This window comes from Chaetodon auriga, chromosome 6 (assembly GCF_051107435.1).
Source record: "Chaetodon auriga isolate fChaAug3 chromosome 6, fChaAug3.hap1, whole genome shotgun sequence".
Lineage (NCBI taxonomy): Eukaryota > Metazoa > Chordata > Actinopteri > Chaetodontiformes > Chaetodontidae > Chaetodon > Chaetodon auriga.
In genome coordinates, this window is record NC_135079.1 from 5,356,118 (window position 1) to 5,478,323 (window position 122,206).

The 122,206-nt window shown below is 43.1% G+C and overlaps 9 protein-coding genes across 18 annotated transcripts in view; 3 read left to right on the plus strand and 6 right to left on the minus strand.

Annotated features, from left to right (window-relative positions):
- Window positions 1–172, plus strand: part of psma4 (proteasome 20S subunit alpha 4) — a 3,757-nt gene extending 3,585 nt beyond the window's left edge. Inside the window, exon 9 of the mRNA XM_076732792.1 lies at window positions 1–172. This exon is cut by the window's left edge and continues 113 nt beyond it. Coding sequence (XP_076588907.1) covers window positions 1–42 — 42 coding nt within the window. The 3' untranslated portion in view covers window positions 43–172.
- Window positions 173–2,757: 2,585 nt separating this feature from the next.
- Window positions 2,758–16,029, minus strand: oaz2a (ornithine decarboxylase antizyme 2a). The gene is given in 6 exon segments (XM_076732793.1): window positions 2,758–5,209; window positions 6,035–6,120; window positions 6,798–6,970; window positions 8,358–8,438; window positions 8,440–8,506; window positions 15,834–16,029. Coding segments are annotated over 6 exon segments (648 nt in total). The 5' UTR covers window positions 15,944–16,029; the 3' UTR covers window positions 2,758–5,078.
- Window positions 16,030–32,026: 15,997 nt separating this feature from the next.
- Window positions 32,027–35,658, minus strand: ppib (peptidylprolyl isomerase B (cyclophilin B)). The gene is made up of 5 exons (XM_076733599.1): window positions 35,412–35,658; window positions 34,036–34,149; window positions 33,854–33,947; window positions 33,085–33,269; window positions 32,027–32,440 (listed from the first exon to the last, which is right to left on the minus strand). Exons 1-5 carry the CDS (start codon window positions 35,544–35,546, stop codon window positions 32,318–32,320), a joined length of 651 nt encoding a protein of 216 aa, XP_076589714.1. The 5' UTR covers window positions 35,547–35,658; the 3' UTR covers window positions 32,027–32,317.
- A 1,618-nt stretch (window positions 35,659–37,276) lies between these two features.
- Window positions 37,277–44,195, minus strand: adpgk (ADP-dependent glucokinase). 2 transcript variants are annotated; one of them, XM_076734017.1, is made up of 8 exons: window positions 44,007–44,195; window positions 42,335–42,578; window positions 40,947–41,172; window positions 40,773–40,835; window positions 40,218–40,338; window positions 39,927–40,123; window positions 39,611–39,709; window positions 37,277–39,451 (listed from the first exon to the last, which is right to left on the minus strand). In XM_076734017.1, exons 2-8 carry the CDS (start codon window positions 42,559–42,561, stop codon window positions 38,891–38,893), a joined length of 1,494 nt encoding a protein of 497 aa, XP_076590132.1. In that variant the 5' UTR covers window positions 42,562–42,578; window positions 44,007–44,195; the 3' UTR covers window positions 37,277–38,890. The 2 variants fall into 2 exon arrangements, with proteins under 2 accessions (XP_076590132.1, XP_076590131.1); XM_076734016.1 differs by having other exon boundaries at window positions 37,277–39,454; window positions 44,007–44,185.
- Window positions 44,196–47,443: 3,248 nt separating this feature from the next.
- snx22 (sorting nexin 22) lies at window positions 47,444–53,695 on the minus strand. The gene is made up of 7 exons (XM_076733539.1): window positions 53,484–53,695; window positions 50,987–51,070; window positions 50,120–50,224; window positions 49,385–49,479; window positions 48,933–48,965; window positions 48,422–48,489; window positions 47,444–48,283 (listed from the first exon to the last, which is right to left on the minus strand). Exons 1-7 carry the CDS (start codon window positions 53,568–53,570, stop codon window positions 48,165–48,167), a joined length of 591 nt encoding a protein of 196 aa, XP_076589654.1. The 5' UTR covers window positions 53,571–53,695; the 3' UTR covers window positions 47,444–48,164.
- A 2,979-nt stretch (window positions 53,696–56,674) lies between these two features.
- LOC143321781 (dynein axonemal intermediate chain 4-like) lies at window positions 56,675–70,002 on the minus strand. Its single transcript, XM_076732420.1, is given in 17 exon segments — window positions 56,675–56,806; window positions 56,992–57,145; window positions 57,247–57,473; window positions 57,840–57,938; window positions 58,254–58,264; window positions 58,699–58,859; window positions 58,993–59,144; window positions 59,381–59,467; window positions 59,811–59,965; window positions 60,099–60,299; window positions 60,475–60,585; window positions 61,050–61,189; window positions 61,411–61,567; window positions 61,798–61,919; window positions 62,205–62,368; window positions 62,957–63,110; window positions 69,980–70,002. Coding segments are annotated over 16 exon segments (2,133 nt in total). The 5' UTR covers window positions 63,098–63,110; window positions 69,980–70,002; the 3' UTR covers window positions 56,675–56,755.
- ap3b2 (adaptor related protein complex 3 subunit beta 2) lies at window positions 64,954–102,730 on the plus strand. Of its 9 annotated transcripts, none has more exons than XM_076732994.1 (28): window positions 64,954–65,210; window positions 77,851–77,926; window positions 78,989–79,063; window positions 79,400–79,495; window positions 79,923–80,083; window positions 80,494–80,560; window positions 80,945–81,127; window positions 82,032–82,229; window positions 83,646–83,743; window positions 84,806–84,860; window positions 84,959–85,030; window positions 85,516–85,578; window positions 85,673–85,805; window positions 86,107–86,216; window positions 86,314–86,490; window positions 86,618–86,804; window positions 87,653–87,783; window positions 90,952–90,990; window positions 91,687–91,801; window positions 92,372–92,549; window positions 92,787–92,958; window positions 93,598–93,685; window positions 93,901–94,010; window positions 94,534–94,762; window positions 95,156–95,240; window positions 95,510–95,607; window positions 99,248–99,386; window positions 100,226–102,730. In XM_076732994.1, exons 1-28 carry the CDS (start codon window positions 65,098–65,100, stop codon window positions 100,374–100,376), a joined length of 3,399 nt encoding a protein of 1,132 aa, XP_076589109.1. In that variant the 5' UTR covers window positions 64,954–65,097; the 3' UTR covers window positions 100,377–102,730. The 9 variants fall into 9 exon arrangements, with proteins under 9 accessions (XP_076589109.1, XP_076589110.1, XP_076589111.1 ...); XM_076732995.1 differs by having other exon boundaries at window positions 87,653–87,771; XM_076732989.1 differs by lacking the exon at window positions 64,954–65,210 and adding an exon at window positions 65,264–71,341.
- Window positions 102,731–103,030: 300 nt separating this feature from the next.
- On the minus strand, window positions 103,031–110,365 carry sv2 (synaptic vesicle glycoprotein 2). The gene is made up of 13 exons (XM_076732999.1): window positions 109,908–110,365; window positions 108,830–108,928; window positions 108,344–108,505; window positions 107,865–108,027; window positions 107,438–107,559; window positions 106,827–106,990; window positions 106,659–106,739; window positions 106,008–106,106; window positions 105,512–105,600; window positions 105,247–105,374; window positions 104,934–105,029; window positions 104,680–104,839; window positions 103,031–104,465 (listed from the first exon to the last, which is right to left on the minus strand). The coding sequence occupies exons 1-13, from the start codon at window positions 109,999–110,001 to the stop codon at window positions 104,282–104,284; spliced, it is 1,641 nt and encodes a 546-aa protein (XP_076589114.1). The 5' UTR covers window positions 110,002–110,365; the 3' UTR covers window positions 103,031–104,281.
- Window positions 110,366–110,383: 18 nt separating this feature from the next.
- On the plus strand, window positions 110,384–121,404 carry snx1a (sorting nexin 1a). Its single transcript, XM_076732998.1, has 15 exons — window positions 110,384–110,518; window positions 112,644–113,598; window positions 115,415–115,551; window positions 115,828–115,900; window positions 116,004–116,047; window positions 116,282–116,423; window positions 116,510–116,588; window positions 116,749–116,824; window positions 117,030–117,143; window positions 117,775–117,868; window positions 118,195–118,400; window positions 118,756–118,899; window positions 119,420–119,500; window positions 119,591–119,662; window positions 119,835–121,404. The coding sequence occupies exons 1-15, from the start codon at window positions 110,390–110,392 to the stop codon at window positions 119,883–119,885; spliced, it is 2,397 nt and encodes a 798-aa protein (XP_076589113.1). The 5' UTR covers window positions 110,384–110,389; the 3' UTR covers window positions 119,886–121,404.
- Window positions 121,405–122,206: the final 802 nt, after the last annotated feature.

A 122,206-nucleotide genomic window follows, 5' to 3' on the forward strand; every position in this document is an offset into this window, starting at 1 on the left:
AAAGACAAGAAAGAGAAGGAGCAGAAAGAGAAGGACAAGTAGCGACGCCGCCCCACGCTTTGAGTTTGGCGCGTGAGAATGAATGCGAGCTTGTGAGTGTGGATGTAAAAAAACGAGTCTTCAGGTATGTTTGTGTTGTTTCTTAAAATAAATCCAGGTGTTCTGTTATTGATTCTCAGTGTTTGAGCTGTTTTTATCTGTTTGTTTTTTTTATCTGTTGAGAGTATTTAAAGAAAATCAGCTGTTTTTGCTGCATCTGCTTCAGCTGACTTCAAATGTTTAGAAGTTATTTACCCCTCCTGTAACTTCTCTGATTTCTGTGGATTTCCAGTTGAAGTCAATGCGGGATTAGAGCTAAATGTGCGAGCCCAGGCAGCGTGGGACGGAGCAGATGGTCTCAATGTATTCTGCATGAATTGTGTAATGCATAGTTTAAACTGTTATGAAATCGGAGACGGTGGTTACACAATGATATGCATTCACCTTTGTTTAAGGCGGGGATTCTGGGTGTTTTCCAGTCTTTGTACAACAGGAAGTTTATCTTCAGTGTTTTCAGCTCAGTCAGGCTAACAAGAGACAGTCGGGACAGTTGTGTCAATAATGTCAGTGGCAGTAACATTAAGGTGGCTGTAATGGAGATTTATCAAACGGCTGTGAAAGGGGGGGTCTTAGTGATGAACCTGCAGAGACTCATCGCCTGAATCTGCAGCTCCACTCGGCTTCACGGTGATTTATAATTAGCTGTGAGTTTCAGCTCATCGCTCAGCTGTTCAAGCCACAACTTCACTGTTTTGGTTCACTCTCACTTCTCGTATCGTCGCTTTCCGGTGCAGCAGGCAGCTGGTATCAGCCAAAAAGCTCTCTGAAAACCCATTGTACATATCTGCTCAGCACCAAACATCAGACGGACGTTAGCATTTAGCTGGTAAGGCTAATTGGAGCATGTATCAGGTAAAGAGCCTGACGTTTCCCTCAGGAGTCAGTAGAGACCAAAACCAGAGCTGAAAAACAAATGAATGCTAACGTTGCTCCATAACTGCTGCAATCACATCACATATTTATTAGCACAGAGTTGCTAATAATCACCATCTGCTGAAAAAGCCCATGTGACATGACGGAAAGCTCCAGAGCAGCTACTCAATGGACCTTGTGGTGAGATTACTTGTCAGCAGTACTTATGTCAGACCACTTTGCGATGATGGAGGGCAGAAGCACTGAAAAGCAGGTTTTCATTGGAGCACATTACATCTGATCTGCTCTTCGGGCTTCAGTCTCTTTAGAGGGATTAGCCGTCGAAGGGCTGCTTTTAACGCTAAACGGAAGCTGGAAACTGATGCGAGGATGTAGTGGCAGTTTCCCAGAACTGCCATGCTGTGAGTGCTGCTGATGTGGTAACCGCTTATCAGCCTCAATCTGAGGTGAGTTTATATAAAGTCAACACAAGATTAAGGCCAGGAGGGGACTATCTGGTCTTTCTTTAGCCCAGGAGATTAGCAGCACGGCTTGAATGCCTGACTTCAGATTTTTAGTGCACTGTTGTGACATGATGGACTGATGTAAGCAGAAGCGCATAAAGCCCCAAACAACAGCACTTTACAGGAGCCCCGAGACCCATTTTATAGGTGATAAGTGTTTGTAGCAGCCCAAGAGGTCAAATATGAACACCATCAGGGAGTTTCCCAGGCTGTCCTGATGTGCAGAGGTTTATTTGAAGAGTTCTTTCGTTGGTGATGACAAGGCCTCGCATTGATAGCTGCTTCTCAGCATTAGAGATACACAACGGCACTGGAGGAAACATTAAAAAGACAACGAGAATATTTCAGAAAACACAATTATGACACAGAACATTTCGGGAAGCACAAGGAATCAATAAAACAGTTCTTGAACACTAGAAGCTCTGTGGAGCTGTCGAGTCCCCAGTCTGTTTGTACTGTGCTCATACTGGTGGCAAAGTGGTGGCACCTATGAGCAAACATGCAGCAAGAAGAGGACTGCTCGCAAGTAAGCAATGTCGGATTTTAGTATTATTTATTTGGAAGGAAATGCATTCAAAGGGTTTGTTCGACGTTGAAGTTGCACAAACTGTTATTCAGAAACAATGAAAACCGAACTTCTGCTTGTACACAAGAAAACTTCAGGGCACCTTTAAAGTCTTTTCTATTTTTGTTGACGTGTTTTGCCCACTGTTCTTGTTTTTGGCACCTCGGGGCCTCCGTACTGCAGACTGAATGGCTTTTCCCCTTCTGGAGGAACAACAGAGGTTTTAAAGCAGGTTGCTGCTGCATTAGAGACGCCGATATAGCACAGCTGAGTCCGTCCTGGCCCGGTCACTGAAAATAGATCTCTAGATCAACTGACTTGGGAGGTTGCAGTCTTTGGCGGGAGGCCAGCGGTGAGCTGTAATGTGCTGTGAGCTGAGCTGGTTGGAGATTAGCGCCCGTGAGTCAGTGATCGGGTGAAACTGCTTCCTGCAAAACAAGAAACACTTTCATTTCTGCAAATCTCATCAGTCTCAATTTGTATGATTGTACTTATTTTAAATACGCGTTCTCAGTTTTATGAACTTGGCCTGCTTCCTGTGCTGGTCCCTCTGTAGTCCGACGCTTCTCGCTTCAAGAACAAACTCAAAGTTGCCATCTTGAAAAACACAAAAGAAGTTTAACTACGCCCCGCGGCAAAAAAACATGTGACGGCCATGCACATGCACGCATGCCCTACGAGCAAATCCATGAAGAAAAAAACAACAACACACAGCAGTCATTTAGATAACAACTTTTATTGTTTTTCCCCAAAGACAAAAAATTCCAGAGTATATAAGTGTGGATTGTCGTTGAATGGTTGCTAAGTACTGCATGTCACAGAGAACAAAAAATAAATCCCTACACTATCACAGTAAACATTAGAGAAATACACATACATAAAAATATACCTCTGAGAAAATTCATATATTGACATTTCCTAACAGCTTATAGTCAGGGCTCAATCAGTAGCAACGAAGACTCATGATCTGAACACATGCAGAAGAGAAAGGCCCCACCCCATCCCGACGTCACCTTCCTCTGAGGTGTTACAGGTAGTATGGCTGACATGGGGAATGTAGATCACTGCTGCTTTACACATCAGGTTAAAAAGAGCTGAAGTTTGAAAGCGAGACGATGTGACTGGACAGCTTGTTACACACAGAGTGGATTCTTTGGCGTTTTGTTCAGAGTACTAAAAACCACAAAACTAAAAAAAAAAAAAAAAAAAACCTGCACAGGTGCGTCTTTACTCTAATTGCATATACGGTAATCACCTGAAGTGCTCCTGCTGTACCTCCACAGCGAGCTCGCTCCCTCACACAGCGTGGGTCTGGATCTGCACAGGACTGAACACGGAACATGGACACATTCCTCAATAAGACTCAAGAGTAAAAAATATTGACATTGCACTCTCCTCTAGGCACAAAAAGCCTCGCTGCCGCCGAGCGTTCAGCTGGTGAGGGACAGTAGTACTACTGAGGCCTGTACGGGGCTGAACCGAGCTTCGCTGGCCCCAGTTTGTGAGTCACAGGATATTTCTGTGATCTTTGAAACACCCAGAAGGTTGTTCAACAAAACTTGACACTGTTCTACAGATATTTCCAGAACCATCTGGACAAAGAAAACAAAAAACACTGTTTGCTGTTGGAAAAGTTGCACTTCTTTTTCCTCATTTAAATAAAAGGCGGCAGCTGGAACTTACGTAGAATAAAAAAAAGTTCTGTATCAGCATCAGTTTGTCTGCGCTGATCTTTAATGTCATCGTGGACAAACAATCGTTTCCAGCCTCAACTTAAAGTGACAGGTTAAAGATTTGTGTCTTGTTGAGAAACAGACCTTTCATCCAGTCAGAAGAGGATTCAGCTTCAGGATCATAAATGCTGTCAAACAACCTTTGAGGGTTTTCAGTGACTGATCTGCCAGATTTTTATTTTTAACAGATGTTTACTTCGACTTGAGTTTGAGAGGCACAAACTGGGGCTAAAGCTTCGCTCCATTCAGACATGGTGTGTACATTTTAATGCTAAGTGGGGCTTCTTTTTAAAACCTGACCATCTTACACCAACAGCTATTCAGCTTAGGACCACTGAAAAGTACAAAGCACATGTTTGTTTCAGTGTGACACGTGAAGCGAACCCCATCCACTCCAGCTCTCTAATAACCCCCGCTGTCAGCCTGAAGGGCTGATTACTGCTCAGAGCGGGGCCAGGAGCGACGGTGTTCGCCTCTGCAAGCCGGCAGCTTCCCTGTTGTGACATTCAACATGCAGGCGGCCTCTTTAAGTCTTGAGAGACAGACAGGATAATTCCACATTTGTGGCGAGGCGGTTTTGGGCAGATGAGAGAACAAAAAGAAACCCAGAGCGCGTGACGTGCTGGAATGATGCCTTAACATACATCAGGAAGAAGTGTGAAGAAATGTTTACATGTGCTTTAATGTTAAATGTAACACATCAGGCTTTAACCCATCTACATTATGAAGCAAAACAACACTTTTTTTTTTGACTATACCAAACCCATAAGTCCCTCTTTTAGCCCTACAATCACCGTTTGCATGGTATACAGCACACTAAGACAAACCAAAGTCTTTCCTTAGAAAAGGTTGAAGCTGTCAGAGGAGAGATATGCTGAATTTTAATGTAAAACACCACCTTCTCCTGAATGTCAACAGTTGTTTGTCTTGTTGATGGCAACACAAACAAATAATGTGGCCAAAGGAGGAACCGCTAAGCAGGGAAATAAAAAAGAAATCCCACGATGCTCGTGATGACTTAGTTCAAGCGACGCCGCTCCAATCTGCAGTTATCCTCAGGGAAGGGACAAGGGGGAGGCGGGGGTGTCTGCGTCACATGGAAATCCCACCATTCCCAAACACCCCCTTAAATCACAAGTCCATAAAAAAAAAAAGTGACACCTCCCAGTCAGTGATGAGGGATGTCTGAGGGAGAGGAGGGTTTCGTGTCAGAGTGAGACGTGAGGAAAACAGGCAGAAGGCGTGAGGGAGGGGGGGGGGGGGGGTCAGGGTGGGAGAGGGAGGTGTAAGGAGCCGGTGTGGCAGTCACTCCTCATCTGAGCTGCTGTTGTCTAGAGAGTAAACCATGAAGGCCAGATCGGGCCGGGCTGGTACCATGGGGTTTCCCGGCTTCACCATCTCAAAGCCCATGTAGTGGAACGTCTTGATGATGGACACTGAGGAGACACGAGGACAGTCAGAAGTGCTCCTGGTGTCAGTTTGGGGGTAATTTGAGTTGGTTACAGATACGCTGTGTCATTTTCTTTTCAAGAGTAACATGAGAAAATGTCTGTGCAAGAACTATGACGCCGCAGTTAGCCTAGCTTAGCATAAAGACTGGAAGCAGGGGAAAGCCCAGCTCTCTCCACAGTTCTGTGCCTACAAACACCTCTAAAGCTCACTTACTAACACACTGTCTGCATCTTGGGATGATGATGATGTTGATGATGATGATGATGGATCCACACTGGGGTTTAGAACATGCTGTCCCTGAGCTTGTTTGGAGGTTCTCCTTATTTTTGTAATCTGTTTCATAATATGTTGTGTCTTAAAGGCTGCTGGCATTGAGCTGTGTGCCGCCTCCAGAGTCTTGCTGTCACAGTCAGATTACATATATCTGTGCCTGTACAGACCCCTGGACCAAACTCCCCCTAAAACCACAAATCATTGTTTTTATATTTCTATTTCTGCACAGATTAGACAAACAAGATACAAAGCATACTTAAGTACTGAAGCTTGAAGGTGAATTTTTCAGCTTCTGAGAGAGCTGTCAACGCTGGCTAACCCCGCTGCAGAGGCCGGCTCAGCCAACACACAACAAAGTTTTGCTGCAGGGCCTCAGAACTCGTTAACCCAGGCATGTCCACACACTACACTGAGCAAAAATCTTTACTATTGACTGGGGACCCGGTTAAAAGGTCTTCATATTTTCAAATCAATGCACAAAAGCTGCGAGAAACCAAAACAAAAGAAGAGTAAATGAAGATAAGAAGCGCACTTACATCGATCGTCTCTGCCTTTATGGAACCACAGGAACACGAAGTTAACTTTGAGCTTCTCTTCTGCAAACTCCAGCAGAGCCGTTAGCCTGGCGACATGAACACAGAGAGAGGGCCGGTGAACGAGGGGAGAGCGGATGACGCACATTTATTTTTTTCTCTTTACATAAGAGCTGCAAGTTTACATAATAATGCAGTAGCAGCTGCGAAGCTGGCTGCCCAGACGACTGGCTCTGTGCCCGCAGCGGGCAAGGTTACTCTGTCCCAGCATCGATTACAGCCAGAGACAGGCGATGAAAACAGAAACTTAATAGCATCCATTTTAATTTAGGGCACACTGATAGCCGTTAAACACGATAACAGCCTCTCACGTACAAGTTAGCCCTGTATGGTTTGCACTAATTGCTCTGTTAGACACGACTTGACAGGGTTTTTTCTATTTCAACACAGTTTATTTGATACTGTGGGAAAACAATTAATCTTGACATAAGCCACGGCTGATTTCTGTCTCACACTCAAGCCAGGACTAAACGAGAGAATTTAATAAAATTAAATCTCCCTGTGGGCTTGAAGGCAGCTCTGAAAAGACATCAGCTGTAGTGAGATTCACAGCAGTGACTCTGGATGTACTGTAAATTTACTTTGGCGAGCAACTTTTCAAACCTAAATAAGGGGAGGATTTGATATAAAGATGGATTTCTGGAGGAGTTTTTATTTAGAAAAATGTCCCCTGTTGAGACGTCACTGTAAATCAACAGATCCTTACCCCTCCTTGCTCCCCTCCACCAGCGGCCCGGCAGGGATCTCCAGGAAGAGGCTGTCTTCTGATAGAGCCGTGTCCCAGGAGGCCGAGCGGCGCTCACTCAGCTGGTAGTGGAAGCGCAGAAGAGAGGGGTTCCCGCTCACTGGAGTGGCCTGTGTCACCGTTAACTTTTCATCCTGGATTACAATGGAAGCGACAGAAAAAGAAAAAATCATTCAGTTTATCGTATATTCGGCGTCAAGATTGATTTTAAAACTGTGTCCACTGAAAGCCTGCTCCATAAACTGGAGCTACACTGACATACAAACAGGAAAAGTTTGACTTCTGAACGAAACCTTGGCATTTTGGCTTTTTCAGTCTTGTCTACTCTGTTAAAAGACGACGTCACTTTAAACTTTAAAAACCAGACGACACGAAAACGTAAAAAGCCTTCTGCATCTGAGGGCGGCTCTGAGGTGAGGTGAGGAAGTGGTTGTAGCCGTGCCGCTTTCTTGACGAAGCACAGCAGAGTCTGAAGTCTTGAACTGTGACTGATGTGTGGTTTGACAAACCACATGGACTGTACTGAGCTCTCGGTCTCATTTTGTCAGGCGTATGATGTTGTACTGACAGCATGAGGCGGCTTAGTGTGAGCTCTGTCTGAAAGCTGTGATGTCTAAATTTAAATGAGTCGCCTGTTTGGTTGGTACATTATTTTACTCTTATGTTACTTCTATGTACTGGATCTGATGTGTCATTGATGCAACAGTTGTGTAATGCACAAATACTGAAAAACAGACGTGTAATCAAGTTATACTTCCTTGTCTAAAAGGAAATAAAAGCACAGTATACTCCTTGTACACAATGTTTCTCCCTGCGGGGACAATTAAGATTTCTTGAACTGAATGTAAGCAAGAGTTTGTACTCAGTGACCAAATGTGATAAAGCCGTAACGTTACAGGGTTTTTTTGCTCGCCGAGGACAGATGAGGATGTTAATATGGCAGTTGTGACTGATCTGGCTGATCCTAAATCTCTAATCCTCAGGGACAGTCACATGTCTGGGGTACAACATGACACACGTGCACAAGAGGACACAGGAGTCTACGTGTTGATGTTTACGAAACACAGAAATTCAATAGAAAATGTTAATAAGTTACTTTCTGACTCATATTATAAGGGGGAAACGAGGCGAATGAAGGAATTCATGCAGTGAATCCACTGCAGGTGCAGCTGATGAGTGGGACACAGATTAAAGGACTTTTGAGCTTAAAAAAAGAAAAAAAGAAAAAAAAGGGAACTTAGCAAAATGAGGCTAAAACTCATTAGCAAGAGTTTAGTGTGTTTAATGAGTCCGAGTGGTCGCTGAGGGACGAAGCGCTTAACAGTTATTACCTAAAGTGCTTACAGCGAATAAGAGCAACACATGGTCACTCTTTTTTCATCATTTATATCAAAATAAAAAGTCTTTAAAATACCAATCTGGGACAAAGACTTATCTCATCCAACTCTCTTATAACAACAGTTTTAAAGTTAGCTTTACAAATGTTGAACTACAGCTCTGTGTGAAGTCGAGGACCGTCACCTTGTGTAGTAGCACGTAGAGAGAGTGATCCCTTACAGTCCCTCGCCCACCCGGGATCTTCAGTTGTGGGTGAGGGGCATCAGGAGCACCACAGAGGCCCCGGAGACTGAGGGATGGAGCTGGGCAGCCGAGACCCCGCTAACCAGGAACTGAAAGGAGAAAGATGAAGCAGTGTTTCAGACTGTCTCACTGAATCGGTTCTGTACTTGCTCTAAAATAAAAACAGCTATACTGGGAGGCGAATGAAGACTTATTCCATAACTGACTAAAAGTCATTTGTTTTTTTAAGTAACCAGGCCTCTCTAGGTCCTGGTTCACACTGACTAGCTTGAATGAAGAGCTGCACTCAATGTGACACATAACTACCAGCTGCGAGCCTGCCAAACTAAACTGTTTGGACACTGTTAGTGTTGGCTGCTTCCAGAGCTGTTTAGAGTCCATCCAGTGTTCAAATCCAGGTCAGAGTCTGTGAGGTGATCTGTCCGGGCCAATTTAAAGGAAATGGTTCAAGGCACGAGCCTCTGTTTCAGCTGCATCAGGACATTTAAAAAGGTACCCTGTGGCGTTTTTAAACCGCTTGTTGCGCAATGCAGCAATGTTTTTCACATCGTGCCGTTAGTTTCACTTCATTCTGGTGATCGTCGTTTGGCAGTGATGACACACAGCAATGCACCAAACCAAAGTGGGGAAAAAAGAAGAGAAGAGAAGTAACCTGGATGTAGACGATGCAAATGTTTAATGAGGAAGGAGACGCGCTCAACGCGTTTGTTAGACCTCAAGGATTCACACAGTGCATTTTGGTGTGAAACACTGAATCTAAACCGAACTTTTGAGCGTTTACACGACAACTCCATCTTTAACTCGAACGGACAGAAATGAAACTGAAACACATGATGACAAATCCTGCTCTGCTACTGATGCAAACCTCTGGCCTTGTTGCTTCACTCACACAGTGTCATTTTAACTTCATTAAGGGCGTTCCCGTAATGAGCAAACTCAAGCACCTGTGGCAAAATGCCCCACCTCTACAGTATAGACTGGGATGTCACGTGATTATACTGTCTGCTCACTTGTGGGATCCCTTTATGTAATTAGCAGGTTTCCAGCAGTTTGCCCAGACACTGATTAAAGTGTAACCTGGGACAAAGAACACAAACTCCTCCTATGTGACTTTAGTCCTGTGAGCAATATGATAATGTTTGCCTCAGGCTGAAGGATCTGTCAGTGGAGTTTCTAAAAGGTGGAAGTAGGACACCGACTGCCTTAAACCTTAAGACTCAGTGCTCCAGTCAGTCGGGTCTGGTTGGTTATACATAGATTTGTGACATTCATCCAACCCTGTACATAACAGAGAACAAAGCCAACGAGCATGTGATATGGACATCAGCAACACTAAAAATTATTGAATTATTCTATGAACTTTCAGTCCTTTGATTCCTGAAGAAAAAAAGTTTATGACGAGCCGACCACAGACAAAATAAAAGCCTTTGATTTCCCACAGCATGCACAGAGTTCTTGATGAGTTGTGCATGCGGTGGAAGGCATGCATCACAAACAAGCACATGATCTGTAAACACCTCTGCAAATAGCTCGGGAGGCTTTCGGGAACACACATCTTGGGCGTTTTGAGTTACGGCCGTGCGTCTCAAACCAGACATGATGGCAGCCGGCCGATGCTGCCAGATGGGCCTGGACATGAGGGCTGGGGATCCTCGGTCTGGCCTTGTAGATGAGCAAATTCACCAACATGCACCAGCTTTGTCCACACGGTATTCTAGCACCTTCGCTGAAACCTGACACATTCATATATCTGAAACTGTACCAGCTAGACTGACCTGTTTGTGGGGGAATACGGGGATACGAGTCACGTGCCACAGAAAAACCTCAGCTACATGTGTCTGGTTTGTCAGAGGGAGGATCTGTGTCACAGCTTCCCCACAGACCAGACAGGTAACCTGGACGACCTCATCTGCATAGCTACGAACCAAAGTGTGCAATGGAAAACAGAGCTCATTATGCCCTGCCAGCTCACTCCACAGCAGCGACAGCACGCACCCGGTTCTTAACTATGCAGGGACAACACGTCAAGTGTCCTGCTCTCCTTGTTACTGTAGTGTACTGTCTGCTTCTTTTAATTTTGGTGATCCTTTATTCCAGTAAACGAGCTGTAACAATTAGATGTTTCAGCCTCGAGCTCCAAGATACAATGACGGGCATTTTTCAGTGTTTTCTGATGTTTATTACAGACCAAATGATTAGCTGCTTAGTCAAGAGAATAATCTGCAGATTAATCAATAATAATCTTGAGCGGCAGTCCTAAAAAGTTGCAACCATGGCAGAAAAATACTCAATTACAGGTTAAAATCCTGCATTTAAAATCTTATGTAAAATCAAAGCAGAAGTACTCCTTATGCACCAGAACGACTCCTGTCCGTGTCACAGTATGACGTTTTATCATTAACGATGCATGAACGTGGAAGGAGCAGCCAAGTATGAACTAATGCTAACTACTTTAATAAGTAGTTTAGGTAGTTTAATCTATAACAATACATCTGATTTTATAAGATCACCATAGGTGTGCGCAATATTACAATATTTCAATACTGAAATATGGATTAGAGAAATACTTAGTGTATTTAAATTGTACTTAAGTACAGTACTTGAGTAATGTACTGTTACATTCCACTACTGACTTACTGTAAACACATACACTATAAAAAATACTAATAACTAAAATAGATGAATGAAAGGTTGCAGTCTCAGCACACATAAAGCAGCAGTATCCTGCAGGTATAACGACTACATGTACCAGAGTTTCCTCTAAAAACAGTGCAGTTCAGAATGAGGTGAATGTTGGCAGTACATCACTAAAACTAAACCTAGACAGCCAAGATTTCCTCTTCATTTATTCCTCAGAAACAAAACCGTTATAGACTATATCAGGGACAACAGGTAGGCCGCGGATGGAGGAACAGATAAGCACACTTGCCAAGATGTCAAGCTCCTCTTTTTCCATCTTCCCTTTCAGAGACGGACACAAGAACCTGTCCTTGATTGAAATGCCAGCTTGTTTTGAAAGACAACACTTTCGTCCTCTGACATTTCAGCCACACTCCAAGCAGCCCTCCCCGCCCTCCCGTACCACGATGCCACTCTAGCTGGAGCAGCTTTTAGCCCCCCCGATAGGTTGTGAGGTCACCCTAAAAACAGAATATGGGTTATGTTTTTAAAGGAGGTCGGCTTGATGGGTGATACAGACTCTGTGCAGCAATGTGAAGGCCCAGTACACTCAAAAGCCTGGACTGTTAGTATGCCGGTGAGGATTTAATCATCTGTGTGCTGCAGAGAGATTCAAAGATGCCAAGTGCGTCATCGTCTGATTCTCCCAGTATGCGAGAAAGCGTGTGTGTATGCAAGAGAAACTTTTTTCCTAAGGGACGAACGCTTCCACTTCCAGTTTGCTCTTCCTGAGCTGCGAGTTGTTTTGAGAACTGATTCAGGTAAATTGTTTCAGGGCATGAACGACCTGAGTTGGCCAGTTTCTGAGCTGCTGAAGTTTGGCCGTCAGCCAAGAAAGGCACGATTCAACCAAAACAGGAAGCGCTCTGGTAGGTCCTCCAAGAAGACTGAAGCACAACCAACTTCTAACACTGTAATTACCAGCTTAGAAATGAAAAAAGACTCAACACAAACCCAGATAATCAACATAAACAAACTTATCGGCCCCCCTAAAAAAACCTGTAGCGAAGACGATGTAGGTTGGAGACATAAACAACACATTGCTGTATGCAGGAAAGTAAACACAGGGTCCTCAGACCTCCTGTGACCCCTGGACGTTTGGCAGAACAGCGTGTCGGAAAAGATGTCGAGACAGAAACAGGAAAGACACACGTGCTCTGAAACCTGAGTGTGGTTGGACGTATCCCTGTCAAAGCCCACTGCTCTGACCTCTGCAGCCAAACAGTGGCTGTTCACGGCTGGTCAGGCACACACTGCACTTGGGCACAGCAGCTCTTTGAACTAAATGCCAAGGTCAGCATGCCAACGAGCCAGTGAATGGCAGACCTGTTTACCATGAGCATCATCTTAGATTAGCCTGACAGAATGCTAACAATAATTAGCACTAAACACAAAGTACGACTAAGGATGATGGGAACGTCATCATTTTTGCAGGAATCTTTACTGCAGGTAATACATTTAGACCAATTCAGGTCCCTTCTGATGGTGCTAGATGAACAGTTAATGGATGACCTAAGCTCTTACAGTTCATCATGAGGGGAACATGAACATCTGTACAAAATGTCACCGCAATCACCTCATGACTGTCGAGACTTTCCATTAAAAACTACAAATGTCAACCTCACAGTGGCACTCGAGAAAAAGACAGACAGGGAAACAGGGAAAATCCAAGTAAACAGGCATCACAACATGTCCAAACTGCAAAAACAGACAGATTTGTTCAGTAAAGAAGCAAAGAATAAACCCACCAGACTGTGCAAACAGGCAGCACTAATGTGGAGTGCATGGCAATTTTAAAATCGCCCCTTACAGAGACACCCACCCAAACACTGGCTCATTGTAGCTTGTGGAATCCAACATGTGCATAGTTCAATTCAGCAGAGGCTTTGTCAGTACAGGCACAGTTTGGTGAGCTATAATCAAAAACACTTGGAGGGAAAATGAAAACAATGACATCTGCTTGTGTTCATTCCAGAAAAAACAAAGAAAAAGGTAGCAACAAGTCCGTGTAGCCGGCATAAACAGTCTCATCACACTGGAAAACAGTGCCCACACACTGACAGTAAAAGGTCACTTCCTGAATAGATAAGAAGTTGATTAGCGCCTGTTTCCTTAGTCATCTATGATATTAAACTAAATATCGCCAAAGGCCAAAAGATATTAATTTTACAATGATATCAGAAACAAAAGCGACACATCCTCTCACTTCAGAGGTAGTAAGAAGGTTTAGCTTTAACTGATTTCTACATCAACTTTAGCTGAATTTCTATGGAACCATTAAACAAATACAAGTTCAAAGTTTAATTGGTAAAAAGATAATCTTGCAAATTGCAGCTCTAAACTGGTTTCTTTTCCACATGTGAAGAGCCTGTTGGTGGGTGTTTTTCCCCCAGTGGAATGTGTTCATTTCAAGCCTGCCTGCAGCTCACTTGTAGGCGCACGCTAAAGGTTTGTACCACTGTCCCGCCTGCAGTCAACTATATGAGCTGACGATGCCATTTCCAGACGCCAGCTGACACCGGTTTGCAGTTAATGTTTTGGTTACCTTACGGAAAATTTAACATTGCTCTGATGCAAAATCTTCCAGCGACAGCAGGAGAGATCAGTCTCCAGGTCACTTACAGGGGCACTTACTTACACTCAGGTAGCTCTGGTTAGATAATCCAGCCCTTTTTTACTGTATGCACCCCCGACTCCTCTCTAATACACATGCACGCACACACGCATGCATGCACGCACGCACACACTCACATTCCATTGATGCTTGAGAAGTGAAGGGGGGGGGGGGGGTTATGCAACCAGGCTGATGTAGGCCAGTTGATGCCTTCAGCTGACAGGGCTATAACAGTCAGAGAGCTAATACAGTCACTGCTCTGGCTCTCTGCATCAATGGAGCGCTCCCTCTCTCGCTCATTGTCAGATGGTAAACACACAGCGGACAACAGCAAGGCTTATGCCTCTGATTGCGTACAGAGGAAAAAAAACAGACAGGCTACAATTTATCCATGTAATTGCTCATAAAATGATGTATTGAGGGATTATCTCACAGTCAATTCTTAAGAAAGAAGCAACGCATAATAAACAGACATAACACCATCACAGCAACACCAAATCCCTATAGGACCTCTACAGTGATGCAATAGGACAAACACCCCGTACAAAATCAAATACAGCATCTTAAGATTACTACAAAGCCACTACTGGATTGCACATGCACGCAGTAAAGGTTAGAAACTGGAAAAGCCAAGGCAATAAAATGCAACCTTGTTCAGTACAGTATGTACCATGTGGGGAAAAAAAAAGCCTACACTTAGCAAAACTGTAAGCAGGGCTGCAATTAATTATAACATTCATTATCGATCAGTCTGCCCATTATTTATTTATTTATTTTTTTGATTAATGGCTCACTTTAGAGCATGTCAGAAATGGGTCAATATCCCACGTTGGATGATTTTAGGTCATCAGACACACATCAGTGTAAGCATATATGGTGGTTGGGAAGTTACAAGAAATTACAGTGCAGAATCACCAAAGGTGCGTTTGATGTGTAGTTTGTCTTCCAGAGAGCACTGACAAGTTTTCGACTGTAAAATGGCCCCATAACCAGTGTGAGTCTTGGCTGGAGAAATCCTCATCATAAATATATGGTATCAGACGTGACTTTAAAACTTTCAAATATTGATATCTGCCTGAAAAAGCTTTTTTTTCCCCCTCCAACCAATAGATCAAAACTCAAAGGTAATTAATTTCCAATGATAAAAACAGAACAAAATAGTTTACTCCTCACAGTTATGAAGCTGCAATTAGCACATATTTACATTTTTTGCTTGATAAATGACTTAATTAACCAATTAGCAAAATTTATGCCAATTGATCCTCTGTCCCTCAACTAATCCATTAATTGATTCATTTTTTCTGAGCTCCAGTGGTCCTTGAATTAATTTCTGTAGGGCTGCTGCCAAGTATTTTGCTAATCAATAAATCACTAAAGCTATTTATCAAGCTATCTAGAGTTTGCCTTTTTCAGCTTCTCAAATATAAGGATCTGCAACTTTTCTCTGTTTAATACCTTTGTAAATAACAAAAAAAAAGTTTCAGACTATCTGTAAACTGAATGGCATTTCTTTCCATTTGTAGCCGTGTTACAGACAAATTAATTAATTAGTCTTTCGATAGAATAATCGATAGTGAAAATAATCATGATAATACTTGGTTGGGACCCCATTTCTTACAGGATTCGAACCAACAAGAAACAACTTGCAGGTTCCCGGAAGACACATTGGTACTTAGGAGAAAGTTTCCTAATTGGGGAAAAAAGCGTTGAAAAGGGAAAGAAAGGTGAAAAAAGATGATCTGGAGACCTTCAGCAGCCTTTCAGCACCACTAAAATGAGCAAAAGTTTATTTCACGTCAACTTTGCACAGCCATGATGCGTTCAAGGCTCCTTTGTTTCTGGTGTTCAAAAATTAAATCGTGTCTGCTGGATGTTTAACTCGGCAGCTGCTGCCTGAACGCATCTAACTCTGCGTGTAGGACAGCCTGCTTAATTTTCTTTAGCAGTTGTTTTCCTGCTGTTTAGCGAGCTAGCTAAAAGTAAAGTGAAACTATCTCAACAAGCCCGACTCTACATAACTTTACTTCAAACTGAGACTCCACTAATTAGGACAACTGACATCCGCGGCAGCCGTTAACGTCTGTTTTGTTGATGTTTCTAGAAGAATATTAGCATCCTCCTACCTTTCCTCGGTGTTCAGCATGATAGCTTCGAGGAAACACGGGTCTTTAGGTCCTTTGTGGCAGCTAAAACAATTACTATTCAATAAAACCTCAAAAGAAAAGTTCACCATCCGTAAATTAAGCTGAACGCTTTTGCAGTAAAAGTCTTTAGTGGGACTGTTCGTGGGAGAGATGAGTTTGTTTTCACCACATCGCCTGCCAGCAGAAACTGCGGTGAACGGCGGCACGCAGGGGCTTTTATAGCTGCAGCAAGGCACCATGGGTAACACACACCAGGAAGTGAGACTGTTTTTTTTAAAACCGCCCTTAAAGTAAACAAACTGGTTAAAACTCACATGGAAGCAATCACAACAGCATTTATTAGATATTTTATGTTAAGTGTGCCTTCGCTTACTTTACACTGGAAACCTGTTTGTTGGCTGAATGGGCGTATATTTGTTTCTCTTATCTTTAGTAGTGGAACAACTAGGGTAACTAGATCTACATGGCAAAAACAGCAATACCACAAAACAAACATACTCCATTACCAGTCAAAATTCGTACGTAAAAGTACAGCATTAGCAGCAAAGTCTACTTAATGTGAAACGTGAGAGTATGCTTGTTTGGTGGTAGAATTGCCTCTCTTAGTGTTACAATTTATGTACAACCCCATTTCCAAAAAAAACAAAAAAGTTGGGACACTGTATAAAATGTAAATACAAACAGAATGTGATGGTATGCAGAACACTGAAGCTCAATGTTATACAAAGACAACATATGTTATCATTGTTTTTGAAAACTATGTCCTCATTTAGAATATGATCCCACCCACACGTTTCAAAAAAGCTGGGGCAGGGTCGTGTTTAGCACTCTGCTGCATCACCTCTTCTTTTAGCAACACTCTGTGAGCGTTTGGGAACTGAGGAGACCAGCTGCTGTCACTTTCAAAGTGGAATGTCTTCCTGCTCTTTGGGAACAGAGGAGGCGGCTGCGTTTCTGGATCTGGTTTATATACGGTTTCCTCTTTGCATGGCAGAGTTCCAGCTTGCATTTGTGTGACAAACTGTGCTCAGAGACGATACTTTTTGGCTTGTCTGTTTTCAATGCAGTGCTGTCTGAGGGCCCGAAGATCACGGCCAGCCAACACTAGTTTTCGGCCTTGTCCCTTGAGTACTGAGATTTCTTCAGATTCTCTGAATCTATTAATGACATTATCTACTATAGACAACGAATTCCCCAAATTCTTTGCAATTCTATGTTGAGAAACATTATTGTTAAATTGTTGCACTATTGACAGAGTATACTAGTCATGAAGTGGTAACCCCCTCCTCATCTTTGCTTCAGAAAGCCTCAGCCTATCTGGGAGGCTCTTTTTATAGCCAGTCATGTTACTCACCTGCTGCCAGTCAGCCTAATTAACTGCTGATGTTCCCCCAGGTGTTTTCTTTCAGCATTTCACAACTTTTCCAGCCTTGTGTTCCTCCTGTCTCAACTTTTTTGAAACATATTGCTGGCATCAAATTCTAAATGAGGATATCATTTTCAAAAAAACAGTGAAATTTCTCAGTTTCAACACCTGATATGATCTTTGTGCTACTTTCAATTTCATTGTTTTGTAAATCATCACATTCTGTCTCTATTTACGTTTTTTAACAGCGTCCCAACTTTTTTGGAAATGGGGTTGTACTGTTGAACAGTTTAATTTACAACCATGTCCATTTGACAAATCCATCACAGATTTCACTTGGAAATCTTAACATGCAAAGTTTAGTGCTTAAGTACACGTTTTCCTCTGAAATGTAGCAGAATAGAGGTAAAACATTATGATGATGATTTCCTATAGATTACTTTAACCAGGAATATAGCATTTTAGCAGCAGCTAAATGTTTGTTTACTTTTAGTCAAATGAAGTGGAGAATTAGATTACATTAGAAAACTCTATAGCCATTGCACAGAGTAAGTTCCAATACAACAAATTGCAGTTTTGTATGCAACCAGTACAACAGTACCAGTATAGTACAATAAACCAATATCCAGTATGTATGTGACAAGTAAAGGCAGCTATCACATGCCAGTAACTACAGAGCATGAACAGAACCAATAGATTAAGTGTGTGATAGACTTAGTGTATCTATGTTCTGTACAGTAAAAATGAGGAAGCATGTACAGATATTGTATTTGTGGTATTTCGACTTTCACTTAAGGAAATGTTTTGAATACTTTTTCAATCAATAAACATTCCCCGGCCTTACTGTTGAGGATTGTAGTTCAGAATGCTCTGTATTTTTCCAGTGATGGTGTTGTCATGTATGCTATGGGTGTGTTATTTCTATAGTTCTTCGCCTTGAGGGACTGACCTACTTTTCTAGATTGTTTCTCTCTAAATCAGTGCACTCCAGGATTAGCTGACTTTGGTGTTCTGCAGAAAGACCCTCTTTATTATGTCAATGTTGCCAACAGGCAATATAAGTACAGCTGAACCACTCTCAAAACAAATTTTACACAGAACACTCTTCAGTCTGGCCGTCGGTGCCTGAGGCCCCAAACAAAGCTTTTTTCAGCTAATAGGGTGCTTTCTGTTTCCTTTAGGACCGTATGTCGTGGCTTCTCCTGTAGCTTAGCTCTCATCCAAGCTTCAAAATTGTTATTATTACTTGAAAATGACACCTTTTATACTCTCATATAATGAATGCCTCACTGGATAATATGCTAAAATGTTGTTTTTTTTTCTACATAAGCAGTGCACTGTACAGTATTGCAAGAAACATCTCAAATAGATGCCTGAGATAAAGAAGTTGGAGTACGGAGTGATTTCTTGTGTCTGATTTACATTGCAGCTGCCACGGTAACACTGTCCTTGCTTATAGGTAATCAAATTCCCACTATTGTTACTGTCGTTGGTGTTTTTGTGATGTGACCACCTACGATGCCTGGTGATAATCAGGGAAAAGGGAGGCCAACTTAGAGAAGAAGAGAGATTTACAGTAAAGGAAACACATGCACTAATATCAATTCAGGGATATGATGGCAGTTTGGGGGTCAGGACCATTACAACTGCTCCAGGGACCCTGCGCTATGGTTGACCTTGACCTTTGACCTCTGCAAGAAAAAAAAAGGGGAGTCAATGTAAACTAGGGAGAATATTTGGGGAAAAACAAACAAAAACAAGTTTAATACAGCGCCTGGAAGTGACCACAGAGTCCTGTTCCTCCTCTAAAACGGTCCGTCTGTCCCTCACAGCGGTCAGCTTTTGGCCCAGACGCTCATCTTGAATCTGAACATAGACCCTGTTACATAAGGAGGAATGGAAAAGATCTCCTGTGCCCAACAGATTATCAGATTAGTAACAAGATAGCAGGCCTGCTACTTGATCCTGGCACATCACAGCATAAATATTGCCGGTCCAGCTTGCCTGGGTAAGCAGGGGACGAGGGTCATTGCCACCTGCCAGCCACCATGGAACAGCACCCTCATGATGTAACAGGGAGTGAAACCCTCCAAGGGAGCCTGTGTTGTGTAAATAACAGCAGCAGTGTGAAGAGTGGCTTACAGCAAGTTTAACAGCAGAACAAGATTAATTTCTAGTCCACCATTTTTTCTCTGGTAATGCACACTGGACGTGAATATCCATGCTAAGCCTTTACTCTGCAGAATCCGCATGTCAGACAACTCAGACTTAGAAGATCCTCCATACCTTGTCTTCATCTCTTAGTCTACATCTCCTCCTCTGTGAGTGATAGAGATTTACTGCCGATAATTAAGGGTAATGTTTATTTCCAGGATTTACCACCTCAGTGCACGTCATGAGACGAGGCAGTCTCCCAAACATTCACGCAAGGATGAGGACCTAACAAGGAACAGATCAGACACAAAGGGATGTGAAGATTGGATTTGGAGGAGGAGAGGAAACAATCAGAGCGGCTGTGAAAAACCAGTTAGGTAAACGACTGCCCTTGAGCAAAGCATTTAACCTCTAACAGACAAAGTGCCACTGGAAGAAGACTGTTTGTGTTCAACAGAAAGGATCATAACTTTGAACAGAAGGTGCTGTGAGCGCATTTCTTTTCAGCGAAGAACACATGAAGTGAAAACTGCCATATCCGTTTAAGTAGAATATATATTAGTTTAACATAGAATATAAACTTAGAAAAACATGCTATGAAGGTGTTTCTCAGCCCTTTACTTATTTTAGTCATTACAGTGTCTGCACTACAGACGAATACACCATGAGGGAAACATGTTCTTACGAAACATGACTGACTAATAATTTGAGTGTTTCGTATTAACAAGCTCACACTTGCATGGGACCGGTAGATTGATAGCTTTTTCTTCTGCAGGAGAGAGTCATAGCGTTTTCAGTGCAGTCACGCTGATACTGCCAACAAATACTGAGAACGAGGTCGAATTCTTGGCCTCATTATTTGTAATGCAAAGAAATGTGCTGAGACGTTGTTTCCCTGCTGACCTATATGTGTTGTTTTCAGTCTCAGACGCTGGTGGATTGCTGCTGTTCCCACATGACAAGATTAAAAACAATGTGACTTCAGTTTAATTTCATTCATATTTGTTGCAATCAGATACTTTAGATTAGTACTTGAGTTATTATGGGTAACAACAAACATTTCTAATGGCAACAAATAAACAGCACAGTAAAGAACGATTAGACTGATTAGTAGATTAGCACTTAGCACATAGCATATTAGCAATAAATGGCAGCATGCAGCAGAGCATGAGCAGTTTATATACTGTATGTTTTGACTTTATTTATAATAGTTTACAATATTCCAGTGTGTAAATCTTAAATGTTTTCAGTAGAAATTGGTTTTCACTTCAGTTTTACCAAATTAACATTCAGAATATTCCAGAACAAGACAGAGTCGACAGCCACGGTAGCAGCTCTGTGAGGCTGTGCTTGCCAGCAGGTTTTGAGTGAAATGCTAGAGTCGGTGCTGACGGCGTCGGTGCTAACACGCTGACATTTAGCTGGTGTAAAGTTTATCATGGTGACGTTCCTAATTTAGCATGTTAGCATGCTAACTGTGCTAATGAGCACTTAACACAAAGCACAGCAGATGCCCATAAAGTGGCATTAGTACAGCTATTTGTCATCAGCCATCATAAAGTATTACATGAATTAAAATTTTAACCTGATGATGGCGCTAGATGGGATAGGAATCAACAAACTTATTAAAATGTATCCTGAGGGAGGCATTGAAATATGTACCAAATTTCATGGCAACCCATTCGATAGCTGCCAAGACTTTAAAGTTAAAACCACAAATATCAGCCTCATGGGGGCGCTAAAGGTAAAGTCAGAGGATCACCAAAGTCAGAGGGCATCATCCTCTGTGGACCATGAATGTCTGAACAAATCTTCCTGACAATCCATCCAATAGTTGTTGAGATATTTCAGCCCTTTGTGTTTGCAGCAGATGCGCAGCAGCAGCAGCAGAAAACAGCAATCTGAACCCGGGCTGAAGCTCAGGTGAGCACTGAGCATCATGGTTTCAGGACAAACTGTCCCTCCGCTGCCCTCCATGAACTCCAGCGCAGCGTCAGAGAGTCGCACATGAGATGCTGGCTGAAAAACAAAACATCTCTCGAGTTTCAACCTGCCGCCTCGATGCTGTTTGAGACCAACACCGCTGACCTGGTATTTCGTTTTGTCTGCCGATCTCCTCACACCGAAGACAAAAGACAGATCGTGTGAACGGCACGGGACACTCTATCTCTGCTTTGAGGATGAAATATTCAGCAGGAGCTTGGTGGACAATGAGTCTGAAAAACTGTCGCCTGAAGAGCATCCTCTTGTTGATGCCAGATGTTGATGTGTGAGGATAGAAATGGGTCTAATTGGAGGTGTTATCAGTCATGTAAGAGAGAGGGCGAGTCCATTTAAATGTCATTTAAATAAAGCATAACACTGTCTCAGTAAATATGTGAAGCGCAGCGAACAATAAAACTACATTCACACTGCAGGCCATAGTGCTTTTTTTTGCTCAAATGTTACTGGACATTAAACTGCTTAAAGTGCTTGGATATATGACTGTTTTCTGCCAATGTTTTGAATGTCTTGTGTCTAAAAACCTGTAATTGTTTTGGAAGTTTTGCTTCCTTGTGATGCTGCATTGGTTTCCTGTTTACATGATGATGCCCTTGATTGGACGGTGCTATAATTGTTTCCTTGCAACCAATCTACACAGTCCTAAAGTCTTTATTCGCTACGACATTTTGACAGTGAAAGTAAAGTAGCTAGCTAGCAAACTTAGGACAGAATTTCCCGATTTGCCATGCGATGTTGGAATAATAGGAAAAATCTGTTCCAGACTGGGAAAACTCACAAGGACACCCTCTCAAATCAGCAAAACCTTTGTTCCATGACTTGTTTACTTTGACATCATATATGCAGACACATTTATGAAAGTAAGGGTTTGATTGATGGTAAGAAACTTTTTAGTAATTAATGTAGTGCATATCAATTTCTGTTCACATGTAATTTGTGGTATGGTAACCATTAGCTGCTGTCCACACACAGTGATCATGATTAGTTAAAGTATTTATCACTGGTTGTCTCTGTAGCATTGGTGTTGTTTCCACGTTATGATTTAAAAATCTCACAAACACACCAAAGTGCATTGGATGCTGGTATGTCTGCTGTGGTTTTAATTCAAATAGAGGCAGGTCTCTGAAATGGACTCTGCTGAAGTGATCTCACAGTACAGCCTGCAGGTGCACAGGTCAGATCAGATTTTAGAAAACATCTTATCCCTGCTGAAAAATAAAAATATCGTATTTCCTTGTATACATTGTGTGTAAAAAAACATGTGCGTAACACAGGGGGAAAACTCAGAACTGGGACAGCAACTTCTGAATATACCTTTCTTCAGGTTTCATGCTTGCAGCTAAATTATCTCCATCACAAAGCACAAGAAAGAAAAGAAGAAAACTGAAGAAGTGCTTGTGTAGTTTTGTGTGTCGCCTCCGTGTGTGACTGTGTGTGTTTGGACAAACTCTCGGTCTTGTAAAGTTCCCATTGTTCCCCTCTGGCAGCGTCCCACATTCTGCGTGGTGAAAGGTTGATTTACACGTGCAGCTAATCACAACAACCACAGGGATGCACTGGAATTCATGTGCAGGATTCCCATATTTTCCCACTTTTTGTTTTCATGTCCACTGGCATGAATAACTGTGGTAACTGGTCTCTGTGCAGAGGAGAGTTGGGATACCAGCAGCCCATCTCTCTTTGCCAAAACTTCAGCGGAAGTTATGATGATGACAGCGATTGTTGTGGGTGAGGTCCTCGTCAACAATGGAGCCGAGCGTGTGGGCGTCAACGGGAAGGACAAATTGTCCGCTTTTGTTCTTCAGATGATTTCAGATTGTTTACATGTACTTTTAGAAGTCGCATGGCGGATGCTGTTCTGCAGAGCGTGTTGTCTGGGGGCTGATTAACGGGCTGTGGATGAGGGTTTGTAGATGCTGTGTGGCTTTCCACTCCAACTGCTGCCCCAAATACTATTATACTAATAATAATAATGCAGATCATCACTGTAAGATATGTCCAGACACTTTGACTGATGGCAGAACAAATGGAGAGGACAAATCAGGCACACTTTGGCAAAACTACATTGGGTGTGAGAGGAAATACTCTTCTAAGTTTAACCTGTCGCCATGCATGAGCAGCAAAGCTGACTGGTTACAGTACACAAACTCTGAAGAGTCCACTGAGAAACATGCTGTCTGTGCACCATATGAATTTGTCACAAATGGGAAAATAATCTCCTTAAGTTTATTTTCATATTTCTCTCAATCAGAAATAAAAAAAAAAAAATACTTCTGCCTTTAAAGGTTGCATCGTAAAGAAATGTTTTTGTAGGTTAAAGTCTGTCTGTTCAGAGGGAAACTGTCCAACTGGAGCTGGCTAACAGCCGCAGACTGTTGGAAACACATTGGTCAAGTCGCTCCCACGTGCGTCACCTTCTTTGTCTCAGGGATCTGCCCTCAGGTGATAAAACTCACGCGTGCTGAGTTCACGTCAGAGAGTCCTCATGTTCATACTCAGCACCTTTATAAGCTGATTGTCTGTCTGTGATGAAGCCCTGCAGGAGAGCCTCAGTGTCCTGAGAGTGTGTCCTGCAGCCGCCTTGATCTTCAGACACATATAATCCCTGTCTCTGCACATCAATTCATGACAGTCTGCAGCAATAATCAGTATGGAAAGACTAAGAAAAACAGTCAAATTTGAGCACAATTTAATCAATAGTGTTAAACACGGTAATATTTCGTATATTATAAGAGCCACTGGAAACGGTTAATCAAATTATTCAGGCACACAATCACAACTCTTATTGTGAGCATAGAAGTTAGTTGTTGCATGAAGTTTTTCCTCATAGAACAGTAGCAGTGGACTGTTGGATTATGGTCATCTCAGGGGGGCGAGGCAGTCTGCAGGAACTGTGTAAGTGGGTAATCTCTCAGCGGGCCTCGTATCTGACTGAGATATGTCGATGCCTCCATTGCCAACAGAGCTGCTCTTTCTAAAAGAAGCTCATCTTGCCCCTCAGCTCTGCGCTTTATTACATAAGTCCTGCTGTCCCATTTCCATCCACCATATGACGTACACCACATGGAGGAGACTTTTAGTGGAAAAATCACAACTTATAGCTCCGGCCTGCAGCGTGCGGGCCCATAAATATTGGATTAAAACACACACACACTTAGTTTTACTCTTTCATGCATACCTACAGGCTTTATTCTCCATATTTCTCTCAAAACAAATTTCAAAATAACTTGACTGTCTGGCACAGTGGTCCATAGCCTGAGGAACTACAGTATGATGAATGTTTCATACTGTTACACAACCAACTCAATTAGCTAGTCAGCATAACCCAGTGCTACTGGCATTACCCGGCTACGTGAGACCAGCAGGAGTGCAGCAGCACTTTTATTGTCTCTAGCACAGCACTTAAGAGTGTCCCCACGCCACAGCGTTTTATCACATCCCCAAAAATACGCAACCAGGCCGGGGGGAGTGACTTTAATTAACCAAGTACTCTACACAGAGCATACAGAGCACTGAGGCCACCTGGTCTGTACCGAGCAGGCGGAAAGCTGTTATCCCCTGTGATTTTAATTATTAACTACATTTTAATCCTGAGGCTGAGAAGGAGATGATGGAGACAAGATGAGGTAGAAATGGATTTTAAAGTTTCAGGACAATTTATTATACGTGAAACATGGAGGGGAATGTAGTATGAGTAAAGTCTGACTTTATAGTTTCATGGCCCAACAATATATGATACATTAAGCTTAGATCAAATGCATGCAAGCACACGCAAGAGCTATATATGTACAATGACCGGTTTGGGAAAGTTGGGTAATGCCTTCCAGCATTTTTGGACTGTCTCCATTTAAACTAAATGAATGGCTGCTTTTGGCCCTTTGTATATGTCACATGCACTCAAACAAAGACTTTGAAGAGATTTTCCCCTGTCACAGTCCATGTTGGGAGGCACGAAGAGGTAAAATTATCCAATATTTCACAAGACGAGTCTACAGCTGTTCAGAGGCTGACAGACAACTTTATGCTCTGATGACATGATAATGATGCTAACATGCAAATTTTGGCAGGTATAACATTTGTTCACCATCTTAGTTTAGCATGTTAGTAAGCTAACATTTGCTAGATAAGAAGTCAGGGGACCACTGAAGTCAGCAGGCTTCATCCTCTGGGTACCATGAATATCTCAACAAAATTACATGACAATCTATCAAATAGCTGTTGAGATATTTCAGTCTGGACCAAAGCAGTGAACGTCCGAACGACCAGCATTCCCGACCCCCGGGTTAGAAAACGCTGTCTTATGGCATAAAATTAGAGGAAGCACTGCTGCTCTCTGACCTCCAAGCTTGACCTAACCCTTCACTGGAAAATGTTCTCACTGATTATGAAGATCTTTCCTCCTTCTACCCTTATAAGCGCATTTACGTCGCTGGCTCCCATCATGCACGCACACATAACTGTGGTGATGAGCTTCAGAGAAGACACAGGCACATGGTCTTTCACGTAAATCCCACTCTAGACAATGGAAACCCGACAGAGCCGGCCTAAATTAGCCCACACTCTCAGTGGCCTTGTTGCACCGTCTTCCTGTTCGGAGCGGTGAGCAAGCAGTAACTCTGGAGGAAGGGCAGGAGATCGTGGGAACCCGGCGTGTCACCGCAGCCTCGGCCGCGGCCTGAAGAAAGCTCCGTCCAGAGAACAACGTGACAAACTCTGCAAGCAGCAAAGGAAACTGGAGAACAATGAAGGAATGGATGTGACACCACCGCTCGACTATAGGTCTGGGTGGGAACCCAAAAGTCTGTTGTACTGGAGTCAGAGCTTGGCTTTCTAAAACTCATTGACAAAAAACAAGGCCCAGTTCCCACGGTGACCTTTCCCACGCCGCTGCTGATGTTGTATATTTATACTTCTCTTGTCAAACTGTTTCCCCTCTGACTTGTACACTGCATGTTTGTGCTTCCTTATCTTTGTGGACGTGCTTCGGCTGTCGTTTTGAACTTGATCCAGGCCCCCGATCAGGCCTTTCAACCTGCAGACATGCTGTATATTAAGTCATTGGTTTCTTCTGCAACATTTCTATTGTAAGAAACTTTCCTCAGGAACTAAATTAAGACTCGGGGACATTATTATACACCCAAAATGTCCCTGCTCAGGGGCAGTGCTTGGCAAAAGTGAGGGTTTTTGGGGGTGGGGCCTGTAGCACTGAACATATCTGATTGGTCGAGCACTTGCAGGACTTTACTTTAGCCACAATTTTTAAAAATGTAGTTGACAAAATTAAAAATTTACAGTAAAACCAGCCTTTAAAGATGAGAGGAACATTTGTATTAACCTTAACCAGAACAAACCTGAGACAAATTCAGCTAACTAGACATGAAATCCAACCCATGAAGTCCAAGCAACTCTCCGCACACATCTGAGATAGAACTGTATTTGGCTTTGATTGACGCTCTGAAAAGGCCCTCAGCAGCACAGTGAGCCCCATCAGGAATATGAAACCACCACAACTCCAGAGCTTGAAATCCTTCCAAACACAGTAAGTGAACAAGAGGAGCCCTGACAAGTGAAGTGAGGACTCCAGAGGCCAGAGAACCTGAAAGAAGGACAACAATCTCTGCAACGCTCCACCATTCAGGTCTTTGCTATAGAGACAGTGAGAGAGTCGAAACAGAACCACAGCACACATGAGCTCAAACTGGGGGGAAGATTCAAATTTCAGCACCACAATGATGCAAAACACAAAGAAAGACAACGCTGGAGCTTTGGGACGTGTCTCTCAGCGTCCCGATGAACCTCAGCCAATGTTCGAGCTGAACCCTGTGACCAGACATCTGCTGCAGTTCATGCAATATATGATGCTGATCGAGTCTGACGGAGCATGGAGCAAATTCTGCACAACAAAGAAATGAAGAAGAAGTAAAAAATACCTTTGTTTACACTTCCAGCAGACATGGCGCGAAGAGAGCATTAAGTTGCTGTGTTTGCAGCCTCCCACACACTCTTGTTTTAGCTCTGTTTTGGTCTCCACCAAGTTAGCGTTTACACGCTCCACTGTGTTCACCAGCTGGTCCCTGACTTTGTTCATCTGTGTGGTTTTTAGAGCGTTTCACTGAAAACAGCTGCACTGTGCTTGGAGACAGTGTTGGAAAGTTACTGAGTACATTTACACAAATACTGTACTTTTTGCATGGTACTTGTACTTTAAAAAGTTAGTAATTAAAAACTAGTTAGAATTAGCTCCACCTTGACCAACAATGACTTTAAAGTACAGCTCACATATTAATACATCAATAATAATATTAACACTGACAGTAGACATTCTGTATTATGAGTACTTTACTTTGATACTTTAAGTACATACTGGCCTGGCTTTGAGTACATACTGACCTGGCTATATTAGCCATTATTAGCATAATGCACCCAAGGTTCCACCCGAACTGCTTGCATTGTGGGTAATGTAGATGCCCGACTTTGACAAGGAAGAAGAACATGTGAAATCAGAAAGATGATAGTTCTGGATTTCTTTAATCTCTCCATTGTCAGTTTGATCGTATTATCAGAGCTTAATCAGTGGCTTACTCTTTTAAAACCGAAACAACGAGCTCAAAGACGCTCCAATGCTTTGTAAAGCTAAGAGAGACACCTTTCATGTACATGTTGTCATTTGAACTACTGTTAATATAAAAACACTGATTTGTGCAGCTTTAATTTAACAGAAAACTAAATGAATGGGGTCTGACTACTTCCTGTAACTTCGAATGAAAAAGGCCTATTGACTTTGCAAGAATCCATCTTCCGACTTGCGATCTGATGAGATTCTTGAGGGTTTCCAGTTATTAAATCGCAGCAGATGCACGTTCAAACTTTCAGAGCGAGGAGACAAACACAAAAACATGCCCCACTGGTCCCTGACAGGAGGGCAGGATGTGGACGTTCGATCCTCCGGTGTGACAGAAAACCTCCACGCTCGGTGTTGTGATTCTCTCCAGTGTTCTTTTAATCTCGCTGACAAAGCCTCTTGCAGGAAGCTATGCCAGATATGTCCGGCCCGTCACGGCTTTTCCAGTAAAGCCAGTAAGTGAAGAATAACACTGTTTCACTGGACAATCCCCAATCGCCACAAACAAGGCCAAACCGAACAACAGAGGGTTTAACCAAGACCACGGTTGTGCCGACTCCAGGGAATTCTTTCCATATTTTCCTTCTGGTGAGTCACTGGATGCCTGAGTGAATCTGGGCAAAACAAGGGCTGCAGGGCACAGATCCTCTCTGTGAGTCTCATCCAAAACAGTTTGTCTTGGCTGGATAGCTGTTTAGCAACACTTAAGCATATGCCCCCTCAATCATTTATATAAAGAAAAGATGCATTACAAAGAATAATGATGAGGAATATAAAGGCTTGAGGCGCGACATCCATTTTTACAACTTTAAACTCATTTCAAACTTCATTCACAGCTCATCAAAGCAGACGTGGATACATGATTTGATGTTCTGGTGGGATAATCTCTCCAAATGATACTCTGATCACAGCGCTTACACTCTGCTCTGTAATTATGCAACTAAACCACGTCTGAAAATAAAGATGGACTTTCCCTGTGGTGGGAAGTGTTTTCAGTCAGGGTGTGTACCTGCAGTACTACAGGATCATAGCATGGAAACAAAATCCTGTCTCAGGATGAGTCAGATGACTGAGGACGTTTCTGGAGTTTACTTTTGTTTCTGGTGGCTGACTGATTGTGCTGGTACCTGAACTGAAACTGAAACTGCCTGAAAGTTGATTTTTAAAGGAAGAGTACTGACACCACTCTCACGTCTGTAGAGGCTCAGTATGAGGCTACAGCCAGCAGCCGGTCAGCTAACATGTGGCGATTCAACAGACAAGATGTTAAACAAACAGGCCGTCGAACAAACAAACAAACAAACAAACAAACAGATGAGTGATGAACTTTTCCAGCTTGGGAACAAATTGCGAGTTGACAAAAGCAGAGGAGGTCAGTTGTGTTTGGGAATACCATTCCCTCCCCCTGCACCGTTCCCATGGCCTCCACATGTTTCCAGAAACCGCTTTAAGAATGGCTACATGGGAATAAATTCCATTATACTGAAATAACATCAGTTATTATCAGAGATATTATTTGGGGCCTCCCAAAGCTGAAGTAGGTGACTGTTACATGTTTTAAATATTATAGTCTTTAGCTCTTATGTAGGATAAGACATAACACTTAATTAATAATACGGGTGTAACAGGCAGCAGCAACAGTATCAGGAAGATAAAAGGAGACATAAAAGGGAGTAAAATACAAAATATAAAATGTAAAATCAGCTATTTATACATATATTCTATACAAAAGGGGGGGCATTGAAAAATAATACTGCTAATGGGAAAAACTGTAAATTGCACACGGTTTAGGTACTGAGTTTCACTATTCCACATTAGATAAACAGATATGTCACAGAGTGTATGAAAAGAAACTACCAGAAATTATGCATAATGCTTAATAGAAAAACATGCAATATTGAAGAAAATATGTAATACTGCACAAGATACTGCATGCATGTAATGGCAAGATGATGAAATGTAAAAACACAAGTGTAGTGGTGCAGTGACTATGCAAACCCCCAGTGTGAGCCCCAAATGTAGGGTCATGCCCCTGATCATTAGAGGCTGCTGATATTTATTCCCACGTGGCCACGACGCTCCAGCAGCCTCCACAGAGGCATTTCATGCACTACTTGCACAATAATGAACTCTTTATTTGTGCACTTCACTTTGTCTTTCATGTATTTTGTTGCTGATTCAGTGTGAAAAAACAGACAAACCTGATCTGGAAATCATTATTTTATCTGGTTGTATGAATGCAAAATAGCTGAGCAGTCACTGTAATCCACAATCTGCAGCTAATTATGACTCTAAGACAACACCCAGTCAAGTAGAACACACTGTACAGACATGATAACACGTTTGACCTGAAGCTGTCTGCAAACTGTGTGTTTGTTTGTTGGCTCGAAGCTCCCGATGGGAGTGGTTTTGCCACATGAGCATCAGGAAGATCAGACAATCACAGGAAGGTGTCTCCAACGTCCATTTTCTTCTCTGTATCTGAGGACATTAACCAGTGTCCTGGTGCAGGAAAATCCACCATTTGCCATAGAAGAGGACAAAAGCAAACTGATTGGTCTTCTGTAAACAACTTTCTTTCCCCGGGGAGGTAACGTGTGATAGAAGTGGAGCAAACACAGCGGAAACACAGCGGAGCCGTTTCACGTCCTCAACAATCATGAATAGACAGAGTACCACAGAAATGCACAATTCCTCATTTTATTGCGGTAATATCACATGTGAAACCACAAACATGGGCTGCCTGAGCTCCGCTGTGTGGTGACAGGGAGCCCTCTGCAGTCCAGACGCACACTTTCACCATGATACAGAGAAGTCTGTCCGTCCAGACTCACTTCAAGCGTGAGGTTCAAAAGGTTTTACTCAGAGCTTTGAGCAGCTGTGGAACAAGTACTCAGATCTTTTACTTATATTAAAGTAGCAGTCCTGCATTCAAAATCTTGAGTAAAAATGCAAAAGTATGACATTAAAATACACTTACGACTGCTAATAATATAATACTAAAAATCGGAGTAATTTTCCTGAATGGTCCATTTCAGAATAAAGTTACATGATTGATTAGAATTACTGATGCATTAATGTTCAGAGCTTTAATGTAGCAGAGCTACTTTCTGTACTGCTACATAGTTTAGTCTGTATTGATACATGATTTATTTTTGATTATATTTTGAATCATTGTGTCTGAATCTGCAAAGTAACTCAGCCTTAACGTAAATGTAGTAATCTCTGTGGACGTTGACTTTTACTAAGACATGTTTCTCAAGACGGGAACCCATGAAGGTCAGATCAGGTGAAACAAGGTTAGAGGATTTGAGTTAAACCTCCCAGATTACAAAAACATGCAGAATTTACCTCAAGTGGTGTCAAACCAGGATACATCTGCCTACATATTCTGTATATATTGATATATGTTGGTATGTCTGTTGAGTGATAGCTAAGTAGTAATTTAATTACCTGCAGTACAGAAATTTTAGGATCTTTATCAAAAATGTTCACATCAGCTGAAGTGTTGACATCTGCATTGACCAGTGCAGGCTGTAAAAGGGGCGAACTGACCCTTGATGCAACCTCGCTGTGACTCGTTTGAGATCGATAACCACGATACGCATGACTGGTGATAACAATCAATCAATTAAATGAAACACAAAGTCTTCAATGTGGTGGGATTTAAGATTTGGTGAGTTTATCTGCTTCATGTGGAGCCGGACGGCAGGTTGCTGTGTGTGTCGAGAGCAGTTTTCAGACTGTGTGTAATCACTCAGTCAGACAATAACATGAGAAAACGCCCCTAGTGGCCACAAGAAGAACTGCCTTAAACTGACAGTATGGCTATAAATAAGATGTAAGGATGGTGTTTTCACAGTGCATTTCACCTAAAAATGCACGAATCCGTTCTGAATATATCAAACATGAGCAAACAGCTGAAACTCCTCCACAGTGATGAGCAGTAAAGCCAAAACTAGTTACACATATAGCTCCAAAGCTTGAGTTCGTCTGATGCGAGCGACACCAATGAAATTCACTCAGCAATTTAACAAAACTTGAAACCTTTATTTCAGATTTCATTTTTTACAAAAAAACAACAACGAACAGTTAAGTGCACCTTGGAATGCTCGTTGGTAAATGGACCCCGAGTGTCGTCGTGTTTGCTCGATGTTAGCGCGCTTTTGATGCTTTAAGACGGCAGCCACCGACACCGAATGACCCAAAGCCCCTTCTCCAGGACCACAGGGCTGTTAGTGATAAAACAAGGTGGCCTCCGCGACTCCTACAACACCCCCACCCCCAGTCCAGTTTGCCCTGTTCTCCTCCGGCAGCACTCTACTCCTTGGCCACTGCGAACGCCTTCTCCACCTCGATTGTGCCGCAATCGTGGATCGTGACGTCTTTGAGAGGCTTATCACGGCCATCTGTCTTTGTGCCCTCGACCTTCCTCACCACATCCTAGAAGGTTAAAAAAAAAAGATATCAGAGTGATTCTGCGCAGTCAAAACCTCATTGAAAAAGTTGTGAATTATAACAGCTTTATACAACAAACAACAAATTACATCTCTGACGGTATAAGATGGAGATACTTAAGTACAAGCACTTCAAAAGTGTATTTAAGTCCATTATTTCGTTGATTTCAAACACTGGTGTCCTGATGTCTTTGGACACTGATGTGTTTTACTGGCTCGTTTGTATTTAGAGCCCCCTCCTCTGCATGCTCCTCAGCCTCAGCATTTGGATGACATTCATATTCATGATTCATTTCTGAGTCACTTCGCCTGTTTGTCACTGACGTCAAAGCGAAGGCCGGCTGTTGATCTGCGCGCACGCATTCAGAAAAGTGGGAAAGCTGTAAAATGTTCATCGAAGCTTCAAAGTGAAACACTGGAAAAGAGACATTTGGCAGTTTATGCAGCTCTATGAAGCGTGTTTGTCTGACTTCCTTTGTTTGATCTGTCGGCGGTGCACCGGAGGAGGGTACAGAGCAGGAAACCAGTCTATTTTCATCTGAAATTCACCTGCTATTTTTGGCATTTCGACAGATCCTACACGTCTCTGCTGGTGGCAAATCAGACAAAAGACATAACGCCGACACTCACCATCCCCTCCAGAACTTTTCCAAAGACGACGTGTTTGCCGTCCAGCCACGGGGTCTGAACGGTGGTGATGAAGAACTGAGAGCCGTTGGTGTCTTTGCCGGCGTTGGCCATGCTGAGCCAGCCGGGGCCGTAGTGCTTCAGCTTGAAGTTCTCATCAGGGAAACGGTCTCCAAAGATGCTCTTGCCTTCATTTAAAGAAAAATGTATTATTTGGACCATTCAAATCTGCACGGGGACACTGAGCAGACATTTGGTGTTGTGTTCTTTCCACGAGCGTCCCCTCTCTCGAGCAGCCTTTGCATCTCACTTGGGTGACTGCCAAATGTTTATCTTCACTTAATCAGATGACAGATTCTTCTGTTATGAACGCTGCACAGCACTGTGCATCATTATGACTGGGAAACGTTCCAGAAACAAGGTCTCAGATAACTCCCAGTGCCTTGGCTGATACATTTTTTTTAAAACCATAGAAGGAATCCTCAAGGCATGTAATAATGTACATAATGTAAAGCTTAGATAATCAACACAGTTGTTGTAAATCTTATGGAAACACAGAAAACAGGCAGAAAAAGTGGATTTTAGACATTTTGCACAGCTGAACTGCTGGTAAAACCCTAAAGAGCCCAAGTCTGAGACAGGCCTTCAGTCATTAATGCTCAGAGCAGCACTGATGCAGACAGACATGAGCAAGTTTGTTGTTGCAGGGACAAATCTGTGACTCAGTGTCCCGATGTGAAAGCCATTCTGCAGGTGTCAGCGGCCGCCTTACCTCCGGTGCCGTCTCCTCTGGTGAAGTCTCCACCCTGGATCATGAAGTCCTTGATGACTCTGTGGAATTTGCTGCCTTTGTAACCGAATCCTTTCTGTTTAATGAGACCAAAGTACACGTTTGAAAAATGTACTGCCATACACTGGAACACAAACTGGAAAACGAGGCTCTGACGTTCTCACCTCTCCGGTCGCCAAAGCCACAAAGTTCTCAACTGTTTTGGGAACAGTTTTCCCGAACAAGCCGATGACAACTCTTCCGGCATTCTCATCTCCAATTTTCAAGTCAAAGAACACCTGGAAAAGAAGAAGCTATTTTACATCCCAGTATGAGGCAAAACCGTTTTTATCCATTGATATTTTGCTGATTTTCTGAATCGACGTGGAAGAACTGATATAACTGTAGAGGCACAGGACCTCTCAGTAAACTCACAGGTAAATATGTAATGCATTCTTTCCAGTGTTTTACTTATTGCTCATGTAATAATGTACATAATGTAAAGCTTAGATAATCGATACAGTTACATTTGTCCACAACTGCAATCAAGTCTTCCTTTGTTGAGGAGTTTGCCTGCAGCCATTTCCACGTGACGGCGGTCTCGTTCAGGATTTAGCCCAGTGGTAATGTGACATAAGAGCAATCAAATTATACTGTCTTATCTCCCTTTTCTCTGCAGTTAGGGTTAGGGTTAAGGTTATCTGCCAACATGACAAAATTACAGGCAACAGAAATGATTTTTCAGTGTAACTTTCAGGCATGTTTTGTTTCTAACTCAAAACTTGCAGGACAAAAAAAATACCTGAAATTTCTTCACTGTGGGACTAGTAAAGGTAAATCTTATCTTATCTTATCTTATTAACCCATTTAAAATGAAGGATTTGTGGTGCAAGACAGAGATTTGATTTGTGCGTGTCAGTCCCTAAAACTAGATGTGCTGAAAGTGAAGAAGCATCATTTCCAGTTTTACACCGAGGAGCATCAGAAACAAGGACCCTGCGGGGTCAGCTGCTGACCAGATCTACGCTTCCGTGTAACTGTAGACGTGGACAAACCTGCAGCATCCACACATAACAAAGCCACACATGAAAACATCTGCTGAGCTGCAGCCGAGTGGGTTAACTGCAGAAGGCGCCTCAATCATTTCAGATTTACATGGATGTGCAGCAGTTGATAAGTGGTACATTAGAGAATACCGACCGTTAAGGCCTAAACACTGGCTACATTAGCTCTGCTAGCTCCGCGGAGATTAGCAAAAGCCTTTTCATTCAGTTTGCTGCCCTGCTCTGGAAACAACGGTTAATCCCTCTATGTGAACCGATTGATGGGACTGTGAACGTCCTCAATCACTGTACGCACTCCGACTATTGCAGCCACGACACCTCACATTAGCCGTCTGCTAGCTAACGTTAGCTTCCCAGCTAACAAGGCAACCGATCAGTATGACCGGACAGAGAACTTGCGTGTGACGTGGCTTTACAATCCGCAGCTAACGGTTAGCATGCAGGACGGATTTTTATACGGGATCCACTAGCAACTTAGCTTGCGAGCTAACACCTACCTTCGCAGTTACTTTGGGGCCCTTCTTCTTCTCGTCAGCAGATGAGCCATTTGGGAACGCCAGAAAAATCAGTGATCCCACAATGACTGTGACAGCTACAAGGAACTTCATCCTTCTCTCGCAGAGTCTAACCATCAACGAGAAAAATGGGCAGCCAGGGACGGCCTGTTACTGCTACCTTTATATAAGCCGGGGTAGGACTGTGGTATCCGGGGTGGAGACTGCAGCGGCGGCCGCTTCAGACTCCAGGCTGCGACGTCTCCACGACGCAGGGGCCGGGCTTCAACACTGCGCACAGACGCACGGGACTCTGATTGGTTCACGTACTGCAAAAGTTTAGCCAATCAGACGCAGACGCGTTACACCGTTTCCTATCCGCTAAGACAGTAGAGCAGGGGTATTCAACTAAAATTCAAAGAGGTCCGGTTAGAGAAAATTTCCTAAAGCAAAGGTCCGGAACATCATAATGTCATAACGTTATGATTTGTGTGATATATATACTGAAGTAGCCTAGTAGTTGTATCAACATCTGCATGTAATCAACATCTGATCAAATAAAGACAGTATTTATTGTCACTTAACATTAAACCAGGCAGATTTGAATTTAAAAATGAAATAGAGAAAATAAAATGTTTTTTGAAAAATTGTGCATTATAAAAGAAAGTGTTTAATTTTAGAAAAAGTAAAAGTGAAGCAACAGCTTGAATATTCCTTTTTCTTTGTTAACTTTCACATCTTAACAGTCTCAACGAATTTGAAAATAACAGCTGAACAGTTATACAGTTTCTCTTTCTTTCCCGCTTTTCCCACTCTCCACACTTTTTGTTGTTCTTTCTAACTTTCTAATTTTCTATCGTTTCTCCGTTCGCTTCTCACTCCTCATCTGACTGCAGTCAGAGTTGCTATGTTTATCGTCCGCAATGCAGAGATGCGACTGGCTGGGTAGCATCACGTGGGATGGCTTAACTCGCATGCAATTGGTTTGTGCGTTTCCTGAGCCGCTAAACCGGTGCCGTAAAGACTAGAAAAGTTGCGCCGGTTAAAATATAAGTGTCCCGTCAAAATTTGAAGTCCCTTAATAATTTACTGGATATAGGTCCGGGTCCGTATAGGACGGTGTCTGGGTCCGGACTCGGACCGCGGTCCGCCTGTTAGTGACCCCTGCAGTAGAGTAACAGAGCACACAGTGTGTTTCCATGTAGAACTGAAGAACATACAGTGTGTCTCATGTGTTCACGACCAAAAGACGGTGATTTGATTTAAACAACACTAAAAATGTAAATCAGAAATACCTTTTTAAATGCTTGTTGTTGTAAATTATTTATTAATATTGTTGTAGCCTCAACAATATTAATAAACCTTTAATAACCCAGTAAACATTGGGAGCCAACGATTTCGCAGCACAAATGTTTTCTGTATATTTGATCATATACTCTAATTTTGATCCTCTGAGCTGCTTTTACTCTGAACATGTTTTACATCTATTCAGCATCAAAGAAGGTGTTCAAAGAAGGTGTTCAGAATTGTTTATATCCAAAAACCATTTAATTCAATTTAACTGGTGATTGTTTTTACTATCATTTAATTCATCATATTGTCAGAAAATAATAATAAAAAAAAACCATTACTATTATTCAGAGCACAAGATGAAATCTTAAAATGTCTAAAACAGTAACTTGATGATGATATAAAACTGAAGATCAGCAGATATTTGTATTTAAGACACCGGGTCCAGAGAACGGCTGCCATTTTTTTTTTCTTTACAAATGATTTTTAAATGCAGCTGCAGGTACATTTTTCAATAATCATTTTAAATTCTTTCAGCACTCACAATAATCTCCATCACCACACTCAAGCCAAGAGTTACTCTCCATACATATTTTAATGACAGACTACATGTAAATGAACCTTGTTGACAGTTACAAATGTTAAAAACATGAGACACAAACTATGAAAGGAGCAAAGTTGAATAGATTGTACTTGCTAAAAATAAAGGGGGTGGGGTTTGGAGTTATGGTTACATTCACCTTTGCAGGCACACCTGCCGCTTCCTACTAGTGCAAAGAATTAATTCTGCTAAACAAAATGCCATACACCTTTCTGCTGTATGTTTGCATTAAGACTCCATTATTGCATGCCTTCAGTGGCCATGTGAGGTATACAAATACACTGTTCTGACAGTTACATACTGTACGTCTAACATGATGCAGGCGTTCCCATTTAAGCTCAGAAAACAGACAACCCATGAAAAAGCATAATGAATCTATATGCTAGAAATTTCTTGCAGGTTGTTACACTGGTCAGGTAGTAAGGTTTTTCAGCCAATCGTGTTACATCATCACATTTTATAAGTGAGGGAAAGCGATAACTGAAAAGTGGCACAAACAAAACAGTGAACAAACAAGTACAGTAACCCTGATAACATGACCTACACCTCATTTTTAATCTATTTTTCCTTTAATGTCCAGCAGAACCTTCAGAAATCTGACTGTAAACTGAGCCTCACTGCACGACGAAGGATCCCCTTCACAACCACGTGTGACTTTGCATTTATATGTAACATTTCATGCTGCATCAGGAATTTACAACGCAGTGCAAGCAACAGAGGTTATACAAACTCAATAATAATTACTGTTTGCACTCTGCAGCGTTTCATCTTTCTCGAGTGTTCAGGCCAAAAAAACTGACAAAACACAACTTTGTCAAGCTCTCTAGAGCTTTTATCCTCACAGGACAAATAACAAGAATGTCAAGTATATCTAGGTAACAGTTATTACACGTAAAGATGTCAGACTCACGAGGGCGTCTGAATGAGCTTTCAAGTGATCTAGTGACTATGTGACATTAATGCGGTTGAGGAAACAAAGAACATCAAGAATAGCAGTTAGATTCTACAATGTAGTAAGACGCTCATCAGTTTCCAGTCGAACACGGGTGTGTGTGTGTGTGTGTGTGTGTCGGAAACTGATGCGCTGCTTAACGTTTAGTTTGTTTGGCTCTGAATGTGAATGAAATATTTAACGCTAATTTTTATTCTCTCAAGGCACAGCATACTGAGGGTATGCGGGTCAAAGGAAATTAAGTGAGCCGACTAAACTCTTTGGAGTTCGTGACGATGGCTTTGAGCTGCGCCCAGTGCATAGATTCAGGCCACCGCACAGCCCGGTCAGATCCACACTGTGAAGCTCTGCCTCAGTTTCTGTGTCTGCTGCAGGATTAGAGGAGGGAGAACAGAGGAGACCGGAGCAGGCTGGAGGAGTCGTCAGGCAGGATTTTAAAACTATCGCCTTCGATCACATTCTTAAACTCAACGGAGCTTCGGGAAGGAAGACACAGAAGCTGGTTCAGGACGCGGAGGTCTGGAAACAAGTTTAGAAACAGGACTCCAACCGAACAACAGCTGCAGGTGAAACTTCACTGGGTCTTTTCAGCACTTCCCATCAACGGTTTCCAGCAGAGTGTCAGATTCAAGCAAACCTTTAGAAAGGCTGCTGGGTCTTTAACTCGGAGTAAACTAGTCCCTCCGCTGAGATGGCGTCCCCGAGCCCGACTGTCCGAAGCGGCTGTTTGCAGACCAGCACCGGTGTCAGGTGGAAGGTGACGTTTCCTCGGCGCCACACTGTAACAGGCTGTGCTGGGTTCAGGGACAGCTTCTCGCGGGGCTCAGAGTGTGAGCTGTGGAACTCCAGTGGGGCTTTGAGCTCCACTTTGCTGCTGTCAACAGTCTGGAGGCCACACGACTGACTGCTGGCCACTCGCGCTCCGGCCATCACAGCTGCCGCCTGGTTCCCCCAGTATCCATCCACCGTGACCAGTATGTGGTAGGCCAGTGTGTGGAAGTGAATGCGAGTCAGGTCTGCTTCTGACGAGGGGTCGCTGCGGCCATGCTGCTCCAGGATCCACAGGAGGATGTCGCTGACCCGGCCCGTGTCTGGGATGCCTTTCCAGGTGGCCAAGTCTGCATGAGGCCCATCGCCAGCCTGAGAGAGGAAGAGCAGCTCCTGCTCGTTCAGCCCGATGGAGCTGACAATGGGCATAACCTGCTAACAGGAAACAGAGGGAAAAAAACTTTAATTAAATATACAGAACTCTTCAGGGATTTGTGGGTTTTGAGCACACTCATCTTTTCTCTGTAAAGGACTTTGTGAAGTTCACTACTTTAAACACTCTCTTAGACGCAATCTGCTCTCGGCATGTACCTCCTGCATGATGCTGTTCATGTAGTCTTTGTCGGTCATGCTTGCCAGCTCCAGGTGGATGGGAATGTCTTTACGAATGTCAGATATGGCAGACACGGCCTGCAGCAAGGAAGAACGTACAAGATATTAGACATACCACCCCAAAATGTCATGTAAGAGTCATTGCCACGTGATCATGCAAACATACTGCTGACTCCTGAGCAACATACTGCGAATGATGACAAAACATGTTTATGTTTATGATGAATAACAGTCGTTTTTTAAACCGAAGAATCAGCTGTTATAAAGAACTTCTCAATGAAAACAAACAGGTGACCTCTTTCAGGCGCTGCTCCCACAGCTCCCTGCCCTGACCCTCCATCATGTGGAGCCCCGACAGGACGACCAGGTCAGGCTGAAACTCGTCCAGACTCGCCACGAATGTCTCCAGCAAGCTCATCTCCCCGTTGGACACATCGTGAGAGAAGATGAAGCGGTTGGCTTGAGGCGCCTGGGTGGAACCCCACTGTTCACCTGGAGGCAGAGGAGGAGACCAAACACAAACTGCCGTGTTACAGACTGAAGGAATCGTGCGACACTGTGAGCTGTGGCTTCTTCTTCTCTTCACCTGCTTTATACTCCAGGATGAGGTGGAATTCGTCCGTCTCCTGCAGAGACTCAGGGGGGACGACTATCTGCTCGTCCAGCATCTCATGAAGTTTAGGACCAACTGGCCCACATAACAAAACCTGCAGTAAAAAACATATTAACAGGTAACCACGAGCACCTCATGAATAAAACTGGTTGATACGTCTTCAAAAACAGGCTGCTGTGTGGTAGAATAATGGCATTTTTCTTTACTGTATAACTCTGGATTTATGACAATAAATGACAGAGTTAGAACTGAAGGCCGGAGACTTTGAATAACACGACAATACTGTGTTTAAAGGGCTGAAAAAAAATTCATATCATTAAAAAAAATGCACGTAAATGTCAAGAATATGTTTCTCATGATTATTATTTCTTTACTCCTGTTTTCTGTAAATATCTATGCATTAACTTTATATCCTGAAATAAATTTGAGTGACCAGCTTAGAACTTTAATGTTTATTTAAATGATCCAGTTCATTCATGTAGGGTACGTATATGGGTTTTAAACAGAAGTATTAACACGCTCCCATACCATCAGATCAGGGTAGGTGGCCAGCTTCTGGCCGATGAGGGCAGCATTCCCTCCCACGTAAAGCTGGAAGAAGACGAAATCAAGTTTACCAGAAGGAAGGTCATTTAAGACATGACGAAATAAGACAAGAAGCAGACGTCCTCAGAGAGAGTTTGGGGAGGAAGGCGGCCTTGCCTTCGCACCGGGGTACTCTGCTGCTGCACGAGCAATCCTCTGAAAGGCCTCCTTGTCGCTGAAGAAGCGCTCGGCAGCTGCTCCGCGCTCCATGTAATGGATGAAGGCTTCCTTCAAGTCCTCTTTGGAGTGCAGCACTTCGTGATCCAGGCCGGCGCCAGGATCCACAGCCAGCGCCTGCAGCAGCCCCACTCCTGAGACGACCACGTCGACGCAGGCGTTCACCCTGAACGAGAGAGCAGATCAAGATAGTGATGGAGACTAATTTAGACTTTAACTGCAAACAATCCTGAGGATGTGTGAACCTCTTATTGGAGATATCAGCAGCGGTTAAAACTAATTGTCATGCTTATCTGGTGTCAGCATGACAATCAATTAAAGAGACAGTTTAATGAAATACTTATCCATAATCAGTGTATACAGGAGGTTTTCACAAACAAGAGATTTGCCTCAGTACACTGGTGCATATCAATAAAGCAAAGTTAAATAAATAAATATGCAAATATTTTATAAAAAAAATATGTTCACTGTGACTGTTATTTAAATGGAGGAGCTGTGAAGTTTTGTGCAGAAAGGTGCAGAAGTTCATAGAATTAAATTTACAGACTATTTGCAATGTGCGAGATGGAGTCCAAGAGCTGTTTGTTAATGTAACACACTGATTCAGGAGGGCAGACTTTATGTTAACGTGGCGTGGACAGGGTGGGGTGGGGTGGTGTGTGGGGTGTAGGGTGGGGTGTAGGGTGGTGTGGGGTGGGGTGGGTGGTGTGGGGTGGGGTGGGTGGGGTGGGGTGGTGTGGGTGGTGTTTGTAGGTTGTGGTGTGTGTAGGGTGGTGTGTGTAGGGTGGTGTGTGTAGGGTCCCAGCCTTATTGATGAGGCCAGCTGCAGACGAGGACAAACTCGTGCCATGAGGACAGTCAAAGGACAATCAAGACGTCCAAACTGCCTTTCCACTGTGACTTTAAAGATGAGCATAAACCATGAACCAAACTAGTTCTTCCACTTTAACTTCTTGCCTCGGTAGAAACAACCTGTCCACCCCTCTGGTAGGCCGTCCCTCAGGTTCAGCCAATCGTCCCCTTCCACCCTTGTAAAACTTCTAAGTGCTTTACAAATGCTAATCCAGTGTGTCGTTATTTTAAAGCAGCCTAAAGGCTAAAGGCTGGGACAGACGGTAACTTAATTCGCTGTGACACGACCATCCTGGATGCAGATATCTGAGCTGGGACAGACACATTCCGTCTCGGCAGCAGATCTGAACAGCCTCTCGACAGGTCAGTGGACGGCGGAGCGGCTGCAGGAGCACAGACGCACTGATAGATACAAACTCCAGGTGACAGAAGGACATGCATCGCTTCCTCACAGCCGCAGTTCAACTCTAACTCACCCGACGGCCACTTTGCCCCACTGGCGGCTCGGCAGAGTTATCAGCGTCTCCCAGGCGGCGGCGATCACCTGCTCCAGGCTGTTCTGGCTGTTCTGGCTCTGAGACGACGACTGAAAGTTTGGCAGGCTGATATACTGCAGGATCTGCTCTGGCAGCTCCGGGCTGCCATGGTAGAAATAGCCAACAGCTAACGCCAGCAGGGCCGCTGCCGAAGCCTTCCTCCACATGATGCTCCCACACACTCCTGCAGCGAAGGAAATCAGTCAGTTCTGCCTCTCATACCGACCATCGGCATCCGAAAGTGATCGACTGATTGATTGATGATTAAAGAGAGTAAAAGCTGCATGCTGATGTTCAGCGGTCACCACATGTTCTCACTTGGAACGATTAACTTGGACAACAGAAATGAGTAGAATAGTAACATGATCACGTTATTATCAGATGATTTGGCTGATAATTGATACACAATGACACTGAATTAGAGTTGAAACAATGAGCTGGTTGATCAATCGAAAGCAACCATTTTGTATTTGTATTTTTAAGCAAAATGATAAATATTTGATGGTTCCAGGTGCTCAGATGTGAGAATGTGCCACTTTTCTATCCTTTATATGACAGTAAATTGAATATTCACTGTTAATCTGTCAAAAAAAAACAAAAAAACACTGCATTTGTTGATGTCACCTCATGATCTTGGTTAACACAGTGGGCATGCTCCAGTTTTATGTTGTTTTACAAAGCAAAAGATAAACTGATTGAGAAAATAGTTGACAGATTAATTGATCATGAAACTCATGATTATTTGCAGCCTGAGTTTGAATTGGAAGTGTTAAACCGCCCATATCCTGATGTAAACAGGACAATTACTGTCTTAATTTGCCCACACAGTGTCCTTGGGAGACATCATCAGACTGAATTTACTATGTCAGAGCAAGAAAATCAGCCCAAACTCCTACATTTGAGAACCTGGAGCCATCAAATATTTGGCAACCTGCCTTGAAAAACAACTTAAACGATTTATCGATTATCAAATGAAATGGAGGTTTTCTTTCAAACAACTTACTGAATAATACATCTCCATGCTTTCACTTATTGACAGCTGTTAGAGCTCTGTGCGATACGTGCACAACCCTTCAGTAAATTGGGGAAGCAGCTGTGAAGTGAACTGAAACTGTAAATGAATGAATGAGGTGGAGAGGATGCACTGGTGACATCTGACTACGGAAGTCGTTTATATTAACTGTTCATATCAGCCTGTACATGACCCCTCCGAGCAGATATTTCACCGGGCTGGATGAGCTCGACGTTTACACCTGGATGACAGCTTTCCTTCGCAGTGCTGGGGAAACCACAAGAAGTGGCATTGCCCTTTAAGATGCAACTATGCTGTGCACTTTATGGTCCAGCTCACAGGGGTTAAGTTACTGCTAACGTGGAGGCACATCATGTGTTAGCTAACATGCTAGCACCAGCACACGGGGTGTATGTTCGGCCAGTGTGTCAAAGCTAACCTTAATCTGACAACAAGTTAGCAACTAGCTTCTAGCTCGGCTTAGCAAGCAATGCATTTCATAGGAGAGTCTGGCAGCCAAAGACTTTCTGTATACATCTAATTAGCAGCTTTTGCTAAATCAGAAGTAGCCAAATCTTCATAGTTGTTAGCGGAACGTACCTTTAATGTGCAGGCTTCAAGTCTGAGAGTCAGGAAGGAGGATCCTGTTTCCTGGTGAATCACATAAAGAGCATTTAGCTTGCCGATTACTGCCGGTGAAGGAGGCGACTGAGGAAGTCAGAGTCGGTACAAGTCACTGAAGGAGGACTGACTGGGAGAGACAGCAGCCGGAGACCGCCAGCGTACAGCGGCAGCAGCGGCTTCCGTACAGCGAACTGCGCATGCGCAGCCCCAGGGAACATTCACGGTACAGACTGTGAGGTACACAGCTGAGGGTCGACACATGGCTGCGAGTCCTCCGGAAATCAAGAGAAAACGTAATGTGCGTGCATTTTAGGAGGCTGCAGAATCAGCAGCATCTTTTCAATCACTTCTGAGAAAATATCTTAAAGAAAAGAAGCTTTTAATGTTTACTACTTTATTACTTTATTTTGATTCTGTATCATTTTAATTGTTTTATTTGTTTAATTGTAATCCTAAAGTGTCTCCTGGTTTTACCACGTCAAGAGAAAATGGATGAAGAGGATAATATTCTTGGCGCGCCTGCTCCTGTACTGCAGCCCAAACAAAGGCCAAAGACACAAATGAATGAGATGCTATTAAAGGCTGATGCTCCAGTTCAAGTGACAATGGCTGTTGATTAAAATCAAACAGGACATGTGCGTCCTCAGAGTCACGCTCTGACCGGTAACTATTCAAGTGACATTGTAAATATTATGCAACGACAAAATGATATCACTGCCCTCCCGATTCAGCATAATCTGTCCTTCCTTCAAGAAACATCCCTGTGTTTGATGGGGACCCTCCTCAATACAAGTCTTTCATCAGAGCTTTTGAAAATGCAGTGGAGGACAACTAATTTAAGCGACTGTTTGCATTTTCTGGAACAGTACACTAGGGGGCAGCCGAGAGACCTAGTCCACAGTTGTCAACGCTTACCTGCAGAGCAGAGTTGCTACAGAGCCAAGAGCCTTTTAGCAGAGCATTTTGGAAATGAACATAAAATTGCATCTGCCTATGTGGAAAAAATACTCAACTGGACGCCTGTTAGAAGTGAGGATATTAAAGCACTACAAGCTTTCTCCCTCTTTCTTCGAGGATGCTCCAATTGAACAGAGCAGATGATGCAAATGAAGGAACTTGGCTTACCATCAAACATGAGGAACATCATCATGAAACTTCCTTACAAATTGAGGGAAAAATGGAGAGCCTTTGCTTGTGATCTACAAGAGCGGCGTGGTCACCGAGCACTGTTTAAAGATCTTGTTTCCTTCATTGAAAAGCAGGTTAAAATTGCCTCAGATCCACTTTTTGGCAACATTCAGGACTCTCACCTAACCATCCCCAAGGCTTCCAGAGCTAGTCGCTGCAGTGAAGGAAGGAGTTACAGCTCAATATTCAGGCAATAAGACCAAGTCCTCCCCTTCTCATAACTGTCTGTTTTGCTTACAAAGCAGTCACTCAATGGATCAGTGCTCACAGTTTAAAGCAAAGGTACACCGGCATAAGATCAATTCCATTAAGGAAAAGGGAATTTGTTTTGGTTGCCTGAAAGTAGGCCACACAAGCAAAGACTGCAGGAGTCGACTGGATTGCAATGTGTGTCACCAAAAGCACCTGGGAGTCCTTCAAGGCACATCTTCAGAACAAGCTCAACAGTCTGTGAGTCCACCACGTGTATTAACTACAATGTCTCAGACCTGTGACCATAATAGGGCCGGTTGTGAAGATGATTCCACTTTTTCTATTGTTGAAAGAAGTTAGAGTCAAATAGACCATAGACTTTTTTAGCAGAAGATATTTGGATGTGGCCTGAGCGAGGTTTCCATCCAAATTTAACACAAATTCTAACAGAATTTCCAGAAAATCTGCAAAGAAAATATTAGGAGTTAGTTGATTATTATACCACTGCAGAAGAAGAGAGTGCCAGTCAAACCTCAGATGGTAGGAAAATGTAGAAAACATGACATCAGTGTCAGTTTTCTCATGTAACCATCAGTAAGAAAGCAATTAAGTGTATTTGCCAAAATGTCAAACTGCTTCCTTAACGGGGCTCCCACTGATTTCACACATCAACCAAATCAGAACGCCTCTCATCCTGGTAAAACGGTTTTATTTTGGGTTTGTTGTATAATCTCATCTGTAGCTCTGGAGGGATCTTTCTAAAGTCTGAGAAGTATCATCAGCGTTATTTGGGGTTATTTCAGCCCATTACATGTCAAAGATTTGTGAAAAATGTCATCGTGATTTTCTCAAATCCAAAGTGACGTCTTCAGTTTGTCCAACCAACAATCAAACTCTTATTTTACAGCCATAAATGACAAAGAAAAGCAGCAAATCCTGACTTTTAAAAAGCTGAAACTAGCAAACGTTTGACATTTTTGCTTGACAAATTCTGAAGTAAGTGACCTCCAGCTTCTTCCAGCTTCCTCACACAGCATCCAGAAAATGTTCTTTCAGGTTTCGTGTTGTTCTGTTTCTCAGGGTGAACGCGTCCAACCAGGTCTTGAAATTAACAGGAGGCCTCTTACATCAGCAGCAAACCGCAACCAGGCCACAAAGTTAAAGACTCAACTGCTGCCTTCCTGCCGTTTTTTGTCCCTCAGGCAAATATGCATGAATGTTCTGCTTGTTGCTGCTTGTAAACTATTTGGCTGCAGGCCGAGGTGAGGCGTGGCGGCTGGAGAGAAAACTGACACCTTCGACAGCTGCGCGCTGTATGTAGAGATAAATCTGAAACGTCACCTACGGAAACATCGCTCTATATTAACATGATGGGGAAAAAAAAAACTTTTCCAGGGAAGCCAAGTGTGTTTTCTGTGTTACCGAATTGATGCTGTTCAGTGTTTTCACTTTTTTTCTTTCTGACAAATTGCAATGATCTTCTTCTGCTTTTTTACTCCATTATGATTATCTACAAGATTTACACACTGGAGGATTTCATAAGTATGTTTCAAACATTTTCACAACACGTTTTGGGAAAAAAACCTCAGAATTGATCCTTTTTCTACATATAAGACACGTTTGAATGCGTCTCGCTGTGTGTGTGTTCTCAGTTTAAAGGCACTGAAAAGCTGTTTTCTCCATCAGCTTCTTTCGATGAGTAACGGGATGATGCATGAACATGCAGTTTTCTGCCAAAGCTTGATCAGTTTTTATCATTTTACATGACGTCTCTCTAACAGGTGATGTTGTTTGGTCGCTGTCAGTCAAATCTGATCAACCCACGCTTATGCAGCCCCGATGAAGCGGATCAGCTGTTGAAGCCCAGATTTAAAACTGGCTTGTCAGCAGCTTTAGTGTAGTTTATTTAACACATGACAAAGCTGTCTGAACACCGCTGTGTCCAAACGTCTCGAGCCTTTACTCAAACAGAAGAATGCTGATCATCCTGTTCACCAGCTCGGCTTTAAATAGACAATTCTCACAGGATGAGCCATGTTTGATTCTTTATTAGAATTTCAATACAAACAGGATGATAGAAAAGTACATACAAGTCCACTTTAAAAACGTTGGTTCACACTAAACGTCTTCCACACACCACAGCGTTCGCACCGTGTTTGACCTCATCTGAATTCCTATTAACGTATGTAAGAAAGTGTAACTCTCATGTTGTTTTGTCCCATTTCCATCCAGTCTGTAGCAACTGTCACAACAATGTAGACAGAAATATCTTTGACAAACTGAAGCCCATCTCCCCTTGGATTTCAAGTCATCTTCTACTCTCCCACACGCCTCCTTTATTCTAAAAATAGACTAAGCTACAGTGTGGCTAAAATGAATAAAACACACGTTTGCATGTGGCCACATCCACGTTAAAAAGTGTGTGTACGCTACTTAAACTAACACCTGCTAACACGTATACTGAGTGACCCGCTCTGCAAACACATCTAAGTTTCAAGTTGACTTTTGAGTGTTTGGCCTCGATATGAGATCCTCAAAGGGCTGTAATAAGGCTGAACGCCACAGGAGGAGTCTGGGAACAACAAAGCCCGGGTGTCGGGTTTAATTCCCACTGGGTCTGCTGATCTTGGCCAAAAGCATCCTCCAAGTGACCCACTTCAGGCTGCTTTTCTTCTGCATCACGCTTTCATGTGTCCCTCTTGCCGTCACGGTCCATCTGACTGCTGCATTTTTGAAATCTGACAAACTTTAATTTCAGTCCTCTATAGAAGTAGCAGGGTCAGGCTCGGTGAAGGTGGCGGCGGTGAAGCTGACCCGGACATCCCGAGGGTAAAAACCCTGAAGAACTCCATCCACAACAACATCTGGGAGGTCTGCAACACAGAGCTCAGGCTTTACTGCGTGAACAACGCCGCCATGCCAAAGTCAGCAGCTGTTTCTGAGCGTCGAAACGCTGTCAGGGACAGATATGAGCTAAAAACGCTGCACAGAAGCAGTCGCTTCTTTCCTACCTGTGTTGCAGTCAGAGAGATAAGGATCCTGAAAAAACCCCAACACTCGCTGATGTGGAAACTGATAACTGAGGAAACAAAAGTGAAATGTGAGTGATTAGTCTCATGGAATGAGTCCAGAAGTATAACTGCACTGGTGCACCAATGTGTCAGAAACGTGATGAAGAGGCTGAGAGCTGACACAGATCCAAACCCGTCCTTCAGGGGGGCGTCAGTCAGTCCAGGACCCTGAGCTGACGCCTCTAAAGGTTTACTGTGAGACATTTCTGCCTTAAAATGATAAAAACAACTACAGCTATGTTATATATGTTGTTGAGTTGTGCTCTCATGTTATCCCAAATGTTTTCAACAATGTTAAAACCCAGAAAAATCTGTAATTTTATTCCAGGTGCGTTTCATTTGGTCACCTTTACGTCTCTAGACGCTACAACTTGCAGCAGAGAGAAGAAGAAAGTGCAGGCAGTCTGGAGTAACCACACACTGAACCGCACAGGTGAAACAAAGATCTTACCTGTAATCCTGACTGTCCAATTCATCAAGAGATCTGAAATTAGAGCACATAAATATTACACATTTCCTGCAAGGACACCGTCAAAATAAAGGTTAATGTGCAGTGTGCGAGACTAAAGGCTACTCTATGCTACAGGAAGTCACTTTCTTTTGTTTATGAAGTCACAGAAGCACACCACCGTACGACAGGACAGACAGGATTAGTTTTAGTGTTACAGTATAGACAAAATCAAAGCAGCCTGGTCTGATCCCTCACACCTCTGTACATTTTCATCATCATTAGCTGTATTGCGGGTTAGAGCCGGTGCTGCTGCTCCACACCGCTGTGAGAAATGTGCTCAAAGTTTTATTATGTTGCTGCATTGCCCCCAATCCAAAAATAGAGGACCTAAGTATAGCAACATGTCCGACATCTCTGGGTGCAGTCAGAGGAGTCCGGGCTGAAGGACTTACTCCATGCTGCTGATCTTGTTCCCTGTGTGAAAGTGTTTGAGATGGAGGAAGTCCAGCAGCACCTGCGGCACGTCTTCATTTTGATAGATGACCTCCTGACCAACAGAGGAGAGGTGAACTTGTAAAACTGTGTTTTTGGTTAATGACCACGTGGCTCATTAAAATACTTAGTAATTGCTTTGATTATGATGTTTGACCTTCATATTGCTTTCCGAGTTACTTTTGATCAGAGCTTTGTTTAGTCATTGCAAAAATCAGCCCTGTCCTTCACTCAGAGTTACAGAAAGAGATGTTTGTAGCTCCATCACGCCTCGGCTGCTGTGACGCGTTGTTCAAATCTCCTGCAGCTTTGAAGAAAAACTAAACGTGGATCACACATTACACCAGCTTTACTTCCTTGTGACTCACAGAATTCATTAAAACTTCTACTTTGGATGCACATTACACGGTCAGGTTCAGGTTTTCGTGCCCTCTGACTAGAGTTCAGCAACCTGGCATGAAGCTGACGAGCTCTGATGAGTCATGTGTCGATCAGGTTTAGGCAGGCTTTTTTTGTGCCACACTTGGTCAAATTCTCTGTCAGCTACACAGGATCACTCTCTCTAAAACGGTTCCTGGAGGATCTGTGTTATACAAAGTGAACAGACGCTTTCTGTTAAATGACATCTACTGAATCCTGCTTGTGAGAGCCTGAAGAAGTTGCCACCTCAGCGGGTGAACACCTGGATGTGTTACCTGGACGTAGTCTTCCAGCTCCTGCCTCCTCTGCTCCAGAGGCTTGGTCCTCAGGTGGGGGTTCCTTTTGCTCGGGAAATCTGGAGTCTGGATGATCTTCCTGAGCTGCAGGTGTCAAAACACACAACATGAGCCATCAGAGAGTTTTCGACCACCAGTCACACCATGTTTTAGACCATCTGCTTCGCACATGTGAGCACAACTCACATCTTGCTGTTGGTTTCACACGACTGCACTAATTGTCAGTTGGTGGCAGTGATGAATGAAGAAATGCAGCAATAAAAGGAGAGAAGAAGAAGACAGCGAGGCAGCAGACATGAGCAGAAACAAAGCACAATTCAACACATCTGATTTTCAAAGAGGATCCGTGCACACTGTTACCTTAAGTTTCTGTATGATAGCTTACATATTACACAGGTACTGCATGTCTTTTGAGCGCAGTGTGTGTACATACAAGTATTTACTTCAATGTTTATCTTCTCTGTAAACAGAGTCTAGTTTTCCTTCTTCATTTCTTCCTTCATGCCACTGGCCTAACTCATAGTTTAATTTAAAACATTTCAATATATATAAATACTTTTTTCTGTGTGTAACAGGGAAGAGGCCAAGACTGCACCTCACTGTGCAACCCTCTATTGTATAATGACAATAAAGCTGAACCTTGAACCAAATATTTCATGAGGGAGGAGAGCAACTTGTTTCTGGACCAGAAGGAAACGGACAATGTCGTCTAACATTCATCCATAACGAACGGACCATCAAAGTGAAGCTTCCTTGTGATGTAAAACTGTCTTATTTTATCCTGAAAAGAGAATATACATCTATTAGCAGAATATGCAGAGCTGCACACAAGTCCCATGTACGTACTTTTCTGTGGAGAGTCTGGAATTCGCTGTTTCTTCTGAGCACAAAATGTTTCCTCCCGTTAAACAAGACTTCAACTCTGAAAAGCTGCAAACAGAAAAGAGGAGACACACAGAGGATGAGCTCATAGTCCGTCACTGAGTGAATGATGGTCAGGCTGGATGTTTAAAGTCCAGATGTGTGTCTCTCAGAAACGTCTTGAGATTCTTAAAAACATATTACATAATTCTGAGATTCATTGTAATCTCAGCGTGTCCTCAGAAGTTCTCGTTTCTCCACCAGGAGGCGTCACAGAGCTTCAGATTTCATTCTCAGGAAACGTTTGTGACGTCATGAGCAGTAACACACAAGAAAGACACGGTGACATTTATGTTCCTGTAAACTCACCCCACCACTGAAACTCTAACACACATTTAATTCATCTCAACACACTGTAGAAATGAGATGTATACTACAGTTTATCATGTCTGCAGGTTTAAATGACCCTGTCTGATTTGAAAACATGACTGTAATCATCTGGGATTTTAAACTAACTGAGCTAAAACCTGCTGGAACAAGTGTTCAAATCATTTACTAAACTAAAAGCACTAAAGAAAATTCTCCACTACAAGTAAAAGTCCTGCATACAACATCTTTCTTAAGTAAAAATATGTAAGTATTATCAGCAAAATGTATTTAAAGGATCAAAAGTAAAAGTATCCCATGGTCCCTGTGAGTGTTTTCTTATATCTGATGTTTGTGGATTTCTATCACTGCTGCATTAATGTCACACAGCGGTGAGAACATCAGATGTATTTAATGCTGCCCTTCAATGAAATAGATGTTTTTTTTAAAAATACAAAATAATGAGTATAAAAATGTGCTTGTGTGAAGAGACTGAATGCTGCAGGATGTCCTCCTCGTACAGTTACACCCTACAACACTTTATCAGTAATGTAGAAATAAAAAAGATAAGAGGAGTCTAACGTCTTGTGGTCTGAGTCTGAGATGATAACCAAACAAACCGAACAGAGGTCCGTTCAGCACATGGCAGCCTGTCCTCTACATCGATGGTAAGCTGGAGCACATTCCTCAGGCTATTGTCCATTTTAAAGTGTACGTGTGAATATAATTTATGACACCTTCACAGCGAGGTGACTGCTCTCCGGGTGTCTCACTAGTGTGACTTCAGCCTCCTGCTTAAAATGGCAGGAAAGTGAAGTCACATACAAACAAAGCTTTAAACTGAAATGTGTTCATTTTACCCTTTTCCTCGCCTTAATCAGCCTGTACACAGGACACAACCACGTCTGAGGTTCCCACTGTGATGGTGCTGTGTGTCAATGAGTGTGTATTCAGGGGGAGGGGGGACCAATGACAGCGGAGTGCTTTCTGCTCTAATCAAGGTACGAGAAAGGAACAACACTATGTGTCCAAACTACAGACAACCAGACAAATGTCTCCCTAAATACTTAAAATATGTACTGAAATACAGGTCTCAAATACTTCACAGCATTATTTCCAAGCAGCAAGAATGTAATATATAATAACATGTAACAGTAACAGCCAGAGGGATGCGACAAATACTCTTAATGCTGATTCTTTAAGTGCATTCATTTTGCTAATAATACTTTTTTTTTGTTTTGTAGTTTTATTCGACTTTGAATGCAGGACTTTCACCTGTAACTGATAAGCTGCTGTACTGTCACTTTTCCTTTGGTAGAGGAGGACTTCTTCCAGCCCGGGCTCAGACTTTGAGCTCATGGTTTCCTGTTCAAACACAGACCTGGAGGTGTGCGAGCAGAACTGAGGTCGTGCAAGAACAAACATATCTAAGGTAAAGTATATATTACTTTTCCGTGGCAGAAAGTATTATTCAGTACAGTTTAGAAGTACTCGTACTCCACTATGTTCCAGAGGAAAATACTGCACTTCTCAAATACTCCTTTACTTTTTAAGATTTTATAGACAAACTGATTCAGGTCTTGCTGTCCTGTTGGTCCATCATATGAAGACGCAGTCATATAATGAAAACAGGGTCCATTCTGCTGAACACTGTTCTTATGATGTGTGAAGTACGATGTTTCTGCACCTTTAAGTCCAATCTGAATGCAGGATTTGTACTCTTAATGGAGTATTTACATAGTATTGCTGCTACTTTTCCTTCGTAAATCATCTGAATATTTCTTCCTCCGTCGTTATTTTTGCCAAAGATTAATCCAAACGCCAGACTCCATTGCTTCATTGATGGTTTTAAGGGTTTTGAGCATTTTGTTGCACACTCTGCACAGAAACGGAAGAAACCCTAAGCTGAACTCACTTTCACTCTTCCTGCAGGTTACCTGGTTCACCTGGCGCCGCTGCTCACCTGTGCTACCAAACTGTAAACACGCGGTGTAATAAAAGAGATAAAGTGATTGCGGAGGAATAAGAAGTTAAAACGTGCTCACGGTGCCGACACACATAAAAAAGCAAAAACAAAAAACAAGAAGTTGGCCTGAAAACAGGTAAACGTTCTCACCTTTTTGGACTTTCCCGACTCATCTACTTCCCTCTCCATCGACGGTATCGACACTTCAATCATCGGGAAATCCTCCTCCAACACCATCGAACTGCCTGAGATTCACTTTGAACAGCTGGTTCCACACTGAAAGCAAACTTCTCTCGGTTTTCTCCGCGTCCAGGAACTAATAAAACCCGAGTCCGTCCGCCTGCTGTCTGTCTCCGGCTGGGTTCCCTCTGCGCTCCACCTACATACTAATTGGACAAACCCAGCAGTGATGCGCATTAAAGGTGCAGTCCGACATTTAGGAATGAAAGTCTCCGAGTTCACAGCAACACACAGCTGCTGGAAACACATCTGGAGTTTCTTGCGTGGGGTTGTGACGGTCAGTGGGGGCGGACATGACTGTCCACATCCACGTGCACGAAGCTTCACAGCTGTATGTGCAATCACATGTAAGGATAATTTTAAAGTTTTACTCATGTTCAAGGCCAGAGGCAGGATTTTTATTATTATTATTATTACAAATACTGAGTGTATCAGTCCCTAAAAAAAGCAATAAAATTTCACTTATTTAGATTTTACTTTTCTATTTTCTATGTTAGCCAACTTCTCAACATGATCCAGGTCAAAAAGTACTGCACTTCAGTGTATTACAACCAGAATTTAAGTATAGAAAAGTTATTACACTTAGTACACTTTCACTTTTTGCACTTAATTCAGTCGTTCAATTTAGCAACTATTTGCACTTCAAGTATGCTCAAGTATGACTCAAGGACTATTTGAGTACACTTAGGTACACGTAAAGGCACCAAAAACAGCACAAAGTGTACTACTAGATTCCTCAAAAGCTATAATTTAAGTATAATATTTTCAGCTGGGGAGGGTCTCCTTTTTACTCTGTTTGGGTCTCCACTGACTCCTGTGTAAAATATGAGCTTCTTAAGGTGCTAAACTCCATCCAGATGCTAATAAATATAAAAGTTCACCTGACACACACCTGGATGGCCTAAATATTCCTCTTCTAACACAATCTACCGACACAGAAATGAAAAATGAAGAGAGTAAACTGGTGAAAAGAAGAAATAAAAATGGACAAAATAAGCTGCACTAAAGGTCTGCTTACTAGTTTTTGCCAGTTGCCATGTAATGACAGTTAAAGGGTGAACAAACTCAAGGCCACAGGGTTTGAAAGTGTGCAGACTTCAGAAATGTCACCTCACTTTCAAATCCAGGTTCACTTCCTACTGCGCCTGAAACACAAAGCAAAAGAAAAACCAGTCACTGGGTATAAAAAGGGATGTAAACTTAGACCACATAGCACTCACATCCTCTCAGGCCCACTGCCCAAAATTCCAGGCAGACTTTGTTGGCGTTTTTCCTCTTTCACCTTTTAAATGCTATGTGCAGCTCATTTTCCATGTGTTGATCTCAACCAGAATCACATGCTCCGCCTGTGACCTGCCGTCATGGGATTGATATCTTCCTCACTTGCTGGCTGTGTTTTAATTTAAGCAGACAGAGGAGCTTACTTCAGCAGCTCTGTGTGGGGATACGTGACCTTACACAGTCATAGATCACAGCAGGGTAAAAATATAACAGCGATTTTGCGTCATCGTCACGTTTTACGACAGCTCATGTGAATCCTTGCCCTGCTGGTGAGCTCTCATTGTGTCTGGAGTCACAGTGTCAGCAGATCGACGCCAGACACACGAACAAAAAGGAAGTCAGTCTCGTCTTGTTTTGTCGCTGTGACATCGCACTTGTCTGACAACTTAAGTCTCACCAGTTTCTACCCTGAACATGTTAACAAATATGTCTTGTCTGTTGTGATTGTTTTTCTGCCTTTTTGGACCTTTTTACTCCCCACCCTGCTTTGTTTTCCTGTTTGTATTTCAGTCTGATTCGACCTGTTTGCCTGAGTTGAGTATCCAGTCGTCCATTGTCTGCAAAGCTGAGCTTTTATAGTCCGGCAGACAGCCTTGCATGTCAGTTGACTAAAATTTTAGCTTAAACTGAAATACTCCAAACCTTTAAGTTGGCGTGTTTGGTTTTGGATACTATGGATACCATCATCTTAGATAACTGTTTTCAAGTTGAGGATATGAGCTGCACAACATCACACATTTAGGACAGTGGCTGTTTCATATCTTGTTAATCATGATGGGGCAATGACCCAAGTGAAGGTGTAATTTAATTTTGTGATGCATGAGAAGGCTGAGAGTTTCACTTCTATGCGTATTTTTTGCCATTTGAACCCTCTCTTCTGAAACTCCGTTCAGGGAAATGTGAAAGCAAGTCGCCACAACTTCACATACTGGAGTTTGTCATTTATAGACATACCAGCCGGTCCGGGGAGCGTGATGCAATTTGTCGGAGCCAGTGTGTGAATGAAAGGAAGCACTGTCATCCAGAATAACTGTGTTAGCTGACGCATTCTTGAGTTCAGCACAGAGTTCGACCGTGATGTTTACTGCTGCTGACTGGCCACTCAGTCGTTCGTCCACATAAACAACTCCTCATACAGAGCAACAGCATGATACCACAACACCATCAGCTGGTGATATTAGCTGACATTATGAGGCTAAATTACGTTCCATTATGTTTTGTTTCATGTACCCATTACCCTGCACGGACTCTCTGGTCTAACAGATTTCAGGAAAACAGTGCAACCACTCCAGTCGTGGCTTTGAACAGAAAAGTATTTAGATGTACAAAAGTCTCCCTGGTGAGTCATGAAGTAACACTTGTCAGCTTCAATCGCTTGTTTAAACATCCATAAACGTGAACAGCCAGCAGGGGTCTCCCTACATCTTGAAAATAACACCCAGAAGTCCAGCATCTCATCATCACAGTCGAGATCTTTAGATATCATGCGACCTTTTCATGTTCAGTGCGACTGAATTCCTAAATTATTGGTTGTGAAGTGAAATTTGAAATTTTCTGAATGCATACTGAACTTCACGTGCTGTGGTTGTCGTATCCTCTTGCATTTGTTTGATTGTTTTATCTGTTGTGTTGTTTTGTTCACAAATATATAAACTACACTGCATGAAAAATCAAATTAAACATTTTTAATGCTTATTTCACACCTCTTTGGATACTTTTCTAGATGCTGCTTCAATTTCCAAAATCCTCAGTGACGACCGCTAATAACCAAATCAATTAAATAGGATTAAGCACTATAACGTAAACCTGAAGTGGCCCTCAAACAAGAGGCCAGCATTTCGAGTTCACTGCTTGACATTTTTTAAAATGGATTGAAACTTTTACATTACAGTTTTTCAAGTCTAAAGCTGACTGGAAACAGCAAAGTGAATGATGTCGTCCAAACTGTCCACCTGAAGAAAAAAAAAAAAAAAAGCAAGGGAAATCATCAATCATCATCATTTTTTTGCTTTGCTGTGTGCTCAGCAGTCCTCCTTGATATAAAGAAAGACACATGAATAAATTAAATAAACGAGTGAATATGCAGATGTTTTGCAATAGGCTGCATGCAGAATATCACAAGCCCCCTCAGTTTTACCTGCTTGCCTTCTCCCACCCTGAGATTCCTGAGCTGGTAGACAGTCACTTGTCCATCACTGTCCCCTAACAAGACACAATCCGTCCCTCTGGCAAACAGCAGGGACGTCACCTTCACACCAGGTGCAGGATGGTACACGATGGTTGGATAAATGCTAAAAGGAGAGGTTTGCATGTAGCGGACACTTGATTATTTCTGGCTCACGTTTCAAATCGGACACAGAGGCCGAGACACACGGGTGTTAATCTGACTCACGTGCTTGAATTCAGGTCCCAGATCTCCACCTGTCGTCCTTTAATGGCTGCAAATATTGTGGACCAGTTTGGGGACCAGCTGACGGCATCCACGGTGCTCTGGGTGGATGTGAAGCTCAGCACAGGGGTGGAGCGGTCCTGCTTCCACAGCTGGATGGTCCAGTCGGAGGAGCAGCTCAGGAACACATCAGAGTTGAATGGAGACCATTCAACGTGGTTCACAGGGCACTGGAAGAGAGCAGGATGTGATATGGAGGGAATACATATTAACATCCAGCCTGTGTATTTTCACTTTTTCTGAATTTCAGTAATAGATCAGATTGTAGTAAACGGGTAGTAGCAACACTGAAATCAACACAAAGTTTTGTTTTGGTTTGAGATCAGAGCATCATCCATAACACTGAAGAGTCTGGGTTAAGCCCAGAGTTAGCTGGATATCTCACTATTCCTGCTTTGAAAAACACGCCTCAGGTTTTTTCTCCCACACACATGACGCTGAAGACCACTCTTATCATAGAGGTAATGGAATACCCTGTCATCTGCCATGAATGCATGATTGTCACTGGATCAAAGGTTTTATCTACAAAGACTTACAAAGTGTTTCTTGTAAGTGCCCAGAAAGCACTGATTGTTGCAGTAGGAGCACGTGTGGATGGGGCCTTCCCACGTTCCAATGAGATAGATACTAGAATTCTACAGGATGAGAGCAATCCAGAAGAAAAACATCATGTACAACCTGAGCAGTTCATCTTAAAATGTTAAACTGTCCCTAATAATAGTGGCTGCTCAGATAAAGGAACAGCTTCACAGTGAGATGGAACATTAATTTATGCCACATAAATGAGACTTTTCATCTGAGGACTGTGCTCAGTTAAAACCAGCCGAGGATCCATTTGATTTCTGTGGTCAACTTACTGTTGGATGGAAGTCAACCCAGCAAGCAGGAGACACCGCTGGCACAGCACTCAGTCTAATCTTCATTTTTTCAGCCCTTTGAGCTTTCGATACCTCCATCACTTCTAAGAACACATGATTTCAGAAAAGACACAGATATTATGATTATTGTGTACAGAGCACTGCTATACACAGTTAACCTGTGAATAATTTACATGACAGCATTCCCACAGCAAATTGTGTGTATAATAATTGCCAAAACACAACTAAATGTAGTGGCATTTTGTCTTGGCAACTTCCTTTAATGTCACAAAATGGTAAAAATAATTACTCAATATTATCTATGTTAAATTCATGGGACAGGCTATTTGTGAGCTTTTGTGGTTTTCCTGTCTTCTGAATGGTATTGTGACTAAAATCTTTCCTGAACAGCTACATTAATTTCGTGACAATGTCACTGTTTACTTCTTAATCTCTCACATTCTTTCTCAAAGAGCTTTTCTCATCATACGTGTTATCCTATAATCACACTGTTGACGCCATCGCCGGACTACAATACCTGTGCAGTTGAGACCATCGCTGCAGAGGAACCACCTGACAATCCTGCCATCTGCTGACAAGGAGGTAAGAGTCTCCACCTCGTCCTCCCCTGATAATACCGTCTCTTTTTCGGTCCAGTTGACCCGCCACACTGGACCCGCGTGCTTTTTGAAACACTTACTACATACCACAAACATTAAAAAAGCACACAGAAAAAGGGGTTTAGTCCAGCAGTAACTCTTTGCTTTTTAATGTGTCACATGAAGTTTATTTCCAGGCTCCACAGTCCACACAAATCACACGCAGTCCTCACCTGCTGTTGGCGATACATGTCGTGCTCTGACTCTGGACATTGTAGATGGCTACAGCCCCATTGCACATCCCCACGGCCAGCTGGCCCGGGTTGTTGGCTGAGAAATCCAGGGATGTCACACCATTCTGACAGCGGAGGACACGCTCTGGCCACTGCACAGTGGACACATTTAGGAATCACTGTCACTCCCAAAACAACTAAATTGGTAAATGGACTGCATTTATGTAGTGCTATACAATTTGCTTTTCATTCACCCACATACACGGATAGCTGTGAGCTACCATGGAATACACTGGCCCGATCATTACATTATACTGGTGAGCTGAGACAGGGTGCTGGAAGATGATGTCTGAATGACAATAAAGGGCAAAAAAAAGTATAAATATACCGTAGGGTTTTTGAGGGACCAGCAGCAGATCAGACCTGGTTTCCTGTTGCTGCTGTCAAAGTCACCATAACCCACTGCCAGGATATCCTTACAGAGAGTACAGAGCACAGAGAGGTGTGAGACATTTGACCTACACAGTACAAGAGGCATCCATTCATCTTTAAAGACTAGAAGAACCACAAAAGAGTAAATGTTTGCCCATTATAATTCTGAGAGGTAACCATGAATTTGTCTTTAATCTTACCATGTGTTTCAGTCTAGGCATGCTCGTATGGTAAAGTGCAAAAAATTTGTATTAAATGTTGCTTATGAAGAGTGACGGCAGGTAAAAGGCAAAATGACAATGATGCTGGTGTGCAGAATTTGTTCTGCTCTGAAATGACAGCAGCTGGTTTAGGTGTTCTGGTATTTGGTTTGTGGCCTGTGTTACCGGGTTCTCCTTGTTCCAGACCATGCTGGTAATGTTGCATCTTCTGGTGAGCTTGCAACTGAAAGCCCAGAGAAGTTCCACAGCTGGAGATGAAGAGTTCCCCCCACCCTCTTTGCTCTGTTCTTCATTCCCAGGCTTCACTGTGCTGTCGGGGTCTTTCACAATCAACATTACTACACTGTATACAGCATTTATTGAAGCACATGTACATTTTATAACTGAATTTAAGTCCACATGCTGATGCACCTGCTCCAACAATGTGAGAAAGCAGTGATAACCTGAGTTTACCTTCTAGTGTGGGCAGCTGTCTATAAGCAGCCAGCTTGGGTTGAAAGATGTTTGCCACGATGGTCCTCTCCATTATTAATAAGCTTTGCTGGAATGACTCTGACAACAGGATCAGCTGTGGGTCGGGCTCAGCATTGAAACCGTTTCCACACATTTCCATTTTGAACAGTGAACCTGTGGTGCTGCCTGAGGAAATGAAATCTGACAAAACAATACATGCCCGGTATTATAAAACAACCCTGAACACCACAAACTGTTAAATCTGATAGAATATATATAGGGTGTAATACTATGAATGGCTTGAGAACAGACATGATGGTAAATTCTTAGATCTTTCCAGTAACAACAGAGTCAGTATTCTCCCAGGTAACATCACCTGTGCCTCCTCTTATCTCACGGCCTTTCCTGTTGTTCACAGTGCTCTCTGGATCACTTTTGTTTTGGTTACTGAAAGAGTCATAGATGTCCCAGACTGTAGCAATCGTGCCTGTGGACATGAGAGAATTTCAAGTAACCGTCCACTTTGAAGAACACTTCTCTAACACTGCACCAAATGATCAGTCCCATCTAGACACTGTAACAAAACCACGGTGGACTGTGAAGTTACCATCTGAGTTTGGAAAGCCAACTACAACAAATCTGAATTGATAACAACTGACTGTCACATTGATTTTGAGGCAATCAATATCAGTCAGCAAACTAAGCTGCTGTCTTTGGCGGATTTGGACTTTTTAGAAGTTTGGACTTTGAAATAAGTGTCTTTTTTTTTTCATTTCATTACACCCATGTTTATTAAATTACAGCCAGGTTTGAGCTAGAAAGCAAGATTAAGTTTTGAGTAAACAAAAAAAAAAAAAGTCCACTCTTCCAATTGATGATTTTGAACAAGTCTATTATTGAAGAAATAAAGAAAACTAAAAACGTTATGCAAATACGATAGTTAAGCCTAACCTTCATCCACCGTGAGAATCTTGTCTGTCTGGGTCTGTTTGTCTTTCAGTGCTCCATCAAATGTCTGCATTGCTCGTACCACATACTTATCATTGCCGATTCTGTTCTTGCAAAGCTCAGCATAACGAATGTTACTCTCTCTGTAAGAAAGGAAGAGTACTGCATATCACTGGCGAGCATGTTTTCACTGTACATAAACTGACATGCATCTTTACACATACTGCGATGTAACATGTGACAGGCAAGAAAGAAAAAAGAAAAAAGAAATAAAGTAAAAATTCCTGTTGTTTAAATGCCTTTTGTGCATTTCAGATTTTCCCTTATATTAAGAAAACCAACAAGCAGAGTTAACTTAACTCACTTCATAGCTTCTGCATCATCAGCATCTTCTGACACAAAGGTGTTGAGTATTTCCAGCAGTGAAATGGTTTCTGTCTCAGAGAGGCAGATGTCTACTACCTCATCCAACATCTCTTCTGTCACATGTCGTTCCATGTTGTCTCTTTTCCTCTGCTCCTCTGTCAGCGGACAAAAAAAAAAGAATATATAAATACTGATTATACATGTATAAAATACCACAAGAGTACCTACTCCAAAAATGTCATTTCATAATAATAATGTAGATTTAATTGTATACCTCTGCATACGTCAATAAATTATCATAGTATACATATTAAAGACTAAGTTAAAAATGATGGAGAATATGATAGTTGACGACAAGAATATACTTTAAAAAAATGAAAAGAACAGTAACCACATGGAGATGGGGGGTTTATTGGCATGTCCAATTCAGGAACACTATCCTCAGTCTCCTCACTCAGTGACGCTCTGGACAACAGGCTGGACAGTAGGCTGGTACCCACAGACGAGCTGCAAAACAATGTTATGTATGTATGTATGTATGTATGTTACTGAGTTAGAGTAGATTTTTGTGGTCAGAAAAGTACAATATGTATATACATCTCTGACCATTTCCGATAACTAGAAATCACAGTTTTATATTGAATTTATTTCCATTGCCACCATCACTATCCTTTTTATCGATAAATCTGGTTAGTGAATTTGTTCAGATATAACAGAGCTGATGGTAAGGTACATTTACTCCTATCCATCAAATCAGCAGGTGTGGTGTATGTGGATGTTACCACCTGGTACCTGGAAGAAGGCACACTGATGCTGGAAGTGGATTTTGAGTGGTCTGATCCTGAGCTGGAAAAGACTTCATCCAGAAACAATCTGGCTGGTTTGGACTGTATAAGTCCTGGCTCTGCGTCAGACAGGGACAGAGGAGTGACGTCCCTGCCAGTGTTGTGGAACACCTGCAAAGATGAAAGCCACAGCCAGAATCAGTTAAGCATTTACTTCACGGTTGCCCCAGGATGTCTCTTTGCTAATGTTAAACAAAGAAAGAGGGGACCACCTCTAACCACAATACTAGTTTTGTGACAGGAAATGAGAAGTTTAAGAATACATCTAGCCAGTGATGGAAAGAAACTGACTTACAACAATTTTGAAGTACCTCACTTCAATGTACCTCACTTTAAGTATATCAATTTTATGATACTTTATAATTCTATTCCACTACATTTGAGAGGCAAATAATGCAGTTTTTATGCCATTACATTTATATAAGCGATTTTGTTACAAGTTACTTTACAGGTTCATATTATTTATACAATATAATCAGAAAATAAATCTTGGTGTATTATCATAGAATAAACTACCCAACATTAAAGTGATGCTCACACATGAATGCATCAATAATTTTAATACAATGTTATATAATTTACTATTATTCTGACATGAGTCATTCTGAAACAGTATTTTTACTTTTAGTACTTTCAGTATATTTTGATGTTAATCCTTCACGCATTTAGCCTATTTAGATTACATACTTAGCCTTATACCTTAACTACGTGCCCATCCAGGCTGTTAACGTTTCTATGGCTGCCTTCAGTCAAGGTGGATGTTATACGGCTTTGCGAATCACTGACGCTCCATCTTGAAGTTCGACTGATGTGATGAATTCCTGGTACTGAATTTTTCATTGCTCGAGAAGATCTGAGAGAAAGGAAAATATATGTCAACATAACAGTTAGGCTGGTACATCCACCACTAACTTAGGTAAGATAACCAATGTTTTGTCAGCTAACTGTTAGCTAACATTTAACGTTAGCTAAGTGTTAGCTAATGTTTAACGTTAACTAAGTGTTAGCTAGCAGGTAAGCTACGTTGAAACACTTTAAACTTACGCATTATTATGCACCAGAGTCGTTTTCTTCTTTTTTTCTACAGGGGTAGACATTTTTGTGTTCCGTATGTCCTCTTTAAAGTGTCTTTTATTAGCTAATGTATCTGTATTTAACAGGAACAATCTCTCCAACTGCTAAAAAACCCGCTCCGCTTCGCCATGGCAGCCTGACGCCCCTCGCGCCCCTGTCAGTTCCTCTCATCTGGACGTTGAAGTCGGCTTCATACAGGTTGGATTACAGCAACGTTTCTACAATTCTGAAACTAACTTTGGTCTTGTAGCTCAGGTCTGTGAAGATAGTTTTCTTGATATGTCATACACCTAGACTCTCTGATCTCAGGGGAGATAAATGACCATTGCCTGTTTTAACAAACAGCTACCAAGACAGTGCCCGTGTTAAAATATAGTTACCATTAATATGAGATATGAAAATGCCTGTTGCTGCTTGTTATGCACGAGTTGAGGGGATCTCTCTGGATCATAGCTTGAAGCGGATAGAGGATTATTGTATGTAGCCTATTTCTCCACTAGATGGCAGTAAATGAGAGCGATGCTTCAGCTAATATTATGGACTGCTACAGTTCATTACTAACCGTGTTTACCGCCTGGGAGGAGGCAAAACAATGTGGGTAACCTCTGGTCAATGTGCAGTAGTTGCTCATATTATCATGGGAGTCTGGAACAACTCCCACATCTCATCTTATCTTTAACCCGAGGCGCCAGAGTCTCTCAACATGAAGCATGCCAGGTGTGAAGGTCTCGGAGGTCTATGTCAATGCATAAATAACACATTCCTTCATATGTATAAAATGTTACCAGAGATACCAAGAATGTTTCAGTACTACTTGTACAAAGTCTTGATAAAATGTTGATACAAGCATCAATAGATGGATACAAAACAAAGACAAAAAAAGCAGTCAGTCTCACTTACTGTAGATCACATTCTGGGACTGAGAGCACTGTTCTTCATGCACTCTTTGCTTCTCTGCTGCTGCTGCTGCTGCTGCTGTCGTGTGTTTATTTCATAGCTTTATTTACTAGTTGCTTTACAGATTTAGATTGTCAATGCAAAATATAATATTAGGATTAAGATACCCAGCAGTACATAAAGTTATCCTAATTAGTTCCATCTTTATTTTTTGTGAATTAATAATAAAGACAGAATAATAGTGTAAATAGTAGTAGAAATGGTCCCATAACATATTTGTTAAATACGATCCATCCAGAAACATATGACTTTGGTAATTACAAAAGTAAGAGCAGCACGGTGAGACTTCAGGTGCCCACATATAAAAACATAGTTCAATATAAATAAAATGTGCAATACATGTGTATAAGTGCTTGACATTTCTGCATCAGGCTATTTAACCAAACAATGTAAAATTATGTTATTCTGGAAATTAAAAGGTTTAGTATAATTAAATATACTAATTTAGGTGATGTATGTGCAGATATAGCAATCACAGGTCAAAACAAAGCTAAATATGGCAGTTAGAAAAGCCATAAGTGGAAAGAGCCAGTTGGTAATGCTCAACACAGCCAAATGATGGGACTCTATAACAAGAGCCGAGAGTCACTACTGTATCAAACACTTCCGGGTTTTGGGACTACAGTCAGCGGGGGAAACCGTCACGTGACCAGAGCGTCATCCGTCCCTTCCGCTCTTGCACCCATCACCGAGCATCCCACAGCTAACGGCCGTGTGTCTGCGCCTTTAAGAGTCGTGTATCCCGCTGCCCTCTGCGCTAAATCTCCATCGCTGCTGTGTGAGGGGGTGAAAAACAGAAAGCCACGGCAATGTCCGCCAGCTCTGCTTTCAACGATGAGAAGGGGGGCTCGTCCAGCGTCGGGGAGCCTGAATATGGTCACGACCCGGCGAGCGGAGGGATTTTCTCCTCCGACTACAAAAGGTATGGAGCCACCTGCCTCGGTGCCGCCTGACGCCGATGTTATTTGTCATACTGTGGGGGGTACACAGGGGCAGTTAATGGCGGTGGAGGTGCACTGTGGATGTGGTTTCCTGTATGTTAAAACGCATTGAAAGTGCTTTTTAACGTCTGTGGACGGAATGCAGCATAGAAACCCTCCCAAAGCGAACTTTGTTTGCTCTTAGGGCCGTGATTGGAAGCGGTGGCTCTCGTGAATGTCTCGCCGTGATTTGGCCCGTAAAGCGGCGCAACGATGGCGAAACGATGGTGGAGGTCTGACCTGTGATATATGTGCGTCCACCGGCGTGTGTGTGTTGAGAGCAGCGGGGTTCAGGGTGTTTATATCGGCATGTTTGTGAGGTGAGATGTGAAAGGCCCGTCAGAGGGGACGCCAGGCCTCCGCTCCCAGCTTTTCAGCACCACCCCTGCTGGACAGCGGCAGAGCTACACAGATACACAGTACTGGAGGAAGCATTCATGTGCTTTAAGTACTAATACACACTGTAAAAATATTCTGTTACAAGGAAAAGTCCCGCACTGAAAATGGTACTAAAGTAGAAGTATCTAAACCTAATCAGCAAAATGTACCAATACTAGTTAAAATGCTAAAAGTAAAAGTACTCAAAGCAGAAAAAATGGCCCTTTTGACTGTTTTTCTATTATATCATCTGATTGTTATTAATAACACATTCATTTAAAAGCAGGATTCTGTTGTAATTGATTGAAATGGAGCTAATTTTGAACTATTACTGCTCTTATTGTCATTGTTTTGTCCAATCAATGTTCCCAACTTCAAAAGCTGGAACCATGACATGTTTTTGTGTTGTTTACAGCTGAGAACATATAGTGCCAAAGGAAAGGGCTCTCTCAGGGCAAGTTAAAGTGCTTGAAATATTCATAATAGAGCGTACACTTAAACTGATATTGATTATTGTTGTTGGGCCTTTTTTCAGGGGGCTAAAATACATTTTTCTGCTGACCCTGTCCTCAGCAGAGTGTTGCTTAGCTTCTTTGCCGGTACTCCTGTTTGCTTCTCCAAACTGGGGTCATGCCAACTGCTATGTACTGAAGGTAATACAGTGACGATGGATAAGTGCATCAGTCAACCCCACTTCTAAGAAAACAAGCTACTCCATTGATACGGCTCCCTTTCATCTGAGGGGGGCATTTTTCTGTGGCCTGGCTGATTTTGTTTTTCTATCGATTAGTAGCTCTCATAATCTTACTAGTGATGATAATCCAAGGTGAACACTTGAGTGGCATAGCAAATTTAAAACTGGTATTTCATTAATCTCACCCTCAAACCTTCATTAACATCTGGTAAACCCTTTAAAATATGTCTTAAAACCCACTAGAATGCTGTTACATCCACAAAACGTCAAACCAAAGAACAATACTAACATGCCCATATGTACATTTAAAGATGCATTGTTTTTGAGGACATGACTCCTACTTACACACTGATTTGTCAGCTTTTAAAGCAACACAAGACAGCTAACAGATAACCAGAGGCCAAATCCTCACCGTCCCAGCTGCAGCAGCACTGCTGGAAAACGGCTAAATTATTCATTAGAGCAGGAGGAACAGCGTCAAATATAAAGCTGCCGAACACAAACAAACTGCCTCCACAGATTTCTCATTTTGGAGGAAAGCTTGTCAGTCACGAGTCCTGCCTCATAACAATTTGTTCCTCCTGGAATAACGTTTCTCTTTGCACACAAGAGTATTTTCGGCCTGACCAGCCGACAGCCTGGAGTGGTTTACAGTGAGCGAGCAAGATTCAGAAAAGTGTTGATGGACATGAGGATTTGTTCCGGCACATTCGATCTAAGTCTCTGTCTAGTCTGGTTATCTTCTGGCTTCTTAAGTGGACCGTGAAGAAGTCACTCGGCGTAAATGGGACTATGCTGTTGCAGTGGAGAACAGTGATGAACAGCATGTACTGTAGTTTATAGAACATAGAGCTGACTTAGGTTCCTTTGAGCATCTTGTCACGGGTAGAATAGAGGTTATTCATAATTTACTCTGCAGCTTGATCTGAATTTAGGATGTAAACTGATCATGGGTGGACAGGATGAATCAGTGTTTTGCTGAAAATATACCGGTACTTGATTTTTGGAAATATATCTTTTTATTGCCATGGGATGACATTAGGGATGACATCTGAGACAATACTTGGGCTGAGGGTTAAAGTCACCCCAGCGTGGCCCTTTTTTCACAGCGGACATTTTGACTTGACTTGTCGATGTCGCCATCATTGATCTTACCGTTTACACCTGTGCTGTTTCTTCCATGACTGGAAATGATCAGTTGTAGTAATATAGTAGTATTTGTCCAGTTTAGCACATTTATGTCATACAGCTCACTTTGTTGACATGCAGCAGCTGGTGTATCATTGACACATGTTTAAGGCCCTGCACACCTGCACAGGTGATTCCACTGATTCTGATTCTATCTGTTCATCATCAGCAGTTTAATTCTTGCTTTTTACTTGTGGATAGTTCAGTTGTTTGATTTCACATAAACCTAAAGAATATCTCAGAACCTTTGTTGTTCAGTGTGTCAGTGGGCTAGCTATGCTGACTAATACTACTAAACACATTCATGTGACTCATCAGTGCCCATGTACTTTGAGTTATACACCACTGTACGCCTTTAGATGTGTCATCCTCTGCTGGATATACGGTACATAGATCTCAGCTTCAGTCCTAAATGATCTGTTGTTGATATTTATCACTTTCATATTACAATGATTTCTCAGGGTTTCTGTAAACTTGCTTTCATCTTTCCTGTGTGGTTTTACACCTTTTCACTGTGCATGTGTCTCAGTTTGGGAACATGTCTAATGGTTATTTTCATCACTGTTGCAGCACTGAACCTGGTTATGAGCCTGTGCAGATCAAACACAACCTTCACCAGCTTTAAAGACCACTGCTTCACCACCGCTCACCAGCAGAGGGAGCTCATTGTTCTCAGATGATAGATGGCGTTTGTGATCTGTGACCTTTGGATGTGGAGGAGCAGATGTGGCCATGAGGCCGGTTGGCAAACATTAGTCATTCATTTTAAACCACCCGTGATTAGATTCTGCCTTCATTAATTGACTCAGGTGAAGGCTGGGCATTGTTGTCTCGAGGCCTGTGTTTGCAGAAGTCGACGCCTCATCGGTGAAGGTAGATCAGCCGGTTTGACTGTAAACATGACAGTGAAACCGACCTTCACTGTAGTCTCCTTGGAAACACGGCAGATGTGAAATGTAGCTCCAGTCCATGTCAGTCTCTGTGTGTTATTACTCTAAGCAGAAAAACACCTTTCCTCCTCTTTTAAAAGGCGTTTACTGTCTCTCAGTATGAAATGACTTCTTGTTGACCTAAGATTTCATTGGGGTTTGTTTGTTGTGGGAAACACGTTCAATTCTCAAGCCATAAAATCAAATGTCAGGGTAATATCATTCTGTATTTTACATGTGATGGTTGCCCTTGTTGACTGATGATTCAGTCTGAGTTTTCATGGCTGGTTTAGATCCTTGTTCTGTTGTGAACATTTGACTTTTAAAGTTCTGTCAGTTGCATCAAACCATTAGTCACGTAAAAGACAACGCCTGGAGTTTGGGGCTCATCAGAGTAGTTGATTAAATTAACACAACATGTTTTATCTTGTTTATGTACAAAAACCAAAAGAAAAAAATGATGAAAGACTGAGCGAGGTTAGCTGCTCCCTCTTGTTTCCAGTCGTTATGCTAAGCTAAGCTAACCGGCTGTTGGCTGTAGCCTTACTCCACAGTATCCTGTATTTCCCAAAATGCCAAACTATTGTTGTCACCGTGAGGTTGCCAGGAAGACTCTGATTGGCTGCTGTTTGTTCCTTGGTTTGATGGTTAAGGTTAGAAACAAATGAGCCAATCAGAGGCGGAGTAGAGGTGGGTTTTTGGTAAATACAGGTGGGAAAAACAATGTAATAATGGGCCATCAAAACAATGGCATGGCACCCTGTTTCTTGCGTTTATGCTAAGCTAATTTAACCATCTGCTGGATGAAGCCTTTAAATCAGCACACAGACATAAAAGTCAGAGTCAGTCTGCTCGTCTGTTTCTCACCATGAAAGCAAATAAATGCTTTTTCCAAAATGACAAACTATTCTTTAGAAAAGGAAACACACGTCAGGACTTTAAAAACCATCAGAAATAACACAATAAAGCTAAAAGGCTTATTTTGGTCCCAGCCAGGGATGAATATGAATTATCCAGACTTACATACATGCCAGTTTTTATTAATTCATGACAGCATTCATATATTCTTTTTGAGATGCCCTGTGACTGTAAGCCTCCTTCATTTAGAGAATATGATAGTGCTGCGCCGCGCCCAGAATCAGACATAAAAGTTTTGACAAGAAGGAGAAAATCTAAAAAAGGCTTTTAAATAATAGTCGGCAGCAGAAGTCTTCTGCAGGCAGAATGATAAGAGATTTACAGAACCTCTTAGGAGGCTTTAAAAATGACTGTGGTGCTTTTCTTTTGTGGGCCGATTACTTATACGAGATTTTGTCTTTAAAAACGTGTTTTTTTCTCAATTGAGAGCTCAGAGATCAACGACTGCAGTTTGTGAAACCATCAAAAATACTGCAGGAAGATATTTTCTCTGCTTTATATCCAACATTACATCATTTTTTAAACACTCAAACTAGCATTGTCACTATGAGTGTAAGTCACTGTAAATGCTGCAGCACCGGGGGGTATTTCTTGGTGACATCACAGGTTAAAAATCTTATTAGTCTTTAGCAAAATGTTAACAAATCCTGACTGAGCTGTCACAGATCACAGGCAGAGCATATGTGAATTGCGCTTCAAGGCAGTTATTTTCGTTCAAGCCGAAAAGAAATGAGTGGGAGAGAGAGAGCTGTCCTCATCACGACACTGCCAAGAAAGCTGAGTCATGTAAGATGAGGGGAAAAAAAGGCACCTCACAGGATATTAAAAATGAATAAGACAGGGAGATTTTTAAACATAATGAGCAAGAGGAGTGAGTAATATTTCAAAGCGTCTGTCGGGCATCGGAGCAGGTCTGCTGCCTTGTGGGAGCTCAGGCGATGGCAGATAAAGAAAGCTGTGATGGAGTGAGGGTGAGCATGAATGAGGGAAGCGCGATTTCCAGCCGTTAACGTGAAGAGGCGGAGCAAAGACGACAAGCGCGGAGGGGTTGGGGTGGTGGGGGGGCAGTGATAACGTGGCAAAAGATGGGAGAGGCTGTGTCATTGTTAGAGAGCTCAGCTATGTGGACATATTGGATCCACATGGGGAGGCAGAGGGAGGCTGGTGCAGCAGCAGGAACCACATGAGCAGCGGGAGGAGTCGCGAGAGGAGAGACAAATAAAACTCCACGCCCCTCTCTGCCGAGCATCCATTTACAGCAGCTGATGTCTGCTGCTTCGCTGGATGCGTACAGACTCAGCAGTAACAGAAGAAAAAAAAACTACGGTGCACTGGAGCTATTGTGGATTGGATTACAGCACCGGGGCAGCAAAGTGTATCAGTCTCGCCACCGTGGGGAAGTCTTTCAGCAGGCACTGGGGTATTTCTGAAGAGGTTTGTCGCATCATTCGTGCAGGAAATGTTCCTTAACCTTGGGGGGAAGGAGTATTTAAAAGGCAGAATTCAGCTGACGGTGCTGGTTGCTGTGTGAAAACTACCTGAGGAGGATCTGGAGGATTTCAGACCTCATCCGGCTGATTAGTACAGAGGAGTAAGGAAACTGCCTTCCCACTTTGTCTACCTGGGATTCTACAGGTTGCTCTCAAGCTTTTGGTTCAGACCAAGTTTCAAACATGACCACCATGCAGAAGCTGCTGCAGCTGCCGGTGAACGCCGTGAACATTGTGAAGACGGTGCAGAGTCAGGTCCAGGGCCAAGAGGAGGACAAGAGCCCCGTGCTGACTCCTGATAGTGGGCAGCAGGCCTGGTACAGCGCCCTGCAGCCCGATGAGCTGCGCCACCTCCGATCTGGAGGAGGAGGAGGAGGAGGTGGTGGTGGTGGTGGCGGTGGCGGCGACCAGGACGAACGAGGACCACTGGAGGAAGGTGGTGGAGGTGGCGGCAGTTTCCAAACTCAACCTTTGCGGTAGGATAATCCAGGAGGATCCAGACATGTGCAACCAGTTTTGTTAAAGGGCATTTAGCTGCTTCCTTTGCAGAGCAGATTACAGTGAGTGCAACAGGATGCTTAGCAGATGAGTCTTAATGGTCGTTGTTGGGCTTTTCTCCATTGTTTCACCTCTTCGGGGTCATAAAACCATTAGAATAAAACATTGTTCGGTAGTTGGACTGCTCTCGACTTCCAGACCTATGCAACACATGATGATGATGGTTTGGTGAGGAGATCGTGCTTCACTCAAGCCAAAAATGTTGAGACCACCAGCATAAAACCTCATCATACACAGATAAAAAGTGTATAGAATACAGTATATAGACTTTAGTATATACAGTGTATAGACCTTAGGGCTGTAACTAATTTCTTTATTATGAATAATTTGTTATATGTGAGTAGTTCTTTGCTCTATGACATGTCAGAAAAACTGAAATTGCAGTAAAAATCCAGTCCAAGTCCAAGGGCACACGTTGAAAAGCCTTTTGTCCAACCAACAGTCTAAAAACCAAAGACATTCAGTTTACAATGATAAAGAACAGACAAAATCTTCACATTAGACAAGCTGGAACCAAGAAATGTTCAGCAAGTAACTCAAACCATTCACTGATTAACAAAATACTGGAAGATTTCTCATCATTTCTAATCATGTAAGTGACTAATTGCTTCAGCTGTAATCAATGAGGAAACATCGTTCTTCAGTTGAACTGCTCAGAATTCACATGCAACATGCGAATTAGAGCAGACATTGCTTCATTTATAAGGATCACAAGGGAAAAATAGGATGTGAGCTACTGGTGATAGAGCTCTGACGAAGCCTTGAGAAGCTGTGAGAGTGAATAGACGATGAAAAACATTGGAGGGACGATAGAAAGGAGGTTACCTACACATACGAATACTGTATATGTAGCTTTGTTACAAAGATCCTTAGCTTTTCTGCTCAGTTCTGCCCATAAGACATATATATTTGCATACTGTTTTATGAATCAGACCTATGATACCATGCAAAGGCCACAGGAGCTGCTGCACTCCTTCATTAAGTCGAATGCAAACCGTTCCGATGAGCATCAGCAGTGGTGCTGCTCAGAAACACGTTTGCTTGCAGAGAGATATAATTACATTTTTGGACTTTTGTACCTTTAAACTACATTATTATTCTTCTTTCACTGGATGAGAGCCTTACTGAAGCACACTTGTGGTTGCTTTAAGCAGGCATATTTTACATCTGTCACCAAGAAAAAACAAGAAACTTTCAAAGTCTCTGCTGAAAGAGTCGGCTTATGTAAAACAGCCTCAGCAGCTGCTTAGAAATGCACGCTGCAACTCTTCAGTCCTCTTCCCTCTGATTCATGCAAATACATTTTCATATCTACTCCTTTTAATGTTATTGCAGCCTTGCAGAGCTCTGTTCTTGGTGACCAAAGTGACATTGCATCTGAAGTTATATCACTGAACACTGGGCCTACTTCCATGGAGACTTTCCAGCTGGAGAGTCCTGCTGATCTCTTGGCTTTGGTGCCAGGTAACCTGACCGCCGGCGTGCTCTGTCAGACCACAGCGGGTTAAATAATTCAGAGCTGTTTGTAAATTCAGCTGTTGTTTGGCAGGACGGGACAAAATCCAGAGAAATGAGAGAACCGGTGTTGGTGTAGAATTACTGTTTGCCCTTTGGGCATGAGCAGAGAGGTATAAACCCAGTCAGAGGGTCCTTTTTCCTGTTGGTGCTCAAAATGAGGCTTTATTTCTAAGATAATTCACTGAGGTGGCATTTATAGTTTGTTAAAATACATCACAGCTGAGCAGATAGACTGTGAAGAACACGAGGCTGCCACCTTTTTGTTCCTAAAACTGATTTGCAGTTTTTTGTACTGAAGGAACGAAGAGTTTTAGTACAAGACTGAAGCATAAAACGGTGAAGAAGATGTTTTTCTTCCTTAAGCTTGTATAAGTCTGTTTTCTTCTCCATCTTTTCCTTCAGTTGGAATTACATTGCAATGTTTTTAAGCAGCCGTATGTGTCACTACTGCTAACACCGACTGTTACTAATGAAGCACGTGTAGCTGGTCTCTGGTTGCAAATTGCTGATTTTTGCTTTGACGGGTTTAATGTTTGGCCGCCGCCACAGCAAATGTAATCAGGGTTTTCAGGTCCGGTTTAAATTAGATGTTCAAAAGGCCTGTTTGTCATCAAACAAGCCACAGAAATCCCTGTCACATTATTAATTAGTGAGGCCAATCGAAGTGGTAAATAGACCAAAGCCGTACAGATACAGCGTTTGGTTGCTAAGCTCCTCTATCATTACACTTCGGCAGGTCAAAACACTGAAAGTGCTGGTAAATTTTGAACCGTACCTGGCCTGTAAATATTGATTCAGTGATTTCCTGCTTCCCTGAATGCCTTTTGATAATATCCAGAGAAACGATGCGAGCTCGTTGCATTCAGATGTACGTTGCAGATGTGGGGAAGGAGAGTGAGAGCATATTCAGAACAAGGTCAGAGCAGCATCACGCTGCAGTGGTTCATCGAGGCCGTGCGAGATGAGAAGTCTGCCTTTCACATCAGATTCAAGCTGAACTGTGATGCCTTCAACTGATGGTGATTTACTGCTTTTTACTGCAGTGTCGTCTGTCAGTCAGTCTACCTCTTTGGTTCAGACTGAAATTGATTAATAGTATCAGAGGGATTGTCTTGAGAACTGGTTTAGACTTTCATGTAGCCCAGAGGATGAGCCCGAATGACTTGGTGACCCTCTGAGTTTTCCTCTTGGGTCACATTTTGTTGACATTTTTGGTTTTGAGTGAAATATTTCAACCGTTGTTTGACTTATTGTTGTGAAATTTGGTTCAGACATTCATGTCTCCCCTCAGGATGAACTGCAACAACTTCGGCAAACGTTTCATTTAGCAGCATCTTCACTTTAGTTTTGATTTGTGACCAAATTATCTACTAATGACCTCCCCAGCCTAAAGAGTACTTTGTGTTTAGTGCTTATTAGCAAATGTTAGCATGTTTAAATAAGATTATGAGCATAGCAAACATTGCTTGCTGAACATTAGCATGTTTGCATGTTAGCATTTAGCTCAAAGCACTGCTGTGCTGGCTGTAAATGCAGGCTGTCACATGGCTGTAGACTCTCAGAACTCCACCGTGTCTGTATTACATTATCTACATTTGTCCAGTTATTCCAAGGAACAAGAAACGAACACAATCAAATAAGAAATCCACCATAGAAATGTAAGATCACCACTAGCTGCTTGTGTAGGTGTTTGACTTCACTCTCAATGTTTTGTCTTTATTTGTCCCTTTAAGAGACAAAAACAGTTCAGCTTTAGAAGTTAACATCAAAGGCGGTGGATGGAGAAATGTTCAGACTGCAATAAAGTGACTAGCTGATAGAAATGTTCATATTTCAGGAGTCTTGGCCAGAGGCCGCGACCCATCATCACGATTTCGCGGGGAGAAATGAACCAGTGGGACGATCATTTTCTGCTGGAAATCAGCATTAGTGTTACTCATCCTCATGTCTGGGCTTTCAGTGCTTTCGGCAATTTATCTTTGCATTTTCTCAGAGTTTATTTCTTAATTTGTTTTGGGACACAGCCACATATTTGTAACCAAGAAACCAGCTTCAATCCACGGCTCACGTCCAAAAATAACCCGTGTTTTGTAGATACTGTCAGGTTTTAATGTGCCACTCTTTGATGAATTTAGGTTTTGAAGTGTGTGACAGTGTGTGAACCGTATTATTCATGCAATGAAATTGTTAACGCTTTGATGCTCGACGCAGGCCAGAGCAGAAATCTTACTTAGCGCACATGAACGTGCTCGTTCGCTCGCGCACGCACGCACACACACACACACACACACACAGACACGTCAAAGTGGAGGCAGAGTCGTGATAAATCAGCTGTGTTCTGCAGCGGCCACCTCCTCACACACTGCAAGGCCTCCATTCACTGCTGTCACACAACCACAACAGATGAAATATATAGTATACCGCAGCAGCCTCCCACTCATACAGAGGAGAGATGCAAAACTTGTGACCACAGTCAGATCAGAGAGTTTGGAAAGTCATTTGTTGTGTTGGTTTCACTGTGTTTGAGGTGTGTGTGGTGTCGCTGCATGCGGCACGGCAAAGGTAGAAAGTTTAAATCAGAACGGTTGTTTAGTTACATTTGAGTAAACTGTGAAGATCAGTAGCATCAGTAGCAGCACAGCACACTACATCTGTTATTTTACTGTTTTAACGTGTGGATTTTTTTTAGAAATCTGCATCTGGATATGAGTCAGCTTCAGAACAGACATCTGATAAGGTTGTGTTCAAGGCTGCTGACAGGAATGATTTTTTAAGAATACCCCAAATCTGTCCAGGAATGAACACAAGGATGAATCCTGCCAAACTTCAGACTCATGACTCCAGACTTATGTCCATTTAAATATGACCGCACATTGAACAGCAAATTCAGCTTTTTTTCAGCCTCGTCCCTCTGCATCTTATTTGATAATGATTGGATGAGGAGGGGTCAAAATTGAACATGCCGGACAGTCTGTGTACTTCTACACCTCACAGTTTCAGATTTAGCTTTATGAGCGGTCACATGGTGGCCTGCCGTTGCTCTTCCTTGCACTGCTGAAATGATTTTACTAGTTTTTGAGATATCCTGCAAACAAACAAGACTACAAACAAAACCTCTTGGGCAGAGGTAATTCGAGCATTTACATTTATATGAGAGCGTCTGAGCGGCTGTCACACCTGTTGTGCAGCGGTGTGAGCGGCATGAATCAGACGCCTGGAGTCCCTGGAGGGGATCTCCGTTTGCACAGACCTTCAGTCCCCCGTGGTAAAACTGTCAGATGCTACAAAGGCAGTGCAGGAAGGCAGGAAATCACTTAACTTCATTTTCTCTTGCATCGTTTGTTGCCTTGGAAACTAGTTGGGGGAAATGTGCAGCTCTGGAGTTATTTAATCACCCCGCCCACCACCAACCAAACCCCACCCTTATTCCCACACCTCCACATGACGACTTCAATCTTTGTCAGTAAGCAGCTTCTTCCTGTTTGGTGGTTTAAAGTTTTTGTTCGTGCGCGTCGGCTGAAAAACTGACACCAGCACAGACCTTTCACAGGAAACTGTTATGACAAACCGACACAAAGATGATGAAGATATTTGACTCTCAATCTGTTAAAATGCTGTTGCTGGTTAGTCGAAAATGCTGCTGCTGGAGAGAAGAAGGACTTATTGTGTTGCTCTTTCATTTACATGAAACTCATTTCCATGTAGATGGTGAAGTAATTATTGAAAAACAGTTTTCAGCTGTTGGAAAATGTCATCGATCAGTTTTTCAGCATTCAATTAGGCTGGCGTCTTTATCCTGACAGCTGTGGCAGCGATCCTGTCTGCGCGCTGACTAACCGCTGCAGGTTCCTCCTGGCAGGTTTGGTAGAAACTGGCGGTGTTGTTTGTGCGTGTTTGTGTTGCAGCAGGGTGGAGATGTCAGCGTACATCCACCCAGACGAGGATCCTGCTTCGCCCGGTCTCTGACAGGGAGGATGGTTGAACAGCAGACTTACATGTTAGCTGGGCGACAGTAGCCTGTGTGTGGATAGAAGAGACAGCTGTTATCCTCACTGTGAAACAACACAAACACAGATATCTTTTTAGGGATGTGCTGCATGCTCGTTAGGCCTGGGTGTCATTTCAGTTCTGATACAAAACAATACTTTTTCTTATTCTTTATTTTGGGAAATATAAACTTGTTTAGCCACATTAGCAGTGACCACCTTTTTGGTCAAGACTAGAATAATTCTGCAACTATTGGACCAGAGGATGACCCCTAATAACTGAAGCGATCCCCTGACATGTCATCTAATGCCAGCAGCAGGTCAACATTTGAATTTGTTCAACATTTGTTCAATACTTGACTAACTGCAAAACTAACAACATTCCTGTAACCCTTTGTATTTATGGCTAGTTAGCGAATGTTAGCATGCTAACATGCTAAGTTAAGATGTTGAACATGGTAGATATTAAACGTGCTACGTGTGACGCTAGTGTTTAGCTCTGTCGTTTAGATCTTTGTTACCTGATCAATAAAGAAGAGTGACTGACCGACAGGCTGATTTACGGTCTTCACCAAAACATTTCCACAGAGAAATGTTGCTTCCCTCATTCCTGCTAAAATATCTATAATTTCTCTGAGATGTCAACATGTTTTTGGGGATTATGCCACTTTCCAATAACTCCACTTTTATGAGCTGCAGTTTCAAAGGGCTCCATATTTTGCAAACTGGATTTTCGACTTCAAAGAGAATAATTTCTGGGTCACACTTGCAGACTTTGATAAAGTTTGAACCTTGAATGGGAATTGTAATAAAGGGCTGGATTTCTTGTCTGAGGCCTCGGTAATCTCAGAGCTAAAAAAGAAGCGAAGAAAAAAAAAAAGCTGCCCTGCTGTGAGATAATTTTCAGTGTTTTCCTCCCTCAGACATGACGACTTGAAGGAGATGCTGGACAGCAACAAAGACTCCCTGAAGCTGGAGGCAATGAAGCGGATCGTGGCTGTGAGTGGAAATAATGTTTACTTTGGGATGTGGTTGAACAGCAGGTACGGCCGCACAGCGAGTGAAGGACGAAGGCGTGGAGGGTTTGTGAGACAAGCTGTCAGACGTACACCGCATAACCGCGTAACATGCATCATTTTCAGCTAATCCAGACAGCTGCAAACAGTAGACAGGGTTGAAAGCTCTGAGTAGTCATGTGTGGTATTCCTAAAATATTCTAAGAATATTATCGGGATATTACAGGCAGTGGTGTGTCTCCATGATCCACTCGCTCTTCAGTGACTACATGTTGCTACTTGTCTCTTTGATCATGAAGGTAATACTACTCTATAGAGTATATAGGCTGCAGTATAGCATAGATAGAGAATATTATAGATCCAAGATGAGAGCGTCTGCAACTTCAGCACCACGGACAGCAGCACGGATTCATCAATATACAGCCGTTCAGCTACTGATATTCCAGAGTCATGCTCAGGGCCATAGATTTATTTAACTTGCACAAACCTCAGTCAGATAATGGATCAATGAGTCAGGCAGACCAGACTAACATTCAGCTAAACAGCCCCTCTGCCTCTGCACTCTCATGCATGGATGCAATTTGGAAATTTGCAAACAAGGGGGATGGCATCCCCCCTCAAATGCCTGCTGCCTCTAAGTACCCAAAGTTGGATCTCTGTATTAAAATTGATTTTGTGATTTTGATGTTAAGGATAAAAACGCTGCCGTGAGTGATGCCGATCACATACGAACTGAAACTGTAATAGACTTAATCAGCAGTTTGAGATGATATATCTACAGCGTGAGAGATGCAAACGGCACAGTCAGCTGTTAAATATTCACAGTCTGTGTCAGATTCTTCCCTCCGAAGCTCCACGCCCGTCTCTTCGTTCGTCATCCCTGCAGGACAGAGAAGATGAAAGCGAGGGAAAAGCAAGAAGAGGAGCTGGAATAAAACTTTCTAAAGTTGCACCTTCTCTCACAAGTGATTGAAGCTCTTCAAAACCCGTCACCTTGTGAAAGTCTCATTGCTGATTTATGTGCGCGTGTGTGTTTATTCTGCAGATGATCGCCCGAGGTAAAAACGCATCAGATCTCTTCCCCGCTGTGGTGAAAAATGTGGCCTGTAAAAACATTGAGGTTTGTATTGAACCCACTGTAATATCTGCTCCTTTTCCTCAGTTTGTTTGGATTTATGTGCTGAAAAAGTTGCTTTCTGCATGAAGGTTTCGGTGTTTTCCTTGCTTGTAACTTATGCATGATCTTATCACGTTTAAAAGCCCCGCGGGGGTTTTGCCTTTATCTCACCTGAACAAAATTGCAATTTTCCTCTGCTCTTTTTAAGGTTTTTATCACTGTGCTTTATCTCTTCACTTCAGATTTATCTCAGTGAAAATAATTGAACTAATCTACATAATTTGGATTAAATCTCTTTTTTTCACCGGCCTGTTTCCCTCTCACCGCTCCTCCCCGCAGGTGAAGAAGCTGGTCTATGTTTACTTGGTGCGCTATGCCGAGGAGCAGCAGGATCTTGCTCTGCTCTCCATTTCCACCTTTCAGCGAGGGTTGAAGGTACAGCAGTTTTCCCCAACTTTTCCTCTAGAGCCACCTTGAGCTGGACCATTTTCTGATTTTCAGTCTAATATTTTGAAGATTGCTATGAAATTTGCCAAAGATTTTCAAGATCCCCAGACGTTAAATTCTAATAACTTGATCTCTTAACTTCTCATTTAGCACCATCACCAGGTCAGAATTGCTAATTAGCAAATGTTAGCATGCTAACAGGCTAAACTAAGATTATGACTACGGTAAACATTACACTTATTTAACAGCAGCATGTTGTTACTGTGAGGATGTTAGCATGCTGACATTAGCTGTGGCTGAGAACAGCCTCACATTGCTGCAGACTCACATGTGTGAATGTCAGCCAGCCGTCTGAACCTTGTCGAACAAGAAGCAGAAATGTTGCTCATGAAGCTGTTGCTCTGTACCTTTGCAGGATCCGAACCAGCTGATCAGAGCCAGCGCTCTGCGAGTCCTCTCCAGCATCCGGGTCACGATCATCGTCCCCATAATGATGCTGGCCATCAAAGAGGCTGCTTCTGATATGTCTCCATACGTCAGGAAGACAGCTGCTCATGCAATTCCTAAACTCTACAGGTGACCTCCTGAGACTTTCCAGTGCTTTTTCTCTTACTTCTTATTCCTATTTATTGGAAAATGCCTTTGAAATATATATATTACTCCTTGACCACAGGCCTTTATAACATTGATTTAAAGAGGCATAAATAATTAATTTATAAGCTAGAAATCTGTTTTTGAGAACTTATCATTCACTTTTTAGCCTGTCAGGCAGTCCTGATCCCCGCTCTGAGAACCACCAGCCTAAAATCAAGTGTTATTATGACTTACTGTCATAGTGAAATGAAAGCCCTTCATGGCAGTAAAAGGAAATCCATTGCCACTCTGCAGGAAAATCCATTTGTTTTATACTCCGGAGTGGAATTTTTTAAGAACAAACTCTGTCTCCAACATTTCTTGTTTCATGATTTATTCGTCTCTGCTCTCAGTTTGGATCCAGAACAGAAGGACCAGCTGATTGAAGTCATAGAGAAACTCCTCGCTGACAAAACCACGGTGGGTTTTTGCGCCAGATTTCTTTTTTCTTTTTTTTTTCAACAAATGCAAATACAAGTTTAAAAAACACAGAGTGTGCAAAACATCAGAACCAGCGTCTGTGCACAGCACCAGATTGCATTCAGTGCCTCAGTCGTTTCAAGGCTCATCATTTGTTTAACCATTCTCCCTCTTCACCTTGCAGTTTTTGCATAAGCTGTTGTAATTTCTAACCAAAGTATAGAAAAGCAGAAACAGACTGTAGAACCCAGTCATTATTAACAGGCTTCTTGTTCAGTTTAAGATGTAATTTTAGAGTGCATGCATGGCAGCTAGCATGTACTCTCCTGACATAATGAAGAACAGCATCCTAACACCTGCTGTGTGATTGAAAATGTGCTGCAGTTGGTGGCAGGAAGCGTCGTCATGGCTTTTGAGGAGGTGTGTCCCGAACGCATCGACCTGATCCACAAGAACTACAGGAAGCTGTGTAACCTCCTGATCGACGTGGAGGAGTGGGGGCAGGTCGTCATCATCAACATGCTGACCCGCTACGCCCGGACCCAGTTCCTCAACCCAAACATCAATGTGAGTAAGAAACCAGACAGATAAAATGACAGAAAATGATGAAAAATGCTCGTCACAACCTCTTTGAGCGCATTGTGATGCGTTCAGTTTGCTTCTTTTGTCCGACCAACAATCCAAAAACTGAAAATATTTAATTCACAGTGAAAAAATAACACAGACAACCAGAAAATCCTCACATTTCTGAAGATGGAACGAATACTTTTTTAACTGGATCATCAAAATTGTTGCTTTTTGTGACGATTCGCTCATCAGTGAATCAATCAGTGAATCATTCCAGCACCACAAGCAACTGTAGTTTTAACACTTGCTTTGCAGTTGGCCACTACTTGCACAGCTATGTTTACTATATCTGTCCCACAGTTTTACTCCAAGTGTTTCTTACAATGTCTGGTATACAGTGACTTTTACAACATAAAAGACCATAAAGTGCAATTGTTTCATTCATTTTTTATGTTCCAGAAGTCCATGAAAACTAATAAAACTCTACAAATTGGAGAAACATTCAGTCATTATTTTCCTCTTTCAACGTTGCCAACTTGGTCATTTTTTTAATGAGTTCTCCAGACCCACCTGTCGACTTATTTTCTCCTAAGTGACTCTCAGCAAATTGAGCCATTTTTCTTGCTGCGTTGGACATTGTTATTGTGGTAATTTGCAATGCATGTGGTGACAAATTGCTACAGCCATTTTGCACTACCTATCTGCCTAACACGAGGAGGTCTAATGATAATGCTTCTCATACACAGTGTTCCTGCTTTTTAACAAATATATTCAAGAGCAAATTACCATCTGGTGACTCCTGGAGGCTTTTTAAGCAGCCAGTAAGGGTTTTGCATGCAAGAGAGATCGCTTGCTTGGTTTGTTGGTCCCTCAGTGCACTATTTAACCCCTGCCGTCTCTGCAGGAGTCTCTGCTGGAGGAAGGAGGCGGTGTGGACAAGACCTTCTACGGTTCAGATGGAGACGAGGACGAGGACGATGAGGAGAAAGAAAAGAAGGCCGAGGCTCCTGCCATGGCCAAGAGGAAGCCGTACGTGATGGATCCAGACCACCGGCTGCTGCTGAGGAACACCAAGCCGCTCCTGCAGAGCCGCAACGCAGCTGTGAGACCCCTGCACTGCTGAACAACACACACATCAGTATAATGCAGCACAGCCTATTAAGTCAGGTTTGGAGTCAGTTGCCATGGTAGAGAGAGTAATCATTATTCCACACCGAGCAGCAGGTTGGCTTCGTGAGCCGTTGAAGTCTTGTTAACAAGTGTCCGTCCACCTGAAGTGTCCCCGAGCAAGACCCTTAATCAGAGCTGACCTCTGAAGTGAGGACAAGTGATAACTTCATGAAGGAAATTAATAAATCATCACCCTACAATAGCGCTGCTGTGGTCACCTTGGTAGGCCTGTTAGATGTTACAAAATTCCCTCATCACACATTATTCTGCTTTGTACTGCTGTAATCAAGCTGGTTCAAGATTAACCCTGTTCCTCAGGCGACGGATGTGCCTCCTTATCTCACATGTAGCTCATGCAGCTAATTGTTTTGCACCTATGAAGTAATTAATAAATGTCTCCTTTTTGCTCTGGTGTCTTTAAATAGTTCAATTGTTGTGGGCCTGTTTGAAGCTCTTATTTGGCCCATTGTTCTCTAATGAATGCCTGTGTTAAAAAATGACACTTAGCACTTCTTAGCAGGGGGCTGGAAGTAAAAATCTACCACTACACATACCACTTCAGTCAGGTATGATGCAATCTGGCACCTTGTCGCTGCAGTAAGATGCAGAAGTAAGATGATGAGCGTGGTCACAGCGTTACAGATTTGGTTCAGTCTGAGAGAGTCGCAGCAGGCAGCTCTAAAAACCCAGCGTGCACTGCCTGCTCTGCACCAAACAGAAGACAGGTGAATTTAGCAGCTAGCTTAGCAACTACCTGCCGAACATAGTGAACATACTGTAGCATTTCACAGGTAAGAGTCAGATATTTCCCTCAGGGGTTGGTGGAGACCAAAAACAGAGCTAAAAGCGAGTGAATGCTGGACTTACATCGTTTGGCCAGAAACATGATTATTGTGCAGCCAAACAACATCAGTTAATGCAGCTTTAACTTTTGTGCAATATGCCGAGTGAGTTGCTTAAAAGACCCAAAAAAACAAAAGCCTTCCTCCTGAATGACTCATTGCCAAAGTCATTTCTTGGAATAAATTTTGATCTTCTCACTTTTAGCTGAGAGCTGTAAAAAGAGAGCAAAACAGTGTTTGCTTTAGCTCTTTCATGCATATTCAACACACTGGCAGTGGGCAACAAATCCAGCACATTGCATATCTACGCACAGCAGTGGAAGGCAGCGGCGCATTGGAGACGGGCTGCTGCTTTGGAAATGAATACGTTTTCAGTGGAGAACAAAGTGTGGAAAACAAAACCCAGAGGGACAGTATAGTGCATTAAACTGTCTTTTACTGTGTTTTATATTATGAGATTGTATCACCGATGCTGATTTGCCCCACCCTCTGTTTTCTCATTCCAGGTGGTGATGGCTGTGGCTCAGCTGTATTTCCACCTTGCTCCAAAAGCAGAGGTGGGGGTGATCGCCAAAGCCCTGGTCCGTCTCCTGAGGAGCCACAGGTGAACTTTACAGTCTGTAATTTGAAATAAATTGTCTTTTCAAATTGCTGTACCGTAGATTTTGGCAGCAGCGTAGTCCAAAATGAATCGCAGTGTAGTCAAGCCAGTTGCATGATCCATCTCACATCTTTATTGTGGCTGAGAATGGAGAATAATGAGAACTAATGAGTCTCACTTGATAAAGGAAGAAACAAGTCGAGGTGCCAAAAAAAATAAAAAATGAAAACACACAGCTGAATGTGAGAGGAGAAAGCCATAATGACCATGAAGCTCAGTATGGCCAAAAAAAGGAAAAAGACAAGTGAGGGTAGTAAAATAAATCTCTGTAGCCCTGAAGCAGGAAGTGAAATTAAACAGGGAGCTCAGTGAGAGCGAGGTAAACATGAAAGCATAAACCATGAGGAGTGATGATGGCACATAGGTGGCCTCTTGGCTGTAAGTCCTGCAGTCTGTCAGCTTCTTATTGAACAAGTGCTCTTGTGGCTCAGGGTGTGCTGTAATGGGATCATCACTCAGCAGCGAACCAAACAGCAGCATCTCTCTCTGGACGTTTGTCAGAAGTCCACCGTGCTGTACGATGTGTTTCCTTAGACTGAATTATTTGTATGGAGTCGGTGGAGTTTCAGCTCTCATTGCAACCACATCAGATTACAAGCTTTAAGGATAATAAGGATTTCTGTTTTACCAGAGAGCTTCTCAAGTTTTTTATTGGTCTCTTTTATGTACTAGACCATCTACAAACAAATGCAGAGGTACACAGACGTTACTACAATTTAAAGCTACGTTTTATTAGACTAAACAAGCCAGAAAAAGTCTGAAGTTTTTTGCTGTTTTTGTCTCAGGAAACTCTGTAGCCACTGTATTTATGCTGCATTCATGCAATTTCTGCAGAATAGAAAAAAGGATGCATTAGGAAACAGTCTTTTCCTAATTTCCTAAGAGCTGTGGACGTCCAGTATGAGTAGAAGTAGGACAGGAAAGGAAAGGACAGGATGGTGGATTGACACTTCGTTGAATCCATCTGTTTCTTCATCAGTCTGTCCTCTCTGTCTCCTCCTCCAGTGAAGTCCAGTACGTTGTTCTTCAGAATGTGGCAACAATGACGATTAAGAGAAGGGTGAGTTACACCTGCAGGCACTTTGTGTGTGTGGAGCTTGAAAAACATGCTGGTGGAGCTGCAGACTCACTGAGGTTTTGTGTCTTTGTGCTTCACAGGGGATGTTTGAACCGTACCTGAAGAGTTTCTACATCCGCTCCACAGACCCAACCCAGATAAAAGTCCTTAAGGTTCGTCTCTGTTCTGTTCTGTTCGACCCTTTCCTCTAATCTGAACGCCGAACCAATGAGAGACTATTAATTCTCTGAACTCTGGCAGTATCTTGTACGCTGTATCAGCAGCATCTTGTGCCCGTCTTCAATCATTTTTAAACCAACTTACTGTGAGTTATCTCCTTGGAACAAGTGGAGCAAAGACATAATGTCAAGATCTTTTAGAGAGATATTGTGAAAAAAAAAGGTAAAATAATTAAGTTGAACAAGGATGTTGTTATCGTGCTGTGCAGAATCAAATCCCGTGAAGCAGAATATGACAGTCTCAAAGATGTCATCAATGTCAAAAAGTACAGTTTTTAAAGTGAAAATAAATCTGACGCAGGTCTCAGTAAGGAAGCAATGCTGCAGGAAAAAACTGCACAGTAATTATGGTGAAGGGTCCTGTTTTAAACTAAGTCTGTAGACTTAAAAATGATCTTTTCCTTTTTTGTCTTTTGCAGCTGGAGGTCCTCACCAATCTGGCCAATGAGACGAACATCTCCACCATTCTCAGAGAGTTTCAGGTACAGAGCAGGACTTAATTTATGAAGAGTGAATGTTGTCTCCAGTCAGAGCTGCAGTGAGGACTTGCTGTACTGAGTGTCTTTGTTCCCGCAGACATACATTAAAAGCATGGATAAAGACTTTGTGGCTGCCACAATCCAAGCCATCGGCCGCTGCGCTACCAACATCGGGGAGGTGAGGGACACATGTCTGAACGGGCTGGTGCAGCTGCTGTCCAACCGAGACGGTGAGTCCGTTGGTCCTCTAGAGGCTCTTGAAGTGATACAGTATGTACAGAAGAAGGAATACGCTGTTGTGTCGAGCTGTATGGGATCAGTAGGATAATGTGATCAATTCTTTCGCAAATTATAAATGTGAAAAGTAGAAGCAGAGAATTAGAAAATAAAGACACGATAAAGAAACATATAAAAACGCTTAAATTACGAGTGAGAGGAGGAACTGAATTCTTTCAACTAAATCTGGGATGATTAAGCAAAATCAAGGTTCATTAATGATTTCAATGAGCGACTCTTCCTCCTGTGCAACAGAGCTGGTCGTGGCTGAGTCTGTGGTGGTTATTAAGAAGCTGCTGCAGATGCAACCGGAGAAGCACAGCGACATCATAAAGCACATGGCCAAACTAACGGACAACATCCAGGTGAGAGTCTCGACCGTCAGTGAGTTACATCCCTCTCCAGCACCAGCTGAAGGTGTACACACACACAACCAGTTCGTCTCATTTTAATTGTTTTCAGGTGCCGATGGCGAGGGCCAGCATCCTGTGGCTGATTGGGGAATACTGTGAGCATGTGCCTAAGATCGCGCCGGACGTCCTGAGAAAGATGGCCAAGTCGTTCACTAACGAGGAGGACATCGTCAAGCTACAAATCATCAATCTGGCCGCCAAGCTCTATCTCACCAACTCCAAACAGGTGTGAATGGCGTGTTTTTCTACCACTGGCATTGAAAAAAGACTATGAGTAAATAAGTATCGCAGACTGTAGGTATCCTTTGTACTGTCTTCATCCCACATGTCCTTCATATTCCTTCTTCTCGCAGACCAAACTGTTGACGCAGTACGTTCTCAACTTGGCCAAGTACGACCAGAACTACGACATCCGCGATCGGGCGCGCTTCATTCGCCAGCTCATCGTGCCCACCGAGAAGAGTGGAGCACTCAGCAAGTACGCTAAGAAACTGTTCCTCGCCCTCAAACCTGCACCGGTCCTCGAGTCTCCATTTAAAGGTACGTGAGCCCTCTTAAAGTCCTCACAGCTCAGAGAGAATGGAAAGCTAACACAGCCCCACTTTAATTCTTAAGACGACCAAGAAAACTGAAACAAAGATTACTTAAATATGTGCTCCGATGATGATATTTTATTTTCAGTTTAATAAGGGGTTTAATTAAATTTGGTGCTTGGACCATTCATGACATTCACTACCAACTGACTACACTAAATTAAGTGTTAATTTTCCTGTTTCCAGAGGAGGATTATTTCAGAACCAGCATTGTAATAGTGCACAGGTTTTACTGTAAGGAGCCCCTCCTCAGGGGGGCGCTGCAGAGTCGCATGGAGGACACGGAGGGCAGAGATACTGTGTCAGGTGAAAGCGACAGGTGTTCTGAAAACAACAGGAAGTTAGTTATTCTAGTTCGACCCACTTACGTGTCCCACTTAGCTGTGGCTGTGACTCAGAGCTCCAATCAGGCACTTCAGCCGCCCGAATGCTGCAGCTTAGGTCAAACTTGGTGCTCCGTCTCAGAGTCATAACTCAGTCAAATCTGAGCACAGACGCGACACACTTTCCTCAGAATCATCGTGTTTTTAGCTTTTCTTCAGTATCAAAGTAAGCAGTGATTGTCGTTTTCTGGTCATTCTTTTGTACGTTGCAAATAGGAAGTGGTTACAGCTAATTCAGCGTGCTTCTAATGGTGGCAGCTGGCCAAAATGTAGCTGACAGCTAACTCACTGAATCCATGGCAATGCTTAACTTCCTATTTGCAACAGACAAAGCCCCCAAATGGGAACTGCAGTTCCAACATTTAGAGCATGATTATCCGCTTAGTAAAAGAACGTTGTTTTTCTCTTGCAGATCGAGACCACTTCCAGTTGGGTTCATTGTCCCACTTGCTGAATGCCAAGGCCGGCGGCTACCAGGAGTTGCCCGACTGGCCTGAAGCTGCCCCTGACCCCTCCGTGCGCAACGTGGAGGTGAAGGAGTCTGTGCGTGCAGTGGGAACAGTAACATACAGAGACTCCGGGGCCTCCCTGGGCCCCAAAAGTTGGAGGGGAGCGAGGGTTGCTCCTGCCCCAGAGCGGTGCCTCAGAGGGGCTAGACAGAGTCACCGGAGCCTCACATCCCAATATAACATTAACTCCAATATAACATTGATTCCTCTCTCACTGGCCATCTTTCATTCACTTGCAGCTCATTAGCATTAACAGCTCATCTGTAACATGCATCCTTTTTGACCTCCATCTAATTCCAAATGGATGCTGCTGAACTCCTCCCCCCTCCATGGAGGAGAGTGAGTCACAAAGGAGAAAAGAGGATTATAGTGGCTTTTTATAAACTTCTGATTCGCTATGAAACTCCTCGCCCTCTCTGCTGCACTTGCTTCTGTTGGGCAGCAGCTCATTCGCCCCGTCCAGGTGATTTCTCACCAATGTTTGAGCCAATAGCACATGTGATACAGAAGGGAACAGATTTGGCAGCTACAGCCTAAATTTTCTCTACAAATCAGTAGCAGTAAACCACAAAGTAGACTCTGCAAGGGGTTGACCTAAGGGGGTACAGATGCAGCCACAAGTTGATATTATGCATTTTAGCATGCATTACCTGTGATTTTAACCTAATTATGACTCAAATTTTCAATGTGACATACAAGTTAAACTCCAGTGGACTATAGCTGAACGAGCTTCCATTCACCATGAGTGTTTTAAGAGCACACTGACGGTCCTTCTGTCCCCCCTCACCAGATTCCCTCCTCTTCTTCTCCATCCCATCACTCCATGTGCCATCGGTTCGTAGCCAACGATGTGATCTGAACAGACATGGAATCAAAACTTGAGTGCGTCACTTCTCCCTCAAAATCAAGTCTTAACCCATGAAAGCACTTGATTTTAGATTTCAGGAGTGACCTCAAGGCTTGATTTTGTCATCATGTTCGTTAGATATTGTTAATGTCGTGTTTTTTACTCACAGCTCGATGTTCCATACCCGACGTTAACTTGTCATTTACTTGTGATGCTGATTTCAAGATGAGGCCACAGGTGCATTGAGTTTTATTTTGATTTGACTGGTGCTGCACAGACTAGTAAGAGACCAAACCAGGGCTTTAGGACATTTTAGCCTGTTTAATAAGTAAATACGTCGCATTTAATTCACTTGTAATTTCTGCCCTCTAGCCAGAGGTTTGTTTCTTCTGCAAAGCGTTGAAAGAGAGCTGATGCACCACGGTTTAATTTGTGATCTGAGCGACTTTGCAGCTGCGAGCAGGCACTGTTTGCTCCCTGCAGCTGCATTCACAGAACCTCCGACATCTGATCGATTTCCTGACAACTTATTGTAGCTCATTACTGCAACTAGGTTTGCAATGCCATACCCCAATTTCACTCCTCTTATTAGGGTCTGGCAGGGATCAAATTACATTAGCTCATGATGTCATTTTAGGGTCATGCAGCTGATAATTGACATCAACATGAACCCTTTCTGGATGTGACCAGACGACTTTGCTGTGTTTCTGTCTTTGCTTATAGTTTTTTCAACTGGACGAAGCATATCCTCTAAAAAAAAAAATCCTCCCAAATGAAGAAATCTTGGGCCATGCAACTGCAAAATCATGTTAAATTTTAACATGCAGATCTACAGTATGCTTTGAAAAATGGTCTGCAGTCATATCCAGTGTACATGATCTGTAGTTAAAGAGCAAAAATAAGCAAAGAGCACCTTGAAGTAGCAGCTCAGTGCCTCAGAAACCTCAGTGTCCCGCTCATGTTGGGGGTGTCAGGGTCTGTGGATCCTCTGAAGCCTGACCTCTCTGCACATTCTGCATCTCCACAGATAGAGGAAGTCATAACCACCAGTGAGGGGCGGCTCGGCTTGCTGGGAGACTGGCGAGAGGTGCCCCCCCCCCCCTCAGTTTGGGAGTGCGGTGGTGTTTGTTTTGATGACTGCTCTCTCTTTTCTCCTGTCATCTCTCTCTGGTTGCCAGTAACTGATGACGGTCAAGTTGACGAGATAAGATAAATGCGATTTTCCTCCTCGGTGCTGAATCCCTGAATCAGTGCAGATTAACGGAGGATAACTGTGGCAGCCGTCTTTGTCAGAAGTGGAAAGAGATAATTCTTTATCCTCTTTCAAAAATTATGTAGAATTGAAGATGTAGAAGAAGAGTTGATGCTAAAACGTAAAGACGAAGCTGATTCAAGTCAGGAGGGTTAGAAAAGTGAGCTTGTTCTTCACCTTAGAAGCAGCATTTAAAGTCTCAACTCAAGGTCCACTTATTGCCTGTCCCAGAGCTTTTGACATATCCCATGTTCTTCATCATCACGTCAAATTTACTCAGCTGTCAAGGAACATATTCAAATTTTGCATTATATTCTATAATTACACTGTTATTCGGAGCACGTTTTAGGACAAATTTTAACATCTTTAACAGACTTCATCTGTTGATGATGAAGATGAAGAGCATGTAGGGGGCATCCACGAATCATTTGCAGGTCGGCATGAATGGCAGCTTACCGCCATCAGCGTGCAAACGGGTGAATGAGAGGCAGACTGTGGTACAAACGCGACACGGTCGAAAGCCCCAGAACGAGCGAGTAAGCGGACCTTGAGTGGACGTCGTTAGTGGGCCGCCGCCTCCTCCTCCGCACCTGACTGGTCTCTCGTGAAATTTGTGACGCGGTTTGTGAGTGTGTCACAAATGCTGCTGTGTGAGTGATGTGATTTCCCTCTCCTCACTGTGACTCATGCTCGTTCAACATCCTGCTTCGTCACCGATGAAGACATTTCTACTGAATGCATTGTCATGTATTTGCTTGACGTGTCAGTAAGTCGTGAACGTTAATGTTGACTTTTTATTAAGTGTATTTTAAGTATATTTGGTATAATTTAAGTTAAGTTCTAAGTTATATTGGAGTGTTTTGATTCCCTTGAATTTTTAGTAGCCAGATAATTTCCAGATATTGTGGTAAATAAGTACACTGTGATGAAATTTTAGGTAAATCTTTGTCTCTGTGATATGAGAAACTGTTCTCACACGTCTTCTTGTTAGACCCGGAAACCTTCCTGTGCCTGTTTCTCTTGCTTTCCTGACTTTTTTCTAAAACCTTTTCCTTCCTTATCTCACCTCCATCCCAATCTTTTTTCTTTTCTACATTTGCCAGGTTTTTACGCTGCTTGAAAGAGTCACAACATTAACGAGTGTGAGTCAGTTAGCGGCAAAGAGCCCACCTCCTTGAGCCTCAAACCCATAGCGGCAAAACCCAAATGCTTTTTGACACCCCGGCTAACGTAGTTGCTGTCCTGTGCTTAGCTCAGCCAAAGCTACCTGAAACACGGCACCCTCTTCCTCGGTCTCTGCCATTAAAGAAGTGATTCTTTTAGCGGGCCGTGCTGTCCTCTGACACGTCCAGATGCATTAGCAGGCTTGTGGGTTTTAAAAGGGGTTCGGAGATGTCCGCACTCATTAGCTGATGCCTCTGGTTAATGAGTTTGGTCACAGAAGGAGCGAGACATATGAAAGTGTGGGAGGATAGACACCACTCCTCAAAGACATCACTTCTCTTAATGGAACTGCTCCCTGTATTAAAAGATAACCATTTCTGCAACTGGTCATGAAGGCATCACCTGGTGCCATTATCTATCTGTGCAAAAAAAAAAAAAAAGAAACAAAGAACAAAGAAAACCTCCATACGAGCGTTAGCGTCTGTACTGATTTATCTCCTCTGTCAGATCTAAAAGCAGATCTGATGGCTGGCTTCATGTGGCTGCATCGCGCCCGGGCAGAGGCATTCATGGCCATGCTACTCTAATCTGCCCACGTCTCTGCTTCTGTCTGAGGGGTCTGTCGCTGAAGCACAGCTGACGGCTCACTGTTTGAACTCTGCCTCCTCTGCCAGGTGCCCGAATGGACCAAGTGCAGCAGCCGGGAGAAGAGGAAGGAGAAGAAGGTGGAGAAGCCGTTCTACTCTGACTCGGAGGGCGAGTCTGGGCCGACGGAGTCGGCCGACAGCGGTAACTTCAGGGGGCTGCTGGCTGTGTCTGATGAGACACAACCAGGACACATTTAAGGATGAGGCCGCCATTATTCAGTGTTGCTTTTATTGCCAACAAATACTATGAGAGACCGGAAGTTTGTGTATTCAGACCTTCTTTCCTGACTTTCAATGTCAATAACAAAATCCAAATATTGTGGAAAAGTGCAGCTGTAGCACAAACTTGTCTGTCTAATCTCTTTTAGTCTTTTTTGTTTGTGTTTGTGCCTCAGGCGCAACCTGAGAGACAGAAATCTGGGAATAGCAGTGATGCCGGTTAATCTTTTTTATTCTAATGTGCCCCTCAAAAAAAGAGATAATACAAATCTGATCTTCGTCATTGATGACTGTCGAAAAAGTACTTTAATTCTGATACTTGAATTCTATTTAAAGCTTAAATGTCTCACGGTTCGTGTAGAATTGACTTGGTCCCAGCTCTTATGTTCGTGAGTACACGTGTTCAGTATGTGTGTACTACGTGTCACTGGATACGTGTCGTACTGTGCGAGCTGCTACGAGCCGCTCACCCTCTGGACCTTCTCCCCTTCAGAGTCGGACTCTGCCAGCCGCTCGGAAAGCGTCAGCGGCAGCGAGGAGAGCGGGTCGGCATCCGAGAGCGAGGAGAGCGAGGAAGGCTCTGAGTCCGAGGAAGAGGAGGAGGATGAGGAGGAAAAGGACAAGAAGAAGAAAAAGAAAGAAATAAAGAAGCCGGTGCAAGAAAGCGAAAGGTAGCACATGCTCCCGTTCTTTTTTAACTCCTTAATAACTTAATAAATTTAGAATATCTTTACTTTTTAACAAGCTTTCATTTCACACTGTGGTCACTTTATTCTCCTCTGAGAGCCGCAGCCCATTTCACAGATCCAGTATAGTTTGCTCAGTATTTCTGTTAAGCAGCAGTTTGTCTCATCCCTCATCATAATAACTCCGGGGTCCTGATGGGACATCTGAACTTTCTTTTCCAGCGAGCAGAGCAGTGAAGAAGAAGAAGAGAGGAAGCACGAGAGGAAGAGTAAACAACGAAAGAGCGACTCAGAGTCTGAATCTGACGAGGAGGAGGAGAGCGAGTCTGAAAGCAGCCAGTCAGAGTCTGAAGAGGACTCCGAGTCGGAGGCAGAGGTCAAAAAGAAAAAGAAGGTAATGACTAAAAAAACCCTAAAATACACTGCAAAAAGTGACATCTGAGTCAGCTGAAATATCTTCAATCAAGCCAATATATGCTTGTTTTTACCTTCTTTCCAGGCGTTTTTTTTATGTTAAGATATTATAACTTCATACTGAGATTTTATTACTGGCTGTGAGTAACTTAATGCTTGAAAGCAGAATTTCCAGAAATATAAAACTGCTTGATCAACACTGAAAAGTACACAACTGCTCTGAAGTCAGAATTTCTTTGTATCTGGACAAACAAACTTTTCTGGATTCATGACTTTTAAGATCACTGTGAGTTCTTTGAGATATTTTTTTTACTTGTTTTAAAAAGCTTGATAAGTGAAATTTTCCTAATCTCTTGGCAGATAATTTTGCTTATTTTAGATAGTCTTTCCCCCATTTTACTGTTTGTTTTTTCTTGTTTTTGAGAGCTGATTTTCTGCAGTGTATTAACTGCAGGTGAAGACTCTCTGCACCTTAAAAAGGCATTAAAGCTAAATCTTAACCTGTGTTCGTATCTTCGGCTGATGGACCAAACATGCCTGTATTCAGACTGCCACCCCTGCACACAGTAACATAAGAATCTGCATCTGATCATGTTGGTCTTCCGTCATCTCCCTCCAGGCAGCTGAATCTAAACCTCCTTCTAAGCCTGTCAAGAAAGAGAACAAGAAAGAGAAGAAAGAAATGTCTCTGCTGGACCTCGACGACTGTGAGTATTTTCGACTCTGTGAGCTTTCTGCTTTGAGAGAGAACATGAAAGTAATGACGCTCACCTCAGTCAAGCAGTCAGTGGACAAGGACGTTTGCAAACCGTGTGATTATTGCTGAAAGTCACAGTCACCAGCTCTTCTGCTAATCAGGGAGCTGTAAAACAAACCTGACTCTCTGACGAATGCTTCTCACACTCTCGCCTGTTTCCCCCAGTTGAACCTGCTCCTTCTCCTCAAGTCACACCCGTCAACACCTTCCTGTCCAACAGCCTCGTGACCGACCTCGAGGGACTGTCTTTGTCTGACGCTGTTCTCTCTCCGGCTGTGAGTACCTCACATCTCTCGTCTGCCTGCCTCGTATCATCACCCTATTAGGCAAATTCACAGAAAAGGGTTTGCAGCATACAGCAGTGCTGAGTTCTGCATCCTCGCTGCTGCACTGCCTCCCCCCACCTCCACAGGCCTCCTCCTCTATCAGCATTTCATTTTATTTTGAATGCTTTAATGTTGGTTAAATGTTTCTCCGTGTATGATGTCAGATTTGTTCCAGAGCAGAGTCACAATATCAGAATAAAGTACAAAATTGCTGCAATAAATGGTTGAAACGTTGATTTGAGATGTGAGCTGAAAGGTGGCAGTTATTAAAGTCAAAATGTCAGAACTCAGCAGGACGAGATCCTCGTCTCATCTGGATCGACCAGATAAGACTTGGTCCAAATTATACCCCTGAACCCTCACCCCCATTCTCCAGGTCACTGTAGTGGTGAAGTGGTGAATAACTCAGACCCTTTCTGGGAAATAAGTGACAGAAACAGGCCAGTTAATGCATCTGGTCCTCTGCCTGCAGACCATCGCTCCCTCCAGCGCTCTGAAGAGCTACGAGCTGCTGCACCGGATCACAGGGGAGGGTCTGTCGGTGGAGTACTGCTTCAGCCGGCAGCCGTTCAGCCCCGATGCTAACATGGTGGCGGTGCAGATGCAGTTCACCAACAACGCCACCTCCGACACCAAGAACCTGCACATGGAGGACGTGAAGCTCCAGTCTGGGATGAGGGTCAAAGACTTTTCTGAGATTGGTGAGTGACGGGGACTGATGGGGACTGGCTAATGTTGTGTCCCAGTTCCCAGCTACATGCTAATGTAGTTTATTTTTGTGCAGGACTTTTGTGCAAAAGTTCACAGTATTAAGTTTTAAGAATATTTGCAGTGTGCAAGATAGAGACCTCGAGGTGTGCATTTATGTAATGCATTGATTGTGTGTGCAGACTTAACGTTAATGTAAAGTTTTTAGAATCCATACTCATTTTTTAGAGTGGACTTTCTGTCACAGCACATATTCAGAACCATCTCAGAGAGCGAGTATGTCTGTATATTTTTCAGCGAATCAAACGAAACACACCACACGTGAAGCAAACTCAGATCACAGAGTTGCTGACTGTCGAGGTCTTTTTGTTCTGGTGTGTCGACAGAGCTGCTGCCGGCAGGTGAGACGGCCACAGCTGTGATGGGCATCGACTTCTGCGACTCGACACAGGCGGCCAACTTCCAGCTGTGGTGAGTTGGATTCTGCGTTTCACACCCTGCAGTCTTTTCGTAGAAAGACTGTGTGGAAACGGAAACAGAGCTGATGCTGTAATGAATCAGAAATATGCTGAGTTTTGGAATTATGCTCACTTTTTCCTGCGTGCGTCTGCAGGCCGAGTCAAACGTTGTTTTAAACTCACAGCCGTGGTATCTCGGTTTAGATCACATAAGTTCAGCAAGTCAGTTCAGAAAAGTGATAATAACGTCTAAAACTGTTTTTAACGTCTCTCCATTTTCAGCACTCACACCAGGAAATTCTTCGTGTCAATTCAGCCGCCGGTCGGCGAACTGATGAGGCCGGTCTTCCTGACAGAGAACGAGTTTAAGAAGGAGCAAGGTACGTGCCAAAAGGAAATTGAATACTTCTGTGAAGGAATATAGAATCTAAAAATGCCATAACCTTAAAACAAGTCTATAAAACCGGGAAAGTGGAGTTAGCTATGACTGTGTGTGCACTGTGTGGAGGCGGACACACAAGTCATTTGTCATTATTTTTTCTCACTATTTTGTAAAAGAGCAGCATTTTTATTATTCCTTTAGAAATCTCTTCACATGTGATTTTTCTGAGATCGTATTCACGTGTACATCTGCTGTCATGTGCTGTCTCTCTGGATGTTTTCACATTAACTAACAGCATCAGTGTTGGATCCTGTAAATATGTGTTCTTGTGTCGTGGTTTGTTCCAGTAAATCAGACTTTTGTCAGCTGTGAACAGTCATTCCAGAAAGAGAAAAAACCTGCTGCACCGTTATTGATCAAAGACACTCTGATGTGCACATGCAGCAACTGAATATAAATCAGACCCACTGATTAAATGATTGCAGTGTTAAAAACTGTGCTCAAAAATGTACATTTCATTCACAGCAGGAGAGAACCGTCAGCACCACTTTCATCTTTTCTCCTCATCAGCATTTATTTTAAGATTTTGTCCGTCTGATAAAATCCGTGGACACATTTTATGTCCGTTTAATGTACCTTGAAATAAATGCAACTCCTGTAATTAGACAGTGACATCACTCACAGCTCATTTTTGAAGTACTGTTTGATTTGTGTTCTGTTATCAGTGTAGACAGTTACAGTACGTAGTCACATGAGTAACCACAGTGTTGCATGACGTTTCTTTCAATGGGAAGCTTTGATCACCTTTCAGACTGTTTGCTGCACAATCGTTTCATCAGTGCAGGAACTGAGGGTCCGTCTCAACACCAACGCCTCCAGTATTCACCAGTCGTCCACTGGTGTGAGATATTTCCAGTAGTCAACACGGTGCTGGACTGCCTGTTAAGACCTCAGGTGTTTTAAGTATGGAACACGCTTCATCAGTGATGCTCAGGCCCCCCTTGTGGTTCAGTGGAGCTTAGATCTTTCATTTAATTTCCACATGATGAACAAGTAAATATGTAAGTAAATATGCAGTATTACGGTTACAACAAAAACACACATTGAGGAGCTCAGAGGAGTAATGTGATATAATCGAGTTTCCAAAAGCATGTAGCTCGACAGTATGTGAAAGAGAGCAAGGATCATAAGTTTCTCATATGTCAAGTTTCCGTTGACAATAATGATGTGAGATATACAATATAAGTCTTATCACTACTATCAAGAAGGACATGTTTTTTCTATGAGGTGCTAACATCTGTGGAGGGCCTGTTTAAACATAGTTTGGACATAAATAACCTTCAGGCTGAGTCCATCCTCAGTGTGTGGCTCAAGGGAACCGTGTTGGTGCATTTTGGGACTTGTCTAATACCTGGCGATGCGTGAACGTGGACTGAAGCGCTCGAGGCTGCAGGTGCGGGTATTGGGACGGATCCTCTGTGGCCATTTTAAATACACCAAAATACACCAGCCAGAGTTTGGTAGAGCAGCTACAGACGGCAGTTAGCAGCATGTTTGTGTTGTTTGGTGTTCATTTCCCATCCTGACTAACACTGAGAGAGTTTTGAGCTCTAACAAACCCAGAGTGACTCTTTCAACATGTTGTCATATCCACGGTTCCTCCCTCTTCATACTGTCCCCCGTAGAGAAGCTATTACAGAATCTAGGTAAGTTGGCTTTGATAGATTTGTTTCTCCCAGCCATCTGTGTGCCCACCTGCCTTTTAGCCAACCTCACACAAACCCCTCCACTGCCCTCCTCCTGTGCCTCCTGCTGACTCCCCCTCCTCCCCTCCTGCCTTGGTAATCGACACTTAACTGCACCTCCGGGGTCTGTAGCTGCAGACAGACTCACCTGTACTAACCTGCATCTTATAAAGGCCGCTCACACTCTGCTACGCCAGGAATGACTGGAAATGCTCATCCACTGATCCCGATTCACTCTCGGAGCACCGTGCGAACAGAGCGTTTGAACATCCGGCTCGGAGCCGCCCTCGATCACGTGCACCATCGCTCATGTTTCTGTTAGCGCAGCTTTCACACTGCTGATAACCACTGACCATGTCGGGACTCTGAGGTGTTGCAGCTTCACACTGTATTTGTTTTCTGAACGGTTTGTTGCACATTCGACCCTGATAAGCTGATTGTTTTTGTGATTTGCAGGTCAAGAGATGTGTGGATGAGTAAGAGCTTTTTCCAATGACTATATTTCAGCGTGAAACTAACAATTATTTTCATCAGCAATTCCACCGCTGATTGTTTTTGATTCACTGATTTTTCATTCAGTCCAGCCTTTGTTGCTCCGTCTGATTGTAGCCAGTTGTCACAGGTTGAAAGCTTTTCTGTCCTGTTAAAGGGTTTACTGAGAGCTTTTCCTTCCCCAAATCAAGTCCAAATAAAGCCAGTTGAGGCAAATTTCTCATTTGTGATGATGTGCTATACAAAGAAAACTGGACTTGAGATAAACTTTACTTGAGCCTGTATGTGTAAATTTATACAGTAATTCACTGACAAAAAAGCCGACATTCCCTGTTAATTCATAGAATCAATCACTTCCTGACCCCTCAGATTTACCATGTGAAGGGTCCCGACCCCCCTAAGCTAGAAACCACTGGTTTATTCTATGAGACGTGAGAACATTGTGATCATTTTAGGATATAAAGCATCAAATTCTCAGATTCAAGAAGCTGGAACCAGTAAATGTTAGACATTTTTGCTTTCTGTAGGACTTGAATGACTAGTCAGTGAATCAAATTACTGTTGATGAAGTTTCTGTCAAGTGACTAATTGTTTCTGCTCTACTTGCTTCACAAAATATAGTCATTCATTAAAGGCTCAGTAAATACGCAGGTTTGAAACCAGATGCACGAGAGATGAGGTAAAAGTTCACAAACAGGCAGATTGAAGCAGGCAAACGTAGAAGAACGGATAAGTCTGATGGTCGGACAGATCAAACAAAAGGCTGGAAAGTTAAATTACGCACAGCAAACAATCTGGCAATGAACAAGTTTCCTGGCTGCCATATATCCTGCAGGGCTGATGAGGGGAAGTGGGAACAGGTGAGCAGGTGGGTGGAGAAACGGGGTTACTGCAGGGCAGGTGGGAGCGGCTCTGAAGCAACAGGAGACGTGTGACAACATCTCAACGTCTGTTCACCTGCAAATCTCCAAAATTAATTCTTAGCAGCATTTTAAATGAGTGCTAATTATTACAGAGAAAAACTGCTTTGGTGCAAAATTTCTCACTTTCAAGCTACAGTGAAGTTGAATTGACCCAAAGATCTGACTCACTCCTCTGCTGTGTTCAGTGGGAAGCATCAGCTCATTCCAGTTTAGGTTTCAGTGGCATCAATCTCTGTAGTGTTAGCCGTCTATACAGTATCTGTATGTAATACTGTATGTGTCTGTAGCTGGTAGATATCCTGAAAAATAATAGATTTTTACTTTATAAAACAGCACATTGATACTGTGCAAGCAGCAGCAGCCTGGTATGTATTCATGAGTTATTAATAACTGCTTTGCATTGGATGCTACTGGGAGAGAGGAACAGCTAACTGTAGAGCTTCCCAGTCTGACCAGTGCTCCGCTCACTCCCCCACAGGTCAGCTGATGGGCATGAACGAGATCACGGAGAAGCTAACCCTGGACGTGAAGTGCCGGAACGAGCACGCCATCGTCCAGAGAGTGACCGCTGCCGCCAACCTCAGCAGAGTCCCCTGTGGTTCAGATAAAGAGTGCAGGTGAGGGGGTGAGAGTAGATATCAGCAGCCACATCTTAACTCTGGATGATGGTCCAGAAAGTGTCCTGAGTGCTGTCGGTGAGGAAAAAGATGCTTCGTCCCTTCACGTTTTGTTCAGATTTGACCCTGTTTGTACTCACACCATCAGGTCAAAGCTTCAGTCAGTGAAGCTGGTTCGTGTAATGTATTTTAAAGGGTGGGGGAGCATGAAACGTACTACCAGTCTTAACTCGCTCGAGCTGTAATTATAGTGCCCCCATCTGGCTAATCTCTGCAGTGGCTTCAGACGTCGCAAAACACACAAAGGCAAAATTTATCATCTTTGCTAAAACTTCACCAGTGGTATCATTTTGAAAGCGACCACTTAATGAAAAATGTTCTGAACACAAGGACGAGGGCTGAGCGACGAAGTACTGGAGGGATGAGGGTCGAGGGATGGAAGGAAGGCAGGATGTAGGGGTGAGGGAGGAAGGGATGAGGGGATGAAGGGGGGAGATCTTACAGGGTACACAGGTGATGTACATAAACACATACTGTATACTGTGATAGTTTAAAAGCTTGTTGACAGCAGGAGAATAAATAAATATATTCTCTGTGTGTACTGCAGTGCATGTGCTGCAGTATTTAAGTGTGGATGCTGATTTGTTTCCAGCATCGTGTGTGTGTATGTGTGTGTGTGTGTGTGGGGGGGGGTTCAAAGGACCCCCGGTCAGGTCATGAAACCTGCTGACTGACGCCTGTTTATCCCTCCTTTATTTCTGCGGCTTCATCTTTACTTCCGATCTTTGCTGCTTTGACCTCAGTCCTCCTGTCCCTCCTCCTGATCGCCCTGTCCACAGGTTCGCAGGCAGGACGGTGACCAGCGGCAGCTTGGTGTTGGTCACTGTGGCCACCAAAGAGGAAGGAGCCGCCCAGCTGACGGTCAACTGTGAGAAGATGGTGATTGGCACCATGCTGGTGAAGGACATCCTCCTGGCGCTGACGCAGTGACGCGTGCCGGCGCTCGGCCTTCTCGCCCCCTCACACCGACACGCCTCTCACATATCGTCCGAGACACATCACACGTGTAGCATCTCCTCCGTTCTCCTGCAAGCAGTGAGGAAGTTTCCAGAATGTTTAATTCCAGTTTGTTGTGTGGTTCAAAAGCCCTCTACTTTTAGAAATTACTCCCAAATCCACCGAATGTCACAGCTGTTTGTGATATTTTTGACAATCAGACATGACTGATGCCGAACCTGATATGAAAGAGACGCCTGATGGTCGAACGTTTCGAAACACAGAATCAGTGAACCTGACGTTGGGAAGTTTTTCATCAAAACAAATGAGGTCTTTCTCTAACACTGTCATGAGAAAATAAATCTAAAACGATCCCGTTTCACTCAGAATAGTAGTATTTTTCTGCTAGACTAAGGTGTCCAATTAGGTAACCCTTATTCTTTGACGAGTGGACGCACAAATCTTTAAATTATTTGCTTGTTAGTTATTAGCTCTTAGACTATTTTAAGATGTAGATACTATAAGATAGATTATGTACTGTAGGTGTAAACTCCCCCAAAACACGTCACCGCTGAAAACAGATCAGTCAAATCAACTCTCGCCCGGTTATTTAAACATTGTTCATGACTTGAATGTAGCACGAAGGCTCGACTGAGACAACAACTACCTACAACTGTTTTGGCACAATAATCAGTCAATAACTCAGCTCTCTCGGGAATAAAGAAGGATTTTCATCTCAAATTCTGCAATTTTAGCGTTTGCCTAGCTGTCATTGCACATGTCCATTACAATAAGTGGGGCATTTCTAAAAAAACTGAAGATGTATAAATGTTATTGTACGTATTGCAACATGTAATACAGTATATGTAAGGTATGGTGTGTGTGTGTGTGTGTGTGTGTGTGTGTGAGAGAGGACTGTGAATATTGATCTGGCAAACATCAGCTGTTTTCAAAATGACACTTGACTTGAAGTCATCATGAAGCACATTATGATCAATGAGAAGATATCATTATTATCCATAAAATGACAGAAAATGTCAGTTCCCATCAGTTTCTTCTGTAAAACCCAAAGATTTCTTTATTTAAAAACACAGAAAATTAAGAAAACCAGCAACTATTTAGATTTTTCAAAAACTGATTAGCAAAATATCTGCTGATTAATTTTCTGTTGATCAATGAATCATTTTACCAAATCCATGATAGAAACTTTGCCCTAACAACAACCTTTAATGGATTTTAAATAAATAATTCAACATTCTGGCTAGCTTATTAGCTTTGTTGTTGGTTGTTAGCTATGTAAGAAGACTGATACCACTCATCACGAGAGGGTTAGCTTAGCTTAGCTAGCCTGGATCTGTCCAATGGTAACAAGAGAACACAATTAGTTGTTTTTACACTTTGTTTATTGTACAGGTTAAACAGACAAGACATCAGGTGTTAATTGGTGAGCTGTGCTGCTAGCGTTAGTGCTAATAGGCAGATTTTGTTACTTTTGGACAGGACCAGGCTAGCTGTGTCCCTGTTTCCAGTCTTTGTGTTAAGCTAACGGCATGCTAGCTTTAGCTAACTTGCTTATTCACAACACAAACTCATGAGTGAGGTCTTCTCTGTTAATTTACGGCAAGGCAGCAAAGACGTGTATTAACCCAGAAAGTCTTAACTTTTCAAGTTTAAAACGCAGCTTTCAATGCTAACACACCCACCATAGACATGCTCACCGCTAACATTCACTGCTAAACAAATGTTCACTCTAATTTATGAGAATAATACGTATAGATTAGAATTGAAATAGTGCTTCTGGTAATGTCAAACAGGTCAGTGTTACCTTCATTTTTTCTGTCAGGCGACGCTGCTTTCATGCCTTTTATTTTGATTTCAGGTCAGAGGTCATGTGGCCTCTGTGCAGCTGCACGTTTCTTATCTTAAACACTTTATCAATGTATTTATTTATTTATGTTTTCTTTGCTGTGTTTTACCAAAGGAGTACAGCCACACTTCTTTTCCTTCCTTGTCGTAGAAAACCGAGCAGCAGTGGACGGTTTCATTTTGGCCTTTTTGTACCTGTTGCGTTGTTTACTGTTGAACCACTCACACCTGAAATTTCCGGTCGCTGCAGCAGTCATGATGAAGAATGTAGAGAGTGAGAAATTCTACATTTAACGTAAAAAAAAGGGTTTCTTTCACAGAAGCAGTTGCTCTGAATCATAATTCATGTCTGGCAATTTGTTTTATCTGCATCTGCTTTCAAATATCCAAAGTACGGTTTATCGAACTCTGTGTGTGGTTGTGAAATGTGATCCTGAAGTATTACAAGTTTATTTATTATACAAATAAAAGCTACAAATACATTGTTGTGTCGTCTGTTGTGACCTGACAAGCAGTGAAAGAGCTGCTGTTCAGTCTCAAACTGTCAGTAATTATTGAGGAGAGCTCAAAAGACTGTTTGAATAATGAAGGAGAAAAGAGGAAGTTAGAAACAGCCTGCTGGATTTCCTCAAACCATAAAATGTGTCTGTTCCACCACGATGTGGCCGCTCTGTAGTAAAATATTTTCCTGAACACTTCCTTGAAAATGTCACAACATTTCAGGGACGTCCTCATTTCGGTGCCTTCAACAGTGGTGGAAAATAAAGTTCATTTACTCAAGTACTTCGGAGAAACTTCACAGTATTTCCATTTTTTATTCTTCAACTTTACTACATTTCAGAGGCAAATATTGTACTTTTTACTACATTTGACAGCTGTGATTGTTTCTCAGATTCAGATTTCACATAAAACACATAAGAAGCTCATAAAATACATTAAACCAGTGTTTTCTAAAATAGTTCAGCTGTTTATAGAGTTTTCAGTTTATGTACGAGTACTTTTGACTTTTAGTTCCATTTTGCTGATTGTTTTGCTTAATTTGCTTTTATTTAAGTATGTTTTGAATGCAGGACTTTTACTCGTGGTGAAGTCTTTCTGTACTGTTGCATCGGTACTTGTACTAAAGGAACTCAGCTGTGTGAGATCGCAGGTGATATCACACCAAAACACACACAGCTGAGAGCTAACAAAGTAGTGTTTATTTAAAAAAAAACAAAAACAATGTGGTCACAAAGAGGTTTCAGAGGTGATCAGTACCTGATCTGGTCCTTTGACAATGATCGTCATCTGAAATGAACAAGCTTTGGTCTTCCACAGGAATGAAGTGAACTGCTGTGGTCCAGGTAGTGCAGGAAAGACAGTTTGGGTTCAGACTGATACACTTTCACGGTGAAAATGATCCCGAGTTGCATAAATGTAAACCTTAGAGTTTAAGAAAGGCCACTAATGATTTTCCTTATTTGAGAGCAGACATTCATGAGTATATTCAAAGCAGTGCGGGTCAGTAAAGTGAAATGACAGTAAACATGCTGAGGGAACGACGTGGAATGTGTTTTTGACTGACAGGACCCAAAACTCAATCAGACGGAAAAGGTCTGAAACATCCTTCAAGAGCCTTCTGTGTTGAAAGTGACATAAACAGGCACATTTTCATAAATGATGCCCAAAGCAGCTGATTGTACTCCAGACACTCATTATCACGTAACACGTTTATGATTTGGAAGATAAGATTTTTGGAGTGTTTAGACACAAACTTTTTAAAAGGCGTCCTTGACAGTTTGGTACAAATGCATTACTTTTTCTTCTTGCTCACTTTCCTGAATAATAATTCGTGGAAGGTGCAGATAGCCCTCTGCATTTTGACAAGTTTTCTTATTGTTGGCATTTAAATGAGGCACCATGAAAAGGCACAGAGAGACGACAGAAGGCACCGGATTGAAAACTCCTCCGGGAGCAGAAACAGGAGATATGAAGGCAGCGATCCTCCAGTCTGCCTCCGGGAGGACGTCTGCTTTAAAACAGCGTCTGAGCGTTCAGGTGAGCTCAGTCTGCCTGGTTTGTGGAAGCAGAGGAGCCACCAGTCCTGCGGTCAGCAGCAGAGCCGAGACCAGCAGGACCGGCACGGCGCAGTTTGTGTCCACCAACTTCCCGAAGACGACGTTCGCCATGATCGCCGCCACTCGGCCCACGCCGGTGAAGAAGCCGAGGGAAGAGGACCTGAAAGAAGAGGAGAAACACCGGACATGTGAGCAGCTGAGGGACGAAAACAGAGCATCTGTCCACTGATAAAAACCAGTCATATAAACCTTCTACATGTGCCTGCCTACTTACTGTTAGGTCGCGTCTCCTGTTAAGAATCCAGGTTGACAGAACTCTAAGCCGCCACATTTTAAACTCTGCTGAACTTGAGCTGAGCTTTAAGAAACTTTACCGCAGCTGTGTCGGGTAGAGCTCCGTTCCCACCACGTCCAGGGCGTTCCAGGTGATCACCGACACGCCGCTGAAGACACACGACAGGATCAGGCTCTGGACTTTGGTCTGGACCACGTAGATGAGGAAGATGCTCAGGCTCGACACCAGCAGGCTGAAGGCTGGAGACGCAACAAAGAGGTGAGACATCACTGCGGGACTGAAGGTGTAAGAGCAACAACTGAAGTAAAACAGTTTTCTAGAGGTCAGACTCACAGAGCAGAGCTTTCCCTCCGGTGCTGTCCATCATCAGGATGGTGAAGATGTTTCCTGGTAGGTTTGATGCGGCGATGATGAAGCCCTCCATATAGACTGTGAGGTGAGAGACAAACACAGTAAGAGGAAACATCCACTCAGCCATTTTCTGTACCAGCTTATCCTGTGCAGGGTCACAGGGGGGCTGGAGCGTATCCCAGCAGCCTCCAGTTCACCGGAGCATCATGTTTCTGAGGCAAGATAAAGCGTTTGCTGACGGGAGGAAGGAGAAAGCCGACAGCGGCATGAGTTCTTTGTCCACCTGGATACACACCTGCTGTCTTGACGGGGTAGCAGCTCTGGTTGTGGAGCGGAGACGGCAGGGACACGTTGGCACAGGGCGAGCCGCCTTCCTCCATTCTCTCAAACAGCTCCGGGAACCACATCCACAGGCCGTAGTACCTGCACACAGATTTCAGTATGTGGATTCAAATAAAGGCTACAGACCAGACGAGTCACATCAAACATGAGCCCTGAGCTCGTGCACAATCCTGACGACAGAAGCTTTAAGTGTGTGTGTGTGTGATGGGATTTCTCACCCGAAGGAGATGCAGTAGAAGATGATGAGCAGGATGAAGCTCCTGGACTTCAGTGGACCTTTAAACATCTGTTTAATGGGCACCACGGCCTGCAAGTCAAACCACAGACAGTGTGAAGAATGTGCCAATTTGCTTCTTTTCTCTGTTTTAAATGATATTAATCTGAATATCTTTGGCTTTCTATTGGTTCTTAGAACAAAACAGCACATTTGAAGACTTTGATTCAACATCATAACGAACATATTTTACCATTTACTGGCATTTTACAGAAAGAAAAGCTATGAATTGATGTAAATAAAGCAGCTGAAGCCCAGGTCCAGGTGGTGTTACAGCATTGAGAAACAGGTTTAACAGAAGCCCAGCAGAACGGTCTTGTGAACCAAAACCCTTCAGGTCTACGGATGTGAAGTCAGGCAGCTTCAATATACACAGCAGAATCTGAAAAACGTGTCCAACTCTTCCCCGTTGACGTCCAATCAAGGTTTGTGACATTTACCTTTTTCAGGATACGGACAAGTCTGCCTCTGCGAGATCCCCGAGTTCTGGTCTCCTGCACATCGTTTCTTTTCTGGGAGCTGACACACAACCTAATTTCCTTCAAAAGAGTTTAAGATGAGCGTCGTTACACTGTCAGATTATTATACTGCAGAATGAAGGAAGGAAGTGTTTAGAGAACCTGAAACCACATGCAAATAATGTACACGTTCATTACAAATATCACTTCCCTTTTTGTTTCACCTGCTGCAGTCTCTGTCTCCTTCATGGTCTGTATCATGTCAGGTGTGTCTTTGCAGCTGATTGGCTCTCTTGTGTTTCCTGAGTCCAGTAACTGTTTATTTGTTGTTGTATTTACATCTTTACTGTACAACACATCTGTGGACTTTATCACTTTCACCACTGCACTCCTGCGTTACATCACCGTCTAATCAAACACGTTAAATCTGTACTGAGGCTGTTCCAAATGTCTCATTTTTACTTTTGTTTTTTATTCAAAGCTTCTTTCTGAATGAAGCTTCATATAAGGTGTGTGTGTTTTGATGGTAAAGAAGAAGAAGAAGCTGAATCTTCTGATCTGTTGAATGTTGATAAAGATTTCTAATGTGACTATTATGAGTGAAGCCTTGAACCCTTCAGTGTTAGTTCGTACCGGGAAATCCTTTCCTTTTCCCCACGTGTTCAGCTCGAACATCACTCTGAAGACGTGGATGGCCTCTTTCTCCCGGGCAGCCTGGGAAACACAGGACAAACGTCTCAAAACCAGCTCAGAAGGAAAACGCAGCCTGCAAACACAAGCACTCGTCTGGCCTTTAAATACCTCCATGAGGAACTTGGGGCTTTCTGGCATGAGCAGCCTGAAGAGGAGGGCCGACGTGAGGCTGGGAACGGAGCAGAGCACCACAAACAGTCTCCAGCTCTGAAAGTCCAGCCATCCCAGAGAAAAATGTGCCCACGTTCGAGGAATCACCAACCAGGCCAGACCTGCAGACAGGAACACACAGACGGTCCTCAAAACTGAACTCATGAGGAAACATCGTCTTATTTTGATAGGGCCTGCAAAGGAAGTTCATGCTTTCACCTCAGAGGTTGTAAATCTACATCTTTGCAGCTCAGGGATTGTCCAACAGATGATTATCATTTTTCAGTGACAGACACTGAATGCCAATTGCGACTGTGTGAAGGGAGAAAAATGTATATTTAACTGGCCTTGTGGTTTATATGTATACCACAGCCTGTACTTCCTGCCTGTATCTCCACTATCACCATCAAATAAAGACAGAATGCAAATAGCTAGCTCTAACATGCACAGTAACACACACTGAATGTTAGCATGTGATTGAGTCTTTCACACACCAGGAGTGGCACCTTTGTGTTTTCATCCTGCAGCACTGATACTGTTGTATTTATGGGAGTCATGCATCTTCCCACCTGCAGCCAGGATGTTTCCTGCCATCCAGAAGGTGGCCAGAGCGCTGATCATCGCCCCTCTCCTCAGACGGGGCATGAACTCCGAGAAGTAGGAGAAGATAACAGGAATCGACCCGCCGACCCTGCAGAAGAGGAAGGAAACAGATTTAATTCTTGTGCTGCCGCGTCTGTTTACTCAGAGGAAGAAATCACCGGGGGTTGAAGTGAGGGCACTGAGAGTGAAGGTCAAAACAGGCCATGATGATTTGTCTGACTGGTATTTTGGATATTACTAAAGTGATTTAAACTGTTTCTGTGATTGAATTTGCAAAAATGACCTTTATGAAGCAACATCTAGATGATGTGGGGATAAACACACTTAATCCATCATGTGGCTAAATGACTACAGGGAATCAAAAATATAAAAATATGCAAATCATGTGCACACCCGATGCCGCTGATGAACCTCAGCAGCAGGAAGAGCCAGAACCACGGAGCCACGCTGGCCAGGCCTCCAAACACCCCGTTGACGGTGAGGGACACAACCAAGACCCTGCGTCGGCCCTTCTGGTCGGCCATGTAGCCCCACATGTAGCCGCCCACCATCATTCCTGGAAAACAGGAACATGATGGTAACAAGACAATAACACCCTCATTTGTTTTTTTAAAACACACACTGACGCTCTGTCCTTTTATGGTAAACACTATACAAGCTTCACTTCAGCATGTTAGCGTAGCAACATTAGCATTTAGCCCTAACAGAGCCACCAGCATGGCTGCTCAGTCATGTTATTTTCCTTTTGTGTTGATGTTGGACTGGATGGTTCAGACTCATTTAAAGCTCATGTTCTGTGTTAAGATCCCAGTTCAAGGCGACAGGCCAGAGCTCAGGTATGATAAACGCTTTGTCAAACAATTGTGATTCACCGAGGAAAATGCTGGCAGTCAGCAGGCCCATGTCCGAGGAGCTCAGCAGCAGATCGCAGCGCGCTGTCGGCAGGAGAAACGACACGCAGAGAATCTCCACGGCGTCGCTGGCATTGGCCCAACCGCACACCACCAACAGCAGCCAGTGGAACAAACCAAAACCTGAGAGCAGGAGCAGAACAAACAGAGACAGAAGTCATCTGTTAAAGAAACAAGTCACGTCTTTGTTGGTCTGTTTTGGATGCACTCAAATGTAATAGAGCCCAGCTGCTCCGCGCTGTGGTCAACACACACAGCCAGGAGTGGAATTCTTAGTTATAATATTCTGTGCTTGTGGATGATGCGTTTTTCATCTGAACCAGCTATTTTGGGTTTTACAAGACCATGAGTAGAATATTCTGCGTAGCTTTACATTGGAGGATTTACCAGTTTGTTTTCCCAATAACCAAAAATTACACCCAAAAGCAGCAAAACCATCAAACGTACCTGCTTGCTCCACCGCCTCCTCGTATGTCAGTCTTCTCTGTGGCCCCACACCAGAATCTCGTATGACGTTTGAAGCCCTCCGGTCAAAAATTACTTCACCTGAAAAGCAGCAAGAACGTGTTTTAAAGTCCAAAATCTTCAGACTTTAATTTGGCTGTTACATATCAAGCCAATCAAGCTTGATCAGCGATTTAGCCGATTGATCGATTATCAGAATCGTGGCTGGTTATCTTCTGTCAATGTACTACTCGATTCAAAGCTTAAAATGGGAGCTCAAAAGGGAACAAGGCACCAACGCCCACTTTTGGCCCCGGGGCCCCCTGACATGCTCCGAGCAAGTATTCAGTTCATTTCTTAAGTAAACATACAGATACAACAATGTAAAATACTTCATCACAAGTGAAGCCCTGCATTCAAAAACTTTCAAAGTAACAGAACACGAGTATTATCTGCAAAATGTGCTTAAAGTATCAGAGGTACAAGTACTCATTGTGTAGTAAATAATCCCCTGTGACTGATAAATTATTATATATGACTGAAGAGTGGAACTAGTTTGAAGTACTTTATTTGTGTTAAAAAAAATACCGGTTTAATCTTCAGCAATGCATTGACTTTCTAAGCTTATTCTGTGTTTCTGGAAACCCTGAAACTGAAAAGTAACTGCAGCCGTCAGATAAAAGCATCCTACACATTTCCCTCTGAAATGCAGTGACGGAGAAGTACCATAAAGTGAAAATACTCAAGTACCAGTACCTCAAAACTGTGCATAAGCACAGTAGTTGAGTAAAAGTACGTTATTACGTCCCACCAGTGCCCGGAACTGATGCGTGGAGGAATGTGTTGTCATGCATTACAAATCATGTCCTGGTAGCCTTGAGATGTGGCTTCCTGGATCACATACCAGGAATAAATCTGCTTTTTCAGGCCTTTAAGCGAATAAAATAAACTATATCTTACAGGTAAATACAGGTGAGAACACCTGGCGTGTATTTTGTAGCTCTCTCTCTCTGTGTTTAGCAAATTAAACACGACTTAAACAGCAGTTACTGATGAAGTGATGGAGCTGCACGGCTCTTACCTTCATCTGAGTCCAGCTCGTCCGGCACCAGGCAGTCACCGGTGAGAAGGGGCTCTCGCGCCTCCGTGTCTCCGGTACGCACGTGACGAGACATCCCCCCAAAATCGGACGTCTCTAATATGGGCGCTGAGCTGTGGCCAAGACTAGCTACTCCACTGTACCCCTGTTCGGGTCCACATCACTACTTCAGGCGCTGCATCTGTCTCATGACGGCTAGCTAACGCTGAAGCTAACCTGACAAGGAGGACCAGGAAGTAAAAAGTCAGCGGCGGTTTTCACGTCCTGAGCGTCTCCCCCAGTCAGTCAGTCCGTTTGGGTTGAGTTGTTTGGGGTGAACCACCACAGTGTGTCGCGGTGCTTTAGCCTTACATGAGCGGAGGTAACGTTAGCGGCTAAAGGGGAAAGGTCTGTCCGTGTGCGCGGTGCGAGCAGTGGGGTGCAGTTGACGTTGCCTCCCCGTGTGTTTTAAAAAAGAATTGAAGATGGCGACCAGCTCGGAGCGCAGTCCTCCTCCGTTCCCCGACTCCGAGGACCAAGATGTGTTGGACTCCGAAGAAGTCGGAGGCCGAGACAGCGATGAAGACGACGGGGAGGATCTCTTCGTGAGCGCGGTATGTCTCGGTGAAGTTAACGTTAATTTCCCGCTAGCTAAGCCGCCCCTGCTTCGGCTAACTGGCGTTAACTGTCAGAGAAGCTAACGTCAGCGAAGAAAGCTAATGAGGCGCTTTTAGCAAAAGTTTTGCAAGGGTGTTAACCGACAATTAGTTTGTATTAGCGTAGAAGAAACAGTCAGAAAATACTGTTGACATATGCAACTGTCACGTCAGATAATGTTAGACTAATAGCACGTACAGTAATTTAAATTTAAAAGCTGTAGTTTTTATGCAGGAAATCTCACCCACCTACTATCACCGTTGCTGGCTTTTTAAAGCTCGTGGGGATCTTTGACACTGTTGCTGATTGCCCTGTTGTTATTGATTTCTTCCGGAAAAGTTTTGATGTGGAGATCTGGCTGTGATTTAATCAAAAACACAAAGCGCAGTCTCATCTAATACAGTCGGTTAATGCTTTGTGGATGTTTTCTGCGCACACTATCTGTGACATTTCCAAAACTTCCATTCTTCCTGGTTCATTGGCACTGAAACCTGAAGACATCCTCTTCAGCTATTTGGGTGTGCAGACCTTTAGGCCATACAGGTAAAGCGAACACCTGTGTAATCTCAGGAAACCGCAGATAAATGGAGTGTGTGTTTTGTTTGTCAAAGCTGACATCGAATCGGGACGTGAATCCGTTAATTACATGAATCACTGGTTTGAAATGCACAGTCTCTTTTTGAATGGGGGTTAAAAAGCTGGCTGGAGCAGCCCCCTGTCATGTGAGTGAGCAGCGGTCACGTGGTCAGAACCCGGATGTTTTCTCACAGTCAAAGTTCAGAGGACAGATTGGAAAGTGCTGTCTTTTGAGTTTTGAGAGCTGGACTCTTTGCTGCATGGAAAACATTACTCAGCAGTTGTGGATTTGACATTTAACGGGGTTTGTAGCTGAAGTCATGCTTGGAGGTGGACCAGGCAGTGTTCATTTGTGAAGTCAGAGTTTCCTCATGCATGAAGAAGTCGAGAAACTGTTTGCATAGCATTACTCAACGTGATAATTAGCAAGTACACCCAAGACCTAAGGTAAGGCATTTACACTCAGTTGCCAGTTTATTAGGTGAACCTTGCTGAGGTGTTTCCTTCAGCGACGGTGGACATTGCACCTCTTTGTATAACACCATACAATTCAACAGCACCACAGCCTGCAGCCTCCAAAATGGTTGTTAAGTTGAATTTACACTTCTTCAAAAAGTTTGCACAGAAACTGCACATTGCAACCTTTAGGAAGTATGATTTATTGCAGGATTGTTGTCTCGTACTGCATTAGTTTTAGCCAGGCGTGCCCATTAAACAGGCTATTCCTGAAACATGATAAAATGTTTCAGCGTGACGTTGCTTTTCTTCTGGTTCAAGGCGCTTAGTTTTGCTTTTAAAGGAATGTTCCTGTAGTCAGTTACACGCCCAGTAGCCTGGATTAACATAAGAAGGTTTTGTTTTTGTGGTCTGCACAGAAAGTCATGCTTTCGTTATTGTCATCTGATGGTTCAGCTCAGAGCTGGTAAGATCTGGCAAAAACCCATTAAACCCCTGTTCAAATCAGAATGTGGAGTATTACAGTGAAAATCCTTGTATTTGGGATGTAAAGACCATACAGCTGGACACCAGAGACTTGGATTATGCTACAGGATCAGTTTAAAGTTAGATTTTTTTCACCGTTTATGGAATGAGGAAATGTCTTATTAATTGTGGAAGCTCTGCTCTTTGTGATAGGACGAGAGTTTGTCAGTCATTGGACTGATTAATAATTAAAAAGACGTTTGTCTTGAAGTCTTCCCTCCAGGTTATAATGATGACAGTATACACAGAGGGAACAGGATTATCTCTTTAATCCATTAGTCAGTTTCCATAGAATTGACTGTCAACTGTTTTGATAGCAAAATTCCAGATATTCAGTGGTTCCCATTTCTAAAATGTGAGGATTTGCAGTTTTTCTCTGTATGATACATAAGTACATAAATCTTTGGGTTCTTAACTGTTTGTAAGACTAAACAAGAATTTTCTGAGGCGTCATTTTGCCAGTTGCAGTCCCTATTCAAATACTCAAAAACACTGAGTCTTTTTTCCTTTCCCCTTCACCTCCAGAGCAACCCTCCACTGACCGAAATGGACCCCTCACTGCCACCTGCCAGCAAGGCCAGTGATGTTTTAATGAAGCCTCCCACTGACATCATGAATGATCCCTTGATCGAGCCTGTCAGCAGCCAAACAGAAAGCAAACCAGCGAGTGAAGTTGTCAGTGAACCCTCGGATGATTTTGTCGACCTAACGAACAACATAACCGACTCTCCCGATGACTCAGTGGCTGCTGAAAGTGCCGTTGCAGACGCAGCAAAAGACACAACTGAAATCCCTTTAGATGAACCCACAGATGATTTTGTTGACATATTTGGAAGTGAAACTGAAGCACCGGGAGAGGAAGTTGTGATAGCAGATGTTACTGTTGAAGCAGCAGCAGCAGCAGATAAAAGTGAAGTGACCAGTGGTGCCACAGATCCACCTGGTGATGGGAAAACGGGAAGTTCTGCCGAACAGGAAGTAAAAGAAACTTCAGCTGCTCCAGTTATCGACCTCAGTAACACAGAGGAGCCGCTTGGCAGCAGCAAAATAGTTGACCCTTTGGTCGACCTCCTCAGTGCTGCTCCACCTGCTGCTGATGCCAAGAAACCCAGCCAGGCAGCAGTCGATCTGTTCGAAGATGAGGGAGGCGACTTGTTCACAGAACCACGCCAGACTAAATCTGCCAAGCAGCCACAGAAAAGCCTCTTCGGTGAACCTGATGAAGATCTGTTCGGTGAGCCGCTGGGTGCCACCTCAAAGAAACCCTTCAGCAAAGAGCAGAAGGACAAATCTGTCACAACCAAAGCTGCTGGGGATGGTAGCAACATCGGTGGGCCTCTGCAGGACAGTAATCCTGCAGAACCTGGTGACATATTCACTGAGGAAGCCATCACCACCGTGCCCAGCGTCAGAAACACCAGCACTGCCAACTCCAAGACTAATGGAGTCCACTCTGAAGAAGAGACAGATATATTTGCTGGTAGGTTCACTATTTTTCTTATTGCACAAACACACAGAATCTGTGAGGATGCATCTGAACGCCGTGGACCACTGAACGCTCCGGCTGCAGGGCGATGCACTGTGAGTTTGGGCACTCTGGGCTCAAAATGTCAGTTTCTATTTAGTTTTAATGAGCAATTTATTCAGAGTAAAAACAACCTGAAATAGATACAGTTTAAAGGCAAGGCAAGGCAAATTTATTTGTATAGCACAATTCATACACCAGGCAATTCAAAGTGCTTTACAGAAGCATAAAAATACATTAAAATCATACATTTCAAAGAAAGAACGAAAGAGATTAGAAGAGAGTAGAAAAATAAAAATAAAGTACAATTAAAGGAACATTAAAAACAGAAGCCAGTAAAAGACAATAATTTAGCATTTAGAATGATTACTTTAAGTAAAAGCTGTAGCAAATAATAATGTTTTCAACCCTGATTTAAATGAGCTGACATTTGGTGCAGACCTCAGGTGTGCAGGGAGAGTGTTCCACAGGTGAGGAGCATAATAACTGAAAGCTGCTTCACTTTGTTTGGTTCTCATTCTGGGAACACACAATAGACCTGTCCCTGATGACCTGAGAGGTCTGGATGCTTCATATGGAGTTAATAAATCTAGAATATATTTCGGTCCTAGACCATTTAATGAGTTTAAAAGCACCAGATGGTCCTATCAGAGCATTTCAGTGTGTTCTTTATTCTCCAGTGTTTATTTTTTGGACGTATGTTTGCTGTTATTACATAGTGGATAATAAAAGGTTACCAGGAAATGACAGACGGAGGATAAAATACAGCAAAGGTTCACAACCAGACTCATGCGAGGGACTCATTTCATAGCCAACGTCTTAAACCCACGACGTCCCATTTGCTTGTGTTCTTAAATACTCCACCAACTTTAGCATGGCCATTCTACACCATTGGGGCATTTATGATGAGCAGTTTAAAAAGACGTGTTAAAATCTAAGCAGCAAAGCCACAGATCATTACCGCTGAAATAAAGGTCACATTCAGAGATTTCTCATGCTGGACTGGATTTTTTTCATTCTGTTTTCCCTTGCTGCAGAGATTTGTCCATGTTTCCTGAATGAGAGGTCACTAAACTCTGTCCAGGAAATGAGCCACTTGTGACTTTGGTTTCTGAGCGCTGGTCCGCATGTAGTTCAGCTGTATTAAATTAGAGGCAGAGAGCAAAAAACACAAACTGTTGATATTCAGACTGCATGTCTGTGTGCGAGCTTACGTATTTATCTGTGTCAGGTCGAGGCCAAAAGCTTTATTATCACACCCAGACATAAACAAGCTGCCGTTGAAGATGAAATCCTCATTTTGTCGTTCTTTCAGATTACTGTACAGAGAAAAGTTAGATCCAGTAAAGTTCTAAGACCGCTGATGAGATTGTGCACAGTTGTTTATTTATTAGAGAAACACAGAGTGCAGGAGTCCAGCACGTTCCACAGAAAAGCCTGCAGCTCAGAGGGGGGACCAGCGTGGCCATTAATCGTCCTGTTGGTGGTTTGAGCCCCAGCTCCTCGTGTCCACATGTCCAAGTGTCCTTGAACAAGACTCTGAATCCCAAACTAGCCCTGAGGAAAACTGCGTGACATGATTTCACCTCTGTATTGAATTATATGTGTGATTCATTGTATTCTGCCACATGGACAGCCAATTTAAGGACATTAGACTCAAACATAGGCTTATGACAAGGACAGGATGTAAAGTAAACGTCTCTACACGTTTCCATTCAGCGTGTAATGAACCCACTCTGGTTTCTTTTTTCTCTCTTTTCCCCTCTCACAGAAGCCACAGTGGAGCTCTCTCTCGACAGTCCGCGGGACCAGAGGAAGAAGGACGTGACGGCCAAACCGTCTGCGTCCGCCCCCTCGATGGCAGCAGCTGCCAGCCTGACCAAGCCTCAGTCTTCTGCCCTGGAGGAGGTACACGCATGTCTGACCCCAGAGTGAAATTCACAGTGTGACTGAAATAAGTTCTGACTGAAAACTGATCACGTTCAGGTTGTATTCCTAAGTTTTTGAAGAGTCAGTTGCATTTTTTTGAGTTAAACATCTTGTCTCTGCGCTACATTAAAGTCAGTGACGCTGGAGTTAAACCGTCTGACGACCAGATTTGTGTTGACTGTTCAGTAAAGAGCTCGGTGACAGCAGATCAATGTGACGGGCAATTTTTCACTTGCTGTTCAATATTTGTTTCAGCTGGAAGAAGAGGAAGAAGAGCTGGAAGACAAATTTGACATTGTTGTCTCTGTCAAAGACCCTGAAAAAATCGGTGAGGCTTGTCGTTTTTACTTCGTTGCAGGAAGGAACCATGGAGGGAGTAATATTAAGTTAATGTTAAGTATTTAATCAATATTTCTTTTCTCTGTCCTCAGGGGACGGGATGAACGCCTACATGGCCTACAAAGTATCCACACAGGTAAAAACTAGATCAGTGTTCAGTGCAGCTCTTCATCTTTGATGCAGAGGAAGTCAGTGCACTTACTCATCAGATGTGTGTCAAGACAGGAAGTACTGATCATTGCATTGTAGGAAAAACGCCCATGCGCTGGTCGTAAAAGGCAAATATAAATTACGTCATATTTTTATAGCAGCAATTCACCGTCTGAGCCTGTTAGGTGCATCGACGTGAAGATAATGAACTCTGTTTCAGACCACGCTGCCCATGTTCCGCAACAAGACCTTTACAGTGAGGCGACGCTTCAGCGACTTCCTCGGCCTCTACGAGAAGCTCTCTGAAAAACACGGACCAAATGGATTCATCGTGCCTCCGCCACCGGAGAAGAGCATCCTGGGTAGGCTGAGTGGCTTTAACTGTCTCCTCTCATCATCTATAACTCTAATGTCCATCAGCTGTAAGACGGGATGCTGCGTTTTACAGGTATGACAAAGGTGAAGGTGGGAAAGGAAGATTCCTCATCTGCAGACTTTGTTGAGAGAAGAAGAGGCGCTCTGGAGAGGTGAGAGAGAAGGAGTGAAAGTAAAGCTGATCATAGTGTTGTCAGCGTCGGGAGAAAGCTAATCCTTCACATCTGATACTAAGTCTCAACACTGAGCTGTTGTAACAACGCCCTCAGAGAGCAGCCAAGTGAGGCTCTTTTGTGTTGTCTTGTTCGACAGGTATCTGCAGCGGGTGGTTAATCACCCATCGCTTCTCCAAGATCCCGACGTCAGAGAGTTCCTGGAGAGAGAAGAAGTAAGCTGACGCTGGGTTTGGAGAGCCTCGGGGCTGCGTGCACATGATGATTTGCCGATTAAATGATCTTTATTGCATCTAGAAATCTAAGTTCAAATTGAGGCAGTCCTCTGTCATTTACTCTCACGTGTTCCCTCTGTGTACCTGAAGTTTTCCTACATTTCTGAAGTGCTAGCTGTATCATGATGTGCACGTGTGTCTTCAGTTGCCCAGAGCAGTGAGCACCCAGGCTCTGAGCGGCGCCGGCTTCCTGAAAATGATCAACAAAGCAACAGATGCTGTCAGTAAAATGACCATCAAGATGAATGAGTCAGACGTGGTGAGTTCAGCTGTAAACAGACTCTCCTGCTGTTCACAACGGTTTTCATTTCCAAGAAGCTCTGATGTAGCAGTTTTTGTTTTTTTTATAATGAGGAAACCTGCATTTTCCAGTAAAAAGCAGAACATTTCCAGCTCACACATTCTATTGTAAATTGATCTGGTGGTTTTGATCAAACATTTTTGTCCCCAGTGCTTTTTTTTTTTTTTTGTTTGCTATAGTGCAAGCTCACATTTGGCAAACTGTACATTTAGTAGATAGCACCAGAGTTCACTAAATGCTGAAGGTGAAGCAACCAGTCACGCTGATCAAAGACCGTGTTTGTCAAAAGTGGGTGTATAAAGAAACTTCCTCTTAATATGAGCTCAGTGCCACGTCCATGCATACACTCAACTTAATCAAGTAAATGCTTATACTGACGTCCAATGATCATACAAACACAAGTCATTCAACCTTTTATCTGTTAGTTGACCCAGAGTGACTCAGTGTGCTCATACAGAGCTTAACTTTATAACTTAACACACTGATGTTACATTAACAACAACAATGAAACCGAGCTCAGACGTAAATCTGTGGAGTAACGGTGGGGGTCTCGGTGTTGGACTTGCACTGACTGTGTGTTTTGCTGCAGTGGTTTGAGGAGAAGCTGCAGGAGGTGGAGTCTGCAGACCAGCAGTTCAGGAAGCTCCACGCGCTGATCGAATCTCTGGTCGTCCACAGGAAAGGTTAGTCGTCTCCCTTCCCACCGGAGTGTCAAAAGTGGGCAAAATGACGTTTGAATAGTCCTTTAAAGGAATGGTTCGATCCATTCGATTCCATTCTATTATTATTATCTATTATTGTTACTTCAACATAAACATCAGCTAAGGATGTGCCTTTAATTAATGTCCTATTCTGGTTATTTGTCAGTCAGATTTTGAGAAAGGGCTGAAGGTGATTCTCATGATGACATTCATTAACGAGATCAGGCGTCTCCGTCATTTCCTTCATCATGAGCTGCAGTCAGAAACTGGTCTCTGTTTGCATTAACTTGGTTCTCTCCTCCCCTCAGAGCTGTCGATAAACACGGCCAGCTTCGCGAAAAGCACGGCCATGCTGGGCAGCGCGGAGGACAACACCGCTCTGTCCCGAGCGCTCTCTCAGCTGGCAGAGGTGGAGGACAAGATGGAGCAGTTGCACCAGGAACAGGCTGCGAACGACACCTTCAGCTTTGCCGAAGTCATCGCCGATTACATCCGCCTGCTCGGAGCCGTGAGGGTACTGAGACAATCTCATTTCTTAACGTCAAAGACAATACTGCGTATTCATTTCTGAGATAGTTTAGTAAAAACACGAGAGACGTCTTCTTCCTGGGACGAGATGAAATGAAATTATACAGTTAAGTCAAGGTCTAAGGCGCAGAATGATGTAATGATTGATGTTATGATGATAGGACACAGAGGGAGGCAGTACCACAGCGCTGCAGCTCTGTATTCAAAGAATCTGCTCTCACTCTTATGGAGGTTAATTCAGACAGCTGCTCTGAACAGGAGCCTCAGCTGCCGTCTTCGTGGCTTAAGTAAATAACCAGACATAAACATGAAATGATCCTGTGTGTGTGTGCGACCTGCAGGGGTCGTTTGATCACCGGATGAAGGCGTGGCAGCGCTGGCAGGATGCTCAGGCCGTGCTGCAGAAGAAGAGGGAGACGGAGGCCAAACTGCTGTGGGCCAACAAGCCAGACAAACTGCAGCTGGCCAAAGAGGAGATCGCAGAGGTACGACGGCGGCCAAAAACAACACAGTGAAAGAGCTCAGACGAGGCCGGGATGCCTGGAAGTGCTGCAGTTTGTTGTGTTTTTGTTTTTTAGATGGAGAACAATGTTTGAGTAATGAATGAGGCACTTGAAAAGCCCTGATTTTGTCCCTCGCATCAGAAATGAGGAGCACGATGGAGCTCAATTTCATTTTAATCAGCATTTTGTTTCTATTAGCTTGGTTATTGTCGGGACTCAGTAAAGAGTCCGGTTTTAATGAAAAATCACTGCAAACTACCGCAAGCTGCCCTGGCAAGAAAGTGCTCAGATATTAAATTTTTAGGTTTTTAACCTCCAGTGATTCAAAGTTGACTTTGCTCATCAGAAGAATGAGACTAAAGCTCAAATTCTCACTTGCAGACTCAGTTTTTGTTGTTTTTATCGTCATTATTCTTTACATTTCCTGCTCTTCATGATGTCCTGGCCTGAATGGGCTCGCATGCTGCAGGTCTTCACACTCTTCCCCTCTTCTCGTTAACAGTGGGAGGCCAAAGTGACGCAGTACGAGAGAGACTTTGAACGAGTTTCTGCCACCGTGCGCAAGGAAGTGATCCGCTTTGAGGTACGCATGTTTCTCCTCCGCGCGCCCGCAGGAGTCGGCGGACAGCTGGAAATGTACTGACGGATGAAATGTTTTTCTTTAATCGTACAGAAAGAAAAGGCCAAGAATTTCAAAAGACAGATTATTAAGTACTTGGAGAGTCTGCTTCAGTCTCAGCAACAGGTGAGTGTGTCTCTCCGTCAGACGTGGAAATATTCTTCCTGTCACATCAGTGAACATTTAGAAATAGATGTGATGTTGAGAGACTTTTCCAGCTGTGTGGCACGCTTAATATTGCATTCATCTGCTGTGAATCCTGAATATTGACCACCTCTCGTCCCTTTTTTTCCTCCAGCTGATAAAATACTGGGAGGCGTTCTTACCGGAAGCAAAAGCGATCGCCTAATGGTCGAGCACCAGCCTTTGGACGAGCGGACGGGACAGGCTGCCTTTTTCTTATACACTTTACCTCTTGCCTTTAAACCAAGGAAAATGCGTGCGTTGTAAAGGGAGATACAATCAACCAGTTTTTTTTTTTAATCACCTTTAACAAATAGCTCTGTATTCTATTGTATTAATAATTGTATATTTTCATTTAACCTTCCACAAATATTTTCTTATTAGATGAAAAGAGTTTGCATATACAAAGATACGGACACACGAAAACGAGAGAATGAATGATTCCATTAATTTCCACAAGAGAAGGGAAATGAACCGAGTCGGTTGTTCTCAGGGTTTCCTCCCTCGTGTGATCAGGAGCGCCTTCGTATCAGCGGCGGTTACTTGTTTACAGCGCGGCTGCTCTCATCAAACCTTTCCGGGGACCCAGATGAAGAAAGTGGCCGAGAGTCTCACGCTGTTTCTTCTTTTTAACGACAAAGGGATGAAATAACAGTTCAGTGAATACCAATTCTGAGTACTTCCACCAGGTGGAGAAAGTACTTAAGTACCAGCCATGTTTTTTTTTTCCTTTCAGAGTTAAAGTAGTATGACGCTGAGGGGGGGCGGGGGGGCGCAGGGTGTTAAGAGGCATTAGATTAGCAGGGTCTACAGCTGTGGTCAAGGGTTGCATTGTAGGTCAAACTCATGAGTTTAATGTGTTAGATTTCAATCACAGTGCAAACTTTACTCTTAAAACTACACGTGTCTGTGCCTTTTCAGTCAGGATGCTGTTTTTGGTGAAATCCAGTTTGAGAGAAAGTTGTGCACGGTTGTGGCTCGTTCACGTTACTTCGACAGACGCCACAAATATAGAATGAGTGTCAGTGCCGAGGTTAAAGAACAGTACCGGTGTGTTCATGTTCGAGCCCATTTACTACAAGTTTACGTTTTTTCATCTGTATTCTTGCTGCAGAGTTTTGTTTTTTTTTTACTTTCCCGACTGTCTTTGGATTCTTTACTGTGTGAAAATCAACCTGCAGAGTCCAGAAACAGCCGAACAGCCTGTCTGCTCGCGTCATTGTTGTGTGATGATGCAGGACAGTGTCAGCTTATTGTCTGACTGAGCGAAATGCAGTAAAGCTTCATGTTTCTGCAGGTAGATGTTCGCACTGTCGTGAAATGGATTGAAACCTGGAAACCAAAGGCTGCCTGGGTGTTACGATTCTGAGTCCTGCAACCAACAGTTATTCCCATTATCTGTTCATTTTTGTTATTTTTTCAATTAAGTGTTTGGTCTCTAAAGTGTTTCCCAGAGCCTGAGGTGACATCCTGTGAGGATTAAAGGCACCCTGTGGAGTTTTTGACAGTTTCAGCACTATGGAGCCATGTTTTAGAGTTTGTTAACATCTCACACGGCTGACATGAAACACAGTCCTGCTGGTGGTTTCACGCATGCCAAGAAAGACTGCAAGGTGCCAACAAAAGAAAGGAAGAAGAAGAGGACCACTATAGTAAACATGGACTCCACTTCTTCCAAAAAAAAACAGCTCTGCAAATGTTTGATGAGGATGTGAATGCACTCATCACATTTGTTAGACCTGTAAGATGCACTTTGGTGAGAAAAGCACATGTAAACATTGTTTGTTTACATAAAAAAAAAATCCACAGGGTGCCTTTAATTTACAACGATGTAAAACAGCAAAGAAAGAAAGCTGGACTTTGTTTGCATGAGGAACGAAATTCATTATCACAGTTTTTGATTAATTGTCTCTTAATCGGCGAATCGTTTCAACACTAAATTAAAATGGGCAACAGCGTGCAGAAACACCGGAGTGGTCCTTTAAAACGAAAGGCTCCTCGCAGCAGCAGGTCTGGGCTGTTGGTGCAGACTCGTACACATGAGATTAATACTAAACGTACTGATGTCACGGTGAGCCTGACGCTTCCCTGAAGCCTCAGTGTGCAGTTGGAATCATCAAACGGTAACAAACCCGTGTCACAGTTGTTTGTGGCAGGGCAGCCATCTTTGATTACAGTTTTAATTTCACATTGGGGACACACTTACATTGAAGCAGTGCTGCGTCGAGCTGCTCTGAATCATTTGTCATCACCTGACTTGCAGATGTTTCTTTGCACCGTTGTTTTTTGTCTTTTTTTGACAGGCATGCTTACTCTCCACTGTTGTTAGTCGGCACTCAGACTGGTTATTAGCGCGACCCCATACTGTCTGTCGTCACCCGTCAATGTGCAGAGCAATGTCAGCGACGTGCACTGTGTAACAGAAATTTCTTTTAAACAAATCAATAAAAGTTGCACTGTTTACACCTGGAAATTTCATTAAGAACT

Bases quoted from the DNA above. Each gene is read 5' to 3' on its own strand.
- ap3b2 (XM_076732989.1), top strand. From the start codon at position 71,049: ATGACCACCATGCAGAAGCTGCTGCAGCTGCCGGTGAACGCCGTGAAC. The intron at 92,959-93,597 runs GTAATGACTAAA...ATCTCCCTCCAG, and splicing joins AGGTCAAAAAGAAAAAGAAG to GCAGCTGAATCTAAACCTCC. The intron at 99,387-100,225 runs GTGAGGGGGTGA...CCCTGTCCACAG, and splicing joins GGTTCAGATAAAGAGTGCAG to GTTCGCAGGCAGGACGGTGA.
- snx1a (XM_076732998.1), top strand. From the start codon at position 110,390: ATGGCGACCAGCTCGGAGCGCAGTCCTCCTCCGTTCCCCGACTCCGAG. The intron at 117,869-118,194 runs GTTAGTCGTCTC...TCCTCCCCTCAG, and splicing joins TCTGGTCGTCCACAGGAAAG to AGCTGTCGATAAACACGGCC. The intron at 119,663-119,834 runs GTGAGTGTGTCT...TTTTTCCTCCAG, and splicing joins TGCTTCAGTCTCAGCAACAG to CTGATAAAATACTGGGAGGC.
- sv2 (XM_076732999.1), bottom strand. From the start codon at position 110,001: ATGTCTCGTCACGTGCGTACCGGAGACACGGAGGCGCGAGAGCCCCTT. The intron at 106,740-106,826 runs GTATTTAAAGGC...TGTGTTTCCCAG, and splicing joins GCCCCAAGTTCCTCATGGAG to GCTGCCCGGGAGAAAGAGGC. The intron at 104,840-104,933 runs GTGAGTCTGACC...TTGCGTCTCCAG, and splicing joins CGGAGGGAAAGCTCTGCTCT to CCTTCAGCCTGCTGGTGTCG.
- adpgk (XM_076734016.1), bottom strand. From the start codon at position 42,561: ATGTGGAGGAAGGCTTCGGCAGCGGCCCTGCTGGCGTTAGCTGTTGGC. The intron at 40,836-40,946 runs GCAAGGCCGCCT...GTCTTCTTCCAG, and splicing joins CAGAGTACCCCGGTGCGAAG to CTTTACGTGGGAGGGAATGC. The intron at 39,710-39,926 runs GTCACCTGTTTG...TCCTTGCTGCAG, and splicing joins GGGAGCAGCGCCTGAAAGAG to GCCGTGTCTGCCATATCTGA.
- ppib (XM_076733599.1), bottom strand. From the start codon at position 35,546: ATGGTTAGACTCTGCGAGAGAAGGATGAAGTTCCTTGTAGCTGTCACA. The intron at 33,948-34,035 runs GTGAGAACGTCA...CTCATTAAACAG, and splicing joins TGGCTTTGGCGACCGGAGAG to AAAGGATTCGGTTACAAAGG. The intron at 33,270-33,853 runs GTAAGGCGGCCG...CTTTAAATGAAG, and splicing joins CAGAGGAGACGGCACCGGAG to GCAAGAGCATCTTTGGAGAC.
- snx22 (XM_076733539.1), bottom strand. From the start codon at position 53,570: ATGGTGTTGGAGGAGGATTTCCCGATGATTGAAGTGTCGATACCGTCG. The intron at 50,225-50,986 runs GTACGTACATGG...TGACACCTGCAG, and splicing joins TCCAGACTCTCCACAGAAAA to CTCAGGAAGATCATCCAGAC. The intron at 48,490-48,932 runs GTAAGATCTTTG...TTGTTTCCTCAG, and splicing joins TTGGACAGTCAGGATTACAG to TTATCAGTTTCCACATCAGC.